Consider the following 133,843-nt stretch of genomic DNA (forward strand, 5'->3'; position numbering starts at 1 on the left):
ACACATGCTTGTAGAATAAACGTTTAGAACTTTTACGAATAGATAAACATAAATCTAAAAACATGTAAGAATTGCTTTACAACATCAGATGCAAATAAAAAAAAATGATTTTTTTGTGTAAATTCTGTTAGATACATATTAACAGATAACCTTTAATTCTGATTTTGCGGTCACACTGGACTGCATATGCAACAAAATCAATTATCAGTGTGACGTTATATCTATTGAGCAGAAATAATAGCCTAAAATCATAGTAAAACTTCAAAAAAATCAATCTTTAAAAATGTATATTGATTGAGATAAAGAAAAACGAATAATAAAACACCAAGTGTGCAACTGTTTGCAGTCTTTTTGCAATGGAAAACTAAAGTATATTTTGTCAAACTATCTTTAATTGATGCAATATTTAGGATATATTTAAGGAGCTTGAAATACCAAAACTTATAGTCCTCGACGTTTTGCTGAACCAGTGTTGAATGGTCCATTGTGAAGAAAGATTTATCCCTTGCTAAAATCATTTTTCATACAACATTTAAGAAACATAGCAATAAGTCTTATAAAGAAATATGCAAAACATGTTTTGTGGCATACTTCTCACTAACTACATTCCCTGCTTTGGGAGGGTTTCTGCATGTTGCCTAAAAATACATCAAGGCAAAATTTGCATTTTTAGTAACGTAATAATACTGCCCTGTATCACACATAAGTCTTATTTATCTCATTATATTTCATTATATTACTGACAATTTCTTATTTCAATATGAGATATTCATGAAAACACACACGTTCCCCACCATTGTTTTGTTTTTGCTGCCCGACATTTTTTAAGGAACATTTTATGTGACTGCGCATAACAACTGGAGCCAGCCAATTCTTTGAAGGTTTGTGAAATTTTCCGTCTTAGACGTATACTTTATGGCTGGTTGTTGGTACATTTATGTTTTCTGTTCTTTTTAATAATAGTGTTCTCTGTGACATCTTGTTAGGAAGAGGCAGTGCATTTTTTCTTTAAATCATATAAATTTGACTTCCCAAACCTTTTCGGTCAGAATCGATCACAATCAATAATGAATTAAGCAATACAAAATACTGCCATCTAACTGTTATGCTTTCATCAAGGCTTCAAATTATAAACAATGTGAAATATTTGAGTTATAAACGATTAAACCCAGCTGATTGTGAAAATGCCGATCACCAGACGGTAGGTGGAGTCGAGATAACAGGACTGACTAATCAACAACCGTATCCGCTACTGCGGTATGCATCTTCTTATAAAGAAATCTATGTAAACACCCTGAGATATATAAAGTCTTAACCGATAAATCAATATACAACCCCATAAAAATGCACTGAATATAAGTATGAAAGTTATATGATGCAAGTTCACTTTTTATGATTTATGGCATTCGAAATCATTTTTTTTTTGCTAATAAAAGTGAATTTGCTGTTATAGGTATCTTGATAAATGTATATGTATTTTGAAATATAACTTGAATTTTTTTTTTTTTTTTTTTTGCTTTTTCTTGTGAATAAAAGATATGGTTTCCCTATTCTTGACTTTATCATTGACCTAATAATAAGAATTTCAATGTATGAACGCTTCAAATATATGTTTATTTATTTGCATTTAAATGTTTCAAGCTTATTTAGATTGAACCAACTATAGGCGCTATAAAATGCTGTTTAAATAAAATAAAATTATATCGTCCGCATAACAATGTTTACATTTTCTAAAACGAAGTGGGTAACCAAATATAGCAGAGCGTACTCATAAGGGGTCGCTGTTTAATAATTACTTTCTATACTGACGTCAAAATCATTCCAGGCGTACTGGAGGTTATAATATACTACTATTATGGCGTTTCCTCCATATTTTATCATACTAATAACAACCATCTTCTAACTAGTTTAAGAGGCATTTCTAGTTCTTCACATTTGCACAAATGCGATTGTTTTAACTGGTAAATGTTTAACCAATACTTTGAGCGAATAAGCCAGGACACGGTGCCTTTGAGTGCCATTATTCGCTTATACCAAGTATTAGCCCAAGATGTCCCATACGTACAGGTACCCAGTCTTTAGGCGTCACACCACCCCATCTAGTAGTATTTACCCCCAACAAAAATCCACACCCTGGCTTATAAAGGAAAACTCTGTGGTCCTTGACACTTAAAGTCATTTTGAGTAGACCTACCCGATCCTGCTCTTATTGGCTCGGGTCCGGATGGTGAACTAAATGTCACCTACCTGCCTGTATCCAGTTTCCGGAAGTCACATTGCGCACTTATTATCCTCCCACCCCAGAGTCCACATACTCGCGTATAATAGCAAATTCCGCGGTTCCTGACATTAAGACTCATTACTAGTCAACTTGACTCAAAGCTGGCCCTTATTGGCTGGTATCAGATGTTAGCCCTATATGTTCCCTACGTACCAGTACCCGGTCTTTGTGCGTCACGTCACCTCCATCTAGTAGTTTCAATCTTAAAATTTGCATATATACCTATTTCGTTTAATTATGTAAAGGATAAATTTACACCGTTGCCCATATCGCTATTTCTGAAAAAGGGTATAGGCGTAGACAACTTTAGTATATATATATATCTAATATTCACATGTTATTTAGCAATTCACCATTAAACAGTCTAAGTCATCTTTGTCTAACTGGCTCCTACGATGATATTATATGCTAATAACTTGGTTATACTTTTTATTTCGGCTTATCCAATCTAGTGATTGGCTTCTGGTTGTAGTTATCATCTTTTTCATTTGTATCAGTTATCATCACTTGATCAAAATGGGGCCTATTGTTTCATGTGGCGCTTGTACCCCCTAAACCTTCAGCTCAGTTTGAGGTTTAAAGATTTTTTCCTGAAATAATTAAGTTAAATCAATACAAAATGATAAATTAAGACGGTTGGCTTCCTTTTAGACAATAAATTATGCTTGGGAAATAAAAGGTGCAGGGGCTGCTGCCCAATTAAACTGCATATTTAATTTAATTAAAAAAAAAAAAAAGAAACTTATTAAGTTATAAAATGTAATCGAATCAAATGCATGATTATTTTATTTCTGGTACAAAAGTCAGCTTTTAAATTAAGCTATGCATGTAGTTTTGAAAATCTTGTTGTTCAACTGTACGACTTGTTAGGGGGCATTTCTACATCTTAAATCAAGAAATATCATTACAAATGAACTATATATGTATGTAAAACATGAAATATAATATGCATGCAAAACTTGATTTTAAACACATTGATTTTACGATTCGATTTGTGAACAAAGATCTGTGCACTTAATTAAAACCATACCCGATTAGTTTTAGCAATATTCTAATGCATTCAATTAGACCACTTTTTTCTAATATAATAGTTAATCAATATAAATACAACATAATATTCTCGATTGTTATATCTAATATGCAATAACACCCTAATGATGGCTGACTTCACTTGAATTTGGAATGCTTATGTGTAAAACAGCTAGGCTGGAAACTCGAAGCAGGAAACTAACTGCTAAATTTATCAACTTATCTGTACCAGCATCTTAAGGATTTGGGGAAAATGGCGAAGTGTATGTTTATACAGTAGATATCAAAAACAGTGTTTGTTTATCTGCTTAAACAACCTAATCTCTTTACCCAAGTGATGATGCTATGCGTTAAAAATACCGTTATCAAACCTCTGATGAATAAGAATGAATACTAATCCAATGTCTGATTACATGACCAAAACAACTCCAATAATCCTTTCGAATGCAGACAATTGATTTCCCCATCCGGATAAAAATATCATAGCATTTGAATAGGTTAGTCACGAAGTTCTTAAGCATCAATTACAATATATAATTTTTAGCTATAAGTCCTTAAAACATTTAATTTTGTATTTGAACGAAAGACATCAAATTATTAAGCTTGAAATGAATATTCACGAAGATTAATAAACTATGTAGTTCTCCATTCTAGGACTCATCATGTTTCTTATGCATGAATGTAAATATAGCATTACATGTACCTTTGAATTACAAAATATGATTGTCCTGTATGCGGATGGTATTACAAGCCAGAAATTGAATGTTTGCAGAAAATAAACTTAAACAGCTTGTTTGCTGTCTTTTTGCAATGGAAAACTAAAATATATTTTGTCAAACTATCTTATATGTATTGCTATGTTCATTATTCGGGAACTAAGGGACACATTCAGAACAGCCGCTTACACTAACACTCCAATCACATTCCCGCAAGGGACACTGAAGTGACTTTAGTGGTACAAGGGGGATGACACTCAAGAGATTTGTTCGTAATCACACGCCTCACTAACACTCCACTTCATCAAGTCACTAATACAATAACAAATACATGTACTTGTTCATGATCATTTCGGATTATGGCGGTGTTTTCAGTAAACATTAAAATATGTTTATATAAGATTTGGGTACCTTGTTGTTAGAAATGGTGTCAAAAAAACAACAATTACTATTATAATTTGAAATTAATATTTTAAAACAATCAATCGCTTGAATAAAAGTTTTGGAAATACACAAAAAGATGAAAAACGCATTGAAATGCACGTGTGTGTGTGTGTTTTAATATGTAGCCGTTATGCAATGTATCACGTTAATTAATGTGTTTCGTGTATAAATTTATTTTTTGTTTGTTTGCAAAAACTGTTTTTTAGCGTTTAAAAATACTAAATGTTAAGTCGAAAACACATGAACAGAATTAGCGAATGAATCGGCTTTGGGTGTGAAAATAACACGTCGGAGTGTATAACAACTCAAGTGATGTAGGAATTTTTTATAATAATAATAATAATAATAATAATAATAATAATAATAATAATTAGAAGAAGAAGAAGAAGAAGAAGAAGAAGAAGAAGAAGAAGAAGAAGAACAAAGCGATAATAATAACAATACTAATACTAATACTAATACTAATACTACTAATAATAATCCAACTGACTGTTTTTTGGGAAAGACATATCAATGCCCTGACCGCTCTGTAATAAAAATGTTGCGTAAAACATCAAAGCTGTAATGTACGTGATGTTAGCGGCCTATTGGCATGTCGGCCAAGCGGCGTGAAGAAAGCGGCCACCTAAAACTGCTTCCTAATTCAAAACATTATATATGCGCTTTCTTCTAAAACAATAATTAATCTTATGTTCCTATTCACAAATCAATATCCTTAAGCGAACGGCGGCATTTCCCTAAATTGATTGGTGATCAAATTTGTTTTATACTCGCTTTAGAGTGTTGATTGTTTCGTAAACAAGTATTGTTTAAGAAGCAAACACATATGAAAATGATTTGTGTCAATCTCTGAATACATATGCTTTGATTAATCATTGTTTTCATAAAATGAAACGAATGTTCAATTGCATTGAAGTAGAGAAGTAGGACGTTAGGCCACCAACTTCACTCCGCAAGGCCGCTCGTTCCCAGATAATATTCAAGAGACCGGGATAATCCCTTGAAGTACATTTTGATTCAATAACGTGGACTTCAAAAAATATCATTTTTTAAAAAGGATGCAAAAATCACATATTTGTTGGGGTTTTTTTTGTGCTGATCACAAACGCTCAGCAAACTTGATGGATGTAATTCATCGATGGCTGCAATAAAAGGCAGCTTCATGTACGTGAATTAAGTGGCATAGAGGCGTGAGGTAAGCGGCCAAGCGACGTAAATTAGCGGCCTTGCAGCCTTGCTTCCTAGCGGCGTTAAGTTGGCATCCTAACGTCCTAAATTTGTTATCTATCTCAAAGAAATTGTGCATGTGTTTAATTGGAAACTAATGATAAATCAATGATTTATTCACAATTATATTATAATAGCGGCCTTATATCATTTCTTATTCAAAACATTTTTATATTAGTTTTTTCTAAAACAATGCTAAACCATTGGGTTTTTTTTATGCAAAATGCAATACACTGGAGCGATTATTAACATTTGTTTCAAAAACTTGATCGAGCAATCCAGCGCCATAGCAGCGTAAATCTTGGGGCCTGATGGCCTGGTGGCCTAGCGGTCTAAAATTCCGATACCACTCAATCCAGCAGCCTAAACATAAGGAAATATGCTAAAATGTTCGTAAGAACGTTGACCTTTGAATAGAAACATCGAATTTATCATTGTTGAAAAGAACGCATATTAAAAGTTTGAAATATTGAAATACGAAACATTGTTAGGCCGCTAGGAAGCGGGGCCGCCAGGCCTCAAACTTCATGCTTCTAGGCCGCTAACTTCACCTACATGGTTTTACGCAACATGTTCATTTCAGACCTTGGTCAGAGAAATAATATGTATTTTCCAACCTACATTCAGCTGGATTTATTTTATCATTAATATTATCATATAATGATATTATTATTATTATTATTATTATTATTATTATTATTATTATTATTGTTGTTGTTGTTGTTGTTGTTGTTGTTGTTGTTGTTACCGTCATCATCATCCGATCATAGGCTGCCTATATTTCTTGATTTGCTTTCAGTCCGAGATGTAATTTTCTTTAAAAAGTAGATGCATTCCTTTATTATTTCCATAGAATGTGCTTTTTTATAAAGTCTTAATTTATTTTCAAACTCTAAGACCACTTGCATACGCATACTATATTACACTATTCGAATACATATCCATATCACATGATACTATTGAAAACGGTTATAGTTAAAAAAAAAAAAAACGACAGAAAACGAATTTTAACGAATTTTGGAACTGTTATTTTAAATATTCACAACCCAAAACATATGATAACATTAAATACTGTAAACACCACCATAGTGAAACAGATAATCCGATATGATCATGAAAACATACATGTATTTGTACTGAATTGGTCATGTGATGAGATGGAGTGTAAGCGAGGCGTTAGAAAACAGAAAGATCTTTTGAGTGTCACTCCATTCATTCAACTCAAGTGATCACTTGAGTGTCCCTAACGGGATTGTGGTTGGAGTGTGAGTGAGAGTGCATGTTCATTCGGCCCAAATTTTAAAGAAGATTTTTAAAATAAGACTAAAAAAGAACATGGAAATCCTTGTACCACACAGGGCCAGTCTAGAGAGCAAAACCTTAATTTGAACAAACTGTGTAAAGCACCATTACACCATGCTCAACAACTTTATTTCAAGGGTCTGCGACTTGCGGTTTCAGGAAATTTTCTTAAGTTTTATTACTTCAGACGCTATTTACTAAGGCCAAGGCATGCTTTGGCCAAAGGAATATTATTTGATTTTTGTTAGTTAACAGCAAAAATATGAGGCTACATACAACTTATCAAAATTCTTGCCCTTGTGATTGAGAGACATCTTGGGCAGGCCAATTTTTGGCAACAAAGCAATCATTTTATGTTGTTGTTCAATTGAAAAAAAATGACGCACGGAAGAGTGAACACCGCCTCCCGCACTCATCCACCAATACTTGCACGTGTCTTCTAGGGGAAGGCCTTGATCTTAGGTAAAACCAAACACACGTTCAAAAGCATGCCAATACGAATATCTTATTGTTTGGTTTACAGCCATAGTCAGGCGCGTCGCTAGCTCTCTATTGATTAATGTGCTTGCACACCCCTCGGAACATTTGCAAACCACGGTGCAATCTAGTTCATTCTGATCGTTCTGAGGTGCTTTATTAAGTATTTTGAAATAAACATCAGGTAGTCAAGTATGCGTATTGCAACGTTGTCTGTTTTGTGTCAATATCATATGGATTCAGCCGAGTACTCGTTTATCTATATTTACGCGCCTGATAGTCCATTTAACTCTGAATTTTACTAACCTGTGACGGATATCGACCGACACTTGTATCCGAGAACAAGGTGCTGGAAGACAAATATATGTGTATAACGTCCAAAATAGACCTACAGTACTACTGTGAACATTGCAGTGTAATAGGGATTTGAACGTATGTACAAGGTAATATTATGATGCACACCAATTGCTTGGTCCGGGGTTGTAAGAATCCAATTCAAGCAGATAATAAGTGTCATCTTTAATGTTACGATATACACTTTTGCAAAGAATGGTTGTTATTGGGTTGATTGTTAAAACAAGAAGTGCAAAATGCATTGTTTGCACAATATCACAGACGGCGAATTTTGTCACCACATTTTCACAACCCATTCCTGAACGTATTAGTCTGGGTCTGTTTCATCATTGATTCAAACCCGCCGCTACTAAATAAAGTTGAAAATGCGCGAAATTTGAATTAGCTCGTGAGACAAAGACATTCTGCAGGTCACAACTATGTTTGGTTGTACCTGCTATAACCCCGTTATTGCACTTTGAACACTTATTCATCAGAATTTTATGATGATGTGTGTACTGTTGCATTAAAAATCATAATGTTTTCATACTTTAAATGTTATATCTAATGTGCATATCCTACTAAAACGGGCCGGTGTTTTTTGAGTGCCTATTTGACAAGAACAATGATGACCTTAACCCTAAACTAAAAAACATGAAAGTTATTTATACGGCCGCTTTTTAGAGTCATGATCGCGCCATGGATTTAATAAAAATAAATACCCTGTTAAATACATCTGATAAGTTCAATTCAAATTGGCGAATGTTGTGCATTGATATATTAACGCAATTGCATGTATTCAGAAAGTCTCTGACGTGTGGCTGAACAAGTGTTAAAATGACCATAGTGAAGAAAGTGAAATTTACTGATTAGTTAATTAAGATATTTCGCGCTAATTGTACAATAAGTAAACAGTGAAGGCGTGTCACATTGGAACTGAAATATATGGATTTCAATACAACTTTTGAAGAAGCGCAACATTTGGATTTTTTACCATTATTTTGATCTTTGAAGATATTGTTTTAGCAAACTTTTATACAATCATCTAAACGAAAAATAGCTCATTGTGATAAGCATACAGATAATTCCCTTTCGAATTCCCAAAACGCTTAAAAGGGTAAAATGGCACAAATTAAACCAAACAAAAAAATCGGCTGAACTTAATACTGTTTTAAGGGACTTAAGATGTATCGAGCAATTGGGGCCGGAGGTCTGAAAATGGTACATGATAAAGCTGACGTCACAGTAATCTGGGACCCTGACTTTATTATCGAAGATTTAATCGGCTGACAACGCGATCTGATTATTTTTGAAACTTATATATCGCCCATGTGCATTTTAGTCTTAGCAACAATAACTGTTTATTCGTCGTATTGTTTAAAATTCGAAAATCATATCACAAATAACGTTTGAAAAGTGAATCCTTCGACAGTGTATACTTTTGAAATTCTTTTTCGGGGGATTCATCTTTCCTAAGGAAATTATTTGGCTTTTAATAAAAACGTGGTTTGAAATATTCATTTCAATTTGAACATCATAACTATTGCATTGAAATTGTAAAAAATAAAATAAAAAAGTTCATTCAATATTTTTTCATAGAAAACATTACCGATAAAAAAGGGAGATCAACCATAATTTATGTCCACTGCCTCATGGGTTTTAGACCTATATGCGTCGAAATGAGAAATCCTGAGATGAATTGTGCGGCGTCTGCAGTCTGCTCAAAATAACATGTAATCATAACAAAGGAGATTTCGGCGCATCACCTTCTGCTCTTAAGAAATGGTTTGATCAGGCCCACAGAAGTACCACAAAGCTTTAAAACAAGCTTTACACTGAAGAGCTGGCCGGCAGGATAAGTATTGAAAATGTATCTGTTCACAAACTTTGACATTGACTCTTAGATGTGAGTGCGAGGTTGGTGCCACGACACTTGAAAGTGACAATAATGCAAATGGGGCAATTACCATAAAAATATAAAAATGAGTCATTCTCACCATGCGGTTGTGCGGCATAGTTGTTTCGCAAGAGACCCTGCTTCGAATCCTAATCCCGAGTGGAACTATTGCTTATCTAGGAAACATAGTATACTGGATACTTACTATTGGCACCGTTTAGGGGCTATTTTGAGTTAACAGTTTTCGGTTTCTGACTTTTATTGTCTGAAGGTTGCAACTAAGTTAATCTTAACACTTTCAGCTGTTAAATAAAGCTTAAAAAGGTCATTGCTTGGGTTCGCGTCTAGGCCCTCACACTTAGTGACAGATATTCTATACTGTAATAATTAAGAAAACCTAAAATATTTTTTTTATAAAGATTACACATAGTTGAGAACCTAAATGTTGAGAAAATGCATATATCAAAGTTATGAAAAAATATCATTATGTCGGTATAGAAGCTAGAAGCACATACATGTACAATGCACCCCCCCCCCCCTTGGCCTACAATCACGCCACTGCTTCATTTTCAGAGATTCTATCGACATTTCAAGATATTTATGGTGTTTTTCACATTTCAATTTGAAAGTTAACTACTGTGTGTTCCAAAGTAATAAAACAAGACTTGCATGAACATATATCCTTATATACTCGGTTTAAAAGTCATGCTACAACACGTTTAATTGTCAACATTTAAAGACAAGTATCTCTAAGGTACAAGTATTATGCTATTCTTGAAAATGTTAACTCTTACTTACACTTATATAAAGGCAATTAAGTATCCATGAGTTATTTACAGCGACTAAAACATACATGATATGAGTAAGACTATTACTACATTTAAAGACTATTTATTTGCATATGGTAGACATATTTCATGCATTACTTGTAAAGTGGTAATGCAAAAATCATATTTTAGTATTCTTAGAATTGGACTTTCTTTGGACATTGAGCAAGAGAGGACTTCTGTGACATTTCATGTGTTTCAAATTTAGTTGAATAGTTACTGATAAAAGATCTCATTTAAAGATTCACTCTCCCGCCCAATAATAATAACCTCAATTGAAAGAAGTCTTTCAATTTATCAAAATTAAAAAAATATAATTAAAAAATATAATGAAGGACACCGTCTTTAATATGAAACAAAGGAGCATAAAACGGTATTTCTTTTATGAGACAATACTTGATTACTGTTATTATCTTAGGACCCACGAGTCATTTATGTTTTGTACGGTTTTAGCTACTGAATACACGTTTATAATCTTGTTATAAGCAAGAAATATTTTTCATAAATGCATAATTTCGCAGTTCGTTTCGCCGATAATAGTTAACACATATAATTACACGGAAACAGCCAGTCATCTAATCATTCACTTTAACGCATCATTACGCGTTAAACAGTAAAGTAACAGAATTAAACTTGTGTTTTCCTTTTTTTAAATTGTTCTTTTTCTAAAGTAATATGCATATATGAACTGAACCTGTAAACCAATAAACAAGAAGTATAAATTGAAAATAAATAACCTATTACACTTGTTTTATTTCTAATGATTTCGGCAACATTTGTTGACAACGGAAATAGAAAAGGCTATTAATGGCCTGTACGATTTGAACACAATTTATGGAATGATTATCAGCAGCATGCACTCCTTACGCATTCCATCAAGAAAATCTTTTACCTTTGATTAATGTTTGTGTAGACCCAGACCAGTTAAGTAGCATTAAAAGATGACAGCTTTTGTATATATAAAATCATAGATTTCGTAGGCTTCAAGACAAACACATCAGTTTGCATGATAAAATAATACGTGCAGGTACATAAGTGTATATTTTTACTCTCCAATACAGATATTGTTAAATTAACCACCAAAACCTGTTTTAATATACTTGAATTCCGATTCAATGCTTTGTACAAGTAGTTAAGAGATAATCCTTTTAGATGTATCATAGTTTCTTAGCTTAAATGAGTCATGTAAATAAGATTAATTATCTTTTTTAGAATAGACTTGTAACTCCGAGCATATTCGTTTTATCTGAAGTAACATATCCGAACGTATTTGTAAGTATATGTACCTTAAATGGTTTTGAAATGAACTGTTCCCATTTATATCAGTATATAAATATAGAACACGGTTTTCTGTAATAAAAAGACGAAGCACATGCGACCATGTTTAACTAAAACAACGAAAAGTACATGTCGTTCTTATAGTCTGCAAAGCATTGAATATACATCAACCTTTGGGCGACACGAAAACACGGAACGTACGCTTATTGCGAAAATATTTTTTTGAGGGAATTTCGGAATCTTTAAAGTTGAACACACTTAACTTTTCTGTTAAAAAATATTATGTTCTTTACATTTATGAATTCTTATCTAAAACATATAACTATGACAAGAAAATTATTGATAAAAAATTAAATGTGTCCCAAAGGTTGTTTTCAAAATATACACACTTTTTTGAAATTCATGATTTTTCCTTAAATGGTATTCCTGCTGATTAGTGCTTAATGACTGAACCTTTTTTAAAGCGTTCAAAATCGTTTGCAAAATTGTTTTATTATTTTAAAAAATAAATTGATAGAAAAAAACACAATTACTTTTGGGCGACACAACATATATCCTATGGGCGACACGAGTCTCCCAAAGGTTGCATCAAAGTTACCCAAAGGTTGGATTGGTCTAAATATATATATATATATATATATATATATATATATATATATATATATATATATATATATATATATATAAATCAATACAACAGGTATGACAGGTCATGAAATTTAAATAAATATCAAATTTGCTCGTTTGAAAAATGGAAGCAACTTGAGAGCTAGAGACTAGGTGATGTATTAACAACGAATTAGTCGATATAGTCGATAAATTCAATTATCTTTGGGTTGACTTCAACTACAAATGGAATATGCCAAGTGCTATGAAAAAAATATGTCAAAGTTGCAATATCAAAGCTGCAATAAAAATTAAGAAACTTTACATTTAAAATTCAGCTGTTTCTTAAAAACGTATTTAATGTTTTCACATATATGTTACGAAACACTTTTGTTTGTTTTAATTATTATTTTATTCATATTTTTAAATAAGGACACCGAGCTCGAACACTTTTAAATTGTAAAATGCATCTTATCAAACACCAACTTATTCGGAAAGGTTCGAATAAATGCACATAATTTTGCAGATCAAATGCGCCGTAACCGTGACGCCAAATACATATATAGAAGTGGTATCCACGACTGGAGACGGGCTTGTATTTAAAACCATACGAAAATCGATAATGAAAATGAGGTAAGACTGAGCGGCCGTTTATAGAGACGTAGCGTATGTCGCCTATCTTTGAGCACAAACGAACGTTATCACTTATTTTTCCATCGCAGTATTATAGTTGAGATTGCTTGAAAGTAGCATTTCAGATCGATTGACCCTTCAATCTTCCGTTTATTTAATTATGTGATACGGAACACTTCTAAAAACGGCACAAATAATGTGTGGGTTTTTTTTGCTGAAATAAAGAGAAATCTACTAGAATTATTAGCTGATCTTACTGTTAAGTTGCTGTTTCATGTCCATTTTGTGTTCTCTGAGAACAGTCTGCGTTTCACGGATCAACAACACTGCGGTCCGAACGTCGTTCGCGCTGCATGACTTGGATGCCAAGCAGAAATTCGGTGCACATAATATTACTTCCACAACAAGTTCAAAGCAACGCTTTACCAGATCCATCTTAAATCACTTACTTTAGAAGTCTGAAATATTTATCAGTAAACTTGAACGAAGAAGGAAATAATGTTCCTCTTTTTAATTGTTTTCTTTGAAAGCCGGAAAGAACTCCGTTATCAGTGTTTCCTCATGCTAACAAGGACGACATACGTCGTTTCATGGACGAATTGTTTAATCATTTTCTGTTACCATGCTTTTTATATTAATCACTGATAGGCAGTTTTACTCTATTAAAATAGTTTACAATTATAGCAAATTGCATACGCCTTTCTAGTATCTTGTATCGAAATGCCTAACCTACAGTTAAACTACTACTACTCGTTATTGTAAAGATTGGAGTGTCAGCTACATGTAGGCCGCAGGAATTTGTTGCATCTTTTCGTTTGGGTAGTTTTATTGGCATGTTTTTTGTCCGCATCAGTGTTCGCATATATCGGAGTATGTTATCTTTATGCTATTTAGTCCTTTCGAGATGTTCTAACATTGTTAGTTACTGCAGTAATTCATAGTTATTTCTATGCTAGGTCGTTGGTAGGAGTGACTCCTTTGATAAATCTAAAGAAAAAAAAATACTTTTTGGTCAACTATCACCTTGACTTCCGGCTTAATCAATTCTTCGTACTTGTCGGTCATTTTTGTAACTGTTTTGTAAGTGACATATACTATAAAATCTTGGAGATTATTATTTTTATCGTGTAAAATATAAGTTTTCTTTCAACTTTTTTCCATTAACTTTGTTGATCATTGATTGATTTTAAGGGGTTATTACCAAATGAGCAATGTTAGGATTAAGAAATAAGCTTGTTTTTACGTGTGCTGTTTTCCTGTTTTAATTTTGACTTATGTAAATATTTCATGTAGGCACATGTTTAATGGTTGTTGATGACGTATTTTTGTCTATAGTTTCAATGTTTTCTCCAAGTCCTAAAACATCATAATAAATCCATTTGATGTCGCTTATATTGCTATTGACATTCGTTTCGTGTATCTTTGATGGGAACCTTGTTTGTGAACAATCTGGAAATTTTTGCACATCATTTAGTCCAACATGTTGGATTGAAGCGGCTAGAAAGAGTTTTTGTCCAAAGACTAGCCCGACAGTCTATGTAAAGACTAAATATACGAAGCGGTTATTTCATAGAGCGGTTTTCACAAATGCGCTCACATTTGAATTTATTGTTTATGTAGAATTGAAGCTTCTTAAAATGTTTGGTGTCTTTACACTGGCAATACAGGCTTGATAATGTAAAAATGCAAAGCGGTCATACTTTAAGGTACTTACGTATAACAAAGCGGTGTTCACATTTGAATTCATTGTTTTGAAATACCAAGAAATGAAAAGTATGTGAACTAATGAACATGTTCTGTGTGCCTTACCTTCAAGCCTAGCTGTGAGTGAGGTCACAATGCCATTCCGTGTGCCTTACCTTCAAGTCTATATGTGAGGGTGGTCACCATGCCTCGAAGCTCGTTTGTCTCCATCTCCAGCACAACCAGCTGCTTCAGAACCTTGTACTCGTACTCAAACCGACTTTCAAACGTGCCGTCCTCCATCCCTCCTACCACAGATCCCCACAGGAACACTATAAAAACCGCCGCTGAATAGACAATGTCCAACTCGGCATTTACGTTTTAAGGTAATGGTTTGCCAGCATAGTTCAGCAATTTCTTGCTGTCGGAAGATCGCGCTATCATTTATAGACCTGCTTTGTTAATTTTTAAGAGCACCAAATATAACTGGAACAATATTGAGGAAGTTTAGTCTCTTTTTTGATATTCTTTTTTGCCGTATTTATGAATTAAAATATGAGTGGGCATTGATGTATGTTGCCTTTTTTAACAGAACATAACAGAAAAGACAGGTAATGAAGACTTACAATGGTGCATCACCTTAATCTTGGATTGTCAACCCTTTTTTATGTTCCATCTTTCATTCTATTGGACTTTCAGATAATTAATAATATGTTTATAGCCACACTGATGAGGAAGAAAAATATTATTGTTGTCGTATTTTAGGTTAACAATTTGAAACAGGCCTATTAACTATCTTGTACCGGACATATTCCAATTTTAATTCCGGTCCTTGCACATTTGAAGGCCCATTAGTTATATTCGATGTTTAGAAATAAAACTGTTTGTATGAATATAAAACTATCAAAGAAAGATATGAGGAAAAGAAAGAGAGGGGGGAACACTTATTAGGTGGAGGTTATAGATGTGGAAACGTTAAGTGACCAAACATAGTTCTGTACGAATAAAACATGTTTTAAAAAAATAAAAAATGGTTTGTAAGATTATCATGATTATTGTAAATCTGGTAACTTAAGTTATTAATCGAATAAGGCTTTGCCAACCGAGCGACCGACGGACTTACCGATGACTGACTTGTGCAAATATATTCCCGGTCCATCAATATTGAAGTCATTGTGATTAAAACAAAACCACAACATCTTCTTAAAAACACACTGTATACACATTTAAACAATGCAATTGATTGTCAAAGCATAAACTAAGTGAAACATAAGCTGTTGCACTTGCTGTTCACTTCATTACATCCTCCCAAACACACGCCTTTATTGAGGAGCCAACCAGAAAACGTTGAAAGTCCGCGGGATGCGTGACTCCATAACCCAGACTGACTGTCTGACCCACGTCTGACGTACGCCTTCTCTCCGGCACTCATCTGGACGATTGTCATCGCGCTGGAGGAGTGCGTGTCGGCAATTTCCTCCGAGTCAGCGAACGCTTCACCCTTGACGACGCCATTAACGACTATCTCGGCGCCGACGTAGATATTGCCAGGAGAATGTATTGTAATAGCCAAGAAGTAGAATCCGTCAACGTGAGCGGTGAACATTCCGTTAGTAGTGTCGTAGCTGTTCACGGTGTCTGTTTCCTGAAAAGTGAGATACAGAATCTCAAACTAATAAAAACGCTTAAAATCAACAAGACTTAATGCAAACTTTCAATTTAGCATTTGTGACTGCAAACTTATTTATAACAAATGTATGCGCATGTTTCGTACGATTGCTTTTTCGGGTCGATTTTTTGTCGTTATGTAGAAATATACATGTATTTAAAAGCGAATTGTTTGATTAGACTTTTAAAAGTGATCATCTAATTTGTGACATTCATTCAATTAGGTACACACGTTGATTAGCTAACCTGTATTCTTTTTCTTTTTCAAACATTTAAAAAATGCATTGAATATATGTTTGTTTCTTTATAAAACTAGCCTTTTTTTTTTCTTTTTTTATATCATATCACTAAAACACACATTGATTATTCTATAAAACTACCCATATACATAACATATAATATCCATGCATTTTTTTCTTTTTGTGTCTGTTACGATGAGATTTTTTGCTTGAGATAAATAAACATTCTGTTCAGTTCTGTTCTGTTCTTTTCTGTTCTTTTATAAGTACCTCGATATCGAACTTTATGATTTCATTGTCGCTGAGGGTGACGTCTGAGCTCAAGTACGCATGGAATGTCTTCGGAACATGCGAAGCTGCCGCTGCTGTACGTTAATTAATAAAAAAACCGTAATAATTACGACTTCGAACAGTCTCACACTCAGATATCTAACGCACTTTCTTGAACAACAACGATTTATTTCTATTCCGTTCGTTTTACATATGACTAATGACACAATTTCGAATAGTTATGATATTCAGCAAATGTATCATCAATACCCAACCAGAAATGAAGTAACAATGAAATGAAGATTTGCATCTTGACTTTGAAGTGAGCTTTGAGTCTGCTATTAATCATGGCCCAAGGTACATTTGTACATGTACGTATAATTGAACATCCAATCTCCTACGCAGTGATCTCCCCTGACAAGCAGTATGTATCTCTGCCACCATGAACAAGTATAGCTGGATTTGACAAGCAAAATGTATCTCTGCCACCATGAGCGAGTATAGCTGGATTTCAGCTATACGAAAATATATTAACAATGATTCAAATGTGTATTCTTTTCTCTTGTTTTGAAATATATTTTTTATCAATTTTCAATCATTCAAATTGCATTGAGGTTTAAATACAAAAAAGAGTTAATTTACAATCTTACATGTAAAAGTGATTTGCATGGTTATAGTGATTACTGTACTGTAAGGGGGTAACACTGCATAGAGTTTGTTGCACAGCTTCACACAGTAAAAATGTAACCAAAAACCTTGTGTCTGTGTACATGTCACACTCATCCCAAGGAATTCAACAAATAATTTGATAGTTTGTACTTTAAAATGTCATTTCATGTGTTTTCACAGAACGTTATTGCTGAAGGAAATCCGCATAAGAAGTAAGTATCTTGAACATTTCTATTCAAAACTTCAGGTTATAAGTGTCTCTCGTAGGATCGCCGACGTAACCATTAACCAAGCAAAACGATTCCCGTATTTTTTTCTACATTATTCATCAAACACAATATTTAGTCTACAATCTAAGTCATTTGTCTTAACATCTAGGTCAAAACTGAGGTTAAACAGCTATTGTCGAAAAACTTCTTAAAACATGTGTGAAAAAAATACAAACTTGTGATTTTGTTTAATTGTGTTCGAAGACTGTCTATCTCTTTTCCCTTCTTTCTGATTTCTTCTTGCAATGCTGAAATAAATAAATGTCATTATTTGTGTACATTTATACAAACCAACAAATGACGATGTTATGTTTAAGGATTATTTGCATTTTTCATGAGTCTTTTTATAAAATACGGGTTAATGTAAATATAAGTAAACTTCCGATTGATGGCATAACTAGAAAAAAATACCATCAAGAAAAAAATACAATGCAAGTTATGATAAAAAAAACGCTTTAAAACATGTTTGAAAATAAATACAAACTTATTATATTTCCGTTTAACTGAGTTCGAAGGGTATCTATTTCTGTTCCTTTCATTCGAATTTCTTCTTGCAATGCTGAAATAAATAAATGCCGTTATATTTGTACACCACCTGTCGACGTAATGTTAAAGGATTAATCGCATGGTTCATGTATTCATGCGGTATGAACGCCTGCGGGCACGCAAGCAAATTCCATGAAGGTTCCAGGCTCAAACAATATAAAGATATACTGGTGAGATATACAAGTGAACTTTTATTTTACTTGTCAAATTGTTTTATACTAAGTGTCATCGAACAGGTAAGTTTTCAGTCTCCAGAATGGAATTGAAACAAGAGATAGTTTTTCTTTTAAAGTCTTAATGAAGTCTGATTAAATCATTTTGAAATCATCTGGCGAAAATTAGATGATGTCATTAATGTGTTGTTGGTTATAACACAGCGGTTTTCAGCCCTTCGCGTACTTATGGATAAGTTAAGCAAAATTATACAACAGTCATCACTAAATAAATTAATTAAAATTACAATAGTCCAAATCAAGAAACATACCGTATTCAGGGAGAAGATCAATTTTCTACATGTATGTATTTGAAAATTAGTTGGAGTTACTCTGGTGGCAGTATTAATCGGAGAACGGTGAAAAATATTATTTGTTATTATATATATATGACCTATCAAGAGACAGTCTCTCATTAGTCCAGACAACCATCGACGAAGCAAAACACTTGTTAACTAGTGAGCCATTGACTATGATATGATACTCAATGGCTCACTAGTCAATACGTATATAATACATTACAAGAAAGTATCCAATTTTTCCCTTGTCCAATACATCTGAAATTGCCTTGATTACTTGTTTTTCCTGTAGGGTAGATACGTTTTGAAATTGAACCATGTCGTTAAACATAGAATCAGTTTGGTGTGGCCAATTCCGATCACGAGTTCTATGCTTTTGCTGGGTTTTTTTAATCAAAAGAGAGAACAAGTCTTTTTATAAACTATTATCTACTTGGGTATAAAAATCATCCCAATTTTTCGATGCAACATTCGTTCACAAACAAGGGGAACCATTATCACCTACTTAATATTATCAAAATGTGTTGTTTACTATGGATCCAATTAATCTACAAACCAAGATGCGTTGCATTTACCAGGACTCTGTTGAATGAGGCTTGAAAATCAATTTAAATAAATATCAAATTTGCCCTGAAAAATGGCAGCAAACTAGAGAGCTAGAGACTAGGTGATGTATTAACAACGGATTAGTCGATATAGTCGATAAATTCAATTATCTTTGTGTAAACTTCAACTACACATGGAATATGCCAAGTACTGTGAAAAAATATCAAAGCGGTACCAACGACTGGAGTCGGCTTGTATTTAAAACCATACGAAAATCGATAATGGAAATGAGGTAAGACTGAGCTGCCGTTTAGAGAGACGTAGCGTATGTCGCCTATCTTTGAGCACAAGCGTCCATTATCATTTATTTTTCCATCACAGTATTACAGTTGATTGCCTGAAAGTAGTATTTCAGATCGATTGAACCTTCGATCTTCCGTTTATTTAATTAGGTGATATGAAACACTTTTAAAAACGGCACAAAGAATGTTTTTTACTGAGAAAAAGAGAAATCTACTAGAATTATAAAGTCATCTTACTGTTAAGTTGCTGTTTCATGTCCATTTTTTGTTCTCTGATAACAGTCTGCGTTTCACGGATCAACAACACTGCGGTCCGAACGTCGTTCGCGCTGCATGTCTTGGATGCCAAGCAGAAATTCGGTGCACATAATATTACTTCCACAACAAGAGCAAAGCAACGCTTTACCAGATCCATCTTAGATCACTAACGTTAGAGGTCTGAAATAGTTATCAGTAAACTTGAACGAAGAAGGAAATAATGTTCCTCTTTTTAATTGTTTCCTTTGAAAGCCGGGAAAAAAAAACTCAAAGTTATCAGTGTTTCCTCATGCTAACAAGGACGACATACGTCGTTTCTTGAACGGATTGTTTAATCATTTTTTTTTACCATGCTTGTTTTTTTAATCCATGACAGGCATTTTACCCTATTGAAATAATTTACAATGGCAAATTGCATACGCCTTTCTAGTATCTTGTATCGAAATGCCTAAATAACCTACAGTTAAACTACTACTGTGTGACGATTGGAGTGTCAGCTACAGACAGACAGACAGACAGACAGAATATTTATTCAAGTCTCACTGTTATACATTCATGGGATAAATACAGATAAAACATGCACTAGTAATGTATGAAACCACTCCTCATGGAGTTATGAGAGACTATTTGCTCAATAAAAAACAATAAAATATATCAACTTTAAAACATGCAATATAACTTAAAATATTCAGTAATAAAGATAAGGTGAGAATAATCATTATTGTACAAAACATGCAATAAAACATATAAACACTAATAACTTGTCATACAGATACTGACGTCGGAGTTTTAGGATATCATGACAGGTTTTGGCACTGTGTTTAACAATAGTTTCATTTGAAAGAAGGAATGAAAGTTTTTCGTTATCCGATAATGAATTGAAATTATCATTAATATCAATAACTTTTAACAACAGTAAATGTCGTAGATTATTATATAAAGGACAATGTAATAAAACATGACATTCATCTTCTACTATGTTATGACAGTTAAAACAGGTTCTTTGTTCAACATTGAGTGATTCAGCCTGTTTCGAGTTTTAATGGCGCCACTCCCATGCTTTAGGAACAGCCCCTGTGTCAAAACAGACGTTAAATAAGGCATGTAAGTAGTACACAGACAATTTATTGTTTAACATCTCGGCTGGTATACCGTCGTGCCCGGGGGCTTTATTCTTGTTTAACGATTTTACAGCTTTGTCAATCTCCAAAATATGAATTCCATCGTTCAGTGAGTGAGTGTTCAAAGTGTTTTCATGTTAGTTATTTTGTATAACTACAGGCTCGTTATTAATATTTGGTACATTGTATAGCTTATCAAAGGAGTTCTTCCATTTGTTTAAGACGTCTTGAGGTAATGGTGATACCGAACCGTCCGCTAGCAAGACTTCAATATGAATAGATTTATTTCGCTCGGACCCGATACCAATCTTCCCTATGTCTTTCCAAAAATCGCTCTTATTTGTGTTTTCACAAGCTTTTAATAATTTACTTTGTTCATCAAGCCAGTGTGCCCTTTTTCTCCGTTTAACATTTTTGTCAAATAGTTTTCTTTTGTTAATATATATTGCTTTTAATAATTTTTCTGAGATCTGATCTTAAAGTTGAGCCATAATTTTTCGCTTACGCAAACACCCTTTCACTCAACGCTCAAATCCTCGTTCCACCAAGGTTTGTTAACTCGCTTATGATTCGTGTTGTTTACATTGAGATTTATCTCCCTTGGATTTAAGTGCGTCTTCATCTGCGAGTTAAGTATATCCGGAAATTCAGTATAAGAATTGTCAATATGTTTTTGTCTATCTCTGTCGGCCTCTAGCAGGTTTATCTTTTCCTTAAGAAGTTCATACATATCATGATTGTTCATAAAAACTTCTGGTATATTCTGTCGGCCGTCTATTATCTTGCCTTTGTTTAACTTGCCATTAACAACACTTGTGTTAATTCTATCAACATGCTTAAAATTTGTCATAGACAAAGTCCACTTTAACACTGAATGGTCGGGAATTGTAATTCGGTCCAGTGCTTTTTTGTAAAAGATATGTTGCTCTTATTACGTTAAAATGTTCATAACGGTTTAACTGTTCGTTTGGGACTAGGCAATAGTCGACAACTGCGTAACCCTTTGTTGAGATGTTTATATAATCATTTTTAATACAATTTCTTCCATTTAAATACATAAATTAGCACTAAGAAGAAAGTCCAGGAAAGCATCGCAATATGGCGATATGTGATAGTCAATTATATCTCTTTCCGGTATACAGTCAACTCCAGCGATGTAATCGTCATTGTTTCCGACACGAATGTTAAAGTCTCCGACGATCGAAACTAATGAGTCCTTTTGATACTCGTATACTTGTGAAAGAAGTGTTTCTAAGAATTCGTAAATTTGAATGTTGCGTGTTGAGTTTGCCGTGGGTAAGTAACACACACCGATCCGAAGTCGTTCTTTAGTTATTTTATTCGTTACTGATATCCATAAAATTCATTCATGTTCATCATTTAACTTGTTCAAGTAAACTTATTTAAAAATGTATTCCGAATAAGAACACCGATGCCTCCACTTCCTTTTGGTGCTCTTCTGTGTAAGTTAGTTCGATTATGTCCAATCCATGTATATCCTCCAACGTTTAAAATTTCATCGTTCTTTAAATGTGTTTCTGCTATACTTACAATGTCAAGATTTAATTGATCAATACAATTTTTGCGTATTTAATAATTTTTCCGACATTTCGTTCCGACTGAAACCGTTTGTGTTCCAAAACCTAGTATTGACGGTAATTGTTTCTGTGACGACCTTGGTAACCTTGGTTACCGTGGGTGTAATTTCTTCGGTCCTCACCGTCATGATTTAGATACGCCCTGGTGGCGGCGGCTGGTATCACGTGCATGGTCGCGATGGCGCGTCTCGTGTCGGTCACGTGACGACTGATGCTCATGGCGATAAGAAGTACGGTCGGTATCATTCCAACTTTGGAGCTTATCAGGGTAACGACGGTCTCTATCGATTTCTCCTCTCAGTGCAATAGTAGCGTTAAGATACGCTAGTTTAGCACTTATTTATCTACTGGACGCAGTGTAAGATTAATGCAGATAAGAAATACAGAATTTATGAGGGTCATAAAGTTGACCCGTCCTTTTATTATAAGTTTCGATAGAAAATTTCAGTTTTGGACGATTTTAGATTTAGCCATAATAAGGTAGAGCTGTTCTATAGGGGGAACGTTAGTTGATAAAGTACTGAAATATCAAATCATCTCAAATGAACTTACTTCTTTTACATATTATATTCCGTGTCTTTTTGTTGAAGTCAATAATTGATCGTTTATCAAGACATTTAATTGAGGCCATTTCCACACCTTTATTTTAACAGGTTGGTAATTTTTCTAATAGCAGTGTAACACAAAGTTGGGTGTAAAATTTCGGATAGGAACAGCTCAAATGAAATATTACTGCAGTTGCTATCATTTAGTACCGGTCTTTAACGATACAAGTTAAAATGTCATTAATGTTGTATTGACAATAATACAGGTATACCCTTTTATTTCATAACAACACGTTGATTTAATGGCATTTTGACACGTTATGAAAACCTATGGCACTCGTTACTAAAATATGCTGACAAAATTCCATGTAAGACATTTCGTGCCTAATCAGAATAATTATATTTACGCTAAATTTATAAACATGTTTGGTTGAGTGCAATATGGTAGACTAAAATATTTACCATTAAGAATTAGAACTTAATACTAATGAACATGTTGACTCGATGTAGATATGTAAACTATTATCTTTGAATACCCTTATTTATAATGTTTCATAGCCCATATGTATTTCCAAAATTGCCAATGAAACTTGAAATATTAATATTTTATAAGAAAAGTGTTACGTTTTAACTGTCTGTAATAGTGATTGTTGTTAAAATGTGAATATTTTTGCCAAATATATTACTTTCTTTTTTTACACAAAAACAATATATGACATTTCTTAACTACTTATGTAAATGAATAATCGAGTATCATATATAATTTTTATTACAATAATGATAAAAGAAAAAAATCCGAAATAGTTACGGAATATTTTTATTGCTATAAATAACAAACTTCGTTGCACATGTCATACCCAGTGTCATAACCTTGCAGATGGATTATTGCTTTCCTGCTGAGAATACGCCGCGGGGTGGGCCATAAAGCCATTATCGTACAGTTGAATACACTATTTTTGGGCATCGATTTTCTACAAATTTTACATAAATGTTCAAAAAGGACCAAAAGATATTTAAAAATTTATTATTTCGAAAAGTGCATTTGAAAGAGAAAAAAATCTGGATCATAATCCACTGGAAGCTAAGCGATCGGATGTCGATAATAACTTTAAATAGCAAAACAATTTTTAGCTCCTTCTTATTTCAATGTAACTTTTAATGACCAACAAAACCCTTAAAAAGGACCAAAATGTAAAAACAATACAATTAATACAAAACGATCATCTTCACGGCCAAGAATTATCCTAATATATATGTAGGAAGTCGTGAGAACTGTTTAACCATATTTTCCCTATATAACTCTATAGACACTTTCGCTTCAGCGGATTTCTCCAAAGTTGGCAATGACGTCTTGTGAAGGTTTCATCTCGGCGTCTGTGATCTGACCTGCCAGATCTCGTGCGTACCTGGGGAGGGGACGTCTTTCGGCGGTGCCGCACTTCTTGCCACTCGTATGCGTCACGCGACTCCTCATTGTGTGTTTTCTGCACTAGTCGGTTGCCTTTAACATAGAGTTTATCGTTACCAATAACTTTGGCAATATTCTTCAGGTTTGCAATAGAGTTTCTTTCTTCCAGAGTTAAGTCATGTTCTATATAAATGTTTTTGTATGTAGCGTTTTGTTTGAGAGTTGCCTTACACTTCATAATTTCATGTTTGTCCTCTTTTGTGTTGCACGAAGCCACAACGATTCCGCATTCGGAAAATTGATTTGCACGTTTTCTCTCGGCATCTTTTATTAGTTTTCTTTTGCTCACTTTCTTTGGGGACAGCGTTATTAACTGCTAGAGATTTCATGTCACTTTTTACTTGGTTCAGTTCCTCTTTGAATTCCTTTCTAAGTTTGTTTACAACAGGAGACATGGCATTCTAAACGTGTGTCTTAATCGATAACTCGATATTTGTTTCAAGCTTCACTATTCTAGATGATAAACTGTCAAGACTTACTCTCATCTGCTCGGCAAGATTGTTTATTGCTGCCACCACCGATACGTTCTCATCAGCGTTGTGAATATTAATGCCAGCGGGTTCCGGGGACGGTGGTTCTGGTTCGGACCGCCGCCGCTTCTTTGAAGATTTTGGTTTGGTTGGTTGCGCTTGATGTGCGCTACTGGCATGCTTATTTTTGTTTGCTCCTTGATGCACGTGGTGTTCTACCTTTTCTCTGGGTATTAGATACGGCTGGCCCAGAGATAATGGATTGGGATTGGGGTTCTGCCTCTGTCGATCGCGTGTTGTGGGTTTCCATGGATACCAAATCGGAAGCGTCCGTTTCGGATATAGATGCCTTGGTAACCGGTAAACTGGTTCCAGAATAGTTTGCTCCCGGTATACATGACTCCGTTTGACCCGGTTGGGTCCCAATATTCGGCGCCTGTGTCAAGTCGAGATCCCTTGCGGCTGGTGGTATGGTCATATCATCGTCAAACAAAAGTTGCTTTGCTGGGATTAACGGTTCGCTATACTCGCTGTTGTCCGCAATAATTGAACACCACACTGATTGAAAACTGCTGATTGTAATCCGCACTCTTTCTGCGGTGAACACTTGTCTGATTAATATCCAACAAAGAAAAAAATGAGTTTTCTGCTATTTACAGATAAGTTCCAACTAAATTATATATAAAAATATCACAGTGCTATTCCGTGAATCAAGATCAATAAATCCATATAAATTTTATGATGTAAATCCAGATATTCACTTTGGAAAATGCCAAAAAGTGTCCGTGATCAAAAACACGTCTTATCACACCATTTCACGTATCTCCTCCATGTAGGCCCCAGGAATTTGTTGCATCTTTTCGTTTGGGTAGTTTTATTGGCATGTTTTTCGTACGCATAAGTGTTCAAATATATCGGAGTTTTTTTTATCTTTATGCTATTTAGTCCTTTCGAGATGTTCTTACATTGTTAAACTGCAGTAATTCAAAGTTATTTCTATGCTAGGTCGTTGGTAGGAGTGACTCCTTTTATAAATCTAAAGATTAAAAAAATACCAATACCTTTTGGGCAAAATGTTCCTTCTCCGTTTGGGCAAAATGTTCCTTCTCCATCCAATATATACATACTTCCGATTGCAACATTTCGCATTGACGCGTTCAAATTTTGTATAACTGTAGTGCCGCCTGGAAAAGATAACAACTATTAACCCATGTTAATTTTCTAATCAAATTCTGCAGAAATTCTAACATTTCTTTACTTTTTACAGATAAATTCATATATGCAGGTGCTTAAATAATTACCGGGGAATATCCTACTAGTCACTTGGACAAGTGTTTAGGTGTACATTTCTCACGAATAAAGGTATATATATATATAAATCACGGTTTAGATGAGCCTTGTTTGGACTGAACTCAATTTTTCTTACTTTCGGTTATTTATTTAACTGTTTTTGCCATATTATTTAAATAGACATACTCACAACTGAGGTACTGACAATGATGAACGTGCGTTTTTCTGATAAAAAGCTATTTTAAAATTGACATATGCTATCAAATCTTGGAGACTATTATTTTTATCGTGTAAAAAGTTTTCTTTCAATGCTTTTCATTAAATTTGTTGATCATTGATTGATTTTTATAAGGTTTTATAACCTCATGAGTAATGTTAGGATTAAGAAATATATTTGTTTTTACGTGTGCTGTTTTCCTGTTTTAATTTTGACTGATGTAAATGTTTCATGGTTCAGGCACATGGTTTAATGGTTGTTGGTGACGTCTTTCTGTCTATAATTTCAATGTTTTCTCCAAGTCTTAAAGGATCAAAATAAATCCATTTAATGTCGGTTATATATGCTATTGGCATTTCGTTTTGTGTTTCATTGATGGGAACATAATAAGAAGAAGATGATTTTATTCCATTTCAAACATTCAAAATACATGGTTTCAATGAAATGAGTCGAAATGACCCTTGATCATTGCAAAAGCTGATACATATTCATATATATATATATATTTATATGGCGATCATAGTCAATAGTTCAAATGTAAAAACATTTAGTATTCGAGCATGTATAGCACATAGATAAACTATACACACAAAGAAATGAAAGTAATATGCGTTTAAATTCAAGCCTTAAACTCTTTATAAATTATTACGCTACCTAGTTAACTCTTTCCTTATTTCAAAAGCTCTAAATACAAAAACTGCAATATTTTAACTACATTAACATTCTTCGACATAAAAAGCGCAATTGTTTTATACATGCTTGGATGACGACGATAGTATCGAGGTAAGTATCTTTGTCTAATATCGGTATACATGTTACATTAAAAAAGAAAGTGGAATTCATCTTCTAAAATGTTACAAGATGGACATATCCTATTATCAATATCTGTACGGTTCCATCAACCGGTTTCAATACTTAATATATGAGATGATAACCTCAATTTGCTGAGAGCAATCCTATATTTTTCAATATTAACGCATTTTAAATAAAACTGAAAATCAAAGTCAAAAATATTTCTATAAAACAATGCCCTAGAAGATTCAGTCAGCCTACTATGAAGGTTTTGAACACAATTATCCGTTAGTCTTTGTTTAAAAAGTGATAGAAAACTCGTGTAATCTCTTACACCTTGTACTAACCAGACATGATAGAAACCCAATGAGCTTAGAACATTTTTAACCTGTGTTGCCCAATTATGTTTTAAAGGACGAATTTCAATATCATCTAACATGAGTTTATAAATAAGATTAATGTATTTGTGTTCCGGAGAACAAATGACCTTAAACAAGTACGTACTTAATCATGCGTATAGTGCTGTGTGTCTGAATATCTAGTCTACCGGTCTCTGCTAGAATAAAATCATTTTGTGTACTAGTTTTCACAGATAGTATATATTTGATAAATTGAGTATGTATCCTTTCTATATGAATTCTTTTAATAGTTCCCCATACAACAAAATTGGCTTAATAAGTTTATCGAAGAGCTCAATTTTATGTTCTGGAGTAATATTAACGAATTTATTTAAGTATTTTCTTAATTTGTATGTCGCCTTTTGCGCTTGACCAGCTAAGGTTTTTATGGCCTGCATAAACGATCCTCCTGTTGTAAAAACTATTCCAAAGTACGTAAAATTATTTACAATTTCAATGGTGGAATCGTCATATAAAAACTCCAGATCTCTAGGCACTCTTCCACATTTTCTAAAAATTAACACTTTTGTTGTATTTATATTAACTTTTAATTTCCATTGTTTGCAGTACTCACCTAGTATATGAAGATTAAATTGGAGTTCTTCCGCAGAATTTGCAAAAATTACAATATCGTCTGCATACATAAGTAAGAAAAATTTCAATAAATTAGTATCCACCCCTTTTGCCCCCTTAAGATAAAGTGTTTCTTCCAAGTCATTAATATAAAGAAAAAAACAATATTGGCGAAAGACATTCACCTTGTCGCAACCCTAGATGACTTTCGAATATAGTACCTATGTCGTTCTGAAGTTTGACTCTTGAGAGGAGATACATTATATAAACATTACTTCTGAATCAGAAGCGCGCTATTGTGCAAAGTCTAGAGTGAACAGATGAGTGGAATGCAAATATGTATGTAAACTGTTTTCTTAACAATCTGGAAGTTTTTGCACATCATTTAGTCCATACAACATGTTGGATTAAAGCGGCTAGAAAGAGTTTGTGTACTAAGACTAGCCCGACAGGCTTTACATATGGAAAGATACGAAACGGTTATTTTATAGAGCGGTTTTCGCAAATGCGCTCACATTTGAATTTATTGTTGATGTTGGATTGAAGGTTCTTAAAAGATTTGGTATCTTTACACTGGCAATACAGGCTTAATAATGTAAAAATGCAAAGCGGTCATATAACAAAGCGGTGTTCACATTTGAATTTATTGTTTTTAATTTCCAAGAAATGAAAAGTATGTGAACCAATGAACATGTTCCGTGTGACTTACCTTCAAGTCTAGATGTGAGTGAGGCCACCATGCCACGTACCTCGTTTGTCTCCATCTCTAACACGACTAGCTGCTTCAGCACCTTGTACTCGTATTCAAACCGACTGCCAAACGTGCCGATCTCCATCCCTCCTACCATAGATCCTCACAGGAACAAGATGAAAACCGCCGCTGACGAGACACTGTACATCTTATTCTTCGGCATTTTGAAGTAATGGTTTGCCAATATAGTTCAGCAATCTCTTGCTGTCGTAAGATCGCGCTAGCTTTTATAGAGCTGCTTTGTTAATTTTTTAAGAGCACCAAATATGAACTGGCACAATATTGAAGAAGATAAGTCTATTTTTTTTATATTCTTTTTGCCGTATTTATGAATTAAAATATTAGTGGGCATTGATGTATGTTGCCTTTTTAAACAGAACATAACAGAAAAGACAGGTAATTAAGACTTGCAATGGAACATCGCCTTAATTTTGGATTGTCAACCCTTCTTTATGTTCCATCTTTCATTCTTATTGGACTTTCAGATAATTAATAATGTGTGTATAGCCACAATGATGAGGAAGAAAAATATTTTTGTTGTAGTATTTTAGGTCAACATTTTGAAACAGGCATATTTACTATCTTGTACCGGACTTTTTCCAATTTTAATTCCGCTCCATGCACATCTGAAGGTCTATTTGTCTACAGTTTCACATACGATGTTTAGAAATAAAATTGATTGTATAAATATAAAACAATCAAAGAAAGATAAGAGGAAAAAGTTCCTATCAAGCTAGCTATTTAATAGAGAGAGAGAGAGAGAAAGAGAGAGAGAGAGAGAGAGTCGGGGGGATGTAGAGAAAGAGAGAGGGGGGGGGGGAGGAGAGAGAGAGGGGGGAGGGAGGGAGTTAGAGAGAGAGAGTGGGGGGAACACTTATTAGGTGGAGGTTATAGATATGGAAACGTTAAGTGAACAAACATAGTTCTGTCTTAACACTACACCATTACGTTCGATTAAAACATGTTTTAAAAAAATTCTTGAAAATATGCGTCGTTCCAACATATATAAGCCAAAAAAATACAATATTAAAAAAAATAACAATAGCCAATTTGTGCAACTATTAATCAAGGCATTTTAGCTATTCATCATCAAAAAAAAATACATGTTTAGTAAGATTATCATGATTATTGTCAATCTGGTAACTTAAGTTGTTAATCGGTTAAGGTTTGGCCATCCGAGCGACCGACGGACTTACCGACTGACTGACTTGTGCAAATATATCCCCGGTCCATAAATATTGAAGTCATAGTGATTAAAACAAAACAAAAACATTTTCTTTAAAACACACTGCATGCACATTTAAACAATGCAATTGTTTGTCAAAGAAGAGAACACTTAAGCACCTCCGTACATGCTGTTCACTTCGTTACATCCCCCAAAACACAACCATTAATTTAGGAGCCAACCAGAAAATGTTGAACGTCCGCGGGTTGCTTGACTCCATAACGCCGACTTACTGTCTGACCCACGTCGGACGTACGCCTCCTCCCTGGCACTCATTCGGACGATTGTCATCGCGCTGGAGGAGTGCGTGTCGGCAATTTCCTCCGAGTCAGCGAACGCTTCGCCCTTGACGACGCCATTAACGACTATCTCGGCGCCAACGTAACTATTGACAGCAGAATGTATTGTTATAGCCAAGAAGTAGAATCTGTCAACGTGAGCGGTGAACATTCCGTTAGTAGTGTCGTAGCTGTTCACGGTGTCTGTTTCCTAAAAAGTGAGATACAGAATATCAAACTAATAAAAACATGGGTTTAAAATCAATTAGTTATAATGCAAACTTTCAATTAAGCATTTGTGACTGCAAAATTATTTATAACAAATGTATGAGCATGTGTCGTACGATTGCTTTTTCTAATCGATATGTTTGAGTAATCGTAATATAGACACGTCCATCTATTTAAAAGCGAATTGTTTGATACGTCATTTAAAAGTTATCATCTAATTTGTGACATTCATTCAATTTGGCACACACGTTGATAAGATGACCTGTATTTATTTTCTTTTTCAAGCATTTAAAAAATGCATTGAATATATGTTTCTTAATAAAATTAGCCTTTTTTATTTTTATATAATATAACTAAAACACACATTGATTATTCTATAAAACTACCCATATACATAACCTATAATATCCGTGCATGTTTTTCTTTTCTTTTTGTGTCTGTTACGATGAGATTTTTATGCTTGAGATAAATAAACATTCTGTTCTGTTCTGTGGTTTTCTGTTCTTTTATATGTACCTCGATATCGAACTTTATGATTTCATGGTCGCTGAGGGTGACGTCTGTGCTCAAGTACGCGTGGAATGTCTTGGGAACATGCGAAGCTGCCGCTGCTGTACGTTAATTAATAAAAAGAAATACGTTTTGTATGTTGACGTCAAAAGTAATAATTACCACTTCGAACTCTAAAGCACTTTCTTTAATTATCAAGATTTATTTTTATTCCATTCGTTTTACATATTAGTAAATAAATTTACAATTTCGAATGGTTATAATACTCAGCAAATTTATCATCAAAACTCAACCAGAAGTAAAGTAACAATAAAGTGAAGATTTGCAATGTTGCATCTTAACTTTGAAGTGAGACTTGAGTCTGCTATTAACCATAGCCCAAGGTACATTTGTACATGTACGTACAATTTAACATCCAATCTCCCACTCAGTGACTTTCCCTGACAAGCAGAATGTATCTCTGCCACCATGAGCGAGTATAGCTGGATTTCAGCTATACGAACTATATAAACAATAATTTTAAATGCTTTTTCTTTTCTCTTGTTTTGGAATATATTTTTTTATCAAATTTCAATCGTTCAAGATGCATTGAGGTTAAAACACAAAAAAGGAGTTAATTTACAATTTTTTTCATATACGTATAAGTAATTTGCATGGTGACAATGATAACTATACTGTAAGGGAGTAACACTGCATGGAGTTTGTTGCACAGCTTAATCCTCGGTCAAAGATTACGGTCTCAAGTCTCGGTTGAGAACCAAACTATAAACGCGATTTTTTAAAGCCAAAAACATTTATTTTTTTTCAAAATACGAGTACGTGTAAATAAGTGATTAAACGATTATCAAGTGCAATCGATAAATTGTCGCTGACAATGCTATGTCGGCGACAATCGATAGTGGGTGTCCAAAATTTATGTCGCTAATGGTACTTCCGGTAACTACGTATTTTTTTTGGTAAAAGTCAATTAAATGTCAATTGTTCTTACCTATAAATTCTCGTTAAGTTCATTTTAACAAGGGAGGTTACTATCTTACACAAATGCAGTGGATGTAATCACTTTTGCTTTAAAACTTACAAACTCTCCCAAAATTACAAATTGATTTTAATTGTTTATATATTTTATAAAACCTTCTTCAATAAACTGTCTCTATGGTGTATTGGTCTGTCTTACCTGCAAATAATCTTTTTTTGTCAAAAATTTATGAAATTAAGATATTCCAGTTAATCTTCAATATAACATGTTATTGAATGTTAAGCTGGTTCACAAATATTTAATATGCTTTTACATGGATACAATGTTAAGATAACTGACTTGATGCGGTGTGCATCATTTTGCAATTGATGTGCAATGATTAACTATGTGTTGTGTTATGTATTAAAATCGTTAAATTATTAAAGTCAGAAAAGGGTAATGGAATTTTACTTACTGTTGCTAAAAGCACGACAAAAGCACTACACGTACTGATTCCAGGTGTAACCATTTAAATGATCATGATGATGTATACATAATGACATTATGTTTTCCTTAGTCCGATTCGATACGATTATCGATAGCAAATGGAGTCCGTTTTTCAAACACTTGTGTAAATAATAATCCACTTTCGAATGATTGTTGGCTTAGAAACAAGAAAATTGCGATTCATTTGTAAACAAGGTCATAAAGAGTGTATGAGAAAGCATAATGAACTTAGCATATTGCTTTATTTGAATATCAAAAGTGTATTGTTGAGGTCGAAAATTGTTCAATTTCCACCCACATTTCAGATAGCAGAGTTTTATTTTTTACAAAACATGTACGTATTATCTAAGAAGATTTGTTCTTCAGTCTTTCGATAAGAAGCATACGTCATATAACTGGATATTACGAGAGGCACACAAGGGAGAAACGAGTCTCTATTGACGATAAATGACTGAAAACATATCATGTTTTAAAAACAATGTTGCATTATATACACTACTCAAACACTACAAGAGACAATGAGATAGATTGCATTACTTCCCTTTAATAATAAACTCTACTGTATGTATTGTTTATAACATGTGTACACTTTCATAACACAACAAACATGTAACCCAAAACCTTGTGTTTTTGTACATTTTACACCCATCCCAAGGAATATAACAATCAATTTGATAGTTTGTACTTAAAAATATAATTTCATGTGTTTTCACAGAAAGTTATTGCTGAAGGAAAGCCGAATTAGAAGTCAGTACCTTGAAAATTCCTATTCAAAACTTCAGTTTATAAGTGCCTCTCGTAGGATCGCCGACGTAACGATTAACCAATAAAAACGATTCATTTCATCTATCGTCTACACTATTCATCACACTATTTGATTGGCCTACAGTCTAAGTCATTTTTCTTCACATCTAGGTCAAAACTGAAGTTAAACAGCTATCGCCGAAAAACTTTTAAAACATGTGTGAAAACAAATACAAACTTGTGATTTTGTTTAACTGAGTTCGAAGGCTATCTATCTCTTTTCCCTTCTTTCTGATTTCTTCTTGCAATGCTGAAATAAATAAATGCCATTGATTGTGTATATTTGTAATGACCAACAAATGTCGGCGTTATGTTTAAGGATTAATTGCATTTTTCATGAGTCTTTTTCTATAAAATACGAGTTAATGTAAATATTAGTAAACTTTCGATTTATGGCATAATTAAAAAAAAGTCACCATCAAGAAAAAAATACAATGCAAGTAATGATAAAAACGTTTTAAAACATGTTTGAAAATAAATACAAACTTGTGAAATTGCCGTTTAACTGAGTTCCAAGGGTATCTATTTCTGTTCCTTTCATTCGAATTTCTTCTTTCAATGCTGAAATAAATAAATGCCGTTATATATGTACACCACCTGCCGACGTAATGTTTAAGGATTAATCGCATGTTTCGTGTATTCATGCGGTATGAACGCATGAGGGCACGTGAGTAAATTCCATGACGGTTCCAGGCTCATGCAATATTAAGATATACTGGTGAGATATACAAGTGAATTTATATTTTACTTGTCAAATTGTTTTTTTATATTTAGTGTCATCGAACAGGTAGGTTATCAGTCTTCAGAATGGAATTGAAACAAGAGGTTTTTTTTTTCTTTTAAAGTCTTAATGAAGCAAAAAATATGATTTTCTAGAGCTTAGTGTTTACACTCATGTCTCCACCAATGGACGGATTCTGATCAGTTGAATCAGTTAGAAAGCATCTGGCGAAAATTCGATGATGTCATTAATGTGTTGTTGTTCATAAGTTAGCGGTTTTTAGCAGTTCGCGTACTAATGGATAAATTACGCAAAAACAAGAAAAAAGTTGATGCATAGCATCAAGTCGGCGCAATGAAATTCGAAGAAAAACGTGCATGCAGATAACCAAAAATGGTTATTATTTCAATGAAAATATTTGTTTTTATGTTGGTGTACATATGCTTGAAGGACATTATGGTTAATATTATAATATTGTTACAATAGTTTAAACCCAGAATTATAGATATTCTGGGGGGTTTTCCAAGCTATACATACGTTTCTTCGGAAGAAATATGGTCTAGAACATAGATTTCAATAACATGAAATTCACCTTTTATTTGTACCGGCATGTTATGTGAATTCCTTGCTTTATATTTTGTATAAATATTTGTAACACAGTCATTTCACTCATATGAGTATATAGAACGGGGATAAAAATAATATACATCAAGAGGGAATTATCTGGAGTTCATTCTTTCGAATGACATTTTCAAAACAAACAATTAAGCTCAAGGTTAAATTTTCAAAACTCGGCATTTTTGTCGTCACCAAGGGAGATTACTGCGTAGGAGGTTTACAAACATAACGGATATTGTAATAGTACCGTGTAACCTTCATCTATTGATATCAATCGGAACACCTGTATCTATCTCGGAGATGGCCGAGTTGTTATGATCAACATTTTCAAAATGATAAGCAGGGCTATTATAATTTAAGGTTTCATTATAAATTAAAGAGTAAAGTTTTATAAAATATACAAAAACTTCATATTTTATCACTAAACTATTGAGTGCCTTCTGGGCGCCGACTAATAAACAACAATCATCACTAATTAAGTTAATTAGAATGACAAAAGTCCAAATCAAGAAACATTCCGTATTCAGGGAGAAGATCAATTTTCTAGATGTATGCATTTGAAAATTAATTTGAAGTCTTCGTTATGAATTACACTGGTGGCAGTATCGGTCGGAAAATGGTGAAAAAAATATTATTTTTTATTATATGACATATCAAGAGACAGTCTCTCATTGGTCCACACAACCATCGACGAAGCAGAACACTTGTTGACTAGTGAACCATTGACTATGATATGATATCCATTGGCTCACTAGTCAATACTTATATAACACATTACAAGAAAGTATCCAAGACGGTTTTTCCCATTGTCAAATACAACTGAAATTGTCCTGTTTGTTTGTTTTTCCTGTAGGGTAGATAGGTTTTGAAATTGAACTCTGTCGTTAAACATGGGATCAGTTTGGTGTGGCAAATTCCGAACACAAGTTCTACGCTTTTGGTGTTGTTGTGGAATCAAAAGAGCGAACAAGTCTTTTATAAACAACTATCTTCTAGGGAATAAGAATCATCCCATTTTTTGGATACAACAGTCGTTCACAAACAAGGGGAACCATTATCACCTACTGAATATTAACAAAATTTGTTGTTTACTATGGATCCAATTAATCTACAAGCCAAGATGCGTTGCATTTACCAGGACTCTGTTAAATGAGGCTTGAAAATCAATTTAAACAAATGTCAAATTTGGGCGTTTGAAAAATGGCAGCAAACTAGAGAGCTAGAGACTAGGTGATGTATTAACAACGAATTAGTCGATATAGTCGATAAATTCAATTATCTTTGGGTTAACTTTAACTACACATGGATCGAATATGCCAAGTGTTGTGAAAAAATATATCAAAGTTGCAATAACAAAGCTGCAATAAATTTAAGAAACTCTACCCTTAAAATTCAGCTGTTTCTTAAAAAACTTACTAAATGTTTTCACATATATGTAACGAAAAACTTTTATTTGTTTTAATTATAATTTTATTCATAATTTTATATTAGATACCCGTAGCCCGAACACTTTAACTTGTGAAATGCATCTTATCAAATTATTCGGAAAGTTTCGAATAAATGCACACAATTGCGCTGTAACCGTGACGCCAAATACATATATAGAAATGGTACCCACGACTGGAACCATACGAAACCATACGATAATCGATAATAGAAATGAGGTAAGGCTGAGCTGCCGTTTATAGAGACGTAGCGTATGTCGCATATCTTTGAGCATAACCGTTATCACTTATTTTTTCATCACAGTATTACAGTTGAGATTGTTTGAAAGTAGCATTGCAGATCGATTGACCCTTCGATCTTCCGTTTATTTAATTAGGTGATACGGGACACTTTTAAAAACGGCACGAAGAATGTTTTTTACTAAAATAAAGAGAAATCTACTAGAATTATTAACTGATCTTACTGTTAAGTTGCTGTTTCATGTCCATTTTGTGTTCTCTGAGAACAGTCTGCGTTTCACGGATCAACAACACTGCAGTCCTAACGTCGTTCGCGCTGCATGTCTTGGATGCCAAGCAGAAATTCGGTGCAAAGAATATTACTTCCACAACAAGAGCAAAGCAACGCTTTACCAGATCCATCTTAGATCACTAACTTTAGAGGTCTGAAATATTTATCAGTCAACTTGAACGAAGAAGGAAATAATGTTCCTCTTTTAAATTGTTTTCTTTGAAAGCCGGAAAGATCTCAGAAAGTTATCAGTGTTTCCTCATGCAAGGACGACATACGTCGTTTCATGTACGAATTGTTTAATCATTATCTGTTACCATGCTTTTTATTTCAATCCATGACAGGCATTTTTACTCTTTTGAAATAATTTACAAATATGGCAAATTGCATACGCCTTATCTAGTATCTTGTATCGAAATGCCCAAATAACCTACAGTTAAACTACTTCTATTCGTTATTGTGACGATTGGAGTGTCAGCCACATGTAGGCCGCAGGAATTTGTTGCATCTTTTCGTTTGAGTAGTTTTATTGGCATGTTTTTCGTACGCATAAGTGTTCGCATATATCGGAGTTTTTTTTTATCTTTATGCTATTTAGTCCTTTCGAGATGTTCTAACATTATTAAACTGCAGTAATTCATAGTTATTTCTATGCTAGATCGTTGGTAGGAGTGACTCAATTGATAAATCTAAAGAAAAAATAAATACTTTTAGGTTAACTATCACCTTGACTTCCGGCTACCGTTTGGGCAAACTTTCCTTCTCCATCCAATATATACATACTTCCGAATGCAACATTTCGCATTGACGCGTTCAAATTTTGTAAAACTGCATTGCCGTCTGGAAAAGATATAACTTTTAACCTATTTTATTTTTCTGATCAAATGCTGCAGAAATTCTAACGTTTCTTTAATGTTTCAAGAAAAATTCATATATGCAGGTCCTGTAATTTTCAAGTGTTTAGGTGTAGCTTTCTCACGAATATAGGTATATAATTATTTTTACTTCCGGTTATTTATTTAACTGTTTTTGCCATATTATTAACATAGACATACTCACTACTGAGGAACTGACATGATGAACGTGCGTTCTTCTGATAAGAAGTTATTTTAAAAGTGACATTTGCTATAAAATCTTGGACATTATTATTTTTATCGCGTAAAAAGTAAGCTTTCTTTCAACGTTTTCCATTAAATTTGTTGATCATTGATTGAGTTATTTTAAGGAGTTATTACTAAATGAGCATTGTTACGATTAAGAAATATGCTCGTTTTTACGTGTGCTGTTTTCCTGTTTTAATTTTGGCTTATGTCAATGTTTGATGTAGGCACATGGTTTAATAGTTGTTGGTGACGTCTTTTTGTATATAATTTCAATGTTTTCTCCAAGTCTTAAAGGATCAAAATAAATCCATTTGATGTCGCTTATATGCTATTAACATTTCGTTTTGTGTTTCATTGATGGGAACATAAGAGGAAATACATGATATAAACATTACTTCTGAATCAGTAGCGCGTTATTATGCAAAGTCTAGAGTGTTCAGATGAGTGGAGTGCACATATGTTTGTGACCTGTTTTCTAAACAATATAGAAATTTTTGCTCATTATCTAGTCCAAGATGTTGGATTGAAGCGGCTAAGATGAGTTCTTGTCCAAAGAATAGCCCGACAGGCTTTACATATGTAAAGATACGAAGCGGTTATTTTATAGAGCGGTTTTCACAAATGCGCCACATATGAATTTATTGTAAATGTTGGATTGAAGGGGTTAAAAAGTATCGTGTCTTTGCACTGGCCCTACAGGCTTAATTATATAAAAATGCAAAGCGGTCTTATAACAAAGCGATGTTCACATTTGAATTTATTGTTTTTTATTACCAAGAAATGAAAAGTATATGAGACAATGAATATGTTCCGTTTCCCTTACCTTCAAGTCTAGACGTGAGTGAGGTCACGGAACTCGTTTTTGTCCATCTCCAGCACGACCAGCTGCTTCAGCACCATGTACTCGTCCTCAATTCGACTGTCAAACGTGCCGTCCTCCAATCCTCCTACCATAGATCCCCACAGGAACAAGATGAACACCGTCGCTGATGAGACACTTTCCATCTTATTATTCGGCATTCATGTTTTGAAGTTATGATTCACCAGGCTAGTTCAGTATCATTTATAGAGCCACTTTCTCAATTTTCAAGAGCACCAAATATGAACTGGCACAATATTGAGGAAGATTATTTACTTTTTTCGTATTTATTGAATTATAATTTAAGTGGGCTTTCATGACTTTTGCCTTTTCAAACGGAACATAACAGAAAAAGACAGGTAATTAAAACTTATACAAAAGTTCCACCCTTTAATCTTGGTTTGTCTATCCTTCTTTATTTTCCACCTTTTTCATTGTTAGCGGACTTTCAGGAAATAAATAATGAATGGGCGGCCACAATGATGAGGAAGAACACCTTTGTGGTTTCGCATCTTTAATTTGAAACAGACATATACGCTATCTTTATCAGTCATTTTTTAAAATTTAATTCCGGTCGGTGGGTGTCTTAAGGCCCATTGTGCTACAGTTACATATAAGAAGTTAAGAAAGAAACTGCAGCAGGATCCTCGAAATCGGGACTTCTGGATTGCTAAGAGAGACAGACACAAAGAGTAGTAGTGGTAGTGGCTGGGTGTTTGCCTTACTATAAAGTGTTATGGAAACGATAAGTGGACGTATATTAGGATATTCATGTCATTATACAATGACGTAAATTGTACGGACAAATTATATAAAGCATTCAGGTAGAGTAATCAATTAAAACCCCAGATCATTCATGGATGTCTCTATCTTATTTCTAGAGATTGAAGTTTTCTTTCACAATCACAGACAAAGCTATTGCATAACTTCGTATACAATTGTCCTCGTACAAAGGTTAACGTATTAAACACTTTTTTTAATAACAATCAATTGATTTGTCAAAGGTGTAGCCAAAGGTAAAGTTAGCTCCCTCCATACATGCTGTTCATTTTGTCACATCCCTTGCCCCAAATTTCCGGCTCCCTCAAATCAGGAGCCAAACGATAAACGTTGAACGTCATCGCGGGTTGCGTGACTCCATAACTTCGACTGACACCCGTAGTAGCTACCAAAGGGTAACATGTTAAACACTTTATTTTCAAAGGAAATATGTGTCGTTTAAACATACATAAGCAAAAACACAAACAAATAAATAAATAACGACAATAGTCAATTTCTTGCAACTTTTATACAAAACGTCTTGATTCAAACAGAACAAAAACATATTTCAAAAGACATTTCGCATGCACATTTAAAACATACAATTGTTTTGTCAAACCAGTAACGAAGGAAAATACACGTCACGTTGCGTGACTTCCTAACACCGAGAGTCTGAACCGCGTCAGACGTACGTCTTCTCCTCGGCCCTCATCCAGACAATGGCATGGAGGACTGCGTGTCATGAATTTCCCCCGAGTCCGCGAACGCTTCACCCTCTACGGTGCAATTAACAACTTTTTCTGCGCAAACGTAAGCACTTATGTCAGACTGTATTGTAATAGAAAAGAATGCTCATCCGTCAGTGTGAGCGGTAAACATTCCGTTACTGTGGACGTAGCTGTTCAAAGTGTCTTTTTTATGAATAGTGAGATACAGAAGATAAGAATAATAAAAACATGGCTTTAAAATATAATATTCCGCAAATCAATTTTAATGCAAACTTTAGTTTTGATTTTGCATGTAAACGATGTCATTCAATTTGTGACGCTCACTTAAATTGCGGGATTGATGTCATTTGCGGGGGATGAACGCAGTTGGGCTGGTTAAAGTGTGCGGAGTCCAAAGGAATCCAGCGTATTTTTACGAGCCCAACTGCGTTCATAACCCCGACAATGACATCAATCAGGCAATTCATTACTTATATTTACACCAATAGTTCATTATTTCATTCAAGATGTTTAAAAAAATACATCATTTCATTTAAGAAAACCTAACAGTAATCCTTTCTCGCCCATTCTGCAAATAGAACCAGACCCGACCGTAACCGGAAACAGTTTATCAAATCACGTCACAATAACGCGGTAAAAAAGCAATCACTTCAAATTACTTTTTAGCGTAAAATTGAAACACCGATGACAATAAATGCATTGAACATAATATAAATTAACACTTTCTAACATACTGATTTAAGTTTTTCGGGGCCTGCTGACACAATACAAACAATAACGAGATAAACAATTTTCAATGTACATTGTTATGCAATGATTCGCGATCCGAACATATCCGACGGATTTGCGTTAATCGGAAAATGTTCGCAATTGACGAAAGGAAGTTTATTTAAGGAATGGATGTTCAGGCTGTAAATATTCAATAACTTACGGAAATTCCTGATCCTTTTGCGTACTATGGTTGATAAAATCATCCCATTGTTAATGTATATTCTTACATTTAACCGATTCATCGGCTAGTATTTTATTCTATCCCTTTGGTTTAGGCTATTACATGTGACCCAAACTCCCATAACATTCATTCCGTCATGTTCAAACAGACAAATTTTATACAATTTGTAGATAGTGACCGAGGTCCTCTCAACGATACGGTAGAGTTTATTTGGCGCCTATACAGGTGACATAGGTCTAGTCTCGACACTCTTACATGAAAGTCTGAAAATCTGGTGACATCGAATACATTACGGCTTGACTAAATATATATGTTTCACCATTTATGGCGTAAACAATCGGTTAGCTTCTTCCTAGCTCATGTTGAATGAAATGAATAATGTTAAATTAAGAAATAAAATTTGTTTTGTACAAAGATGCCAAATATATAAAACAACAAAACTATTTCCATCTTTAATAAGACAACATATATTTCAGTCTCGTGAATTTCAAACTAAAATGTGTATTGTAATGGCCCAGTCATTATATAGTTTAATCACCTTGACATTTACTTGACATCCTTCTGTAGAACTAAAATACAGTACTAAGATATAAATATATATAAATAAAAAAAATAACTATAAATTGATAATTTAAGGTTACACTTATCCCAGGTCATTTTTGTTTCAATTACATCCAATCCTTTTATTTCTGTTACTAGGTACATACAAGGGGGTTCTCCACTCATCTTACATATACGTGTTGAATGTATTTGAATCGTTAAATAGCAGTACAGCAACTGTTTTTATCATCTTTTTGATATTGTAAACAAACTGTCACTGCTGACGGACCTTGCCGGTCATTCTGTTCTGCCAGGGCGGACCTCCGGTCCTTTCGTGATTGGTTAGCCTTTCACCGGTCCTTCGGTGATTTTTCGGACGTTTCAACGGTCTGGCCGCCATTTGTCAGTTGGATAAAATGGACATCTCCTGTTGTTGTTTTTATCGATTTAAACAGCGTTCCTAATGGGATAACTGTTACCACTAGACCACGGTTCGTGGGGGATCCTTGGTTTAGGGTTTCACATTTGACTGTCAATCCAGGGGTGACAGGTTCGATTCCCCGACGTACCACTCATAATAATAATCGTTTCAATGGAGGGACGTTAAATGGGGGTCCCGTGTGACAGTCCTATACACTGGTGCAAGTTTAAGAATCAGGCTAGCTCTAACCAGGGTTATTTTCTGTTAATTCTCAATGCTCTCAAAACCTAAAATGACGAACAATATTATAGGAGCACTCGCTGAATGAGCAAGGCCCGTGTATTAAGCTTACACTACCCACTTCGGAACAGCAGCATGACTTTTGATGTCGTATAGTTCGGATGGTTTCGAAATTTCCTGTAAATCTGAAAGGTCTAGTAGTTTGATCTTACGTAAATTTGATAGGTCTAGTAGTTTGGCCTTACAAGTTGTTTTAACGATATAATTATAATGTTGTTAATTGTTAACCAAATATAGAAGACGTGAGGGCCCATGCAACTTAAACTGTTATCTGATAACTAAACATGCGTTTGATGTTCATTAATCGACGATACAAGCATAAATAATCCGTTAATCGTTTGACTCGGTGTTCGTTGTGTTTCTACATCTCCCTGGCCTATAATTTGTATTGACTGCGTAGGTGGTACAGTATTCACACAATTAAATACTTATTTATACATAATGTAGTTGATTTGCAGCTGTAGGCGATTTTGCAGTTTTTTATTCACATATATACCTCAGTGTGTGTATACCACGTGATAAATTGCGTCATAAATGCTACGTCGGAAAGCAATATTTTGCTTCACAAGAAGATAACTTCACTATTTCTACACCATTTTTAATGAAACATAGTGCAGTCTACGCCGCTTCCCGCCTTCGGTCTTTTGCCAGAGTTTGATTGAGAGTTTAGTTTCTTAAAACACTTCGACAAACCATTTCACAATATGGCCGTCTGACGGAGCACTGTCAAAACATTATTTTGAAAACAGGTTTGTCATAGTGTTTGATGAAACTAATCAAACCTCGGCAATAAAACGAAGGCGGTGCTCGTTGAGCGGCATAGACTGCCCTTTGTTTTACTTAAAATGGTGTTAAAGTTATTTTTGATTGAAGTCTTCATTTTAAGCAAAATGTTGCCTTCCGACGTAGCATTTATTACGTAATTTATCACGTGGTATACACACACTGTACCTACGGATGGATCTCAGATTTGTCATATATGATAATCGCAGGGCAATGACGCTGTGCAAAATGATTGCACTTCAAGGTCTTCCATGGAGAGACTGGGCGTATGTTCAAATTCACCCAGCACGCATTGGATGTCATTGTCAACAAACAGGTTAGGCAAATATTGGTTTGATCATTGATTGATAACAGAAATATTTATACTGTGATGAAAGTGTTTAGTTTACTTTACGATGCAGAGTACCTTCAACTCCTTGGTAAAAGTGATAATCGCGTTATTTTGGACGTAAACTCGGCAAAGTTATTTTATATTTGAATTTATAACAGTGATACGAAAGATTGGCTGGTATGATTATCACTTTTAACCCACTGTTATCACAGATTTAGAAAGCATTATAATAAGCAGTGTTAATCTAACGATATTGCTACATTCTGTTCATTAGATATATTGAGCAGGTTAAGATAACTTACTGACTGGTAATAAGCAAATCGTGTCTTTATTTTATGGTTTTAGCCATTATCATAAATATCTTATTGATAACTTACAAAAAAGCATATTAAAGATCTGCACGATCAAAATCTTTTTATTTAAACCCTGTCCATGACACAGTTGAATCTTTTAATATCCACGTATGTAAGGTCATTTACCTTATGCAAGGCTAATGGTTTTAACATTTATTGTTTGTGAAGTTATTATTTTGTTTAAGAGGCATTTTTTTTCAGAAACGTGTGAATCACCGTGTGGAGCATGTGAAGCACCCCAACTGCAGAGGCTTTAGGTGTGTATTGATTGTGATTTCGCTTGTCAACCATAATACTAAATCAAATTTAACTTTAAACCTATCTTGATTAAAATCTATCACCTAATTATACACCTACGCTTGACCATTCATGTTTTCAAAAAAAGTCGTTGAGGGGGACAATATATGTTCAACATTTGATGGATGCACAAAATAGACATATTCTATTTAACCCATTTGATTTAAATGATCGAAGCAATATTTAAAGAAACCATGATTTTTGTACAAATAAAAGATATAAGCGCTTTTTTCGGAACCTTATTAACTGAATTTGTGGCCACAAACTGAGCAATAAAAAACATATTTATAATTAAAAAGGCTAGTATTTTTTTTATCTGTACATACAGCATGTGTTTTGTATTTTTGATCAATAAAGTCTTATGAGTTAAACATAACGATGCATTAAAAGTAAAGAGTTTGTTTTGTGAATCCATCAAGTGTTAAACTGTATTGTTCTCCTGTAATACATATTGATATCAGAAACTATTGCTGATATATTTATCTGAACCGGTGGTTTCACCGTCTTAGAAATTCAGATTTTCAGGATCTTGCCAAAATTTGTATACTTCAACGTAAAGAAGCATAAACATACAAAGTCTGACTCGATTGTCATATTGATTTTTACAAAGACATGTTCTATATGATTTATTTAGCTATTGCATGACGTCATTTTTAAAGTGTATGTCGTGTAAAAGGTAACATGTTTAACACTTTTTAAGAAAAAATGAGCGTCGTTCAAACATATATAAGCCAAAACAAACAAACAAACAAACCAATCAAACCAACAAATAATTGATAATGGTCAATTGCTTGCAACTTTTAAGCAAAATATCTAAGTTGATGATCATTAATTATTTTCTAAGATAGTCATGACTGTGGTGAATCTGGTGACCTTGACCTTTGATATGTTGATAGGGTTCTACAATCTCGGGACCAACATTCCTACCAAGTTTGATCGGGCAAGGTTTTTGCGTTAAAGGTCAACTTGGCGTTAAGGTCAACGTGACCTTGACCCTAATAGCACGTTAGAACTACCAAGTTTGAGAACCCTATGACCAAGAGTACTCTAGTTATTAATCGGACAAGGTTTGGTCCACCTATCGACAGACGGTCGGACGATCCGACATGTGCAAAGCAATACCTCGAAGTGGGTATACATACTAAGTCCTACGATTTATTTTTCGAATCGATATTTCCAAGAAATCGTATTTCAAAGCAATGGATTCAATTCGTGACATTCACTGCACAATTAACGGACATCCGTTATCCGTTTGCTTACTGTGGTTTATAACATATCCCCTAGTTATTTTCTAATTCAAACATTAAAACCTTACAACGGCTAGTATTTTATTATATCCCTTTTTAAGCCTGTTTCCTCAAACTCAGATAGCATAAAATTCATTTCGCCATATTTGAGACAGACAAGTTATATCCAATAGAATCTCGCAATGTCGAACACTTATCTTGATATTCTGGTTATATCGATTTTTTTCGAATGAGTTGGGTTAAGTTATACATGTTTAGTAATTCAGTTTCATTGAAAGTATTTTCCGAGGTCTTTTCTACAGTATGTTAGTGTTAATTTAGCTCTTTTGTCGAAGAAACTCAGATTTTCAAGCTCTTGCTGTATTAATATGTATAGAAGCATAACTATACAAAGTCTGACTCCATTGATCTCGTTTTTTCTGCTATTTAAAATAGTTGTATCAAGTTTTAACTTTCCGACTAATGCATCATAAGATTCGTTTTCCGAGATGTCACTGCTCATCCATTCTCGTACACCAGAGTTTAGATCTATGCGTACCACATACATATCAAACCTTTGATGGATGAGAATGTCGCTTATCACAAGGTATTTGAATGTGTGCATATCCTTGACCGAACAATCCGCTGCATTGAATGGATAAGCATAGTGAACAGGTTGTCGTATTCCATTTCGAGAAAGAATCACATCTGTCTGAACGCTACGTTTACCTGGAGGTAGATTGTTAACTAAACTGAAAATATCACGGTAACGCCATAGATTTCGCCGTCGGTGTACGAAATATCTCAAATACTGCTTGGATTCATCAAATGAACATAGTACATATGTTGCCACTAGAGACATTACGTAGATGGCTTTAATATTTGTCGAGTTATGCCCCGTGGTTGACTGAACAAACTTTACTACGAAAACAAATCAAGGAATATGAGGGTGAAAAGAAATTACGATTAAAAAGATATATCTCCAACTGCCATTGAATAAAAAACGCATATTTTGTTATCAGACCGTGTTACAAAAGAATAATCGGAGCGTTCAAAATCCAAAACGGGTGACATATATAATACATAACATTGGTTTCCACAAAATTGAAGAAATATATCGCTGACATGCAAGCTACTAGGAAACAACTGAGTTGAAGATAATTTGCTTCACTAATCAATCATTGGAGGATGCTAAAACTGCGCATGTTAATACGAGCACTTTAAAAAGTTGTATATTTTAAGAAAGGATATCAAATAAGTACCATTGAAATAAGTCATGCATTTAATTATTTCAGGTTGGTACCAACAGAGATATTTAATGTTTATTAAATGCGCAACACTAGATTAGTCGATATACGTGTAAACAAACAATGGAATGCAAGGCTAAAAGGACCAACACCAAAAATCCCTGGCTAAAAGTGGCCAGCGCCTGTATACGTCCTTCTAAGTTCCGCATATTCACATATTCCGGGCGGGATGCAACTTCTCCGATGTAAACACTTATTAGTTAACCGGCGGCAAGCTGCAGACGGCGCAAGTCAGCTCGTATCCTTGTTTGTATGGATCGCAAGGAAGAGACCCGCAAGAGACCTCTACGAAGTAGAACAGTGCCCCCTTCCTATCATCTTTACTGCCGGTTACGGCCTGTGGCTGTCCGTCCATACATACATAGTCTCTGGCAGTATGATCTTTGCTAGAGCTCATAAGATATCCCGCGTATTCTAATGTCCATCCCGGATGACAAACGTTCTTGGCAGGAACCATTACGACATTGGTATTTGCCGTGATGCATACTACGCAGGGTACGTCATCGTTATCCAGTTCTTTCAAAATTGTCCCGCCAACTACATATTCGGCCCCGTAGATATAGCTTCTACTTGCTCCCTGTATGTCGACCAGCACCGGGTCAGGCGGCAAGCACAGGTAGTTGTTGCCTCCCCCGGCATGTGAGTACCAGGAACCCCCGGCGTACCCGTCATACAGCGACCTGGCGCCAGTTCCGTCCGGGCATGACTTCCTCCCCCATCTAATATACGTACTTCCGGTTGCAACATTTCGCATTGTCGCGTTCAAATTTCTAATAACTGTGTTGGCGTCTGAAAATTAAACTTCTTGCATAATAATTCAGATTCCAAAGAGTAAAGTCATTAAGTTTAACGCTTAATTGAAATTACTACGCAATCTACTTGCAGCGTAGTTAAATGTAACGTTTTCTGACATTGTAAACCGTCCATAAACATACGAGGTTGTTTTCAAAGGAAATGGTCGAGGTATTTCGAATGGTTCGGACTGTTATCAATTGTTCTTTCTTGTCAGTTATTCTGGGGGGGGGGGGGGCATAATTATTATGGTAATCATAACGTAATACTGATATACTATCATTTATGCATGTGCATTCATCTTATAAGAAGCTTTCCTTCGCAGATTTTTCATTGTTTAGTTGTCAAGTTTATTGATCACACATTGTATTTTTACGGTGTTATTACCCAATCAACATTGTCGGAATTTAGAAATTGGGTTGTTTAAATGTGTGTATTTCCTGTATGTAAATGCTGTAATGTAGAACACTGGTTTAAAGGGACTCGCTCATGTTTTATTTTAATATTTACTTGTTTGTATGACGAAATAAAGAGTGGCAATTAGGACTGTTAAAACAAAGATACTGAAATTGTCGCCAACTCATGAGCGAGTCCCTTTAACGGTGTTTTTACATAGTTTCAATGTTTTCTCAGAGTATTAAAACTAAAAATAATTCCATTATATGTCACATATACACATTTATCCGCTTTTTTTCATGAAATCGAAGTTTCATTGTGTATTTCATTGATGGGAGCATAAGAGGTAAAACATAAAATAAACAATTCGTCAAATGCGCACTATAATGCAAAGCCTAGATCGTACAAATGAATAGAATGCAAATATGATATGAACATTATTTCTACAATCTGGATACCTCTTCACCTCAGAGAGACAAACAGAAAAGTTTCGTGTCGTACCTACAGCTAAGATTCATCTCAACCTACCATATATTTCCAAATTAATGCTGGATCGAATCTGCTCAAAGGATTTCGTGTTTTTGTACTAGCCGACAGGCTTTACTTATGTAAAAATGAGAAGCGGTTATAATATATAGCGGTTTTAACATTTGTATTTATTGTTTTGTTACACCGAGAAATGATAAGTATTGAAAACCATTAATATGTTCCGTGTGCCTTACCTTCAAGTCTAGCTGTGAGTGAGGTCACCATGCCTCGCAGATCGCTTGTCTCCATCTCTAGCACGACCAGCTGCTTCAGCACCTTGTACTCGTACTCAAACCGACTGTCAAACGTGCCGTCCTCCATCCCTCTTACCACAGATCCACACAGGAACGAAATGAAAACCACCGCTGATGAGACACCGACCATCTTATTTTTCGTCATTTACGTTTTGAAGTAAGGATTTGCCAGCCTAGTTCAGCAACTAGTTGCTGTAAGAAGACCGCACTAGCTTTAAAAGAGCTGCCTTCTCAAATTTCAAGAGATCAAATATGAACTGGCAAATATTGAGGATAAGTCTCTTTTTTGCCGTATTTATTTAAATATAAGTGGGCATTTGTGACAGCGGTCTTTTTAAACGGAACATAACAGAAAAGACAGGTAATTAAGACTTATACGAAAGTTCCGCCCGTTAATCTTGGTGTGTCAATCCTTCTTTATTTTCCACCATTTTTATTGCTAGCGTACTTTCAGGTAATAAATAATGAATGGGTGGCCACAACGATGAGGAAGAACACCTTTGTGTTGTCTCGTCTTTAAATACCCTCCCATTGAAACAGACATATAATCTATCTTTAACCGGACATTTTTTAAATTTAAATTCCGGTCGGTGAACGTCCCATTGTGCTTTTCGTGGACATTTTATTTATTCAAACAGTACAAAGTATATACAGATCAAGCAAAGTAACATTTATACGTACACATTTGCTATATGTTGTAATATCCCCAAATTTTTAACAAATCTTCGTCATTCATAAATGATGTACATGTTTGTATCTTTGATGTGTAGCAGGTAAACAAAGCCGTTTCTTTTGTAATATGTTATGACAGCATCCATATTTTCCTTTATAGTTAGTACAACAGTTTATAACATAAATATAACTCACTTTATTCAGCTATGATGGATATGTACCCCTTTTTTCGAATACTTATTAAAGAGCAAGTTGCTCTGTATCGGGGCAGTCATCTTGAATGAGCTACTTCCGCTTTGCATTCTGGGAAATCTCCCTAGCAACTGTCAAGATGCTGACATAATATTGCCGATTTTTGAGGTTCCCATTGTAATCTCTCACTTTTTAGCATTTCGATTGTTGTGCCTTTGTGGCAGTCATGTTATTCAGACCTTCCCCTAATCATACACAAAATTTAAGAAAACATACCATTCATAATAATAATGTTTGCAGTGTTTGAATTGAAACAATGGTAAACGTTCTATTTTTACGAAAACTCACGAAGGAACACCTTTTCACAGAAGGAACAATTTTTTATGTTCCTTCGGCTCTAGTATATAAGCTCGTCGAGCTTGCAGACGATCAAGGACTCTGGCAGCCATGTTCGCAGCGACAAGCTGAATTTTCATTTTGAAGTAAAGTTTTGTTATATTAATCTAAATTCACAATAGAAATACATTATAAGTAGGAATTAATGATAAAAGTCATTGGTTAAAATTCTTAATAATCAATATCAATAGAGTTAAAGTATTATTTAAGAATATTTTGACTTAAAGATTAAGTGAGAAAGAGAGAGAGAACTTTCTATTTAAATTCTGGGGATACAACATTTGTGCTCTTATATATTGAAAGTAGATTATAGTTGAATATTCTTTTTCTTGATATTTGCACAAAGTTTAATAAATACACTACTAGAAGAGTTGTAAGGAAATTTACAAATAAATATTAACATGTAATCTTTGGTTTTGTTATTACTTACTTAGGAAATTTATGAGATTAAGCGCATTTTAGCTTCATTTGATATTTTTCCAGAGTCCATTTTATTTAATTGTTTACAATTTTAGGGGGGAGGTTTTTAATAGTGAAGTAAGAACTTTCACAACACACTGTGAAGTTATTAAATGACTGAGTGTAGCTGTTAAAAGCTAAATCGAAGCTTTTCAACATCAAAGCTATTCATGAGCAAGGGCGAGAGAACCCACATATATTTATAACCAGTACTTGGTAGTTTATTGAAGAGAACTTCTCAAAATGGTCATCATTCAGCTGTAAATAGGCAAAAGAATCTATACAGCGAGCTTACATAATCCGAAATAATGCCCACTGAGGCAGGTTATCAGCCAGTGTAAGGCATAGACGGGATTCTTCCTAAAGGTCAAATACATGTATAAAAAGTACTCAGTAGTTGGTACTCCATTGTAAACATATGAGGATAATATCCACTCGGTGGTATTACTAGATTGCAAGTGGAAAGGTGTATATGATATCGGAATGCTACAATATTGTAGTTCTAATTTGTAAGTAATAAAAAAAACTGGGTCTATTTGAGGTCATTAAAGATAAACATGTACAGTACAGTTCAAAGAATACTTCGGAATGCCGTTAGGGCCATCGCCTATGAAAGTGTTGATCTGAAACGCGATACCCGATAGTGCGATGATGAAAACGCGAAATCACGAAACTACGATGGTGAAAACGCGACAGTACGATGATGAAAACGCGACAGTACGATAACAAAAACGCGATAATACGACAGTACGATGATGATAATGCGATAAACTATCGTGTTTTCACCATTGTACTTTCGCGTTTTCACCATTGTAATATCGTGGTTTCGCGTTTTAATCAGCGTACTGTCGCGTTTTCACCATCGCACTAACGCGTTTTCATCATCGTACTGTCGCGTTTTCATCATCGTACTATCGCGGTTTCACCATCGTACTATCGCGTTTTCATCATCGTACTTTCGTGTTTTCATCATCGTCCTTTTGTGTTTTCATCATCGTACTGTCGTGTTTTCATCATCGTACTATCGCGTTTTCACCATCGTACTATCGCGTTTTCATCATCGTACTGTCGTGTTTTTACCATCGTCCTTTTGCGTTTTCATCATCGTACTGTCGTGTTTTCATCATCGTACTATCGTGTTTTCATCATCGTACTATCGCGTTTTCATCATCGTACTATCGCGTTTTCATCATCGTACTGTCGTGTTTTTATCATCGTCCTTTTGCGTTTTCATCATCGTACTGTCGTGTTTTCATCATCGTACTATCGTGTTTTCATCATCGTACTATCGTGTTTTCATCATCGTACTATCGCGTTTTCATCATCGTGTTTTCATCGTTTTAGGGGTGCTTGTATTAAGGCATTTAATCCTGTCTTTAACTGAAGCTTTTATCACTCATTTTGAATTGATTAGAAATACTTTTCATTAAAAGTTTTAACAACGATTGACGCAATAAGGATTATATTATGAATTGTCTTTATACAATAAAACTAACCAGTCAAAACAGTTTTCCAAATACAATACCTCTGGGGTCACATCATCATCGTCAGCAGCAGCGGCAGCAGCAGCAGCAGCACCACCACCACTACCACCACAGAAACTTCTAATTCAGCATTCAATTTTTGTTAAATTAGTCACTAGCAAGCACTCATTATTATGCCGTGTTCTTTGAACCAAAGCGTCTACAATAATCCACCCGTGTATGATAATTAGTTTAGACACTTTTTTAAAGAATACAACGTATACGACTAATATATTACAGATACAATAGCAGCATAAGAAAACACATAGTCAATCAGAAAAGAGACCGCGACTAGTAGTAGTAGTAGTAGTAGTAGTAGTAGTGGTGGTGGTGGTGGTGGTGGTGGTGGTGGTGGTGAATGGTAGTCGTGATAGTAGTGGTAGTGGTAGTGGCAGTGGTAGTGGCAGTCGTGATAGTAGTGGTAGTGCTAGTGGCAGTGGCAGTGGCAGTGGCAGTAAAATTATCATTCATAAAAAAGACAGGTGCTCTTATCAGGTTTATATGACGTGGCGTCATTTGACTTCAGGATGTGTTATTCGGTTGAACGCTGCGCTATCGTGTTTTTTTGTTGTTTTTTTCTAAACGACTGGAGAGTTAACGAAACGTTTCTTAAACGCCTTTGTAATTATCATTAAGTTATTATGATCGTGCATTAACATGATGATGATGATGATGATGATGATGATGATGATGATGATGATGATGATCTCAAAGGCATTGCATTTGGAAAAATGTTTGAAGATACTGTTTTGACTGGTTGGTTTTATTGTATAAAGACAATTCGAAATTTAATCTTTATTTTGTCAATCGTTGTTTAAACTTTTAATGAACAGTATTTCAGATCAATTCAAAACGCGTGATAAAAGCTTCAGTTGAAGACATGATACAATGACTTAATACAAGCACCCATAAAACCGACATTTTTTTCTATGCGCATGCGCACCGGAAAGCGACAGTTCGCTGATGAAAACACGACAGTACGATGATGAAAACGCGATAGTACGTTGATGAAAACACTACAGTACGATGATGAAAACGCGATAGTACGAAGGTGAAAACGCGATAGTACGATGATGAAAACACGACAGTACGATGATAAAAACGCGATAGTACGATGGTGAAAACACGACAGTACGGTGATGAAAACGCGATAGTACGATGGTGAAAACGCGATAGTACGATGATGAAAACTCGATAGTACGATGACGAAAACACGATGAAAACACGACAGTACGATGATGAAAACGCGATAGTAAGATGATGAAAACGCGACAGTACGATAGTACGATGATGAAAACGCGAAATTACGATATCACAATGGTGAACACGCGAAAGTACAATGGTGAAAACACGATAGTTTATCGCATTATCATCATCGTACTGTCATATTATCGCGTTTTCGTTATCGTACTGTCGCGTTTTCACCATCGTAGTTTCGTGATTTCGCGTTTTCATCAACGTACTATCCAGTATCGCGTTTCAGATCAACACATTCATAGGCGATGGCCCTAACGGCATTCCGTACAAAACAACTATATATTTTAAAGTGTCTAGGAAAATTATTTATTACGTTTATTTGGGCACGTAACACACGATCGCTTTTTCGAATCGATATTTCTGAGAAGTCGTAATACATATATATATTTGGGCTTATGCTTACGAACAATGCAATGTACTTACGTAGAAGCACTTTAAATCACACATATTGATTCCATTCGTTTGACAGACATAAATGTAAATAATAGTACAATTTTGAATAGTAATACAAATATGCAAGCTTCATCAACCAGACTCAACTATAGAAAGAAAGTTACAATGGAATTGTGATTTGTAGTTTTGCATCGAGATTTTTAAAAGTCAAAAATAATTATTATTAGTTCACTTTTGTTTTTTAAAAATACGAGTATATGCAAATAATAATAATAATAATAATAATAATAATAATAATAATAATAATAATAATAATACCTTGTACTACTTCTACTAATAATAATAATAAAGATAATAATAATAATAAAAACAACTTGTAATAATAATAATAATTATAATAAACTTTTTTTTGTTGGTATATTAAGAAAATCTTCTTAAAACATGTTTGAAAACAAATGCAAACCACAGAGACTTGAATTTTCAATAATATAACTCTAGTGGATTGTTAGATTTTATCGAATGTTGAAATATTATCGACAAATCATGATTAATAGTTGTATTGTGTCCCACGACGTGATAAGCAGCCCATACAATGTTGTTGTTTTTTTCATTTTTAGGATCAAGACTGATTTTACCCAGCTGGGCCACAGGCAACTATTAAAAGTAAGCCAGGGGCAGCTGTTGAGATCTGCATCATACATTTTAATAAGTCTCCGTGATACAAACTTGTGACTTTGTTTAACTGAGTTCGAAGGCTATCTATCTCTGTTCCCTTCTTTATGATTTCTTCTTGCAATGCTGAAATAAATAAATGCCATTATAATGTGTACATTTATACTGACCAACAATTGACGGTGATATGTTTAATGATTACTCGCATTTTTCGTGGATCTTTTTTTTTATAAAACACGAGTTTATGTTAATAATAACAATCTTTTGAATGGTGACGTATTAAGGAAAAAAGGTCACGCGTTTATTCATACCTACGGTGTCGATGTATAACATGCACATGTAAAAAAGGAGAAATGTTACGGTCGTGTCTGTGGTCCGTCTAGAAACACATGTGTATGGTTTCTTATGAAATAAAAAAGGATATGAACACATATTCAACGGTAAAACAGTCATCTTAGAATATTAAAAATAAAATATTACCCTCCACCCCCATCCCAATTCCGCCCCAATTTCAAAAGACTTTTGGTTGAAAACAGGCAATTAATTTATATTGGCCTAGAGTTTGCGCGTTTGGAAAAAGAAGCAAGCTAGAGACTCTCATGTTTGTATTATAAACGGCTGATGTAGTCGACAAGTTCAAGTATTGGTGCCAAGTATAACTATGCCGGAAATATGCCGAATGCTATGAATATGTTGCATGACCATGGAAGTGGATAAGTTATGCACCAGTCAATTGTAACCACGCCCCCCCCAGGTCCGGGGAATAGCGGGGACTTGACTTTCGGTCCAGCCAAGCCCGGGCAAGATCCTCGCCCTGCGGGGACGAACTGCTGGTAAACCCCCCGCCAAATTCCCCCGCACCCCATGGACCCTAAGTAAGGCCTATTTCCCGCTATATTTGGCGCGTAGACAAAGCCACCGCATTCACCCGGCACTGCGGGCCACCCGGAAGGTAAAAATACGGCCCATTTCCCCGGCTATCCCCTGTATACCCCCGGATCTAAAAACTGAAACATGATTGTCATATAAAGCCTAAAATATTACTTCTGTGAACTTGAAAATATATGAAATAATGTTCATCTGTTTGGATTGTTTTCTGTGAATGCCGGAATAACTCAGACTGTTATCACAGTTGCCTCATACTTACAAGGACGGCTGATATCGTTTCATAAACAACTTCTTTTATCATTTTCTGTTATCGTGCATTTCAGTTTAAGCCTGGCATTTTGCCTTTATTAAAGTAATAAACAATTGAAAATTAAACGCGATTGTATCATTATTAGTAGGGGTTTTCCTAAAGAGTTATGGAAGGCTGTTGCAGCCTGTCCGTTTTCCGGTAGCACCGTTCTGCCCTCATGAAGATCAGTACGGAAACACTTCTGCCTTCATATAATGAAATGCGTATAACTGTCAAATATGTCCAGTGTTTTGATCCGAACTTATAATATATGTATAATAGATATTATCTCGACAAATTTGACGGTTGAAACCTATGAATTCAATGTAACATAATTTCTAACACTTCCTGTCAGGTTCATAATGCTCAAATTATTCGATACCCGATACGATGGTTCCTTTTCTCCTTTAGCACGCTGTCCCTCTTCTACAACACTCCTTTTGAAAACCTGGCTAAAACGTCATTATAGTGTATAATTTAACGTTCTACAGAAATAGGACAAGCTTGGAGTGGGGGCAAAGTCTGCTGTTTTATTTAGAATACAACCTACATTTACAGTCAATGAAGTTGCAGATAGGCAATCATTAAGTTTATAAGCTTAATCATTATTTTATTTAACTTAAGCGGGTGTTTAAAGGTCCGCCCACTGCCACTCATCCGATACACAATCCTGTTGTCAGATTTTGCGTTGACAATGTGTCAGCCAATTAGTTGTATTCTAAGCCAGTTGGATGACCTGAATTAAAATCTTAATGATAAAGAAGGGCTCGTTCGCTTCGTCCACTCCGCCAATTCATCGAACTAAAAGTTTAAAACTTTAAATTCAAGATAATCGAGTTGTATTCGAATTATTTTTTGCGACACGTTTCCAGGCCACTGGCGTCAGAAATACACTAAACCAAACTTTTAAATCAGATTATGTAATACTCGAAAGCCTCTGAGGAACGGCATTTCGTCGTAATTAAGTTCGACTCTTACCAAAACCTTACACATTTAAGAGTATGACTTTCTGGAATATTAACAATATGCAATAAATGGTTCCAGTTAATTTGTTTACAAATATGCCGATGGATATTGTTATATTACACATGTGTAATACAAATATTTTTTTAAAGTAAAAGTAACAGTTGTGACAGAACTGTAAAATTCACAACGTTATGAATGTGTAAGTTTCTTAACGCTGTGGCGTTACTTGGGCAACCAATACACAACCTTTGTACAACGTTGTTACATCATTACAATACATGGTTGTCTCAATGCTGTGGCAACGTTACCGCCAATGTTGTCAGAGCGTTGTGGTTGTGAATATTTTTAACGTTGTGGCAACCAATACGCAACCTTCATACAACGTTGTTACAATAGGTATACAAGTGGATGAGTGGCCGGTAAAACGAACAAAACTCGACTGCCAAATGCAATAGTACCATTATAAGCACACACACAGCTAGTGGATAAAGTATTACCTTTGATCAATTAACGTTGCGCAAGTTATTAGTAATTTGTCTGGTTTAAAGCTGGTCACTGGGAGGTGTGTGTGTGGAGGGGGGGGGGGGGGGGTGACTTATTCTACACCAGCTCGGGCAAAACCGCGGCCCTCGACAAATAATAAATTGCATGATATCTAAAACGCTAGATTAAAAAAATACTTTTCTTCCCTCTAAACTGAAACAGGGATTTAAAATAAAATTTCGCGTCCGTATAATATTCGATTCAGATTTGAAATCGAAAGAATATACTCTGACTGATTTATACTTTTCTTATTTCGAATCTACGTCTATCAAAAAGATGTCACAACGTTGGGGCAACGGTTTTTTATAGTCGGCGGATACCGAGAAAAACAATCTCGCATAGCCTTTAACACAATGTTAACATGTTACGTTGTCACATATTTCATGGTCACTTTAATACTTGCAAGTTATTACACAAGATGATACAATTGCAAGAGAAAGAAAAAAAATACATAAAATTGACATCGTTGTGAACGCATTGAAGCTTACTTAATTACTTACTTAATTACGACACATGAATCTTTCGTAGTTTTTGCGCAGTTTTCCAATTCGAAATGTGCTAAGGTTGTCCACCACGTAAATCCCAGTAAGTTTAAATATAGCGTCAATATAGTTATCTGTTCTCATAAACAGATATGATTCATCAAACTTGAAGTTAGATCAAACTTATTTTTATAACGATTGCGAAACAAGTGATAACAACAGAGTAACATTATATTCATCACTCTTGTTTGTGTTTTGGGGCAATCAGGAGTACCTTGAGGAAACCCATTTGCCCGGCTTAATCGCCCACAAACCAAATTCACATGCGCCCAGGCAAGAAATTGTATTTGGGGACGCCTTTGTTTGAAGCGAGTTCGCTAACCGGACTATCATGCAATAATTAATAATTGGCAGTAGGATTTGTTATTGGTCCCAGTTAATAATACAACTCATTCACGTTTTTTCATCATTCTGTACAATAAGACTCTTTAACTACATATCGAAATATTTGTAAAAATCTTTTATCGACGCAATTTGCACGACAAATATAAATGATGGGAAATCCGACTTATGATACTATTTTTAGCAACAAAGCTCTCAAAGCTAAATATAGAATCACGGGATACCGCATGGAGGAAACCCGCGTACATACGGTAGCCATTTTGTATAAAATACCAAGAAATTTTGTAGTTCAAAACAAACACTAATCAAAGTGAAACGAATTGTCAGGTATGCAGACGTTGCATTAAGTATATTTTAAATGAGCGAAAATAAATAGGTTATTGAATGTGACCATCATAATAATAGTTGAAATTCAAATTTATGAAATTGATTGTCACAAATTCACGTGGATATCTCTTGTCAAATGCTTCTGAAAGCTAAAGTTTGTTGAAAAAGCAATTGATTTACTTAAAGGTTTGTTTTGTAGTTGTTTTATATTAGGATTTAAAAATAAAATATCAAAATCACAGACAATTTCTGGTGTCCGAATTATACATTGTCCGAACAATATTTGAATGAAGATAAGATTTATTTTAACAGTGTTTTAGTTGGCAAGGCATGACACAACAACCATTAGCTCACAGAGCTTTTATTATCTAATACATGAAGGTGTCATTTCAAAGAACTTTGTATACTCGTAGTCCACACTGCATTTTGGAACGACTTTGCCATTCTTGTTGTTGTTGTTTGTCTAATTTTGGCGTCGTCGTCGCCTATGGTCTCGATGTACTTCATCGAATATTTTCTTTGACGAAAACGGCAGTTTAGGCTTTTTTTAATGATGTGCAGCCTAGACTTAACATTTAAATATAAAAACTGGACATTATTTTAGAAGAACTAATCTGTGACCTTTATGTGCTGTCAACTTTATGTGTTGTTTTCACCATGGTCCATTTCCTAGAGCTGTGTTCTATAACACTTGTTCCTTTTGGATTAGTTCTTGGGGCTGTTTCAGTAAAGATTTAAGTTGATTTTAGTCGTAAATTGAAATTATATTAAGTGTTATATTTTCATTATTTTGCTACATGTTTTTAACCAGTTTTAAACGTTAAGACTCAGGGCTTTTTCTATAGTACCCACGGGTCCGACTATCAGACCCATTCCCAAAGCAAAATATAAGATATTTTTCCCTATATATTTTTAGAAAAAAATCCAAATTTAAAATTTAAAAAAAAATAAAAAAAAATATATTTTTTTTAGAAATTCTTTTTACCTGTACTGGTTCATTTTCAACACCCTAATAAATAATGTGATGTAAAGTTTCTTTGATAATTGAACTCAGAAATCATTGATTTTCATCACATTCAGAGATCAGTATGAAATATTATCTGTCATGATTTATCGCAATCGATATTTACACCCCAAGAATTGATATTTTTGTGTCTTTTAAAGAGAAAATAAACTAATATTAAATCATTTCCTAATTCGCAGGAGACAAGACAGCTTTTTCTTTTAACTGTAAAAATTCCCAATTTTGGCATTTTCACGATGCAAAATTTCCCAAAATGTCTAGAGTCTTTTACCCAAAATGGGCAGAAAAAGCCCTGTATTTACACCCCAAGGTTTGATATTTTTTAGGTCTTTGAAAGGGAAAATAACTAATATTTAATCATTTCGTTATTAGCAGGAGACTAGACAGCTTTTTATTTTAACTGTAAAAATTCCCAATTTCTGCATTTTCACGACACATAATTTCCCAAAATGTTTAGGGTCTTTTTCCGAAAATGGGCAGAAAAAGCCCTGCAGACTAAGTTGAGGCAAAAAAAATCAATGTGTTTCAATTTGTGTCATTTATACAGATCTAAGATGAATGATGTTACGTCTTATTGACTTAATTCCCTTATTGAAACATTTCTCAGAGCTTGTTCACGGTATATAGTCGGGGCTTTTTCACCTTCTTTGCTAGGGGCCGAAATTAGGCTGCTTCACAATTGGGGAAAAATGGTATACATATATATTTTCCCGATTTTCAGATATTTTTTGCACAATTCCCAGATATTTTTCCCAAAAAGGAAGATCTTACTTCAAGAATTTACAATAAAAATTTATCCTGTTTGAGCAAATCATTCTTTTTCAGCTAGAATTAGATTCACATGTAAGATATAAGCCTGTTTTTTTGTAACATGAGTTCCAAGTTTCATATGGATTCCTTGACCAGTGTTTAAAAGGTGTCTTCAATCCTCATATGTGGAATTTCCCATTTTTGAGACATTTACACATTTAAATTTCCCAATTTGCAGAATTTCACACGTTTAAATTTCCCAAAATGAAAAGGCTAGGCCTCTTCACAAATTTTGGTGAAAAAGCACTGATAGTAGTACTGTCAAGAAATAAAAAAGGTAACACTTTTTTAGCTGTTAAATAAAGTGTTCGTTTTAACATGTAGTTTAAATCCTTTAAAGCTTTATTCAGAAGATAACTTTAACACCATTCTCCTATGATGGCAATAATGTTCTTACATAAAGCCTAATAAAAAAAATAACAAGCCTACATTTAGTTTTTTTGACCTAACAAGTACAGATTACTTTTTACAATAGTGTATTGTCCGCCTTTATGTAACTTTGTCAAGTGTATCCTACATCTTGGTTTCATTCAATAAAGTGAAATGGCCCTTGTTAAAGTGTACTGGCATATTGCAGGCCCTTGTCAACATTTTAACAGTGGTCTGTCCAAAGTCTATGTTAACATCTCTCATCCTGGGGGGACATACCCCCTGTGGTTAATTGATTTAAAAGTGAAAACATTAAGAATGTATTGGGGTTTTTTAGCATTCACTGAAGACGTGTCTGTGGTTTCAACTGCCAAAATCCAGGGCTATTTCTGCCCATTTTTAGAAAAAGTCCCTAGACTTTTTGGGATTATTTGTGTCGCGAAATATGCCCAAATTGGGAAATTTTCCAGTTATAAGAACAAGCTTTTCAGTCTCTTGGGAATGAGGAAGTAATTAAATATTAGTTTCTTTTCCCTTTCAAAAGACCATAAACGACTGAAATATCAATCCTTGGGGTTTAAATATCTATTAAATCATGACTGATAATATTTCATACTGATCTCTTTAAAGTTTAGTGAATGTGTGAAAATCAACAATTTCTGAATTCAATTATCCCCAAAACTTAACATCACATAATTTATAAGGATGTTAAATGAACCAGTACTGGTAAAAAGACTTTAATAAAAACATTTTTTTTACACTTGATGGGGATTTTTATCTGAAGATTGGTAAAATATCATATGTTTTGTTTTGGGAATGGGTCCGATCGTCGGACCTGTGGGTACTATAGAAAATTGCCTGACACGTCATCCTAGGGGATCCCAGTGGTTTATTTATATTAAAGTGAAAAAATTAAGAATTCAAACCATTTAAGCATTTACTGAAACTATAAATAAGACATGTCTGTGGTTTCTACTGCCATAATTGAGTTTTTTATGTTTTGTGAAATGTCCCTGAGATCAGACACTGCCATAATCTGTTTTATTTCATTTTGTGAATCAGGGCATATATATTTCTCATTTTTTCTCTTTAGCCATTCCTGTATTTTTTTATCTTCTTCGCCAAAGCTTAACCATTTCCATCAAAGAGAAATGGCCAAATCAGCCACCCCGAGTTAATATCCCCATAATTTAACTTTGTAAAAAAGCATGTATATGAGGCTATTGTTAAAGGAGCAAAAAGGTCTATCAAGAAAAGTAAACAAAAAAGTAACTGCACATGATTACTGTCATTGCCATCCCCCCTTAAAGCAAGTTCTTGGCAAGCAAGAGTCAAAGAGCAAGAGCATTAATTTTATTTTGCTTATTTTGTTTTTCAGATATCGTTATGTCACTTGTCTTTTTATGATAACTTGTGACTAAGAGGAAACACATCCCTGGTAAAGAGATGTTTAACAAACCAACTGGATTTGCTTCTCCCTTCGCTGCTGGGGGAAGTACAGGTAGATCATAATGACATTTTGCAAATATAATTTCTTGGGTGGAAGAGCAATTTTATAGTCATTAAAATTAGTTTTATATTTGATTTATTAATTAAGTAAAAGATTTTTTAATAAACATTAATTTTGGTAAAGTCTTTTAAAATCTGCTTCAATATCAATTCTTAATATCACTTTGTTTGGTGTTGTAACTTGTAAGAATTTTTTATAATATATATTGAAAGGAAGTTAAATCTCAAGAAAATAAAACAAATTTTTAAGGATGAGTGTGGTATCACTATTGTTTTCCACCTCTCTCAAATAAGCTTGTGGCTTTGATTCCAAACAGCTGAACATTCTCTTGGCCTGTTAAAAAGGACACGTTGTTGTTGTTGTTGTTGTTGTTTCGGTCCAGGATCTTGAGTGTTACATATAAACTCTCAGCTATGTTCACAATCAATCTATAACAAAATGAAAACAATCGATTTATTACAGCATCAACACCAGGATTTGGAACTGGTTTTGGCACTACCACGCAAACGGCATCAGGTGGGCTGTTTGGCCAGACAAACACACAACAACCAAGCACTGGACTATTTGGTGGAAACACACCGGCTTTTGGCTCCCAGCCCTCTTCAGGATTTAGTATGTAGCTGCTTTTGCATGGTTAGAATCAACACACACAAATATACAGACTGTGAAGATAATTCTTGTAAATGATGTACATGTACTTACATTAGGGCCAATCTCAGAAAATTCAGTGTGTAAATTTCACTATATTTTCGTTTGTGAATAGCTATTGCTCAACAGTGTGTAATTTCTATAATATTCATTCTTGTGTCGGGATAAAAGCATCAATGCAGAAAGAAAGTCCTGTACTTTTCAATTGTTAAGATTTAGTGGGGAAATGCAGATTTGCAGGATAATTAAATAGGATATATATATATATATATGTGCGTGATTCTTCTTGGTGCATTTTACTGCCTTCTTAAGACTGTTTCTCCTTGCCAAAAATGTTTCTCCTTGCCAAAAAATATCCATTTCCCCCAAAATAAAACTTTTTTCTCAATTTGATAAATACAGATTACATAGATGAATAAAAAAGCAATGAATTTCTTAAAAATCTTGATAAGACTAACTCTTTTACAGCATATTAATTGCATAAAAAGGTGAAAACATGTATATTTGCCATTATATTAGCTGTTTTTGCCTGATTTTTCCCCCCAATTTTGCAAGGCACAGACACTGAAAATAATTCCTAATAAAATCGCTGTATAATGTTTGCAGTAAAATAATAAATTTATATGTTTTATGATATAAAGATACACACAGATGAGTAATTACTTTAATTGGAATATGAAGTTAACTTTTAAATAAAAATTGGCAGGTTTTGGTTCAACCCCAGCCAGTGCTCCTGCTGGCGGCTTATTTGCCCAGAAACCAGCGGCTACAGCGAGTCTGTTTGGTACACCAACACCAGCAGCTAATACATCAAGCACGTTTGGCTTCGGCAGCTCAGGTACAATCTTGTGGCGCTGGTTTGATCTTCTATACATGTAGTTATTGTTAGGAATAGATAATAAAGTTCTGAATGTCAAACTTCAAAGAAATTTTTGAAGTTAAAATAGGAAAATCCTTGTTGTATATGTGAAATTTATAGTTTCCTTCACAGATATTCTTGAAAATTTTACCTGTCAAGAGCTTTTGAAAGAGTTTCAGTTTAATTTCAAATTTAGACAAGTTTGGGTGAAATGGTCTTATTGGACTATACGTGAAAAAGAAACTTCATTGTTTTATCAAAACAAAAAACTAAATGTACATACTGCAACCATCCTGTTGATGGTTTATTTATACTCCTCTATATCTACGGCTTATACTGTTATAGGTGGGTTTGGCACTACCACATCAACGGCAAATACGGCAGGGCTGTTTGGTGCAGCTGCCAACACTAGCGGAGGGCTTTTCGGAGCCAGTGCAGGTATGGTCATTGTATTAAACTCTTGCAGGCCCAGCAAGCCCAAATTTCTTTTACAATTACTCTTTGGCTTCAAACCCAGGTATGTTTGTTTCAAATAACATTCAAGCAGGCCTGGAAAACGGTTTAGAGTTTTAGCCAGGTTTTTAAAAGGACAGGGTGCTGCAGAAGAGTGAAGTGAGCTGGTGTTGCTAAGGGAGACAATGGTTTTTTTTGTGTAAGGCTATAAAGAGCTTAGATATTATGAATTTGAGAGGGAATGTTAGGGAAAGTGTTTAATTGAAGTACTATTAGGTTTTAACTGCTAAATCTGTAAAGTATGAATTTATTACAACATTTTCAGTTATAATTGAAACAAAAATAATTGAAACAAAATAATACTTCACAGTCCTAAGCATTTTGATTTATGAAGACAAGAGTGCCCATGTTGGTCTCAATACAGGTAAAAGGGTGATATCAAAACAGGGCAGAGTGAAGCTAAAGGATTTTGACTTAATTATCTCAATAATCTGATTGAAATAGAGCCCTGGCCCCTTCACAAAAAAGTAAAATACAATGCCATTGCGCTGATTACAAACAATATTTTCCATTGTTTCAGGAGGATTTGGCCAGCAGCAACAGCAGCAAAATGGGACGTCAATCAAGTTCAACCCCCTTACTGGCCAGGATACCATGGTCAAGAATGGACAAACACAGACCATCAACACGAAACACCAGTGTATAACCGCCATGAAAGAGTACGAGACTAAAAGTCTTGAGGTAGGTCTTGGATAATTGGGGCAGGTCTTTTATTATACCAAAGTTAGTGAAGCACTTTGCAAGCTTATGGTTGCTGCATTTTTGTGTTGCTTGTGAACCATAGAAGACATATAAGTTATACTACATGTAAATCTGGTGGTGGTGACCGAGTCACACTTTGTATCATATCCATTACATTTGAAAAATTTATTGTAGAGTCTTCAATATTGGAATGCACTTTGTTCATTGTCAGTAAATGACCCACATTGTAGTTCAAGGTCATGGTGATCTTCATTAAAAAGCTGATGGGTGTACAGACTGGCGACACATCAAATTTGCATATTTTCAGTTATGCCATCAAGTTTCCATGTACACAGTTTGTTTTATAATTCAGAATGATTTCAAAATTACTCAGTAGGATTGATGTTTATTTTAAGATATATCAAGAAATTGGGCCTAGTTATTACAATTATTACTAGGGATGCAAACGAATGGCAAAATTGATATTCGAATATTCGGTAATTCTTTCAAACGAATATTCGATTACCAAACTACATCTTTTTAAAGTTGTAGTAAACTATTATAATTAAAGTAATAGCCGGGGCATTTTAGTTCTGCTTTGTCGTAACCACTACGCGCGGCGAACCCTGAATTTTTAACAAATGAGCCTCTGATATTCCTCATTTCAGTAAGACTAAAAGTAATACACTATGAACAAAGAAAAAACAAAAACTTTTAATTGATATTCCTCTGCCTTCATATGTAAACAACGTGATGGATTTCTTGTCAAATGGCGTTATACGCCAATAGAGGGTCTTTCCGTAGGACGAGTAGCTTCGTTCTGGGATTGTCCTCTACTAAAAAAACTATGGAAAAACCAAACCAACTCGGGAACTAGTTTATTCCTTAATTGATAGAGGCATTTAAATTTACAGAAAATAAATGGATTTTTTTGTCACTTGTCTTACAGCCAGTTATTGTAAAATTACAGGGACGTTTTATAATACCCTACGATATGTCCCTAACTGACATATGACGCATGTATAGTGAATTGTCATCACATTAACACCTCTTGAATTATGGGACAATCGTTGTAAAAACAAGACAAACAAATTTTAAACACAACATCAGAGTTGTAGGCAAAATATTTATTCTTATATTTATTCAACAACAAAACATCGAATATTCGAATACCGATTTTGACATTCGAATAGCAAACGTTTGATCGAATATTTGAATATTCGTTTGCATCCCTAATTATTACCCAATGTACATGTACCGGTATAAATTGTTTCTGTGATTGCTTCCAGGAGTTGCGTGTGGAAGACTACATCAGCGGGAGGAAGGGGAAGCAGGCAGGGACCTCAGGATTCGGGTTTGCTGCCCCCGCCACGACCACTGGGCAGACCGCGGGCTTCTTTACACAGACCGCCAAACCTGCGGCATTTACTTGTGAGTTGGATGTTTTTAAAATAAATTATGAGCTGTGGTGGCATTTTTGTATGATACATAGCTGCAATGAAAGGGATAAATTTTCTTGTTGTGCGGCATTGAAAGCGATAGAACATTTGATTATATGTTTTTAGGTGGTTTATAGATATTTATTAGTGAAATAAAAAAGATTTTTCACTATTTCAAACTGTAAAATAATATTGGCCCGCTTTCACTTTCACATCAGCTCGCACAGGGCTAGGGGACACAGTTTTAAGGACGTCTTACGAGATTCAAGAACTAATATTAAACTGTGGCATAATATCCTTTTCTTCATGTATTTTTTTTATAAATATATTTTTTTTTAGCTGGTTTCGGCACAAGCACTGCGGGTAGCACCGGAGGTTTGTTTGGCCAGACTGCAACCCAACCCAGCACTGGAGGCCTGTTTGGACAGAGTAAGCCGGGCGGTCTGTTCGGTACACCTACCGCCGCCACCACGACCCAGCCAAGTGGCTTTGGTTTTGGTACTAACACCAGCACGGGTACTGGAGGCCTGTTTGGCAACACACAACAGAATAAGGTAAGGTGTCTTTTTTTTGAGAATATTAGAAAAAGGCATTTGAAACAGGAAAGTTCTGATTTAAAGTCGACTTTCATAAGTCTCTTGTGTAAAGGACACTGTACCTTACACAAGTGCAATTATATACATATGTTACAAAATAGAAATAATATATACTAATAAAACCTCGTCTAAAGTGAATGTCAAATACACTTGTTGCTGTTAGTTACCAAATTTAATTTAAAAAAAGTGTACAGTTGAACCCCGTTGTCTCGAACTTGTTTGGCTAGATTTCATTGTTAGTTCAGACAAGATGTAAAGGCCAGATTTTTTTCTACTGAATGTGAGCATTTTCTGAGGCTTGAGGTATTTTTGCCGGTCCCTGCGAGCAAGCCAATGGGGTTCGACCGTAGTACCTAATACTGATATGGATTGACTGCTGGCATTTCCAAATAGACTTGAGCCTATTGTATGAAACCAGTTAAGTGAGTTAAACATAACAATGCATAAACATTAACAATTTTTTTTGCATCAACCTTTATTGTGCCTCTTTAAACCAGTCATTTGACTTGTTCTTCAGCCTCTGTTTGGAACTGCTACCACCCAGTCTACCGGTCTGTTTGGAACAAGCACCAGCACATTTGGCCAGCCAGCTGCAAGTACAGGATTTGGGGGGTTCGGAACAGCAGCTCCTGCCACGGTATGACCCAGTTGTTCTTTACAGTTTACCTTACATTTTGTACAGTATAATGATATCAGGATTTAAAAAAATTGCCCTATAAATATTTTTCTACCTTCATTAATATACAAGGAAAGTTTATACTAAACATTATTTGATTCATGGTTTACAAACAAGGGCAGTAATGGTAATGTTTGAATGTAGTCCTCAAATACATTTATTTTATAATGTTTTTCAGGGAGGTCTTTTTGGAGGAAACAAGCCAGCATTTGGTACGGCGGCCACTACTGTGTCATCAGGGTTTGGTTTTGGTGGATCCAACACCGGAGCAAACCTGTTTGCGAAGCCCTTCTCTGCCCAATCAGCAGGCTTTGGATTTAACACAGCCCCTACACAAGCCTCTGCATTTGGTGCAAGTATGTATGAGATCTTGGGAAAGTATGTTTGGGAGCATTGTTCGCTAGTTCATTATGTGGGACTACAAGGTTCATTATATCTTTAATGATGATGATACTAATGTTACTGATGATGGTGTGAGGTGGTTGTTAATATATATAATCGTTCTCTGACAAAGCTTGAGTGGCGGAAATTTTCTACCTTGATTAAGTGGCCACCTGTTGTAAGCAGCCACTTGACCTTTTCCAAATGGCGGCCACTTAATACAGGTTTGACTGTATTGATTATTTGAAAGTCTCAAGGTCAAACTGGCACTTAAAGAAAATTTTATATCAATTTTTTTTTAAATAAAAGATAATTTCAAGTCAAACTCTTGACTTTGTATAAAGGATGTGATCATTAGCTTGTTTGTTTTTAAGAAAAAAAATATTGAGGTATTGTCAGAGCCTTGGTTTTATTGTCCGCTACTTGAACAATTTTTAACCTTGAGCCATATCTCAAATATATGGTACACCATACGATGGGCATATGAATAGCATGTCTCATAACTGCTTTTCTATTACAGCTCAGCCATTTGGTGCATCAAAGCCGGCATTTGGAGGCCTAACTACGTCGACCGCGGCCCCAGCCTTCAGTCTGGGAGGTAACCTAAACACAGGAACAAGTCTTTTCGGGGGCAGCACCCTGAATAAGCCTTCAGGCTTTGGAATCGGAGGAACCACAGGTATTATCAGAAATCACAATTTGTTCAATAAAAATAAATAGTTATTTATAAGGTTATATATAGGCAAGAATATATATTTGTTATTTTAATGCATTATCATGGTTAACTCATTTGACTTTGATGATCAGAACAAAAAAAGGGTTTGATTTGTGTACAGAAAAAATATATTACTGATATGTGGCCACGTAGCTATTAATTGAGGGGAAACAACATTTATAAAGGCTAGTATTTTTTTATCCGTACACAAGTCATAGGCTTTTTGTTTTGATCAATAATGTCATATGAATTAAACATGAAAATGCATTTAAAAATAAATCAATCCGTATTGTGCGCCATAAATGTGATATCTAAAACTTGACAAGGATCAATCCCATTTTCTTTTTAAATGAATTGGAAAATTGCATAATTTCGAAGACTGTGATCATGAATTTTGGATAATAAAATGAATTAGCTTTAGTTTAAATAAAGATTCAAATTTGTTAAAGAGATAGCTTATATATTTGTATGAAATTTCTGTTTTAGGGTTCGCAGGATTTGGTGCAACTACTGGTCTTGGCCAGCAGCAGACTCTGGGAGGGTGAGTCTAAATGCTTGATTCACTATAAATCTACATTGTTTATGATTTGGATGATTTCATTCAGGATTAAACCTGAAATTTTGGGCTTTGATTACGAACAGTTTCAAGTTGGAGTCTAGATTCAGACTAATCACTATGAAAAGCATTTATATCATATTTCAAAGAATCATCTTCTGTCCAGTCCATTTTTCTTATACCAGAAATGAATATCTGTTTCAAAAAATAATATAATTCAAAATTCCATCATCAGTATCATTACTCAACTAGAATGAAAGTTACAATGAAATGAAGGTCTGCAGTTTTGTCACTTGAGTCTGAACTAAGACTGTTCCTAATTAAGACCCCAGGATTAATCTGGATTGAGAACTTACAGATTGAAATTCCGGTCAATTGGGCCTAAAAAAACATTTGGTTCGGGTTACCTGACCATACCTACGAAATAGGCGCCAACCCTACTGTTTTTTATAGTCAGTTTGAAAAAATGAAAAAATATTTTTTTTTTTTTTTTTTAAGTGCTTTTCAATATATAGTTTAAAACCTTGAATTCTTTATACAGAAGATTACTTTCACACCATTCTCCAATGATGAAAATAACATTCTTATTTTGTAAAGCCTAATATTTTTTTTTTATTAAAAAGCCTACCTACCCTTCCTATTTTTGAAAAGGATGTAACCCTAACCAAACTTTTTTTTTAGGCCTTGCATTCAAACTTGTAAGAAGTATGTTGAAATGGTTATACATGGCTTTAAAAAAGGAATCAACAGGTGTCTCAATTGTTTCACAGTTTGGGGTCTGAATGCCTCATACTTGCAGTTAAATTTTAGGATTAGGTCTTTGGTTCTTCCCTTGATATCAGTCATAAAAATCAGGTCTTGATGAAACAAGCTTGATATTGTTTTACACGAAAGCTTGACATGAACATTTTTTAACAAGCCCTGCTATATAAAATCAGAATTTGAGCAAGCCCAGAAGACCTTTTAAGTGCTATAACTGTGGACTTGTGCTTATTTTGACCACAGAGATACCGGGGCTGTAATTTGTCTGGAGAGTCTGCGGATCTTATTATTATACCCCATTTATATAGCACTTTTATCATAAAACACATTCGTTCAAAAGTGCTTAACAAACAAATATACATATAATGTTATATACAAATAATATATAGAAAGAAACCGTAGGCAGATACACATGATAAAAATAAACACTATAGCTACATAAAACCAATCTTTAAAAATCATCAAATCTTTTTATGGCTCCAGGGATAAAGAAAAATCACTTAAATTTGTTAACTTAATTTTTGTTAACATTACTTTGTTGTTAGTTTGCTTCACATTTGATGTAAGTCAGGAGAGCCCTCTAAAGAGCTTCTAAAAAGCCAGTCTTGCTTTTACGTCAGGGTGCATCATCCCATTTGACCCCATTTGTGACACTGAGCGCCACCAAAATCCATACCCAAAATGCTTTTAGCCCTTCAGCTGCCAGGTCAATCACATCATTGTAGATGATAATTAAAAAGTGATTTATCAGCTTTATATTCTTTGAAACTACTTCCTACATTTTGATACATGTTTAAAATATTTTTTATCCGAAAACTAAATATTCCTCACATTGAATTACTTAATTTTTTTGCAGACAAGCTAGCCAGGCAGCGGTGAACCCATCGATCCAGATTCAACAGACCCTTATGGCCCTGGCCAACTCCCCGTACGGAGATTCCAAACTGTTCTCCAACATGCCAGAGACGTCAATAAAACGAGAGGACATCCTGAAGCCCACGAACCCTGCGGCCCAGAAAGCCATCCTTGCCAACAGGCACAAGGTCACACCCAGGCCCATGGCAAAGATAAAGCCGAAGGCCCTGTCAGGAAACATGAACAGTAGCAAGGTTGGTGTTTTGAATATAGTGGTGTTGTACATTAATTTTGAGACATGACTGTCCAGGTTTCATGTTGGTTTTATGGAAAAACTAAACATTTTTATATTTTTAAAAAACTACGGTAGGAGATTTTTTTACTGATAACAATTGGTCATTTAGCTTGGTCAAACACAATGAATGACCATTTTGTAGAGGGGAATAAAGTCTGTATTTTATCTAACATTTTTAATTTTAACTCTCCTATAAGTGGTTAATTCAAAAATGAATATGATTTTATTCTTTATATTCAATTAAACAATACAACAATGATATAATGATTTGTTTTATTAAAAACAATATTTTTTCTAGTCACACATATTCGAGGGACTGGATGAGGATGACTTCAGTTTTGGTAACGACACGTTCCAGCCAAGGAAGAGTGTTAAAAAACTGACACTGAAGAAAGGTGGTCAGGACTCGACCACTCCGAGTCGAGCCTCGTCTGTTAGTGGAGAACCCGCCAATATATCAGCACTCAGAGATGAGGAACAGTTCCGAGGAAGGTAAATAGTGTAAAATAAGAATTTTGATGGGACTTCCATGATAAATTTCAGGATTTATCTGGAAATCATGATTAAGATCTTTTAATCATAGACCCATCTTTCATTTGTTAAGTTTGTTTAATACCGGGCATTTGCATTTCAAAAAGCGCCCTGAAATGGACAAAAATGGCTTTGAAAACAATTTCCACATTTAGTCACCTAAGTCCTGCTTTGGGCCTGAAACCATCATAATTAAACTAAATTTACAGGATTACTTTGATTATCATCTGTGTAAAAAACATTTAAGTTAGTAAGCAAATTCTACACGGGGCTTTGCAAAACTGAATATTAATGTGTTAACTTGGGTCGTCGCAAATGAAAAATATAAATTGTACATGTTCTTGTGAATATAATCAGTTAACTCAGGTGAGCGCTAGTGAAAAATCATGTGTTTTGTACATGTGATGGTGAATACTATATTGTTTTAAATCAGGTCGTCACCAATAGCATACCAAGAGGAGAGACCAGACAGTAGAAACATGGGAGCCCTCCCGGAGACTGAGAACATTATTCGTAGTAAGGGCATCTCCGACCAGCTTCCAGACACACCCAACAGGTACGGGCACAGCCAGATCAAGATTTTCTGGACTTTCTCTGGATTAAGAGAAGATGCTTAAATTGCATATTGTTTAAATAGGTTAATAATGCTTTTTTATGTGAGAAAACTATTGATAATTATCATTTTCTATAAGATTTTACTTTAAATACATATACATACATTTCTATTATTTGTAAGCATTTATGTTTCTAATTAGTGATTAAGACATTAAGCATTTGCTGTAGGTCAGACATGGATGACACCATTGCCCTCTTGAACGCCCGTAACAAGTCTGGGCCTACTATTGAGCCTCCAGTCATCCAGCAGCAATCGCCCAATGAGTCGGTCAACATTAGCATCATCTCCAGAGACGAGTCCAACAATGAAGATGACATCGTCAATGAAAGACCTGTGAGTATTACACAAACTTGCGATCATGCATCTTACATACACATTCTTGAGCTTCAGAATTGGGCAGGGAAGTTATTAAGTACTTGGATGCCTAGCAATAATTTTTGAACAAGCCCTGCTCAATAAAAATTCAGAATTTGAGCAATTCCGGAAGACATTTTACCTGTGCAGGGCTTGCAAGCTTGCATTAATTTCAACTACTGTTGGCTCTTTGGCATGCATGGAATTGTTTTGCGTAATAGGAACAAGGTTGAGCTGAAGTTATGGAGCATAAAGATTATATACAAACACGAAAACAAATAACACAATTGCATTCATTTAATTTTGAGATCTTTATACAATGCTGAGAAGCATAATTATAATATTATACCTTTTGACCTCTGCTGTAGGCTTATCGTTCTTGTCAGAGGATGACATCAGATAAAAACGGCTGAACACTCAGAAGAACATCTATTCAACTTGAACAGATAGAAATTGGACTGCTTTATTAGATTTACCTGTTGCTGCACCAGTTCTGACTGACTAATCGATTCATGGTTATAGTCAACTATTAAATTCAGCTCCTTCAACATTATTAGTACATTGTTCTAACTCAACTTCTGTTTCAGATGACTCCCCCTCCACACCACCCAGCAGGCATAGTTCTGATGCGCCCTGGCTACTACACCATCCCCAGCTTTGAAGCCCTGGCGGAGCTTGTTGATGAGGATGGCAACTGTTATGTGGAGGACTTGACAATCGGCCGTGAGGGGTATGGATCTATATTCTTCCCAGGAATCACCAACATCACCGACATGAACTTTGATGAAATAGGTATGTCTTATTATATTAAAGATCAATTTATTTAACTTTGTATGATTATATCATGTTATATTTCACCTTTACAAGTTAAGAAACATAGTCAATCATGTTGTGAACTTTAACAAGAGTCTATAAAGATTGGCCCTAGGCCTAAAAAATCTACATTTGGTTCATGTTACTCGACCCTACCTATGAAATAGGCTCTGACCCTACCATTTTTATAGTCAGTTGTTAAAAATAAATTAAAAAAATAAGAGCGTTTTTTAATATGTAGTTTAAAACATTTAAAGCTTTATACTGAAGATTACTTTAACACCATTCTCCAACAATGATGACCATAACTCTTACATTTTTAATTTAAAAAATGCCTACATTCACTACCTGTTTTTAAAAGGGATGTAACCCTAACCAAACCATTTTTAGGGAACAGAACTGTGTGTTGCATTTCAGTGTTTTTCCGGCGTAAGGAGGTGATAGTGTACCCAGATGATGACAACAAGCCTCCAGAGGGGGAGGGGCTGAACAAGAAGGCTGAGATCACCCTTGACTGTGTTTGGCCACGTGACAAATCCCTCGGCACACCAATTAAAGTGAGTAATACCAAACTGTGCTGTTATAAAATAAAGATAGTTCTGAACTTACTGTTTGTGTTAGAGACCTTTGCTGTTTAAGGTTTACTGTTTAGCATAATTTTTATCAGGGCTAAGGAAAGCGAAATAATGAAAACCTATGGGTAGAGAATCATTTTTTGTTTCCAATTAGTTTAATAAACTGAATGGGGATAGTCCAGCTTGAAAGTGCCTTCCTGGGATAGGTTGTATTTTTAATTGGGTTAGCCTTCAGATTTAAGAAATATGATACTGAGTTATTTCTTTCATAACATTTCCTATAAATATTTTCCTTACTGAATATTCTAGAGCCCAGAGAAGCTCCAAGCTATGAAGTGGCAGGATAAGATAGAGGCCAACTCCCTGAAGGTCGGGGCACGCTTCAAGGACTACCGACCTGAGACGGGCTCATGGGTGTTTGAGGTGAGTCATGTTACCCTTAGCTTGGTTTTTCACAAGTACATGTATAGTGCTTGATAAAAGAAAAGTATGGAATAACCATTTTTAGAATACAAGCTACATTTACAGCCAATGAAAATGCTGAGAGACAATCATTAAGTACTAGGCTTAATCATTAAGAATTTAAACTTTTGTGGGTGTTTAAAGGTCCGCCCACTGCCACTCATACGATACACAATCCCTGTGTCAGATTTTGCATTAACAATGTGTCAGCCAATGAGGTTGTATTCCAAGTCAGTAAGATGACCTGAATTGAAATCAAAATTATTAAAAAGGGCTGGTTCGCTTCGCTCACTCAACCCATTCTTAAAGATTTTAATTCATGTCATGTACCTATAAGTATTCATGAAACATTAACTTTTCTATTTTCTAAACAAAAATGTGAATATAAACAGAAGGTATCGTCTAAATTGATGTCAGATGTGCAATTTTTTTTTACATTGGCTACAGCTCTTAAACCGTTAAACCACATGGTAAGGACTATTACTTTAGCTAAAATAAGTGTCAAGTTGTGGCCATTGACCAGTTGAGGAAAACATATGGATTTTTGCATCCATCAATGATGCTCTTGTTTTTAAAATTGCCCGTGGACATCAAGCAGTTTGTTCTGAAACGGGACAAAGTGAAGTAAAATTTAAATCTATGATTGTTTAACACATGAATATTGAACAAATTTCAACCCTTCAGGTGAAGCATTTCTCCAAGTATGGTCTGGTAGATGATTCTGATGATGAAGGGGAAATCTCCGAGCAGGAAAAGAAGCGCCTCCGTACGGCCCAGTCCCAGCAGGTGAACGTTCAGGTCAGTAAATAGCCACACATGCTGACCAGCTGGGAGAAAATGGTGGCTGAGGGGTTAGGGGAGGTAACTAACCTCTCTTGCTGACTAGTGGAAAAAAAATGGTGGCTAAGTTTCAAGTTAAAGGGACTAGGGGAGGTAACTAAGTTAATGGAAAAGGAATTTTTCATGCCTAGGGGAGATTATCGCGTGAAATTGTTGGGAATGTTTAATTCCCTATATGTTGATGTTATTGGGATAATAAAGTTCTAACTTTGAAGGTGAATAAAATAAAAATGAATGAATTAAAAACAAAGTACTTACAAAAGTAAAGCTTTCACAGAGAAAAAGGAGTTGTAGGGTTAGTACAATGAACATCTTCAATATCAACTGTTTATTGTATATTAATTAGATATTAATATTTGTCAAAATGAAGACAACATGTATTCAAGAATGATAGTGGAACAGTTGTTCAACTTCTACTCATTAGTGTGTTATAAAATGTGTTTATATTAGTGCTGAAAGTGTGGATTAGGCTCTGAACAAGTTCGGAATCTGCTATTAATATCCCAAATGGATTGGAGTCAATGTGTGAATATGCTGACAACAATTCTACAAGGGAGACAGTGTCTTGTTATAAACTATGTACCTTTGTAGTGTATTTAAGAAATTTGTTAATGATAATTTCAGTGGTCAAAATTAGAACAAGCTAGCAAGCCAGACATGGTTGAAAATGTTCTAAGGGCTTATTTAAAATTTCAATTTAACATAACTGGGCTCGTTTGATTACCGGGTAGTTATAGAAGGATTCAGGCTTGGGCCCAAAATTCTAATTTCGACCACAACCGTACAATGTGTATTCTTGTATAAGATTTTAATGTTAATTTATGCTTCTTTTGTAAAATGTAAACCTCATGTTTATGCTATTATTTAATATTATATGGATTAATTTTGATTTTCCCATAGGATAAGTGTCAAATGAACATTGTTAGACACAGTCCTGTATGTTGTATATGTTTGGGAAAATAAGGATCATATTGATATCTCTCTTAAAATGTTTGTTATAAGCTTTATCTGTTGTTAGTTTGTGATTATGCAGTTTTAATATTTTGTGAGGCATACATTTATTTTGATGTTTGATATGATTATTTCTTAATTTATATATTTTTTATGTCCCAAAATTCTAATGATCTCCTTGCAATTAGAACAATAAATGCTATATATGATTATGACTAAATGTATGCCTTATATTTTTAGGGCTTTGCACAATACTTTCGTAATGCCCACTATTTGTATGTTTAATTACAACAGTCTTACACTAAGCCCACTTTTTTGTATTGTTTAAGCATGCTTATTGTTATGATTTTATTAATATTGATACCAGTAAATCTGAAGCAACATATTGAGTCATTAAAGTTTGTAAATAATTGAAATATACTTCATATTTTTAGTTAGTTTCATACTTATTGTAAAACATACATGTATATTATACATATATATAATTTTTTATGCTTAATGTAAAAAGAAGGTCAGGCAGATACTAATGACTTTGTAACATAACAGTAGATGTATGGAATAATCTGCTAACTGTGTAGATTGTGTATTTAGCACATGTGGTGAAAAAAAAATGAAATTATCTTCTGTAAAAAAATTGATTATCAACACTGTAGATATAATTAGAATTGTAACCACACTGGCAATGATGGTCATTCATTTTATTCCTTTAATGATTTATTATTAAATTTGTTATTATAATATTATGTTTCAGTAAATTGTTGTCAATCATTGATAGGTTCTCTTTTGAATTATATATATATATTAAATAAAATTGGTCATGGAAAAATTGTGATTATTTGCCCCAAACTAACTTAAGAGACAGGAAAATTTACTTAAGAGCAAGTACAATGTTCACAGGTTGCGTTAAAGGGACTAGACAGCAGATGGTCAGGAAATCGGCAATTACACTATTTCCTCAAAACAAGTCTAGAATTTTCAATGTGAGCTAGTAGGAGACTGATAATACATCACTTGACATGGTTGAAATAATGAACGCAACAATCATGTTGCTGTCTCATCTGTGTTTCCCTGTTTCAAAATAGCGCATTATGGTGTCCAAGTTAAAATCAAAATCTGTTGATGAGTACAGATAAATATACTGACCCTTTTTTTTAAACTTAATGGGATTTATGTGGTAGAGAACCCCAGTAAATTTCCAATTAGAAAAATGTGCAAAAACTGCTTAAAGATGAATGTTTTGTAAGCAATATGATACATCAGTGATTGATTGGTTGTACACAACGATGTCACTTTGATTTAAGTTTTTGACAATTTTGTTTTCCTGTCATTGTAGCATCTGGTGTCAATTCCCTTTAAATTCTTTTTAGGCCATCTGATCAGTTGAAAGTCTTGGCTGTAATTCATAAAACACCTGAATTCATTTCCTATCTTAGTTAAATCAATGTTTTGCATTTTTAATGTCCAAAAAAAAAATGTGCAAGTATTTCAACATAGAAGTGTGTATTAAAAATAATTTCAATGGAAATAAAGTATGTAAAAATTGTCAAGTATTATATCATGATTTTACCATTGAAATAGGCCTAAAAAAAAAAATACATTTAGTTCGGGTTACCCGACCCTACCTACGGAATAGGCGCCGACCTTAACGTTTGTATAGTCAGTTCGAAAAAAAAAAATGAAAAACTAAAAAAAAAAAAAAAAAAAAAAATTTTTTTTTTTCTTTTTTTTTTTTGCTTTTCAATATGTAGTTTAAAACCTTAATTGCTTATATAGAAGATAACTTTAACACCATTCTCCAATGATGAAAATGAAATTCTTATATAAAGCCTAATAAAAAAAAAAAAAAAAAGCCTACCTACCCTACCTATTTTTGAAAAGGATGTAACCCTAACCAAACAATTATTTTTTTTAGGCCATATGGAATTACGGAATATTATTTAAGATGTTTTATGAATACTTGCTCTGTTGGTTTAAATTTACACCATGTGGTCAGGGATCTTACTGAAATCAGAAAACTGTCAGACCCAGAAGAAAATTTCCATCTTTCCATCGAAGAGTCCCATTTTACTTTACTTAATATGAATTTTGCGTAAAGTGTGAGTACAGGGACTGCAAAAGGTGAATAAATGAGAACCCTGACTGCGCTGAAATTATATGTCAGATTCCAGTACATGTCACACAGCAGACATTGCTGATGTGGCAGTATAATGACAGAGAAATAAATGTTTGAATGTATAATGAACATTAACCCGGCTTTGGCCCAGTGGTCTTCAGCAGGAGTATTGTTTTTGCTTGACATCTTTGAGCAGGTAGAGAAGAATCACTTTGAGTTTGGGGGCCAGACATGTTTGTGTGTGTGTGTGCGTGTGCGTAAGGTTATTTATACTCGCACTCGCGAAAGGCCTATTCGGCGAGTGCTCTGAGAAGATTGTTAGTCATTGTTACCCTGGCAAGAGCTACTCTGGTTCTTTAACGTGAACCAGTGAATAACACTGTCACAAGGGACCCCCATTTAACGTCCCTCCCAGAAGAAGATTAGTATTTTTTTTAAGTGGTGCGGTGGGGAATCAAACCTGTGACCCCTGAATTAAATATTATTCTTATCCTTATATTTGCCTCAGTGATTCCATTCAATCTATTGGCCAGTTATTTTTACTGTCCAATTAAACACTCATATTCTACTCTTAATTTAATTTAGATCTAAGTCGGGAACTAGGACATCAGATTTTGGAGTTTGGGAATCTGTCAAACCACTAATTCATGCAAGGGTAGGCTACATCTGTTAAAGACAAACCACGGTGTTGTTACAAGAACCTAGGACGTCCTCATGGATAAGCTGCAATTTTCAATTCACTGACTTATTTGAGGCAATAAAGAAATTTCATTGGAGCCTCACGAAACATTGTCAAAAGTTCCATGATCAAACTTTAAGTCTTCTGCACCAGTACCATTTATTTGCAAGATCTTGGTCAAATTGAAAGTATTTGTTGAAATGGTGTTCACGTACACATGTATAGTAAACTTAAGGAATATTGGTCAAGGGTCAATATTTTTACACGGATTTAGAGAAAATCAAGGTAAAAATGTTTGTAAATGCCTAAGGTACGAATCCAGAAACAGGAGACATATCTTAAAGACATACAAGCTATCACACAGCTTTGTGTTAGATAAGTTTTGTCTTGGTTATATACAGGCCTTTCAACGTTCCTACTTTTTCCTACTTTTTTCTAAAAAACTCCTACTATTCCTACTTTTGAAAATAAAGTCCGCAAAAATATTAAAGTTTGATCTTTGTGCTAATTTTATTTGCAGAAAAAAACAAAAGATGTCAAACTGGCTGGTTTCTGTTGTTGTAAGGTGTGGCAACATGTTCCACTTTGACGTGCATCATCTTTTCACCCACACAGTTCAGCAACAGAAACCGACCAAGCATCATTCACTAAAATATTCAATGTGGCATATAGAAAGGTATGATTTTGCATTAAAAACATCTCCTCTAGGTAAGTTAATAGCTATTAATAATTACATATTTAACCAAAAATATTCATACTATTTCCTTATTTTCTGTCAGAAAACCTCCTACTTTTTTCCTACTTTTTTGTTTAATAGTGGCTGCTGGAAGGCCTGTATATACCAGTATAGAGAAAATAAGGGTTAAAATGATTCTAAATGTCTAATGTATAAAACCAGAATCAGGAAATGTTTCTTGAAGACATACTAGATACAACTAGATATCACACAGCTTTTTGTTAGATGCATTTCGTCTTGGTTATATTTTGTTTGTCTAAGAAATTGTTCCTCGTTTTAAAGCTTTTTATACCAGTCATTGACAATGAGATTTTTCTTAAAAAGCCTAGGCGTGATTCTGGGTTGCAGGCTTGACTAAATTTTGATTACTGTCAAACCTTTCAACTGCAATGTTATGAATTCATCTAAAGTTAGACCCTTCAGTTAAATGGGCCCCTGATGTTTACAGAAGCAGAAGCTTCGTCTCGAGCAGCAGACGGCCCAGGCAGGAGCCGGGCTCAAGCCCCCAGTAGTTGGAATCAAAAGTCGCGCTGACGGAAGTCTTGCCCGGTTTACAATTGGCACTGATGATGAGGAAAGTGAAGGAAGCGGGGCAGGTGGCCGGGTGGAGGTGCCCATGGGTGACGATGAACAAATAGTAGATTTAGCCGCCCAGAGACGGGCTCCTGCAGCTGGCATAGGTTAGTGAAGGGTTTATAATTTTTGTTAAAAAAAAATGATGCCTGTTTCAGCTGAACAAAACCATTAAAAATACCAACAGTAAGGACAATAATTTGTTATGTAATTGTCAGTTATTTTCAAGAACTTATCATTGGTATCAGTATCATAATTATCAAAACGAAATTTGCACCTGGAAATTGGAAGTCTTTCACAAAAGATATAAGAATAATACCTTTTTGGATTAAAAAAAATCAATAATACAGCTTGATAGGTCTTCATGACATTTTCAAATATGCCTTAAATATTTCACTCATCTCCCCACCCCCCACCAGAAGGTGAAGATGAGATGGAGATGATAGATGAGCAGCCCTCGTCCCATCGTCTGGCGACCAGTATGGGAGTAGACGCCCGCAGCATGCAGGTCATGAAGGCCTCATTCTTCATGGACGAGGACGCACCAGCACCCGCATTCGGTGAGTTGGGTCACTGCTTAGGTTTGTTGTTTAAGCATGAAATGCAATGCTTAAGATTTTGAAATAAAAAGATGCAAAATTTAGCTCATCTGCTCTTCAAAGAAAAAAATAAGTGGACCTATTGTCACAGCCGTGGTGTCTCATCAGGGAGGTAGTGCAAAACATTTAACCATTGCTATAACTCTAAAACTGTTCAAGATATTAGAATGAAACTTGTGCATGTGTTGCCAGAGACAATACTGAAATGTTCCCTTATAAGTTATAAATCTGTCTTAATAATCGTTATGCCCCTTTATGCCCCTTTTCAACTGAAGAAAACAACCAACAAATGTTTGGTTTGCGTTACTATTGTTAAGTTCTTTTATCATGTTATCACAAGGACATAGTTGATGTAATTCATTTAAAAGCGCACTTACTGGGTAAGCTTTCAAAGAACAGCAGCTTGTTATATAAAACCTTGATAACTTGTCCACAGGTTTTCTTTTGAGTGATTTATCAATAATTAATTTGGCTAACTTTGACCGAACCAAAGAATTTACCATTTTCATACTATTGGCTACAAAACTTAAGCTGTGAAACTAAATACGTTATCATTTAGCCTGATTTATTACTGCCCCCTCTATGTTGTAGATGGGTCAATGTTTGGAAAGAAGTCTGCCCCACCTACAGGCTCCCCACTTCTACGAGGGCGTGAGGGGAGTGGACCCAGTCTGTTTAGCTCCACCCTGAAGGCGAAGTACATGACCCCTGTCAAACTGGGTAACTTGCCTAAGGAGACAGTGCCAGAAGCAGGTGGGTGGTGCGATAAATCTTTTATTAATGAGATTGTATGTCTTCCAATTGTTGAACATGTTTAATATTTATGTATGAAAACTATAAATCTGAAGGGTGAATTTTAAGACATGGTAGAACTTAGCAATTCAGTCTGTAATTTTGGTTAAGATCAATTGATAGAATCATAGCTGATTTTTTAATCGAGAATACATTAACTTAATATCACAGAGTTGGTTAAATAGAATAATTATGTAGAGTATGATCTCAGATTATTTTTGTTTAAGTGACACTCTTATTCAAAAATTAATACATACACATGTATAACACAAATTTTAAGTGATTAACCTTTAACTACTTACTAAATAATACATTCATGGAAAATATGAATTTCTGATAACAAGATTGTAACAGTAAATTTAATTGCTAAAACGCAAAACTATTAAATGATTGGTGAGTGCTAAAATATTTATTATAATCTACTATCATCTCATAAGGTAGAAAACCGTGTTTTCGGCCCCTTACTTTCAAATTTAACTCGGTATCTTTCATAAGAACCATTGTTGTTTTCGACATTGATTCATTCTTTTTGGTATATTTAAACAATTGTATTGGTGGTAAATCGTATTTGAGAGTAAGAGTGCATCTTTAAGATTTTATCTTGTATAGGCCTATATTCACCACGATTGATTACCCCTGAGCCTATACGAGCCAGCAGCTATCGGCAGGAGCCCCTCCAGCCGCCTGTGAAGGAGTACATGCTCTTGGAGAGTGGAATGAGCCAGCACGACTACCAGAAGCGGGCGCTGGGCTCCCGGGTGACCAAGGTCATTCCCACGGTGACGGAGAGCGTCATGTACAACAAGCAGGCCCTACTGGTAGACGCAGGGTTGTTTATGGGGCGCAGTTTCCGGGTAGGCTGGGGACCAGGTTGGACCCTCGCTCACTGTGGGGACCCTGTACAACCCAGGGAGGAAGGTAGGTGGAGCTTGATTGAGTTATTATGTTCAGCTAGTTTGTAAAGACAGCTGTATATAAATCATTTTTATACCCCCCAAAACAAAGTTTGGGGGGGGGGGGTATACTGGAATCGGGTTGTCCGTCTGTCCGTCTGTCCGTCCGTTTTTTTTTTGTCCGGGATTCATCTTTGTCGTTATTGAACAAATCTTTTTCAAACTTTCAGATATTAATGGCCATGATGTAAACTTGCGCCTCTGTGAAATTGGTACGGGTCACATGACCCTGACCAGAGTTATCTCCCCTTGATGTGTTAAAGTAGGCAAAATAAGCCCTGTCCGGGATTCATCTTTGTTATTATTCAACAAATCTTGATCAAACTTTCAGAAATTAATGGCCATGTTGTAAACTTTCGCCTCTGTGAATTTGGTACAGGTCACATGACCCTGACTGGAGTTATCTCCCCTTGATGTGTTAAAGTAGGCAAAATAAGCCCTGTCCGGGATTCATCTTTGTTATTATTCAACAAATGTTTATCAAACTGTCAGAAATTAATGGCCATGTTGTAAACTTTCGCCTCTGTGAATTTGGTACAGGTCACATGACCCTGACTGGAGTTATCTCCCCTTGTAGGCAAAATTAGCTTTGTCCGGCCTAACTCCAGGGCAAACAACCTAGACATGGAGGGGTGGGGGGTATTCGTTTGCCTATGGCTTACAGTTCTAGTTGAGTCTGTTTGTTAAGGCCCAAAAAAAATGGTTTGGTTAGGGTTACATCGTTTTCAAGAACAGGTAGAGTAGGTAGGTTTTATTTTTTTGTTTTTATTAGGCTTTATCTAAGAACATACAGTTGGGTAACCTGAACCAAATGTACAAGGCCTAACCAGAACTAGTTTCCTTTTTGAGAGGCTTAAAGAAAGTATTCCTGGTGGGACTCCATCTTGGATGAGAGGCACTTGTTTGCTTGACTGTATATATGTTCTAAATATTGCTGCCTTCATAGTATTCATAGTACCATTTGAGTATTTCAATATCAGACAGGCTGAATGTAAAAAAAAAAAATCATTGAAGATCTGGGACAAATGTAAACATTGATTGTAATGTTGTATACTATAGTTTGAATCATTGCAGATTTGTCAAAAAAATGTTTAATCTTGTTTTCTTGTCAATGTTTAGAGGAGGAAAGGCCAGCAGGTACATTTAACCTGTTCACTGGAGGTCAGCGACGACCAGCCAGCAAAGCCAACAAGGCTTGGACCGTCCATCTACAGAAGGTCAACGTGGCAGATCACATAAACCCACGTGATAAAACAGTCATAGTGAGTAACCCCAGCACCTTATGATAATTAATAATTGAAAGTTTTGGATATTTTAGATAATTATTTGCTGCTTCCAAAGCTAATGTGTGACTTTATTTTAAAATACATTTACTATCTGTTGGAATATAAAGCAAGCTATAGAAAAGCTTAAGAACAAAACATGCAAGTATGTGTTTAAAATGTAGCTTAAAACCTTTAAAGCTTTATATGGAAGATTACTTTAACACCATTTCCCTCTGGTGACAATAATGTTGTTATGTAGCCTACCTACCCTACCTGTTTTTGAAAAGAATGTAGTAATCAAACTTCTTTTGTTTTGCCAAGCTTAATTTCTGTAATATATTCGGATCTAGATTTGTTTATATAACTGATACAAAATAAACGGGTTGACTCATATTCATTTCCAGCAAAATCACTGTGAGATGTTAGAAATTCAGCTGGTTCACTCACGGAGCAGCCTTGAGGGGGAGTGTCCGGTGTTTGCTCCCACCCCGGGGGTAGAGGCCCTGCACCAGTACGCAGAAAGAAACCAGGAAGAGCTGAAGAATCTTAGTACGCTATTATATTAGTAGTAGGCATAGTAACCCAGGAAAGTTGTCTCCCATGTATCTTTGTTTAAGCACCCAGGCCAGTATTCATGAAACATCTTCAGTCATTCCTTAACTTAAGTTGATTTCTTAACATTTTCATAACTAATTTAACAGAAGAGAATAAGTGTGTATAAAAGAATGAATATTCAATAAAATCAATAAAGATAAAGTATATCATATATTATTAAATTATTATATAATTATGATCAGTGAGATACTTAATTTAGGATATGACTTACAATGTTTTATAAGTTCTGACCCAGGCCCCAATATCACATCTTAGTTGTCCAAGTCGAGTCAGTTTTTCCAAATGCGAGTATGATTCAACATTTTATATGACTACTCCTTCTGAAAGGGTGTTTTCCCATAGAATATGTTGATAAAATCTTTTTTGCAAACATGAAAGAAAGAAGTTCTGGAGCAAAAAAGTACCTGAGAATTACTGTAAAACATTTCATGCTGTATGATATCTTTTCCTTGGAAAATGGACAACAATTTTGATCAACATATTCTATGAAAGAATGTGCTTTTAAAAGGGGTAAAAATAGTTAAAGATTTTGAATCACTTTTGATGTTATGTTTTGGCAATATTAGTTGAGACTGAGACCTAAGTATTGTTGTGATATTTGAGCCATATATTTATATGTTCATGATTGTGTTCTTCATACAGGTGGTCACCAGGATGAGGACAGTGTGCAACACATGGGCATGGTCTGGGATTTGTGTGTGGCCCTGTGGGGAAACCTCCCCGAGTTTAAGGACCTAGGTATGTATGCAGTATACATGGTACTGTACCACACTATGTACATGGTTGTGTACTTTTTATGAAGAAAATGTTGGGGTAATGTGATAGCCTTTGTGTTGTTAGGCAATACACATAGCTAAGCGCATAACCTTGGCATTAATCATTGTTGGGCTCTGGCCGTTTTATGACTAAAATAAACCAACCAGACGAGCTTGGCATCCCCTTGAAGTTTTCCTAGTTTCATGATATCTAGCTTTCATTGTTCTTTCAAAAGACAAAACAACCTCCTTACAAAACATGCTCCTGTTTGTGAACTGGTGCTTTTGATATAGCACAAGAATTCAGTGTGTGCTGAATTGTTGCATTTGTACTGTTGTCTGTTTCAGAAGTAGGTAAGGACAGCTACCTGTACCACAATGCGAGACGAGAGGCGTTCTCTCAGTGGCTGGCTGACGTGTCTGCAGGCAGTATAAGTACGGAGGTGCAGCAAAACAAATACAAGGTCAGACATGTGGATAAATAGTCCAAGTTGAGCTCTTTCGAATATAACATATTCATAATGTTTGGACAAAATTTAGCTGAGAATAACCTCATTATGACTGCGTTAGCTGAGAATTTTTGTTCTGTAACACAATGCAATCAGATTTCATTTGCTGGCATTGACACAGTGCATTGGAAAAAAATTGGAATTTGTGGATTTTAGACTGTTAGAAAATAACATGAAATCCATGTAAGTGTAGAAATCATGTCTAGGTGAATTGAATGTGCCTTTGGAGTTAAAGTCTAAAATTAGGTTTGAGTGACTGAACACATGGAAATGAATATATTAAACATTAAAGGGACATTAAAGAAAGAAGTACTAAGAACTCGTTGCTTTCACCTACTACTAGCATTTGCCACGCTGAGTGCCACATAGTTAAAGCATTATCATCCACATCAGTGATGTTTCTCTTCAATGATTGTGTAGCTTTGCAGGGTTACATTTATTTTATACTTGGACATCATTGATTTTTCTTGACGAAATTTTATTTAGTTTTGCAGGGTTTTTATTTTGTATACCAATTCACTGATAAAAGTACACAAACCTTTTAAATGAAACTTTCTTTCCTCTGTCCTTACACATCTATGTAACTCCACATGAATGTACCCTTTACCACCTTCATATCTACCCTCACCAGGAGAACGGTCAGTTAGTCAGTGTCCTGAGTGCCATGACTGGTCGTCAAATCGTTGAAGCATGTCAGCTCGCCCAGAATGCGGGAAATCCCCGGCTGGCCCTGCTGCTGGCCCAGTCCATTAGCAACTACATGCCCAGACAAATGATCTCTAAACAGCTTGAGGAATATATTGAACTTGGTGTAAGTTTAACCTACAATAAAACACTTAGTTTAATGTTATTTTATTATCAACGATTGTGAAACAAGTTATTACAACATGATATTAATCAGTCTCGTTAGAATGATGTTACGCAAGAGTGTGGTCTTGAGTTGTTGGGGAAACCAGAGGACCCGTAGGAAAACCTCTTGTGCAACTTGGTAACCACAAACCGAACTCACATGTGCCCTGGGCCGGGAATGGAACCATGGTCGCCAATGTGAGAAGTGAGTGCACTGATCACTCAGTGACAACCTTACAAAAAACATGTTTGGAATTCTCTGCTAAAATGTGAAGAGTAATACATGTACTTTGAATGTAGCATGCTAAAATGTTTATGGAATAACGTTTTTTATATTCTTTATCAATAGATGCTAGTGGTCTCATTCAAAACTTTCAGATACCTAAATGTGTTCAATGAGATATATTTTGGGAAAATACCCGACTAGATTTGAATTTGGTTGCATTTTAAGCAGGATGATTTCAAAATCCACATGTTATCTCTCATAATAAATCAAAGTTCAGTCCTTTCTTCAATATTTATTTGTATATCTGACATCTATAACAGGCTAACAACTTCATCAATGAGACACTGCTGAAGGTGTACAGCCTGCTGGCAGGTCAGCTCGTGCTCACGTGCAGTGGGATGACAGTCAACACGTGCGAGGGGCTGGACTGGAAACGTGCGCTTGCCCTCCATCTTTGGTATGTGGGCCAAAATGAGAGTTTAATTTTTGTGATTTTTCTGAAAACAACTAAATCGTGAATTTTGAAACATAGCAATGTATTGAAAGGTAAAATCCATAGTTCTTGTTACAATGTTAGAAGAACTCAATTGTTACAGTATCATCACCAGACGTCAGGAAACTCTTCAACTTATACCAGACCAAAAAAAATAGTTTTTGTACTTTGTCTATAGCAAATTTGGAAATATTTGTTCTCACATAAATTTTACCTCACTGTACTGGAGGGTCAGACAGGTTTCACTAACTGTACTAGTACTTTTTCCCAAATTGAAACATGCTCACCCTTGGCCAGGTGTATGTATGTGTTGCAGTTTCTACTGCTTATGCATGAATAATTTATCTAGGGATGGGTTGTTTTTCTTGTCATGTCGATCGAAAGTAGTTGAATCACCCACAACCCAAGTTATTAAGATTACCCTGGTATGTGACTGTTTTGTACCATGCCATTCAGTGGGTGGTTAAAGTGAATAACCTTGTTATATATCCTTACAGTAGTTAAGGTTTGGTTGCCCCCATTCTATGCTCTCAAATATGGTGCAATCATAATATTTTTCATTCATCTCAGGTATTGCTGTCAGGCTGATGCCCCAATCCAGGAGGCCGTGGAGATTTATGACCGCTCATTCACCGGCACAGGTGATTACTCGTCATACTGCTGTGCCCCCCTGCCCCCCTACCTTGAACAGGAGGGGCTGGAGCTGGACAGGGAGGGGCCCATCTGGGACACGTGTTACCACCTGTTGTCCCTGTACTGTAGGCGGAGTCACCCGCTGGAGAACCTCCTGAACCCTGTCACCTCCACACCCAGTCAACTGGACTACAGGCTCAGGTGAGATGAGAGTCAGATAATCTGGTAAAAAAAAAAATCAGACCAGAGATTTTCCTGAATCAGAAAACCCACCCTGACTAAATTACTTTCTAAGGACCCACATTTTTAGCTAGTCTGATTTTTTTAGTTTTGTGCTTGGGTCACTTTATACATGCAAACTATCAAAGCTATCACTTTTAAACTTTGGAATACCTGTTCACTATCTGATAGTACAATATGAAATAAATAAACAGTGAAAGGATCAGGCGAGCGTTCATTACCCGCAGGTGGTGCTCTTGTTTTAACTTGCTGTTCATCCCTCTGCCCCCAGTATAAATATCTGTATGTTAACAATGACCCACTTGTGGGTATTTATGGACATGCTTTCCCTTATAATTATTCAAATCATTACATCATGAGACCTGAGTAGTTTGAATGTTTATAGTAATGCAGGGCTTAAAATTTTGTTTTTTTGGTAACGGGCCCTGACCATTTATTTGGGGAAACAAATAGTGGTTGAATCCCGTTTAAAGTACTACACTTCTCAGCTGTAAATTAAAAGGTAAAAATACATGATCTCAAAAAATATCTCAAAAGAAAGGACACTTTTAAATGGCTCCTGTTATATAAAGTAAAATACCTGGTTTTATGTTTATGACTGTTCTGATTAATGCTAACTATTTTTGCAGCTGGCACCTTGGTCAAGTAATGGAGAGCCTTTCCTTCCGTCATCTGTCATCCTACCAACGGGCCAGTCTCCATATGAACTTTGCCTCCCATCTTGAATCATTGGGGCTGTGGGAGTGGGCGGTCTTTGTGGCCTTACACATCGACAATTCTGTCAGGTGAGGGCATGTATAGACTAACACCAAAATGGCAAATCTAAAACATAGCAATGTATTGGATTTAGCGTTGATTCCTTTCATGATTTAACAAAGCCGTCACAATTTTAAACTAGGAACTGACAAAAAGATAAATTCATTACTTGTTGGTAAACTGACCTATCTGTAATGACAGGTAAATTAGAAATGGTATTGTTGAAATTTAAGTGAGTATTTTCAATTGATGAAGAAGATTCAAAACATGCTCTGAATATTTATTAGGGATGGCAACGAGTAGTAAAATTAATACTCGAGTACTCGGACGATCGTTCGATCGAGTACTCGGGTACTCGATTACTCGGAAAATTGAATATGTGTTTGCAAAGACAAGATTGTGTATACATGTATCGTTAATGACGTATATTGTGCGTTGGTCGTATTATTGGTCATTTTCACCTTTAAAGTAAACTTTCATTACGTATTTTAACAAAAAATGATATAAAAAGAAAACAAATGTTGTTAGGCTTTTAATTTGTCTTATTCGTTTCATTTTATACAATTATGCACTGCAGAAATGAACAAGAATTGCAATGAACGAAAATTAAAAGCATACATAAAAATAGTGAACGAAATTCAATACGAAGTTCAGTTGTTCACTTTATAAATTAATTTTTAAATGATAGTTTTTCGTACTGTGTAATTGTTGTTGACCTCATTAATATTCATAATTCTTGATTTAAAATATCAACCAATCAATTGTGATAATCATTGCAAAAATAGTTAAAATACGCCCGTTAAGAAATCAATAAATTTTCGTAACGGTCGATACTTGCTCGTTAGCGTCCATTGTTTGACGAAAGGTCTCTAATTGGTATACAATAGAATTGTGTAGGTGAAAGTACCGCTATCAAAACTTCGCTAATTGACATCAGTGCTAATTTGAAATAGGGGTCCTTTGTTGACAGTTGGCAACTATCACAACAACTCTCAACTAATTGATTGAGGTCAATTTTGTACACAGCGGGGATTAGAGGGACCGTTAATTGTCCTCTTGGCAACTAACCAGATCTGATATTTTGTCTGTAAATCGTGTATTTGGTGATTTTTATAGATTTTTTTATTTTTTTTCTCTCGGACGTTCAATCGAATGCTCGGGTACTCGTTGCCATCCCTAATATTTATGAAATCCTATGCATTTTAGTTATAAGGAATAGGCATATGTTCCAGTTTATAAATATGTGAACAAAGACAGTGTTTACATATTTACTTGTCGAAGTTTTTAGCATGTCTTTTTTCAAAGAAGAAATCTAAGTATTGTCATCTATAGCCCTGGTTTCATCCTCAGCAGCATCATGCAATAGTTTAACCTGGGCTATGACTCAAAAATTGTGAAAGATACATGAATCTTTGGTACACTTGTTTGAAGGGACAATGCACACATATTTAGTAAGGACTATAACTCTGACTTAGATAGAGCTATGCCCTGTTTTTACTGAAGAAACAAAAATACAAACAGACAGGCATTAGCATTGCAAAGCTCTGGTTTAAAAGAATTAATATTTAAGTTTCAATTAATTTACCAAAAAAGTATGTTTATAAATCTGACAGCAGGTTTTCAGTAGTATGCCTATATTCTGCTTTTAGTCGTGAGAATGTTGTACATGGCTTGCTGTGTCGGCACGTGCAACTGGAGGGTGGGGAATCGTACATGGAGAGGGAGGAACTGCTGCGAGGCAAGCTGCATGTACCCACTGAGTGGATACACAGTGCTAAGGTAGGACATATAGTGGGCAGGAGGCCGTTTCAATGAAGGATTTTAATCATGACTTCAGTTATCTTAAATCTGTTTAACAGTTACAGTTTGCAATACATCAAAAACGTGTGTACAGATAAAAATATTTCAGAAATATTTTGGCGTTTTTTTAACTGGGGACTTTGTGGCCAGGTAGCTATTTAATGAAAACCCCATTTATAATGGCTAATATTTTTTAACTGTACACATAAACGTTTTTGTTTTGTTTTGATCATTAATTAAAGTCAAATAAGTTAAACATAATATAACACCACCACTATTAAATACTTCAAAACCATTAAATGTTAATTCTGTTTATAAACAGAAGTATACATGTATAATTTACAGGCCCTGCGTGCGAGTTATGAGAACCGGCCGAGAGAGGAGGCACGTCATTTGTTGAGGGCAGGACAGTGGAACAGAAGCCATCTAGTGCTGCTCAGGCACATTGCTGCCGATGATATCATACATGGTAAGCAAGTATATAGATTTAAGGATTGATTTGCATCTATTTTGCAAGAGTTTGGTCTTGTCAGTCTGTTTACTCTATACCTGAGTAGTTTTGCTTGCCTTTTTTAGATCTTTTCATGTGAGAAGGTATTCAGTGGTCGAAATTAACACAAGCCCCAAGCCCTGCACTGGTAAAATGCCTTCTGGGCTTGCTCACATTCTGAATTTTATAAGGCTGGGCTTGTTCAAAAATTTGATGCCAAACAGTCGTATAAGAATTCGGGCTTTTTCATCCTCAAGTCTAATTTTGATGACTGGGTATTGTCACTCTTGGAAAGCTTCTGACATGGAGTAACGTTTTTGATAATAACGCTTTTTTTTTAAGTTTTGAAAAAAATGAAAATGAAACTCTTAAGTTCTTCTGTTTGTGTACTGTGTACAGTTTATGAACTCAGAGCTACAGGTAACTTTTTATTAGTGTATTTCAAGCCCTTATGTTATAGTGTTAAGGGTAGTGTTAACCTTGGTTACTTTCAATTAAGTGTAATGGTAATTGTTAAATCTACTGGCACATTGAATGCAGTGTACGAAATTCGCAGTAGCTTCCAAATTTCAGCTGGGGCTACCGATTTTCCACAGAAACTAGCCCGACCAGGCTACCATTTTTTCCATGTGTGATTTAAAAAACAACAACATGTCAATTAATCAACATGTAAAGCATCATGTATTTTTATACGCAAAGCCTTATTATTTAAGAATGCGTCCTTTAAGCCGTCTGGAGCGACTAAGTCGCCTTGACAACGGCAAAGTCGGATTCGCTGAAATCTTCGATGATAAAAAGCTAATTGCTCGGCGATTCAGGGTTCAAGCCATTTGCTGAATGCTTGTTTATTTAATCAATGAACATAAACACATGTCAAAATTAATTAAAGCCCGAAGTACCAAGTAATTATCGATCAGTTTCTAACCAGTAGATGTGTCTGTTAGCAGCAGTCAAACTCTATGACATCAATAACTCCGCCCATTATGTAAATGAACGGATAACGTCGGCAGTTTTCAACTACTACGATGGCTATGAAAATCAAAAATGCTAAAATAGCAATATGAACATTGATATTTATTTTGTTTAAATATATTTTATTCATTAGCTAAAATAAAAAGAAAGATATTTAAGTTTTTAATGCGGACAGAAATTTATCATTCTACAAAAGTTAAATGCGCAGGAAACAGGTGCCCGCTTACTTCCTGACAAATTTAATCAAAGTGAAAGGAGAACTATTGGACAAAGTCAACTCGTTGTCAGTGTACGGTGCAGTAAGGTTCTGTTTTACAACTTTGAATTGCTTTGCCATTTATTCTAAAGAACATATATAGGAACATTGGCAATATAAACATCGGAACACTTTGTTGTAACTTCCGAATCTTAAAAGTGAAACTGAAAGTTGAAAAGGGAAAAATGTCATCGCACAATCGCTGGTGGATATCAGATTTGACAAGGATACATTGGATAACAGAACTTAAAGTACATGCATAATTCTTTCCTTTAAATAAATGATATGTTCAGAAAATATTTCTCTCTTTTTATTACCTTTTTGAAAACTTGAGTTACTAACTTTTTGATTACTTTAATACGTTATGACTAAAACTAATAACTGACGCATTGTTCAAATTAGGAAACATTTATTAAAACTGTATGCTTGATTAGATGATCAGAATCATTGCAGAATCCTATTCAAACTTCCAAAAATTATTCAGAACGTGTGATACTTTATAGTGTTTAAGTTTGGGCTAGTGAAATTGGGTTCAGGCTAGTAAAATTTCGTATCTGGTAGCCCGAATGGGCTAGTGGATTCCAATCTGAATTTCGTACACTGTGAATGGAAACGAACAGATGTTTTATATAACATAATTAGCCAATTAAATTGGTATTTACCCCAATTATGACCCTTATCTGTAGTTATGGGAAATGTAGCAATAAGTTTTTTGAAAATATATTACATTTGTACATGTATCACATTATGACTTTCTACAAACACCCCTCTTCAATACAGAGAACCATGATTCCCTGCGCGAGTCTCTGGTGGAGTTATCTGCTCCTGCCCGCTGCGCGAGCATTCTCGACTGGCACACAGGCGGCAAGGTGCTCCTAGACTATATCAACATCTGTGACGGCATAAAACTACTCTCTCAGGTACATGTTGTAAATTTGCTGTACCAAAAATGGCTGTACAACCAATATACATGTTTAATGCAGATGATAATGTTTTAATGTTTATGATCCCCACCAGGGTAACCTTCTCATGGCCTTTCAAAATGGACATCAGGTCTGGTTTCTGCCCAAGAAACAGACTCAAGCTTGATTACATTTCAGCTTTTGTCACAATCGAGGGAAATGAAATTAGTATAAACTAACTAATTCAATTAAAATTAAATGTAATAGTGTTTTTGTCTATTTCTGATGTACATGTCTTTGGAAAAATATGCATGTAGCTCTATTCCTTCGTGTTAAATTGTTACAGGTTTGTTAAGAGATAGATTTATGAATTGTCACACCAGATTGTTTTAATGAATATGTTATTATGTTTATGTATTTAGATTGGAGCAATTAACTTGAATTATTTTTTGATGCTGGTTGTCATTTAACCATTCAATTGACCAATAAGAAGAATAAATTTTGTCAATAAATAATGGCTGATGGTTGTATAATCAAATTGATAACTTTGACCACCTTTGACAAACAACCTCAAACAAGTGACCATGGGGAGGCTAGGCTCCTGTTTAAGTAATTTTATCATTGAACGTTGTGTATACTCAGATTGGAGGTGACCGGCAGCTGTATGAGTTGGACCAGCTTCTACCAGAGGTGCAGGCCCTGTGTACCAAGGTTGGCTCTCTGCCATGTAGAACTTCAAAGGACAGGTATAACATGCTATCATATATACTTTGTAGCCTTCCGATCTGGTTATTGCTAGGTATTTTTTCATGCTGAGGGCCTGCAGATATACACTGTAGAATCTGGTGTATTAATTGCCAGAGATGTTTGCACAATAAGAATGGGTATTTAGTGCAATATGATGTTCACAGCACCATGTTGACAGCACCATGTTGCTAAAAAAAAGTGTTTTAACTGTAAATTGAAATGAATAACAACTATTAGATACACTCGTTTGGTTGTAAATAATTGGTGATTCTAAATTTCCATTTTATAGAAATAATAAATTATCAAAGAAATGTATGGTTTATGTTAGTGTTATAAATGACTAAGTCAGTAGATCAATCCAGGGTACTCTAGATTGCAGTGAAGTTATCAGCAAGTTTACATGTATTTAACACTGCATGACACACAAATAACAAACCAATTACATGGCTATGAGTGCCAAGCAACAAAAAAAGTCCAACTACCCCATTGTTTTCCAGACTATGTCAGTCAGAGATGGCCAAGAAGGCAGCCAACTTCCTACGGCTCATCCTCACACTACAGGCTGAAGCCAGGGGTCAGCCCCACCCCTCTGTCAGGTAATTGCCCCAGATGTTTACAAGTAATTGCTTAAAATAGCTTGTTCAAGTTTTCAGGAAATGGTGTCAAGATGTGGCACTTGCATCACAAATTTTAGTGTCATATTATTTTTCAAAGATATTGACCTGAGTCAAGTACACATGTTTGTTGTCATTGATACCAGAAATATATGTGTAGGTTGATGAAATTCATACTTTTTCGAATATTAATGTAGATAACATTGAACCTCATTTGTTGCAACTTACATAACAACTTACAAACCTTTTCATTAATTATCCGATCCTTTTATGTTAAAATTCATAAAACAATACACGTCAATATTTGTCAAGTTTCTTCACAACTGTAAATGATGTATGTTTAACTACTACTCTGATTCAGAGTCATATTTTGAAGGTTTAAATCTTGGTTATGACTTGTTAAAATATATAAATCTGCTGAACATTTAATTAGCAAAAGGTTCATTTTATTGCGTAGTAGACGTCTTGGTGGTTGTCTAAATAAAGTTATTGAAAATGATGTCTGTTTTTTAGATCAATGGCGCCTTATATCAGCAACCTTCCAATGCCAGAGGACTATGTTCTACATGAGCTTCACAGTCTCACAAGAGCATATATGATGGAACAAGCCGTAGCTTGATGGCTTTATGAACATCATTAATCAAAACATTATTACATCTTTGAAATGTTGTGATGAAATATGGCTATAACTGCTCCAAATGGATAGACCAACATACAATTTGTGTTTCTGTGTTTTCATATACATTGAACTCAATGCATTTTTAATAATCATGTTACTAATGTATGTGTGTTGCAGTGGTGAGCAGGTATTGACAGACAGAAATAGTTTGTACACAAAATTATTAATGAAAGATGTACAACATAACAAATCATTTTTAATGCTCACTTTGTAAATATAATGGTTTGCCAAATTGCTTTGAAATAAAAATGTTTGTGTACATTTAAGTGTACATTTCTGGAAACAAAATAATATTTGTAGTGCACGGATTGACACTAAAAGGTATCTTGGGGTCTGAGACTCCTTACTACTAATTCATAAATCACTTTTAACAAATCTTGTTTTGAAGCTAATTGGCTTGATTACTGATTATTTCCCCTTCTTCGTTGACACTGAAATTTGTTTACACATGCTGGACTTGTTTTTCAAGTGTGTACGGTAGTCCAATGGACTCATGCACAAGAACATTAAGTATCAAACACTGTATACTGTGACCTGAACTTCAGCCTTTGGATCATTTATATGGCAGTTTTGCTTTGTTCATGCATGTAACTTATTGTATAAAAAGCACTTTTATGTGCTTTAAAATGCCTGTCTATTATTTGATTTTCAAAGAAGGATGAAACATTTAACTGTGCTAAGAGTTGCCATGTTTATACATGTAAAATTGTTCATGTACATGTATACTGTAAGCTGTTAACAGACCTATTTGAAAGTCAGTACATGTTATGTATTTAGATGCTTCAGGATATAGTACATGTAAAAATAACATGTTGTCTAAATTGTTTGTTCATTAATCAAAGCACATTAATTGCTTTTCCTGATTTGAATATATTATTTGTTGTATATTTTCCTAAATTGAAATCATGCACCATTACTGTTCCACACTTGTATATGTTGTACAATGTCCATGTGAAAATCGTAATTTTGAAAATATCTTTGTAATTGTCTTACATGTTTTTGAAATGTTTTAAACAGGCATGAATCAATAAAGTGATTGTCTTGAAATGTTTGTTTTTATGCATTTAGCTTGTAGTTACCGGTATTAAAGAAATTAATTTTAAGGGATCAGGGGCCTTTTTTGTAACCATCTTGGTACACATTTTCATATAAGTGAAAAAATGTCTTTTTTCTAAATAAACAATGTGTTTACGCCAATAGTTTGATATTAGCAAGAAAAGGATCCAAATAATAAATGCATTTGACTAAATTTGGTTAAATACAGAAGGCATTTAAAATATAATATTTGTTGTTAACAATTGGAGATTTTTCACTAAGTTGAACAGCTACACAAGATGCTTAAGGAATATGGCCACAGATATAAAAATAAGTTTTGGTCATTATTGGCATTGATGTTAAATTTGAATGCATGGTGACCTCCTCACAAGGTATTATTTAAAAGAGTATTATTTGTTGAGACTTATGGACATAATTTAACAGCAGCATTAAGTCTCTGAGCAACAGGATTTTAATGGAGTGTTAAGGATAATACGGACTGATACCAATTTAACGGACTGTTAAGGTAATGTAGCATTATATTTGCTAGAGGTTCTGAGCCACCGGCCCCTGGTGTGTTAAGTGAATAATGGAAAATCCATTACATATGCTGTTATTGCAGTTATAGTTTTTGCACTTTATTTAACAGAAATTGGATGTGACTTGACCTATTTTGCAATCTTAATAGGATTTTTTTTTTTTTGTATTAGTTTTTAGATATTAATTTTACATATCCTTCCTCAACTTAAAAACCCATTTCAAATGATACCATAAATAATTTGAGGTCACCAGGCATCAAAAAATTAAATAATTCCTTATCAGATACCTTAATCTCTGTGTTTAAATAACATTTGAATGTTATGAAGTGTTACGATTTCTACCGACTTGCTTTATGAGTCAGAAAATTTTGACTATAATGAATAGGTCAGAGGCCGTCTTAATGAGTAACATATTGAGTCATTTCTTTACTTGTCTTTTTCCTGTTTTACGTACCGGTATCTCAATGCTCATATGATATAATTACTATTTAAACAACTTGAAGGACACAATGTCATGAGGGCTGGATTTGGGTATAGCGCTCTGTGACTTCATTTTATCGTCCTCCTATTTCCAACATCAGTACAAATTTTTTACTTAGTCAAATTCTTTGAATTTTTAACAACATGTACTTTAAATACCCTTTATATTTCATCAAATATATTCATAGGACTTTATTATTTGGAACTTTTTCTTTCTTTTTTAATCTCTTTGGTGTAAAAACATCATAATTTTCTTTAAATTAAAGTTAACAACTAGAAGCCATATAGCGGTTGAGCCCGTTGAAAGAGCCTTTGACATAGACATAGTGCCCCTCATGCAATTGCAATACAAAACAACTTGCTGTTGAATGAACATGCAAGGATCATCTGGACCTTTGACCTCTAATCTTGAACTTCGAGTTCAGCCTTTGACCACTAAGTCTTGATCTTTGAGGTGCAGACCTGGTTCTTGTGCGCAACACATGGTGAACCTTCATGGCAAGTTCTTTGAAAATCCTATTATGCATGGTCAAGATACAGCCTGGACATGGATCATTTCGACCTTTGACCTCTCACCTTGACCCTTGTGGTACAGACCTGGGTATTATGAGCGAAAGCCTGCCTTGTGAAGAGGAACCTTCATGGGAATTTTTTTGAAAATTCATTATGCATGGTTGAGATACAGCCTAGACATGGATCATTTCAACCTTTGACCTCTAGCCTTAACTTTGACTAGAGGTACAGACCTGGGTGTTGTGCACAACTGGCCGCCTCATCATGGGGAACCTTTATGGCAAGTTTTTTAAAAATCATATTTACATGGTTAAGATACATCCCTGACAAGGATCATTTCAACTTTTGACCTGAACCTCGACCTTTGAGACATGGTTCATGTGATGTGAGTAACACGCCTCCTCATCGTGGTGAACCTACATGACAAGTTTTTGAAAATCCTTTCATGCATGGTCAAGATACAGCACGGACAAATTCAGTCCAGACAGATGGACACACTTGCACATACACGGAACCAGCAATTGCCATATTGACAAATATATCTTGGTCACAGAGCCTGTCGACAAGAGCGTTTATTTTCCAAAATTTCTTGATAATCCAAATTAAAAGCATGATTTGTTGCATTGCAGCAATTTCAGTTTCATGCTTTATCAGGAATTCTCATTTCATTGTTTATTCTAGATAGTAGGAGCTGAAACATAGACATACTTGTGCATACATACTAAAAAAGTGTGATTTTTATTGTTTATTAAAAAATAGGGTTTTAAGATTTGTAGTTGGATTGCTCACAGAAGACTTGTAGCTACACGGATATTTTTATGCAGTTACCAAAGAATCAAGACACCCCTAATAGAGCAAAATCATATTTGTTTGCAAATCTTGGTCAATCAATTTGACCTTGATTTTTGGGCGATAACTGAAATACATTTTTGACTTTGTACTTCATTAACAAATGAAAGACCCCTACTTGCGATTAATGGTCATAGCCATTGGCAGATTGTCCAGGCAGTACCTAGATATACAGTAATCAGGATGCTATAGACAATTAATTCCAAGATGTCAATCAGATGTAAATTAGAGAATGGTATGACAGATTATGGAAGCTTATAAACAAGCAGATAAATGCTATGGTTTTCATCCTGCATGCCCAAAAACTATCTGCAGGTGTAGTTTGCCATTAACGAGCAGTTATGACTACAGATTTTATTTGTTGTTGCCACCCATTCATAAGTTGACTGTACCGAAATAGAGCACCCATAACAGAAGTAAAAGTATGATTTGTCCTTTTAAGTCCAACAAGGGACTAACTCAATGATAATTAAACCCTGTTATAAGCCCTGCCACACTTCTGAATATTGTCACTAGTATCATGTGTAAAATGTTTCATGCGAATAGCTTCAACAGTAATCACATAATGGCTGATTTTTTTGCACATGACATCAGTGACAATAACTCTACTTTGTCTTAGAAGCTGTGACAAACAAAATTCTGTAAAGGAGCTCAATTAAGCAGAGATGTGATTTATCAGCGGATTGAAAGAATTCAGCGGAACAGTGGTTTTTGATCCCAAGAAACTATCGCTCAAATGCTTTCAGCCCTCCAGCTGCCAAGTCAATAACATGCCTGATTCAGGTCAACAATATTGTCAGAAAATGATCATGATGCCTTGTAATATAAAGACAAACTCCTTTGAGATTCAAAAATATGTTTTCTTTATTCACTTTAAATATTTCTATAAAAATATATATGCAATAAATACATAAAATTGGCAGTGTTCAATGTAGATCTTGCTGAAACTTGGAGTAATGGAGTAATGTCAACAGATAGAAAGAAGCTACAGATTATAATGCGTAGTATTCTTGATTACTAACAAGACATAAACATTGTTAAATTAAAAGCACATGAAAAATGGATTTTAATAGAGGCAAGTTTCCGAGAAAATATCTGGGAAAGAATGAAGTTAAAATGAACATGATAAAATGAAATGTATGAATATCACAGTTTTTATGTTATAAGATAATACATAGAACTTTTGGCCCAACATTCAGAACTTTGTTAAAATTAACAACATTGTTAACACCATGGCTGTAAACTTTCAAATCTTTGACACTCTGATTTTAAATGCATACTTGTGATCTGCAGTATTTTTCACACATTTTGAGACATGTGTTTCAGTTGTGTTTGTTTTATTAAAATGTATGCCTTTATAATTAAATATTTCTCCTCTAAAAGTTAACAATGATGCTGTTAACAATGTTGTCGACTTCAGCAAATTTCTGAACAATCAGCCAATAATGTAAAGGACATTCCACACCTTAACAATATATCTGTTAATGTGAACAATATTAAAATCTGAACATAGTGTTAAACTTCGCGTTATTGCATTTTACATCTTGAAAGACTGAGGATAAGATCTATACAATCATTTACTCAGATTCTTGCATATTTAACCAACATGTTGTTTTTCTAAACAGATATACATCATGTATGTCACAAAACCTCAATTGTCCATTTATCTCTACTCAACACACTTATTTGTCTCATATGTATTTCACCCTCTATGAAGACTTCACAAATCATCAGGAATAATAACAATAATAATAAATACATGTACACATATAGTTTGCTTGTAAAATCAAGCTTTTCACATTCTATCAGACAACATTAATATCTTTCATTCTCTATATTACTTATTTATACATTTATTTGCTACCGTTACACCAAGTATGTTGACTAGAAACTTCTCAGTGAAATATATATGAAAATTTCTTGCGACTTTCTTTTGCAGGATCGATAAAGATACTTATCAGCTCAATGCTTACATTAATCTTGTAGTAGATAAAAGCCCTATACTAAAATGTTAAAGAAACATTCATAATAAATTTAAATATGTTTTGCAATACTGCAAAATATAATTAAAAGGTTAAAACACAACATGCACCAAACAGACATTTAAAACTTAATCACGGAGCATATAGTGTATTTGTCCGTGACCTAAGGTAAAACCATACATTAAACCCTACAATAACCTTGAACAACATGTACTTTGTATATGTACCAATCATATAAATTAAACAAAACTTTTGATCATTCAACAACAATATTCCATGCCTGACCAATAAACTGTATATACTCGGTTTACTAATGTACACATTAAATAATAAACGTTAAAGATTATACAGATAAATTGCCGACTACATCTACTAATTCTAAGCAATTGATATATTGCACTTGGATTTACACATATAGAGAGCATTGCCACTGCAAAAACACTGGTCGAGAAGCAGACAGTAGCTCTGGCAGGACTTGGGGGCTGAAAACTTGTAGTATGGCACAATGGATAGATCCTCTACAACATGGCAGGGCGAATCTGGTGTCTCAGGTTCGTCTCTGAAACATAAATAAAAAAAATCAGTGCAACCATTTCAAAACCAAAGTAAACTGCATTTGAATTAGCATTTCAAGCTGTGCAAAATTATTTTCAAAGCATAGTTCCTTTGGGCTGCGGATGAACCAAAATTCAATGCTATCCATATGGAAAATTTAATTGGCTTTAATGCTTTGGGCTACAAATTTTCTTCAGGTCAGGAAGAAATTTTATTAGCCATTTGCCTTCAGGTTGACAGATGCATTTGGAGCAGACAGCGAAGTTAATTATCTTGTTTACCATTTGCTTAAAGGGGTCAGGGCTTTACTGATTTATTGCTAGTGTACATATAGGAGAATCAATCCCATCATGTAAAGGGTTTTACAATATTTTTTTAATAATAAAACATGTTTAAAAAAAATAATTTGTATATTTGAAAAATCATGTATAAAAAATCTGTTGACAGTAATTCCTGTCTTTAGTGGGCACCTTTTTTGCATCTATTACTGTTATGTTCAACCTTGACATTAAAAGAAGTTCAAAGTACATGGAATATAATATAATTTAGTGCTCAAATGTACCTTATCTCTGAGGACACCTCTTCAATAGTTGGTAAGTCAGGTGAGCCATAAATGCTGGGTCGCTTAATGAGGTTTGGTCTCGGTACTATCCTTGGAGTTGGGAGACACTTTGGATGGGTTGCAGGTTGGGTGTCATACATGTGTAGAAGGTGGGATATTGCACATTGGCACTCAAACAGCTCCTGGTCTGACACCTTTAAACAAACATAGGGTCAGAATCAACATTGTTAAAATTTAAACTGATGTTCCTAAAGGCTATGACAAAATTCAGTAAGAATTTCTGTAACCATTTTATTCTGACATTTTCTAGATTAGAAGCATGAATGTCAAGGATTAGTTTTATTAACCATTGAATAATCAGTTATTCATTTTGCTGTGCACCCATAGGCCTAAACTCATTATTTTGCTTAGGGACAAAGTCCAAAATTTCATCAGCAGGATGTATTGTTTTCGATTAATGTGTAATTTACACACAGAGCTATGCTAGGAACTACTGATTGTTCAGAGTTTGCTCAAGACCCATGATTATGATAAAGAAATATGTGAGTCCTGAAAGATGTGTTCAAGCAGATTTGAAATTTAAAAGCTCAATGATAAATATCCTCATTCCCTCACCTGACAGACTGTCTGAATGTTGAGAAGAAGAAACTTGTTCATAGAAGAAGACATCCCTATTTCCTTCAAAGACTGTCGAGAGATCGCAAGAGCCAAAGTACTTGCCTGCAAAACAAGTTAATACAGATTAAACAAAGTTATATTTGTACATGTTAATCAGTTGTCTAGTTCACATTTTTAATAGACTTTAGTCATTTGCATACGTCACAATCACCCTATTTTACCTTGACTTTACAGTTTTGCTCTGTATTTATTTATAATAACAAGGGAAAGTTACAGCCCGGACACGACAACCTATCATCTTTGTCCTATATGCAGCACTCCATTGTGAATAAAGACTAAGTGTGACATTGACCTTTGAGGTAGGGACACGGGTCTTGCACGCGACACGTCGTCTTGGTATGTGGAACACATGTGGCAAGTTATTTTAAAATCTGTCCATACAAGGGAAAGTTACAGCCCGGACACGAGTTATTGAGCCGGACACACAGACAGACGAAAGGACGGTGCGATTTTAATATGCCCACCTTCGGGGGCATAAAAAGAGCTGTCATCCATAGATTTGAAAATAAGCATTGAAATCTTACACTGTATTTTGCGCATCTTGTGTAGTTGAGACATATTTCGGATCTTTCGACCATGGATTGGAAGAACTCCTCATTAATCTCAGAATTGGAGACATTGAAGAGTTGCAGAATCTTGTATATTTTCTCCAAGTAAGCCAGGCTGGTTATGGCAGGATACAGGTTCCAATCAAGCTTGTCCAGAATAAGCTTCTCCATTCTTTTGAGATCGGATGCTTTCCAGGAGTGTCTGTGAAGGCCTGCTAAGTCTGAGGCTGATGGATAAAACTGAAAAAAGGCATGATTTTATAGAACATGTAGATGGTTATAATATGTATAAGCAAGTCATTTTGCTGCACATTCCAAGTTGTACGCTCATTGTGTCTCTTTATCCAATTTTATCATTTTAAACATGATTATTTTTAAGAAATCTGTACACAAATCTATGCTTGACATGAGGGACTCAATATTTTGCTCAAGCGCCATCATTTTTTATTTGTTATAATCTAAAAGGTACGTGCAATGAATCAGTTTTAAAAATGAATGCACTAAACATCTTTGTCATTTTATCATGCTGAAGTCACAACTGAAACTGATTTTCGGGGACAGTTTTAATACCTCAGATTCTTCATTCATTTTTGATGACAGGAAGAATGATGCTGCAGCGACACAGGACATGTACTTCTTCCTAATCTGCAAATATTAAAAAAAGTGTTAAGTCCACACAAACTTTTTATAAGTGATGAGATACTTTGATAATTGAATATTAACTTAATAAAAGACTAACATGTAAATAATGGTGTTATTTATATGATATCAATAATCATCAATATAATGATTATCAAGTTTTTTTTCTGATACAATTTAAAACAAGAATGACATCATCTAAATTTAATCATCCTACGGTCCTACCTTTACTTTTGAAATAAATCTGTCCAAATTGTAAACCGCTGCTGCAAGTGTGTCACTGCCAAAGTTGTAAAATCGCTGCATTGATCTCATTGTTGTTACAGCCGAGTCCCTGTCAGACTGTGTGATGCAACCATCTACTGTTGATGATGGCTGATGAAATAAATAAGATATAGAACTGTCTTGAGCCAGGTCTGAGGATTATATGTATTTTACATTATACGCTAGATTCCCAAACAAATTGTTTACTTATACATATGATCCCAACAATAAAAGAGTAAAATGATTTCCCTTGTCAAAACCAGAATCTCCAATTGAAATAATTTACACAAAACAATGATATATCATTATCAACAGAATATACAGTATACTTACAATGTTCAGTGTGTATGCATTATTGTTTTGAGATTCTGTCAAGTTCTGCAAACTCACAAACAGCAGCTCAATCTACAAAGAAAGCACACTTTTTCTGACCTTTATTCACAACAATGGCTACAAATAACCATTGAACCATGGAACAATATAAACATCATTTAGTAAACATTCACCATTTGAACTAATTTTAAGTATAACTTGTAGCAAGAAAAATATTCAAACCATTCACAGGTCACAAATACATTGACACAAAATGATCTATAGACCTAAATGCATGATTATACATCTTGAACTCTCAAATTCCGTAAGTTTGAAACTTTGAGAGTGGCAACGCCCATTATAATTGCTCAGATTTAAAATGGATAAAATGCAACATCTTTGTGTCTCCGAGCTTCCATTTAACTATCAGTGTGTCGATATAAGTTTTGATAGTGTGCATTTCTATTTACTAAAATATTTACCTTTCTCTGAAATCCTGCTGACGCTGAGAAAGATCCCGTTGTTGTTGAAATGTCGGCTTGGACACGAAAATCTGACCTAAATTCTTCAACTTTTGTATTTTCCTTATTTTCCACATTTTCTCCATGCTGCAACTTTTCGATCTCAACCATTATGTAGATAAGTAAATTTACTTCAAAAAAATGTTCAAAAGTTTGAACATTTGAAGGCAGAAGTTGTATGCCCAGAAAAAAAATAACCTTTAAGTTTACGGTTTCTTTGTGTACAGACGACAGCTGTCAAACTGCTGAGTTTCGAATGTTGGCGGTCGGCCAGCGATGTAACGAGTTATCTGATTGGTTTAAACGAAAGCAGTTTCATGCCGAACACCACTGATTGGTCCATTTAACTAATTAGCATATGAACTAAAAATAGGTGAGTTTTGAAGTAAACAAACAAAGATATTGCAAATATGCACATTCACTTATGATTCCCTTCAAGTTTAGACTATCTAACGTGTATATATGAACCTCATATTCTTGGGTATATCGTCTGTTTTAGTAAAATGGCAGTTTTATACGTAAAAAATGAAATTATTTAATCTGACAGATCACTAATGCGTAACGAGCCGGATCGCACAAGCACTTGTTTTAATGTTCCGCTAAACAATCAAGTCCAAAATTTTATTGCTTAAAAGCAATCCAATTGTTCCGAGAAAATTTAAGTATGGTTAGTTACATTTGCAAGCATATAGAAAAATATAATATTTTTATCCTAATTTTCAGAAATATAGTTCCTTTATTTTTTAACAACAAGAAGCATCTCGAAGTTGCGCAGTAATATCAGAAGTAGAGCAACACAGGAAACCATTTTGGGAATCCGACTTATTTCTTTCTCTCTTTCTTTTTCAATTTTCTCAGTAATCACGAACATGAACAGCCAGTAAATGTAGACCGGACAAAGTAAGGGGCCAGAGGAAAACTTTGGTTCAAGCTTTAGCTTGATTTCGTCAGGTAAGTTGTTAAACTGCTAAAAATAGGCTACATCTAATCAGGATGTCAACATAATAGCTCATCACTTTTTGTCCTTGTAGTCATTAGAAGTTGTTTTTCTTTGACTAACATTATAACTGCTAAAAAGGTGTTAACAAGTTTGATAATTTAGTTTCACTGAGAATTATATGACTTGATTACGAATTCTGGCAATCTCAGACTCTGATGACAGTACTAAGAAATACTGTGGTACGTGCATCAACGCAGAGCTCTTCATTTGCCTTCAGTACAGGTTTACTTCAAGTTCAGTCTAAGTTTTAATATTTAATTTTAATCAGAATTAAATCAGTTAGTATGATAATAATATCATTAAATGGCAGAAAAGCCACACAGGATATAACATGACTGATTCAATATATAAGAATAATTATCATTTGATAGGAAACTTTTTGGCAACGGGGGACTCATCATGAAGCTTCACAATGGTTTGGACATGCGACATCTGATGAAGATGCTCGTCGACGCACTTGCCAAGGAGCAGGACAAGTGGAAGCCAGTGCACTATAAATCCCAAACAGGACCGCAGGTAAACATGTAACCAAGGATATGTTGTGAAGAATGTTTTAGGACATTATTAACAAATACTTTCATACGATATATAGATAAAGGTAAAGAAATTTTGTTGGACAGAAAATCTGTTTGCATAAATTTCAAAAATTTGTCAGTTTTCAACAGCGCATTTTTTTTTATGATATCGAGGAAAAGCTGTGTTCAGCAATAATGGGTATGGTAATTAGTATTCCTCACATATTTTCTTAAGCAGGTGCGATACTGTGCCGTATATGCTTCTTTTTATTAAGACATTTCTTTTTAAAAATCCCAAATTTTTCTGATGCAACATGTTTAAATATGAACATGACTTAACTTCCTGGTAAGAGGTATTTACAAAATGAGACATTGGCAACTATTCATGACTCGTATCATATTTCATATGCTATGTAAACGCATACGCAATGTCAAACATGTATGCTTAATGCATATGATTATTAATAGATCATCTAACCGGTTACAGGTATGTCAGAAAGGGTGTGGAAGGTCAGATGTTCATATAGCTAAACTGACAAGATCTGTTGAAACCCACATATTTGGACATATTATTATGTCATTAACTTCACTGTCAAATATTTGATCAACATCTTAAATGTATTGATTTTGATATTAAATTATCTGATGTCAATTTGTAATGAATATATTACCCTATATGTATACATAAGAGGGATTCTTAGTTGACATGTAGATGAAGCTGTGTCAAAGCGGAAGCTGTTAAATGCAGTTTTATTAGTCATAAAATTATTTGGTTGTCATTAAAAATCACCTGATATATTAATTTAAAATGGATGAGAATTTATACATGTAGATCATCCTTTTTTGTTCACAATTCTATGATGTAACAATGGGGGGTGCATATTTGCTCTCATAGTCACAATGTCAAAATAAAATAGATTGGAGATAAAGCATATTGTCACCCTAGTGCAAGAACTGAATGTTTTTTAACTGAATGTTTTTTTAACTTGTATGAAGTGCGCATGAAATAGAACATTGCATCAATTAATTATTTGTTATGTACTTTCCTTATAAAAAATTTTTTTTCACAGGAGGTAGGAGGTATTCACCGAGATGAGGTGATCGGCTGGTTGTTGGGTTTGAACAAACGATTCCACTTCACTCCAGAAACTGTGGCTCTCAGTATTGCATTGACTGACCGCTTCCTTAACCTTGTCAAGGTTGGTACATTCACTTGGAATTTGTGATCAATTGAGGTCGATTAACATTGTATTCTAACTGTCATTTGTCTGAGTTGTTAATGTATTTGGAATGATCATGCTTAGTCAATACCCTGATAATTATATTAATAATGATTTCAATTTGTACTGGTGTGCGTAAAGTCCATTTAACACTCTTGTATTTATATTTTGCAATGCAATGATTTGGTTTCCCAAAATGTAATACATGTATTATACATGGTATGGCAGCTTTACATAGATACTGATAAGTAAAATTGTCCTGGTTTAGGTCGAAACAACATTTACTCATTAGTAGACACATATCTTTATAATGTTTTAACACCAAGAGAACGAGTGATGATATGGGGAGGAATAAACATGTGCACAAAGTCCTATTTTATTTTAGGATACTGTTATAGAATGCACGAACCTTAGACTATCACCCTGTTTATTGTTTACACTTGTGATTGTTTACATGATGCACGAACATTATCACATGACCTTGGCAGGTGTCACTGTTTGCTATCTCTAGGTCAAGTTTAGTTCACTGTTTATGTGATATTATATGAACTACCAACTTCATGTCAATATTGGCAAAGATTAAGCACTGATTGGTATGAAATGAGAGTGAAGCTCTTGTTGACCCAAACTGTATAATTATTGATCAATTGTTTTATTATTATTGATTTTAGTACATTAATGCAAATTTGTTTGTATTGAGTCCTGCATTAGTAATTTGTGCATAATAGCTATATAACAGTTGTAACAAAATGTGTGTCGAAGTATTCTAATCTTTTTATCACAGAAATTGTTCTTTTCATGAGTCAGCATAAAAAAGATTACAGGTTATTCATCTGGATACAAGTCATTTCATAATTCATTGTATAATGTGTTCTCTGGGTTCATCAGAGGTTAATAACCTACAAGAGAGATTTCCCCAGTGTTAGTTCACTGACTGATGTAACTGAACTTTGCCAGGTTACAGATTACAAAATACTAGTAGTTACAATCATAGGTGTCATTATCGACCAGACCTGGTGAAAACAAACAAAAAACAATTTGATATAATTATTCCTATGTATATTTATTATTATGATCGATACTGCTACCTATAGTGACAAATTACTGTATGTAAGAAGAAGTAATTATTTATTTCTATACAGGGTATAAAAATGGACATTTGGGTTAACTAGAGTCTAAACCTACTATTGCAAACCATTTAAAGAAATAGAGGTCTACGTTTAATACCAAAGACAGTAGGAATTGGTTTAAATGAGCTATTACTGCATTGTTTTATTGGTCTGAATAGATAATGGATGTCCCCAGTGAAGTGCTCTAAACCTGATTCATTTCAGATATTATACACTTATAGGTCGCCACTGTAGGCACTTGATCTCTGATATATTGATAAGATATTTGTCATGACTTTAAAGTTTGTAAATCCACTTAAAATGTATATATGTACTCTTACATTCAGTGCAATGCAGACAACCATTACCAATATTCAGTTGTGATAATAGTTACCGGGTTGTTACTGTTGTCAAGTTGAATTTCGTTTGTATGGGTTAATGTGCAATATGAATAAAGTCAATATGGGCGTCCTTAATGCATTCATGGCAAACTACATATATTTAGATAAAACCATTTGGTATGCATAGCATGCATTTTAATTTGATAAATGTCAAGAAACAAATAATACCTGGCTCATTGTTGGGAAACTTTCTATTATCTACTCGCCTTCAGTTTAAATCAGATGATTTACCTGATTAAAATGAATAGCTGTGTTGACTGCTGATTAAGGAAAGTACATGTACAACAAATTTTAAAAAAAATACTGTCATCCCATTGGACAAAAAATAATTATGAACACTTGCTCCTCTTAGATAAAGGTAATCAAAGAGAAGGATTTGCGTAAAACCAAAACAAATAATTTTCCATAATTGTTTCAGGTGCGTCCAAAGTACCTGCAGTGTGTGGCAATAAGCTGCTTCTACATTGCAGCCAAAACATTGGAAGAAGATGAGGTATTGCAAAAACACTAGTACTGTAACATAGTTATTATTATTATGTATGTAAATGTTGGTATCTGTGAAGTATAGACTTAGTGATAATCTCTAGTTTATCTCCTGTCAGTCATCAATCTCATTAAAATCAGATTACCATTAATCGCTTCATATTAAAATGAAGCGAACCTATAAAATGATCTTAAATTTATTGGTCATTTATAATTATATCTGACTCTTAAATGACTGTTCACTCATTGCGAATTTGTTAAAATTATTTATTGGTCATTTATAATTATATCTGACTCTTAAATGACTGTTCACTCATTGCGAATTTGTGAAAATTGCAAAATGATGTGAAAATGTGAATCGAAGACAGTTAGAACTGAAGTTGTATTTTAACAAATTAATTCAAGTCTTGTTTTTTAGCATGTTTATAACATGTAATCACTCCTGAAATAAATCATTGTTCCACAGTCACCTTAACTGTTATTTGTCTGACATTCTCAAATGTTTTCTTTTGAAAGCTTTCATAGAAATTGTTTATAAACTCTTGAGATATGTATTAGATGTTATCTGTACAAAATGTCCTTTACATAAATGTTACAAGTGCTTGGTAGAGCATGACATTTGTTTACTGCTATGTGTTCATGCTTGGATTGTTGAAATTCTTCACCGAGTTAGATAACAAGTTGTTGACAGCTGTTCATTGTTTCTGTATTTGCAGCTTAATTAAACAGTAGTTAACAAAGAGTAAGCCTGAACTGGTTTTAACATGAACAATCCTAAAGATATGTATATTTTTATTGATTGTCTTTTTTTCTTAACGATTAATTCTGTCTTCTGAATGGGTTTAGTTGGCACATTTCTGCTGGGTTTGATTTTTAATTTTGAGGGTTTTAGCTAAAGGGTTATAGCAGGGTGATGCACCCTGTTCTTTTTCAGTTTCACCATTTTGCCCTAATGGAGACCAGCATTTCTTATATTTTCTGCGAAATTCATTATTTTTAGCCCAATTCAATGTGCCCTTTTTACCCGGAGCATCCTGTCCCTTTTCTGCAGCAACCTGTCCCTTTTTTAAATCCTGGCTTTAACCCTAATTGTATCATGCAAATCAGTGAATTGTTCAAGGAGTTCTTTTTCGCAAAATGCCTGATACAAGCAAAAACTTAAAATCATGTTTCCTTATATAAGCACAAACATACTTGCAATGTAAGCTCCACAAGTGTCATTTTGCTGTAGTATAAGAAGAGAACAGTTTGTAAATGCATTGCAATCATTGACTATAAGGCTCATGATTTCTGTGCAGGTTTTACCCAGCCCATAGTTTCTCTTCAGGTTTTACAAAGCCAATGTTTTGTGATATAGATTTTATCGAGTCCATTTTTTCTGTGCAAGTTTTACCAAGCCCAGAGTTTCGTTGCTCAGGTTTTACAGAACCAATGTTTTGTGTTGTAGATTTTACCAAGTCCCTTTTTTCTGTGAATGTTTTACCAAGCCCATGTTTGGTGGTGCATGATTTACTGAGCACATGTTTGGTGGTGCATATTTTAATGGGCCCTCATTTTGTGTTGCAGGTTTTACCGAGTGCAGTAGAGCTTGTGAAGGCAAGTCAATGTAGCTGTGCAGTGTCTGATATTCTTCGTATGGAGATGATCATCCTTGACAAGCTCAGCTGGACTGTCAAGACTGTCACGCAGATTGACTTCCTGCACATAGTGAGTTATATGATTAAAAACAAACCAAGTTAATTCATTAATAGATTTGATTTATGATATCGTCAGTGAATATTAATTCCGTGGTTGAAGTCAAACTATGTCAGTTAGACTGTCTGCAGCCAGAGTTAGGATAAAAATAAATTAATTTCTTTCTCATGTTTGTTTTATGCAATGCATTTTATGCTTCATTTGTATACAAGTTTAAACCAATTACAAAGATTTTAGGAAAGCTGCCAATACCTTGTAAATGTTTCATCATGAATGCTTTTCGGACGGCATCATCAAAATTAAAATAATAATAGCAGGAAGATTTGTATGAATTACCAGTATAGCTTGTTTGTTTTTCAAAGAATATAAAATAATGATGTATTGGGTTTAGTGGCAACATAATCAAATAAAACTTGGTATACATGCTGTATAAGACAGAGCAGTGCTCCAGCTAAGCATAATTAGCGTGGCGGGGCGCCCCGCTGCCCTTTTATGGCGCCCTGCTGCCTTTTCAAACGCCCCGCTGTGCCCTTTTCATTGACAGAGCGGCCTTTGATGATAAATAACACAAATAAATCACCCATTTGTGTCATCAAAGCGACATTGACCTCGCTGAAATTTTAACACATTGTAAATCTGTCAATCAGCGAGTATTTGGCCACTGTCCCATTAGTCAAAGCATCGCAATTAGCCATAGGGTAATCCCCTAATCCGATAATTGGGCCGTGTCATCCAATTACCAAAACATCGCCGGCAGGCGGAGCTATTGAAAGTTAACCAATCAGAATGTACATTGAGAAGAACCTGATAATATGATATACGTTCATTAAAATGAGATAGAAAAGGCGACATAATTATGAAAAATCGTGTCAAGCATTGATGAAGTTAAAAAGTAATTGTTATATGTATTGAACAAACAATGCCAGACATTTTAAACATTGATGTTTTTGAAGCAGACGGTCATAGCCATCTCGGGCCATCGGCAAGGTGGCGCTAAGAAAATCAATAACATGACGTATCACCAAATATTTAATTGGTTTTCGTGAAATGTTAATGATAAAAAATTGATTTGTAAACACAAAAACATATTATTATACCCCCCAAAACAAAGTTTGGGGGGGGGGGGGGTATACTGGAATACTGTCCGTCTGTCCGTCCGTTTTTTTTTTGTCCGGGATTCATCTTTGTCGTTATTGAACAAATCTTTTTCAAACTTTCAGATATTAATGGCCATGATGTAAACTTGCGCCTCTGTGAAATTGGTACGGGTCACATGACCCTGACCAGAGTTATCTCCCCTTGATGTGTTAAAGTAGGCAAAATAAGCCCTGTCCGGGATTCATCTTTGTTATTATTCAACAAATCTTTATCAAACTTTCAGAAATTAATGGCCATGTTGTAAACTTTCGCCTCTGTGAATTTGGTACAGGTCACATGACCCTGACTGGAGTTATCTCCCCTTGATGTGTTAAAGTAGGCAAAATAAGCCCTGTCCGGGATTCATCTTTGTTATTATTCAACAAATCTTTATCAAACTTTCAGAAATTAATGGCCATGTTGTAAACTTTCGCCTCTGTGAATTTGGTACAGGTCACATGACCCTGACTGGAGTTATCTCCCCTTGTAGGCAAAATTAGCTTTGTCCGGCCTAACTCCAGGGCAAACAACCTAGACATGGAGGGGTGGGGGGTATTCGTTAGCCTATGGCTTACAGTTCTAGTTTTTTTTGCTTTATGTAGAGTTTTAATACTTACAGTATTTTTCTCCTGTTTACGATGTAAAAAATATCGGCGAGATCGCCATTTTGTCAGAACAATTTTCCGAGTTAATTTCTCAACCTCCCATTATGTATTGGTAAAGTTTTCATCAAGGACAGTGATTTAAATGTCATTTGGTTCTTAAATGTCAGCATATTTAAAATTATTTAGCCAGAGACAAGTAAATAACAGCATAGCTGAATGTGACATTCGTACCCTATCCCGAACGTACCAAAATAAGATTCGTCCCCCTACTATATTGACAGGTCATTTATTAGTCATTTTGATTGTTTCAAATCCTTAGCTGTCTTGGTTTTTGTTTCATTTTTAGATGCTATTTGGAGATAAACTATGTGACATTGACAAATACACTTTTGCTGAGCCAAAAATGATACATTTTTTATGAACATTTTATATAGTTATAGCAATCAGTTTGAATGTGAATATAAACTATATAAACTGAGGTGTGTGTTATGGCATAGTTTTTGTATCAGGTGTTACGAAAGTATCACTTCTCCTTAAAGTCTCCCCACTTCTCCCTAAATTGACTGAAGGGAGAAGTCACTTCTCCCAAAGTTTTCAGCCTAGTGAGAGTAGGCTGAAAACTGGGAGAAGTGACTTCTCCCATTCATAACACTGTTGTTGAAAGAGTTGCGCATTGATATGCCATAGATTAAACTGCGAATAAAGCATGATTTGTTACTTCTATTTAAATCACAGTTTGTTACCAATTTTGATATTACTGCACATATAGTCAGGTTATGTTTCAGAAATTAGTATGAAAATAATAAATATACAGAAGTATGACTTAATAACTACATCTTTGGATATCATAACAATTAGTATTGAAAGTAGAGCTCTAGTACCAAAATATCAAAATATTGAACTTTGCAAGTGCCCCATTTAGGCTCATTAAAAGCGCATTAAAAGTGCCTTTTTGGACCAAGCACCCTGCCCTTTTCAAATCCTGGCTGGAGCACTGCAGAGTCATTCTGCTTCTAAGCAAGGCCCATAATTCTGGCTATCATTTTGTTGAGTTATGTCCCTTGTTTGACTAAAAAGAAATCGACGAGTTTTGGCTTCTGCTCTGTGTTTTTGGGAACCATGACCCTTATGTTACTGTAATATACTCCTCAGATCCACTCGCTGCTGATGTGTTACTACCCCCAGTTGCTGGAAAGTGTGGTGAACATGACCCCATCCCGGCACATGTCCATCCTCTCGCGTAACCTGTTCTACTGTGTGGCCAACCACAAGATGGCAGCATTCAGGCCCATCACGCTCACCCTCGCTGTTATCTCACTGGAGCTGGAGCAAATCACGCCCTCCTGGCTCTCCATTTTGTACACTGTGCAGAAAATGGCCGAGGTATGGCAACATTTACATAGAATGAATTGATGGTAGGCTGGACAGTAGATTCATATTTTTCTATTTAACATTGGTGCCATTTAATTGAAACAATATGAAAAGAGTTAAGAAATAGTTATACAGGAAGCCTTAGGCAAGCTTTTGAACTTTTCCATTATGAGTTTCATAAATTTTCATTTTTGGGATAAAGTATGTTTCAGCATTTAAATTGGGCCATTGGTTGACTTCTAATTTGTCGGAAAAATATCTGATGCTCGATTAAGGTTTATATCTGACTTTCAATCCCAACCTTTTCCTTTTAGGTGGACGTTGATACCATGATCCGATGTCGGGAGATTGCTGCCCAGATATTAAAGGACAAGAACATCCTGCTGACTGGCTACCAGTTCCGCGCAGTTACGCAATCGCCAAGCAACACCCTGGCACGCACACGTTCCTTCAAACGTAAGGGCGACCAGATGGAGGAGGAAGACGACGTCTACGACGGAATAAAACGTCTGTACTGCGAGGATCCGCCAAGCGTAGCCAAGACGTGTGCGTCAGAGTTTTGGCAGCGACCGGAAAGGGAGTCAACCGTGCCAAGTCAGTTCACCCGGGCGAAACCCGTCTGTGCCAATTGATACTATCATCCATCTCATCGTCTGTTTGATACTAGCGTTAGCTGTTGTGTCTGAGGGTTTGCTGATTGTAGACATGATTTGTTCATGTATCAATGTCACAGATAGGGTAGAACATTTCAAGGGTTAAATATTTCCGCAGTTGTACATGCTCTGTGGTTTTTCGTTTGAGTATATTCTAAGTTTTCCCTTAAGGTTTGTTATAAACATGTATGTATTATCAAGTTCAAACAAATATACTTCAGGAATATTAACCTTGTAAATGAGTAACATATTAGAATATTTGTATTGTTCAACTAATGCATGGATTTAGTTGTTTTACTTTTCGTAACACAAATAGTGTACTGAGGAAAAGATGTTTCAGAGAAAAATATTTGAGGGAAAAGAAACATATTGATATAATTTCAATTCTTTTCAGTTTGATTTTTTTTCTCGTTTTATTATTTTAATAATAGTTGACTGTGATAAAAAAACTTTTATTTTAGAGTTTATTATAAGTGATGTCTGGTTAGTCAGTTGTCTTATAAGAGAACTTGTTTTAATCTGTTTTGTTTTTTTCTTTCTTTAAGCTATAAGAATTGAAACTATGGCAATGTTTGTTTCTTAACTTACCTATTTTATAATTTTCGTAGAACAAAACAATCATGGCCAGGTCATATGGCTGAATATTATACACAATCGTATCCTTAACTAACTTCTAGGAAATGATATTTTAATTTTGTTTCCAATTTTTTCAATTCAAACCGTTAAGTAAAAATATTGCTAGGAAATACTAGTATTAGTTTTATTCATTTTGTGTTATGTGTTTTTACTTCTTAATAAGAGCCACCATTGTTGTATTTATGATTAAATATGGTAAAATTTGGGATATGATGACTTGTTTCAAAGTACGACGATCTTGATCTCCACATATAACCGCTACGTATATTCCATGGCATGAGTCGTCATATCCCAGAAAAAAAGGCTTACAATATTATAAAAACAAATAAAAAATTATATAAATATAAACTGAAAAAAAGTTATGTGTACATGTTCAGATTTGTATGGATGTAATTATCATTTTCATTTTTTCGAGATTTTCATCATTCCGGGTAAGGAATGCTGATTTGGTTATTTGTTTCATTCAGTTATATTAACGTCTAAGTTCTGTGCAATTTGTACAATTGTTTGAAAATAATTTTACATTGTTTAAGGATATTGAAGTAAACTCTTAAACTTACCATTTCTGTTAAGAGAAAAAAAATTATGAATCAAGTACTAACGAATTATTGATGTTATGAATAATAGTTAAATCTCAAAATCTCATGGTAGGGTTGATCTGATTGTTGAATTATGCGTTGGTTTTCACCCGGTACTCTATTTCACTCTACTTTAATACCATTGGACATTGACATTTTGCTGGGTTTATATTGTAATCATAAAAAGCTGATCATAAAAAGCTATTTCTGAAACATTGGTGCAAAAAATACCACTAAGGAGTTTAAGCAAATAAAATAAACATTTTTTGCTCTTTTCATATTGTGACAAAACCCCTGCTTGACTAAATATTTAATCTTCTATGGTGAAGTGTATTCCATTTTTATCATGCTATTTTATAAGAAAATGAGTTTCTTCCCCTATCTAATTAATATTCTAGAAACAAGATTTTTTATGGCAATATTGCCAGGGTTCTGTTATCACGTAAGCTAAATAAAGTACCGGGATTGCCAGCGATGTCAAAATTGTGCTCGGACACGATTGTGCAATGCCCTGTTAAATTGTAATGAAACTCGGTGGACCAGTGAAAAAGCCACATTGGTGAAAAAGACATTTTTTTTCTAATTTGAATTACCCCGGTATGATTTCCATTTAAGACTTTTAATTTAAATGATGGTTATCATAGAAGTCTTTCAAACTGCGGACACATTGTATATGTTCCCGCCACTCAAAATGTGAAATTAATTTGAGAAACTCAACTCATTGGAAGCAAAAATAATTTTTGAAACTTACTTCATTTACATATTTTGGCAATATTTTTTCAAAATCGAATTTCGATGTTTTCATTTACTACAGAAAAATTTCCAGTGTGGCTTTTTGCACAATTTATTTTCGGTTACATGTATGTAAATGTTATGAATCAAATTCCATTTCTTCCGTTATATATGTATAATTGAACATGGAAAAAAATCTGTACAGATTCAATTCTTTTTTTATACAAAGATGTTGTTATTATCATTTATTTTTGCGTTTATTAAGTTATATAGAACTGTTGTAGCTTGTATATAATTACTGTCAAATGTTCATGTATTGGAATACAACTATTTGGACGAAATGTTTAATGTTTCGTGTACTAACAAACTGATTGAAATTAAAACAGCCAATTAGTGCTACAACCAGAATGATATTAGGATGATAACAAGATGACTGCGCAAAATGTACATATATAAAAATATGATGATATAGATGTGTGTAAGAGCTTATTCGCTTCATAAAATCAAGGGCTAGGAAGTGAATGGATGTTGGTTCATATGTAAATAATCATTGAACATTCTCATCAATATGTAAATATTGTTAAGAACTTTATAAATCCAACTGTCGTAATTGACTCGAAAACAGAGCTGAGAAGGCTGCATTTTTGAGCATAAGTTTGATGGAAGAATGATAATGTAAACAAGAAATGGTCATAAAATGAGGAATATTATCAATTATTGATGCAATGATATATCTGTCTGTAAACTTAAAATGGACCCCAACAATACAATGATTTTGCAATTATGGTGAAACCAGGAAATATTGTAGGTTTATATTGTAAGTTCATTAACAGCTGCATCTAACATTTTCAGTCTGTCAGCAGAAGGTACAATTATGTAAAAGTTTATTTTTCTGTCGACCTTATGTCAGTTAATGTCTTTAAATTAGAGAGGTACTGTTTAATTCATTGGCTTTTGACCATTTCTAACTGAGAGCGCGTATTTTGTGCCATTATTTTTGAGAGAAGCGCTCATGAGGCTCAGGGACATCTCGATGTGCTTCTGGCTTACATATTTTTGTGCAGTGGGAAGACATTAGCTTTACAGATATTGATCAAGAGAGAATATATAATGCCAGTCTTGTTTGCCATGCTTGTGTGCTTTCTTTTTGTACCTTTTTTGGGATAATTGAATTTTTAGAACGGGCAAAACTGTTGAGTGCAGCGTCGAACTGCTGTTTAAGGTCATACATGAATGACACTTTGTGTTAAAATTTAGTTATGTACAGTTAATGTATAGAGTTAGATTTCCAATCAGTATGATATTGTTAGCCAAGGGAACATTCCTTGTTAATAATGTGAACAAAATTCGATGATGAAGAGAAAAAAGCATTTTAACTGAAACATGTCTCTTTTTAACATGCCAGTAGCTGTTGTTTCATTATTTTTATTATTAGAAACAAACTTACCTATGTTGTAGTGTTATTTTATGTGTTTAAAAGTTAGTAGCAGTGGATGCTAGCATTTAGCATACTTAGTAAATCAAATGTTTTATTTGCATACAAATGCATTTTGCAGATAAACTGTAAACTGTTGTTTTGTTTGTGCTTTGGCAGGAACAGGCGTTTTGCTGGGTGCGAACTTATATGTTTTACTATATGAATCTTATTAGTTGTTATCCTTTGAGATGTTATTTCATTTTAACATTGTCAAAATAAATTTTATGGTGGCTATTTATTGTGTTATATTTGTCCCTATTTTTTACAAGAAACAAACCTTTCCTTATGTCGAGCATATACTTGCGGATTTTGTGTGAACATGAGAATGACAAACACTACTGTGTAACAAAACTCCGAGTTTAAAACGGGTGTTTATAAAGAAAATACATGAACATTAAATGGTTGTTGAATTCTCACTCAGATTAAGGATACGGGCCGTAGCAATAAAGATCAGGGCTGGTATTCAATATTGGTCTTAATTCCATCTAAGAACGATGTAGCTAATCGGATTACTTGTTATAAATAACTGACCAACAGAGTGAATGAAGTCAGTGATGTGTGAACAAAAGATAAACTTAAGTTGAATATTGATGACCAGCGATTACCTTTGCTATAAATTGACGTATGTCATTTTTAACCTTGATAGTGCGCAATGGGATTTTAAAATAAATTTGGTCAAAAGTTAAGGTCACAGTTATAAGTCGTAATACTCCCGACAAACATTTTTAGGGTGTATATTGGAGTCGCACGGTGGTCGGTCTGTTGCATATTTTCCTGCCCGGAGCATTACTTGAAAACTACTGGATGGAATTTAATTAAACTTTATAATATGATGGTAAAGCACAAGGAGAGGAACTGCAGTGTACAGGAACCACGTGCACTGCTCTATTTCATCTAATTACAGTGAATTAGAGTTATTGTCCTTTGTTTTGTTTTCTTGTCCAGAGCATTACTTCAAAACTAGTAAATGGAATAAAACTAGTAAATGGAATTTAATCCAACTTCATACGAAGGTAAAGCACAATAAGAGGAAGTGCACTGTACAAGAACCTTACCTCTTTTGCAGCTAATTACAGAGTTATTTCCCTTTGTTACGTTTTCTTGTCCAGTGCACTTCATGAAAACTGCTAGATGGAATTTAATTAAACTTAATACGATGATGTAGCACAATGAGAGAAAATGCTGTGTATAAGAACCATAACTCTCAGCTAATTTGCCCTTGTCCAGAGCATTTCTTGGAAACTACTGGAAGGAACTTAATTGAACCTCATTCGATGGAAAAAACACCAAGTGATGAAGTGCAATGTACAAGAACCCTAACTCTATTTCAACATCAGAGTTTCAACCCTTTGTTACCTTTACTTGTCCGTAGAATTTATTGAAAACTACTGGATTAAATTTAATTAAGCTTCATTCAACGACAAAGCTGATATGTCGAAATGCAGTGTTCAATAACCTTGCAGTTATGGCCTCACTTCAAAGAAATAGTTTGCCATTCCCGTGTCTAAGCGGCATTCGGGGGTATCTTCATTTCTGTGACAGCTCTAGTTTGTCAAATTGATAATGTGTTTCTTCTTTGAATACCTAAATGCAATCTAGCACTTGTTTCGGACAATGCGTTGCCCAGTGGCATACTGGTTTACAAACATCTAATATGCCTTTGAGAACATTAAAACATCACAAATTATTTAAAGTATCAGGCTATTTGCACAATGCCAAATTGTCTTTAGAATCCCTCATTTAGACATGTACAAATAAGGCAAACAGCCGCTCATGACAATCGTACAACTCGGCCATCTCCGGCAAGCTTCGAGCTATACCTCGTAAAAAGAAATTTTGACCGAGGTGTTCCGATTGCCGCTCACGATAGATTATAAGTATCTTCCATGGCCGAGAGTGTAAGATAGGTTCAACCTTGTTGAACCTTTCTTACACGAGCGGCAATGGTAGATGCTTTTTCTCCCACCTCAGTTAAACAAAATTAAGTAAAAATGTAATTTTTTGCTGGAACTCTTTTGTGCTTAGTGAAAATAATTGCGTATGGATATGCGATAATTCGTGGTTGTCATGGATATTCGCGCAGTGTTTCAGAGTATGTAAATTGTCTGATCGGTCTTTAAATAGTTCTAAGAAGAGTGAAGCATTATTTCTTGAAAGGTGCGTGAAACCTGTTTTCTGGTGACATTTGAAGCGAGAAATAATTAACTAGCGTTATAAATATTGCCACAAGACAAGGTTTCCATGATGCGCTTCAAACAGACGTTACAGACGACAGTCTTCAACAAGGGAGGTAATTACAATGTGGTGACCATTAAAATAAGTTCCATACGGGCATTTTATCTTCGCCCGTGGGCAAGATTATAAGTATCTTCCATGGCCGAGAGTGTAAGATAGGTTCATTCCGACCCGAGCGTAGGGTGTTTGCGGAAACAAGGTAAAGGTAAACCTCGTTTCCGCAAACACCCTACGCTCGGGTCGGAACGAACCTATCTTACACTCTCGGCCATGGTAGATGCTTTTTCTCCCACCTCAGTTAAACAAAATGAAGTAAAAATGGTTTTTTTTTGCTGGAACTCTTTTTTGCTTAGTGAAACTAATTGCGTATGGATATGCGATAGCACGTGATCTAGTTAATGTTAATAGTCAATTCGGTCTTTTAAATAGTACTAAGGAGAATGAAGCATTATCTCTTGAATGGTGCATGAAAACTGTTTTATGGTGACATTTGAAGCGAGAAATAATTAATTAACGTTCTAAATATTACCATATGACAAGATTTCCTTGATGCTACTGACGACAGTCTTCAACAAGGGAGGTAATTACAATGTGGTAAAAGGAGTTCCATACGGGCATTTTATCTTCGCCCGTGGGCAAGATAAGAATATCTAGCATGGTTAAATTATTGGATCTACTTATCTGAGGTGGGAGAATATAAGTATCTTCCATGGCCGAGAGTGTAAGATAGGTTCATTCCGACCCGAGCGTAGGGTGTTTTGCGGAAACGAGGTTTACCGAGGTGAGGTGGGAGAAAAGAATTTCTAGCATGGTAAAATTAATGGATCTATTTATCTGAGGTGGGAGAAAACGTGTGCGAGTTGCTTCCGCGCTTGATGTGGAGGCGCTACGATATAACAGGGATGCTCAAAAAAACAGTTTGAAGTGAGGTTTGTGAAGTGGCGGATCTGTGATCTTGTGATAACACATGACTGTCAATCCAGGGGTCGCCAGTTCGCTTCACAAGTGAAGTGTATGAAGTGGCGGATCCGTGGTCTTGTGATAACACATGACTGTCAATCCAGGGCTCGCCAGTTCTCTTCACAAGTGAGGTGTGCGAAGTGGCGGATCCGTGGTCTTGTGATAACACATGACCTTCAGTTCAGCGGTCGCCGGTTCGCTCCACAAGTGAGGTATGTGAAGTGGCGGACCCGTGGGCTGATGATAGCACATGACTGTCGGTCCATCGGTCGCCGGTTCGATCCAAAAATGAGGTTGTGTGAAGTGGCGGACCCGTGGTCTTGTGATAGCACATGACTGTAAATCCAGGGTCGCCGGTTCGCTCCACAAGTGAGGTGTGTGTGTGTGTGTGTGTGTGTGTGCGTGCGTGCGTGCGTGCGTGCGTGCGTGCGTGCGTGCGTGCGTGCGTGCGTTGTGAAGTAGCGGATCTTTGGTCTTGTGATAGTCCATGACTGTCAGCCGAGGGGTCGCCGGTTCGCTTCACAAGTGTGGTGTGTGAAGTGGGGGACCTGTGCCTTGTGGTAACCATGACTGTAAGTTCAGCGGTCGCCGGTTCGCTTAAAAATACCACTACCAAAAATACTAATCGTCTTCAGAGAAGGACGTTAAATGGGGGTCCCGTGTGAAAGTGATATTCACTGATGCACGTTAAAGAAAAATGGTAGCTCTAACCAGGGTAACATTTTGACTATGCAATTTGCTCCAGAAACGTTATATGACAAACAATCTAACGGAGCACTCGCCGAATTGGTTTGCCCGAGTGCATGTATAAATAAACTTTAAAAGAACTGTTTGATAAACGTGCGCGACAGAACGCAAGGCTGTTGCCATTCGAAACACCTCGGCCATTTCCCATGGAAAACAACAATAAAACATATCTCAATGCAATACAATGTTTTAAGCTGGGGGCAAAATAGGGTAGGTCGGAAAACCGGATTCAAACATTATTTTAACGGCTTTTAAACGCTCACCAATTCTTCAATATTGATGCATTTAATTAATATATACGTGGCCTAAAAATTCTTAAAGGCCTAGTTTAAGGAATGTTTGGCATGAAAATCCCCTGCTGTGCATCTCCTGCTAATAGCACTGGTGTCGCAGTAGGGGCCATTTTCCTGTGTATTCGTTTATTGGCTCAGGGCTATTTAGCGTCCATTTTATAATAAAACATCCAAAACTTCACAGCAGGATACTCAGATTGGAGATCTGATAAGACAATTAGGCAATAAGATTAAGATCAATTAACAGAGGTTGTGTACAAATACACGAGTACACGGGGGGGGGGGGGGGGGGGGGGTAATAATAGAAGGCTTAAACTAGGCATATAAGTTTAAAAAAGCGCAAAAATATCGCTAATATGTTTTTTTAATCTGTACCTAAATCATATTCATATTTTTTTATTTAAGCCAACTGAGTTAAACACGATAATGCATTTAAATTGAAAAAAAAAATGTTTTGCATTAACCTATGCTGTGCACCTTAAAACTTTGAAATCTATGCAAACATACATTCTGTTCTATTTCAGAGCCACAAATACGCTCTTTCAGTATAGCAAATGACAAAAAAAACTCGTGGAATATTTATTAAAAGCAACATTTAAACTAGTTCTACCACACCTGTACCAAACGTATGTACATTAAAAAAGGTCGTAACAACAATTTGCAATTTAGTAACACAGTCTAAATTACCAAAAACTATTTTCTACTTATGTGTGTTTGCAAGATGATAAAAACAGTCCGAAGGCGATCCAAATGGTTACCATGTACGTGTATGTTATTTATATAATTATAATTGTCCATATGTTGGAATAACTCATGGTCTTATTTCTAATTTTATGCATAGCGTTGATTACGCGTTGACCACTGACGGACTTTAACCGCGGCTGCCGCCGAAGGACGGCGGAACGCACTGACAGTTTCCGTTAGAGAGCAACACCAGTTTCCACACTCCCGGGCACGTCTTCCCAGCGCAGGGTTTCTCGCTGAAAAAGGATTGGGATAATGAATAATTTTCATATATTATTTATCAAAATTAAGGAAGACGATTTTTGATTTTTTTTTAAATTCTGCCGAATTATCGTATTTACTAACTCTTTCGTGTGCCTTTACATGTTTTTTTAAATTTCTGATTTAGTACAGGATTCAACAAAAACATATAAACAATATATTTTATACATATATTATACAAACTATCTTACGTCGGTTTTGGCGTGGTTGTTGTAGCTGTAGTTGTTGTCGGCGTCGTCGTAGACGCAGTTGTTGTCGTGGTGGTGGAAGTGGTGCTGGTCGTGGTTGGTTCCGTCGTTGTCCAATCCTCGTCGGTATCATCTTTGTCATCAACGTCAGCGGCATCGTCTATGGGACCGACGCCAAGGTCTCCCAGGTCCGTCATGCCGCCGGTTCCAGCGATCATATCGATGTCGCTGTCGGTGTCGTCGTTATTTTTGAGAATGATGTCAGACCTCCCCATCAGCCCCTTCATGACTTTCTCGAGGTCAATCTCACCAGTTACTCCCGTTTTCAGCGTGCATCTTCAACAGAGTTGATATTTCGAAATATATGATAAAAGCTTGAAAATTGGCGAATAGCCACAGGTGAAAATATCAATAACAAATAAAAATTTGGAATTATTTTATTATTTTTGATTTAATCAAGAAATGGAATTACCCGTGTAACACATAAAAGAAAGACCCAAGACTTGCAGTTGTGTTGAAACATTGCTAATGAATGAGCAGAAACGGTAAAAATATTAAACTAAATTCAATTAACTTGTACAATTATTTTTAAATAGTTTGGTTTGAGCAGTGTTTTTTTTCGGCCTATACGCGATATAGGTCTAAACGTTGAATGGTTTGTTCATCAGATCCAAAAAAGTGTTCTAAGTCTGGATGTTGAATGGTTTGTTCATTAGATCCAAAAAAGTGTTCTAAGTCTGAACGTTGAATGGTTTGTTCATTAGATCCAAAAAAGTGTTCTAAGTCTGGACGTTGAATGGTTTGTTCATCAGATCCAAAAAAGTGTTCTAAGTCTGGACGTTGAATGGTTTGTTCATCAGATCCAAAAAAAAAGCGTTCTAAGTCTGGACGTTAAATGGTTTGTTCATTAGATCAAAAAAGTGTTCTTAGTCTGGACAATGAATAATTTGTACATCAGATACAAAAAGTGTTCTAAGTCTGAACGTTGAATTGTTTGTTCATCAGATCCAAAAATGTGTTCTAAGTGTGGACGTTGAATGGTTTGTTCATCAGATCCAAAAATGTGTTCTAAGTCTGGACGTTGAATGGTTTGTTCATCAGATCCAAAAATGTGTTCTAAGTGTGGACGTTGAATGGTTTGTTCATCAGATGCAAAAAAGTGTTCTAAGTCTGAACGTTGACTTGTTTGTTCATCAGATCCAAAAATATGTTCTAAGTCTGGACGTTGAATGGTTTGTTCATCAAATCCAAAGAAGTGTTCTAAGTCTGAATGTTGAATAATGTGTTCATCAGATCCAAAAAAGTGTTCTATGTCTGAACTTTGAATTGTTCGTTCTTGTGAATCAAACAGTGATCTAAGACTGAAATTTGAATGGTTTGTTCTTTTAACCCGGCAAAAAAGTGATCTAAGTCTGACCTGAATGGCTTGTTCTTTCAATTTTCAATGTGTTTTAAGTCTGAATTTTGAATGATTTGGTCTTTAGAACCAAAAACAAGTGTTCGAAGTCTGAACGTTGAATAGATCGTTCCTCAGAGACGGAAAGGTTGTCTAAGTCTGAACGTTGAATAGATCGTTCTTCAGAGACGGAAAGGTTGTCTAAGTCTGAACGTTGAATGATTTGTTATTTAGAAATAAAAAAAAAATGTTTTATTAGTCAGCGCCCTATTTTATATTACTTAAGAAATATTCCAACTTAGGGACTAGTTCATAAATTGCAGAACAATGCTTTCAATGGTTTCCACGTTGCATAATAAAATATAAAGTTTAGTTTGTTTTATAAAACTTTACACTTTAATTGATAATGAAACCTTGAATTATAATAGCCCTGCTTATCGTTTTGATTTTAAATACTATCAATCATAATAACAACTCGGCCATCTCCGAGATAGATACAGGCCGAGGTGTTCCGATTGATATAGATGAAGGTTACACGGTACTATTAAAATATCCTTTATGTCTGTAAACCTCCTACGCAGTAATCTCCCTTGGTGACAGCAAAAAAGCCGAGTTTTGAAAAATTAACCTTGAGCTTATTTGTTTGTTTTGAAAATGTCATTCGAAAGAATGAACTCCAGATAATTTCCTTTGATATATAGTATTTTTATCCCCATTCTATATACTCATATGAGTGAAATGTGTTACATAAACTTGTACAAAATATAAAGCAAGGAATTCACAGAACATGCCGGTACAAATAAAAGGTGAATTTAATGCTATTGAAATCTATGTATAAGACCATTGACTCTATTTCATCCGAAGAGACGTATGTATATTTTTTGTTATTATTCAGTTTTAACTGGAGGATTAGCTTGGGGAAAAAATAACCATAATGTCCTTCGAGCATATGTACACCCAACATAAAACAAAATATTATCATTGAAATAATAACCATTTTTGGTTATCTGCATGCACGTTTCTCTTCTAATTTCATTGCGCCGACTTGATGCTATGCATCAACTTTTTTCTTGTAAGTAGTAATAGTTTTATCACTCAAAATATATATGTTTGTTATACATGTGTGTGTATTGATTTGGAATAAGAGCGTCGCTCTAACATTTAATTAATATTTTGCTCATCTACCCACCTGCACGTGGTTGTCGAGAAGTACGAGGGCTCTGGGCAAGAGGCTGTGTTCCGGTTCGGGCAGATACAGTCGCACTCGGACTCGTCCCATATCTGCTGCCCGCTGCACGTGCCAACTAGCCTCATCCGCTCTGGTCGACACACACACCGGCACTTCCGGGCCTCGTACCTGGTATGGAAGAAGCATGAATCCAATAAGATACAATATTAAACGAAGCAAGCAGGAATGTAAACTAACGTCATTGACATTTATATCAAATATCTTAGACGTAAAGTGTTGCCTCACTACCCTTGAAAAGGTTTAATCGCATAACGGCATGAAATCACCACACACATAACTTATTCTAGTAAACTATATGTCTTAATAGACCATAACTTTTTGTACATGTTTCCGTTAAAATCTTGATACCGTTATAACAGCACGTTGCAATAACCACATCAAATTTCTATTTACATTATTAACCTTTAGGACCGGGCTTCACACTGGATGTGTCCATAAACGAGACAACAATAATAATAACATCAGTAACTACAACACTTCAACCTCCACCACCACCACCACCACCACCAACATCAACACCATCACCATCACAACCACAACCACCAACAACAGCATCACCACCACCACCACTAACAACAACAACAACACCAACATCATCACCATCAAACCAACCACCACCACCACCACTAACAGCATCTACATAACCACCGCCACTACCACCAAGACCAATACCACCACCACCACCACAACCACCACCAACGACAACAACGACGACGACAAAATAAGAACAAGTCCAACTTTACTTACACTTGGAACTTGTGGCACTCATGAGGTTTGGTTTTGCACTGGGCATCACACTGTGTGTGCTCGATCACCGTGACGACCCGTACCCCCAGGAACGTGAATCGGTGAGCCCCGGGGTACGGCAGCTTTGTGTCGAACACCTAAAACAGACATAGAACTCCATGTTTAAAGCTTGTAAAGAATATATATGGTTATTATAGACTGCATTCGCTCGAAATACCTTTAAATGTTGTCGTAAAATATTCATTTTACATTGAACAAGAGCATTCGGAACTCCTCGGCCATTTTCTACGAAAACAACCTCTAATGTATATGGATGGTTTACAATGTTCGAAATCGGTACACTTTAACAACGCTGCAAGTAGACCGTGTAGTAATTTTAATTTAGCAGTTAAACTTTTTTACTTAACTCTATGGAATCATAATTATGAATGCAATAATACACTTAACTGGCTATCAATTTAAACTTAGATCTACAAATACAAGCTAAAACACTACATTTAATCAATTATATAATTCAAAAGTTTACGAACTACTTCTACTGATGTACCGGCATACATCCGAGGTTGTTTTCGTAGAAAAGGGCCGAGTAGTTCCGATTGGACTTATAGAGGCAATGTTGGTGTGTAACCTTTATACTACCCGCGCACATGCGCAAATTGTCTAAAAATGCCACATGAATAACATTATATAGTGCCGGTAAAAACAATTTGCAACACATAGTATGTCGTGGCCATGCCATGTATATTCTTGTAAGTAATAAAACTGTGTCGTTGGAATCTTGGCCACTACATGTACATTCTTAGTTGTTTGAACGAGTAAGTAAGTCGTGGACACGACCTAACAAAGTCGTGGCCATGAGTAAGTAAGTCGTGGGCAAGACCTAACAAAGTCGTGGCCACGAGTTAGTAAGTCGTAGGAACAATATAGCAATTCGTGGCCACGACATTCTAAGCCATGGGGACGAATGGTAAATCGTTCATCAGGTAAAAAAATAACCACACATAACACTTCTTTTGCACGGTATATTGTGTACTTACTCTCATAAATCTTTCCTCGGTTGCTGTTGGCTCACAAGAGAAAACGTCGCTAGTACAGCATCCTCCACAGCGCATAGCACGTGTGCATGTGGGCCAGACGGTGATGGAGGGGTCAGGATGCCGCGGCAGAGCAATCGTCATTTCCCGCGGGTTACACGCGTCAAAAATGGCGATCTCCGCAGGACCTAAGGACAGAATACGGGTAAAATAGAAACATCCTTCTTCGCAAAAGTCATAAATTAATAGATCGAGGAGCAATGCGTTCCACCGAATTTCGTTGTCTACTACTAGATGTCAGGGTGTTTAATTTAATAATCGATTAAAGGTTTATATAAGAAGCAAAACCGAGTTGCGACGCTCAAACGCAATAGCAATCGGAACACCTCGGCCAGTATCCAACAGGAATTTGCTATCGTAACAACTCGGCCGTCTCCGGCAAGGTTCGAGATAGACGAATTCCTTCGCTAATTCCTGTTGGATACTGGCCTAGGTGTTCCGATTGTCTATCTCGAAGCTTCCGGAGATGGCCGAGTTGTTACGATTGACACAATAGGTGAATACTGAGCACAGTTTACATGTGCCACACAGAACGTTGATATTCATTCAGTTTGTTTTAATGTTCCGACAATGTCGTACAAAATCTGTATGCAAGTACTAATAATGGACTTTAATGTACATCTAGGTTAGATAATATATAATATAAACCATATAACAGTAAAATAAACAATTATTTAGGTCCTTACAAGTTTTATACCGCGACCAAGTATATTTTGTGCATACACATATATATTATTATATACCATTTTGCATTGACAATATGATTTAAAAAGTAAAGGTAACTTTTCATTCAGGGATCTTGATTTCGTGGGTAAGCAAACCAATGAAATCCACGAAAATTAATATCCCACGTATATTTATGATTTCACAGTATAATGAAATGTACATTTAGTGACCATATACAACGAGCAGGCAGACACTTATCATTTTACGAATCATATCAACTGTGGCGGTTTCCATCGGAACAGTAGTATCAGCGACACTATGCACAGAAATTATTTTGCATATTTCTGTTGTTTGATATATATTGTTTTAGTTAGCAGAGATATTTTCTACTTGTATTGGACGTTCTAATAATTATATAACTGTGAAGTACTTTACCTTGTGAGACCACAACTTTTTCGTCGTCAGTATCTTGTGGCCTTGTGGCATTCATCACTGAAATAGAAACACAATTTCCAAGAATATTCTATGCTATCTCACAGGTTGACCGTTTGGACAAAAAAAAATTGTCTTGGAATCAGCCAATGTTTACGTAAATGTCTAGAAACCAATGATATAAGACTGCTGACAAAAGACCAGCTCGCAGTTTATCTTATTTGAATTCGAAAGTTTTTTATTTTATGTCTAAATGCGTTACTAACGCTTTAAAGCTGCACTCTCACAGATTGAACGTTTTGACAACTTTTCTATTTTTTGTCTTTGAAAGAGCAAATTTTTGCATAAATATCTGCAAACCAGTGATAAAAGACTGCTGACAAAAGATCAGATCGCAACTTTACATATTTTCGTCCCAAAATTGATGTTTTATGCAGTTTTCTTAAACCGTTAGTAACGGTTTAAGCCATAAAACATTAAATTTGGAGTGGAAATATGAAGATCTGCGATCTGATCTTTTGTCAGCAGTCTTTCATCATTAGTTTGCAGACATTTACGCAAAACAATCTAATTCCAAGACAAAAATAAAAAAAAGTTGGAAAAACGGTAAATCTGTGAGAGTGCAGCTTTAAAAAAGGAGATTTGCGACAGATTTCCAAATAATTGAGATCTGTTCTATTGTGAGTTATCTATCATGATGAAGAGAAGGCATTGATGCCAAAATCAGCTGATTCTGAGACATTTTTTTAAAAAGTCAAAATTGTTCATCGGTGTGACTGCAGCTTTAAGTCAAGGTTATATTATCTTATATCATTGTTGTCAAACAAAGGATGAGCGATTAAAGAAATTGACGTTAGAGGAGTGGAGCGAACTGAGGCGCAACTTTGTTTATGAATCCCCTTTCGTAGAACCGAGATATATGTCTTATTGTTGGAAGGGTGGTTTCGGGTTTTTCCTGCGAACATCTGGTTATGTTAAGTGTGAAATTCAGTAACGGGAGATGTAGTTCAAATAAAGCTTAATTCTGACCACAAAAATAGAAAAAACTTATTTGATTAATTTACTATGTCTTATAACTCTATCAAAATATTATACTCACATTGTTTAACTATTAGATAGATTCTTACATGGCTTCTTGTGGTTCGAGCATGGTGACAAAGCCTTCAAACACAAATACAGTCGAACCCCGTTGGCTCGAATTCCCAAGAAACGGCTAAAATACCTCGAGACTCGGAAAAATCGAGCCAAGCGTGACTGTCTACATCAGTATAAATAAATCGTTCCTTTATCGAGCCAAGCGAGTTCGAGCCATCGGACTCGACTGTAATGCATCTGTGTATATTTTCCATATACGAATATGAGCCACAATAACTCACTTGCTTCACAATCTTCAGCGGCCATGTATTTACAGAGGAAATTAGCCGAGTCCTCTTCCATGTTATGTGCCAGCTCCAACTCAAAATCTGGGTCCAACTGCAAGAAACGATGAATTTCAAGAGTTACTTGACTTCCTAGTTCCATTGCTAACCGCCACAGGTATGGGCGTATGGAAGCGTATATTGTATATACCATATACTACATAACCTTTCTTGCCATTTTCGAAGGTTATTTACCATTTTTGTAATATGTTGCATAATTTTTCTTTTAAGCACACTTTTAACATCAGTTTCTTCTGAGAAACAACATAAGAAATAGTTTCAAAGCACTAGTGGGTATTAGTGCCTAAGCAAAAAAAAAAAAAATTCCGGTGGACGATTTTGCCCGGTGGGGGATTTAGTTCTTCATTCATTTACTGGTGATATGATCATGTTGTCTTATCGATATCTGTTTTATCGACACACATATACACACTCACACACACATACTAACACACACGCACGCACGCACGCACGCACGCACGCATGCACGAGTTTCCAACCAAAGGGATGATAAAAACATTATTAACGTAACTAAAGAAGCATACTCAGAATTGAATTCATTTCAAAGTATTTCCCCTTTTCTGTTTGATTGTGGGTTGCATGCACAACTTTAAAATCAGGATGGACATACGAAGACGATGACATATGTGAGGTTCATTCATGAACGTCAAAGATCGAATACAGATCAAATCCTCAACAATGGTTGACCCTGTTTCCAGTTTGTCTGGAAATTGGTGGATGTGGATGGTGAACTCTCAGTGGGTTCACTGGAAGGCCATGGCGAACTCAACCTCTGTGATAGAAGACTTAATGATCGATTCCTGGCACTTCAATATCACAAAGTCCTAAAGAACTATCTAATCATTACTTGAACGATGTTATTTTCTTATTGGTTATACCGGGCCGGGATGATTCAAAATTCCCCCGTAAATAATTACAGTTCACTGAAACTGCATCTATATTCATGAGGTCGGATGTGTTTCCCGACAGAAATCAAACCATGGTGAGCGTAATTATTTTTCCGATTTTGGTGGAAGAAGGGTGGGGGGGGTGTAAGGGGGGATTGAGCGGTTTGCTGTAGAAAATACCAAATCCTGACCTCAATTCTTAGAAAAAATATTATAAAGAACCTCGCCCATGTTTTGGCACTAAAAGTAATTTCCCGATAATGCATCTGAACACACTTATATTATAAATATTTTACTATTTGATACCGAAATTGCCAAAGATAAATACACTAAAGGAAAAAAACGGGTTTTAGTGGAAAGCGATCGATACAGTATTTTTTTTTGAAAACCGAAACTTTATCCACTCGCCCACAGGGACTCATACTAAAAAGACGGAAATCTAAACCTTTACTGAAACATTTGTAATGTCAATCGACCAATCACGCTACAGCTTTTTGTTTAACCGCGTTAGTAACTCAATTCAGAATTGTCCACTTCAAAAACAATATATAACAAATATCACATTTTGATAAAGGGTTCCGGTCGTCAATATCTTAGTGTCAACACTCCTAATGATTTGCCATTGTCGTCGTTATCATCGTCGTCGTTATCATCGTCTTCGTCTTCGTCATCATCATCATCATCATCATCATCATCATCATCATCATCATCATCATCATCATCATCATCATCATAAAAAGTAATATTTCTATTTCACATTAAAACAAGGAATCTTTTTCATACCTCCATGCTGTATGTTCCCAACGCGACGACAGTAACGAAAAATATCACACACTTCATTCTGGAATGTTCCTTTAGAATGTATCTCCGGCAATAAGACAAATGGAAAATATAAGTCAAAGTGTTTTATGTTAACAGATCACAGAATAAATAAAACACGGACTATAATTTTCGAAACTTCTGAAACGCTCTCTTTAATTCTCCTTACTCCGAGGTTCCATTGGCACGCGTTTCCCTTACAATGTCGGTTTCAATATGATGCGATCACGAGTAATCTCCATTTATACCATCTATCTCTTTGTTGTTATCTCAAGTCAATCTTATCCGGAAAAAAACCCTCAGGAAAACAAACTCTAAAAACACTCCTTGAACCTTATTAGCTTGTAAAATAACAAGTGTTTCTTATTTTTTGTCAAATGTATTTACCATTTGCGTACTTACGTACAACATCCGCTTGTGATGAGGTCTTTCATAATGATGCATATTGTTGATATAATTTGGTACCATTATAAATGTCGCTGTATACGGTAAATGCTCTCCGAAGTAGGTGAGGATAGAGACGACTTTTATGACAAGAAATGTAGATATTTAAGACATTATTTCGAAGTACGACAGACAAGTTATAGTTCCGTTAGCTATAGTCGAACCTCGTTGGCTCGAACTCACTTGGCTCGATTTCCCCGTTGGCTCGAAGTGTGGATGTAAATGACCCGATTTCTTTATACTGAATGTCAGCATTCCCGTTTGGGTCGAATTCCCGCTTGGCTCGAGGTATTTACGCCGGTCCCTCGGAGTTCGAGCCAACGGGGTTCTACTGTATTTCGAAATTGGAATAGGTTTGGAATGGATAGTAAATTCGTCATTAGACCTTCCATCCATATGTATAACATTTACCTTAAACGTTAACAGTGAGTTGTGCTGCCGTATTTATTGCTAACCATTTATGACGAGCTATTTTGAAGCAATGTAGCTGTTGATCTGATGTTTCGAAGTAAAACGATTGACGGTCAACCCAGGGGTCGCAAGTTCGATCTAACTAAACGTATTCCTGGAAGGGCTTTTAAAAAAGATCCCGCGTGGCGATGCTATACACTGGCACAAGTTAAAGAACAAGAGTGGCTCTTAATAACAAA

At 35.1% G+C, this 133,843-nt stretch overlaps 7 protein-coding genes across 10 annotated transcripts; 2 read left to right on the forward strand and 5 right to left on the reverse strand.

The window, feature by feature from the left end:
* Positions 1 to 14,335: 14,335 nt before the first annotated feature.
* Positions 14,336 to 26,380, reverse strand: LOC128226036 (uncharacterized). Its single transcript, XM_052935935.1, has 8 exons — positions 26,275 to 26,380; positions 19,991 to 20,191; positions 18,333 to 18,407; positions 18,025 to 18,096; positions 16,911 to 17,005; positions 16,135 to 16,378; positions 14,910 to 15,080; positions 14,336 to 14,406 (listed from the first exon to the last, which is right to left on the reverse strand). The coding sequence occupies exons 2-8, from the start codon at positions 20,166 to 20,168 to the stop codon at positions 14,336 to 14,338; spliced, it is 906 nt and encodes a 301-aa protein (XP_052791895.1). The 5' UTR covers positions 20,169 to 20,191; positions 26,275 to 26,380.
* Positions 26,381 to 30,460: 4,080 nt separating this feature from the next.
* LOC128229305 (complement C1q-like protein 2) lies at positions 30,461 to 39,073 on the reverse strand. 2 transcript variants are annotated; one of them, XM_052941147.1, is made up of 5 exons: positions 38,963 to 39,073; positions 34,228 to 34,302; positions 33,920 to 33,991; positions 31,482 to 31,576; positions 30,461 to 30,948 (listed from the first exon to the last, which is right to left on the reverse strand). In XM_052941147.1, exons 2-5 carry the CDS (start codon positions 34,280 to 34,282, stop codon positions 30,625 to 30,627), a joined length of 546 nt encoding a protein of 181 aa, XP_052797107.1. In that variant the 5' UTR covers positions 34,283 to 34,302; positions 38,963 to 39,073; the 3' UTR covers positions 30,461 to 30,624. The 2 variants fall into 2 exon arrangements, with proteins under 2 accessions (XP_052797107.1, XP_052797106.1); XM_052941146.1 differs by lacking the exon at positions 38,963 to 39,073 and adding an exon at positions 36,990 to 37,164.
* A 7,318-nt stretch (positions 39,074 to 46,391) lies between these two features.
* On the reverse strand, positions 46,392 to 49,247 carry LOC128229105 (short-chain collagen C4-like). Its single transcript, XM_052940785.1, has 2 exons — positions 48,906 to 49,247; positions 46,392 to 47,784 (listed from the first exon to the last, which is right to left on the reverse strand). Exons 1-2 carry the CDS (start codon positions 49,108 to 49,110, stop codon positions 47,192 to 47,194), a joined length of 798 nt encoding a protein of 265 aa, XP_052796745.1. The 5' UTR covers positions 49,111 to 49,247; the 3' UTR covers positions 46,392 to 47,191.
* Positions 49,248 to 58,323: 9,076 nt separating this feature from the next.
* LOC128227277 (nuclear pore complex protein Nup98-Nup96-like) lies at positions 58,324 to 96,544 on the forward strand. Of its 3 annotated transcripts, none has more exons than XM_052937656.1 (38): positions 58,324 to 58,426; positions 62,008 to 62,130; positions 62,602 to 62,751; positions 63,494 to 63,625; positions 63,992 to 64,084; positions 64,680 to 64,840; positions 66,130 to 66,271; positions 66,619 to 66,833; positions 67,393 to 67,512; positions 67,730 to 67,907; positions 68,453 to 68,611; positions 69,134 to 69,188; positions 70,822 to 71,074; positions 71,414 to 71,607; positions 72,080 to 72,202; positions 72,430 to 72,595; positions 73,204 to 73,408; positions 73,847 to 73,986; positions 74,314 to 74,427; positions 75,151 to 75,264; positions 80,234 to 80,465; positions 80,778 to 80,918; positions 81,549 to 81,710; positions 82,359 to 82,667; positions 83,822 to 83,964; positions 84,372 to 84,516; positions 85,225 to 85,320; positions 85,686 to 85,801; positions 86,478 to 86,657; positions 87,242 to 87,378; positions 87,985 to 88,248; positions 88,917 to 89,072; positions 90,693 to 90,822; positions 91,189 to 91,312; positions 93,342 to 93,481; positions 94,106 to 94,209; positions 94,708 to 94,806; positions 95,338 to 96,544. In XM_052937656.1, the coding sequence occupies exons 2-38, from the start codon at positions 62,076 to 62,078 to the stop codon at positions 95,441 to 95,443; spliced, it is 5,553 nt and encodes a 1,850-aa protein (XP_052793616.1). In that variant the 5' UTR covers positions 58,324 to 58,426; positions 62,008 to 62,075; the 3' UTR covers positions 95,444 to 96,544. The 3 variants fall into 3 exon arrangements, with proteins under 3 accessions (XP_052793616.1, XP_052793617.1, XP_052793615.1); XM_052937657.1 differs by having other exon boundaries at positions 58,324 to 58,350; XM_052937655.1 differs by lacking the exon at positions 58,324 to 58,426 and adding an exon at positions 58,464 to 58,612.
* Positions 96,545 to 99,758: 3,214 nt separating this feature from the next.
* On the reverse strand, positions 99,759 to 105,217 carry LOC128226839 (cyclin-G1-like). The gene is made up of 8 exons (XM_052936916.1): positions 104,942 to 105,217; positions 104,481 to 104,552; positions 104,109 to 104,258; positions 103,815 to 103,889; positions 103,221 to 103,484; positions 102,634 to 102,738; positions 102,019 to 102,212; positions 99,759 to 101,460 (listed from the first exon to the last, which is right to left on the reverse strand). The coding sequence occupies exons 1-8, from the start codon at positions 105,089 to 105,091 to the stop codon at positions 101,280 to 101,282; spliced, it is 1,191 nt and encodes a 396-aa protein (XP_052792876.1). The 5' UTR covers positions 105,092 to 105,217; the 3' UTR covers positions 99,759 to 101,279.
* Positions 105,218 to 105,765: 548 nt separating this feature from the next.
* LOC128227281 (cyclin-I-like) lies at positions 105,766 to 118,826 on the forward strand. The gene is made up of 7 exons (XM_052937664.1): positions 105,766 to 105,931; positions 106,352 to 106,496; positions 107,566 to 107,694; positions 109,644 to 109,718; positions 111,275 to 111,415; positions 114,298 to 114,528; positions 114,831 to 118,826. The coding sequence occupies exons 2-7, from the start codon at positions 106,380 to 106,382 to the stop codon at positions 115,146 to 115,148; spliced, it is 1,011 nt and encodes a 336-aa protein (XP_052793624.1). The 5' UTR covers positions 105,766 to 105,931; positions 106,352 to 106,379; the 3' UTR covers positions 115,149 to 118,826.
* Positions 118,827 to 123,394: 4,568 nt separating this feature from the next.
* On the reverse strand, positions 123,395 to 133,136 carry LOC128228708 (uncharacterized). Its single transcript, XM_052940176.1, has 8 exons — positions 132,714 to 133,136; positions 130,981 to 131,077; positions 129,608 to 129,664; positions 128,450 to 128,634; positions 127,413 to 127,549; positions 126,606 to 126,773; positions 124,024 to 124,356; positions 123,395 to 123,807 (listed from the first exon to the last, which is right to left on the reverse strand). Exons 1-8 carry the CDS (start codon positions 132,768 to 132,770, stop codon positions 123,699 to 123,701), a joined length of 1,143 nt encoding a protein of 380 aa, XP_052796136.1. The 5' UTR covers positions 132,771 to 133,136; the 3' UTR covers positions 123,395 to 123,698.
* Positions 133,137 to 133,843: the final 707 nt, after the last annotated feature.

This window comes from Mya arenaria, chromosome 3 (assembly GCF_026914265.1).
Source record: "Mya arenaria isolate MELC-2E11 chromosome 3, ASM2691426v1".
NCBI lineage: Eukaryota > Metazoa > Mollusca > Bivalvia > Myida > Myidae > Mya > Mya arenaria.

What these genes read in the sequence shown, in the direction of transcription:
- LOC128226036 (XM_052935935.1), bottom strand. Translation starts at nt 20,168, where the DNA reads ATGGATCTGGTAAAGCGTTGCTTTGCTCTTGTTGTGGAAGTAATATTA. An exon ending in GTTAAACGGAAATATAATAA is followed by an intron (nt 18,097 to 18,332) that starts GTTTGTATTTAT and finishes TATTTATTTCAG; the next exon opens with CATTGCAAGAAGAAATCAGA. An exon ending in CCTCACATATAGACTTGAAG is followed by an intron (nt 14,407 to 14,909) that starts GTAAGGCACACG and finishes ATGATGTTTTAG; the next exon opens with GACTTGGAGAAAACATTGAA.
- LOC128229305 (XM_052941146.1), bottom strand. Translation starts at nt 37,014, where the DNA reads ATGGACATGAAACAGCAACTTAACA. An exon ending in CATGAAACAGCAACTTAACA is followed by an intron (nt 34,303 to 36,989) that starts GTAAGATCAGTT and finishes TATTTATTTCAG; the next exon opens with CATTGAAAGAAGAAATTCGA. An exon ending in TCATAAAGTTCGATATCGAG is followed by an intron (nt 30,949 to 31,481) that starts GTACATATAAAA and finishes CTCACTTTTTAG; the next exon opens with GAAACAGACACCGTGAACAG.
- LOC128229105 (XM_052940785.1), bottom strand. Translation starts at nt 49,110, where the DNA reads ATGACGAAAAATAAGATGGTCGGTGTCTCATCAGCGGTGGTTTTCATT. An exon ending in ACTCACAGCTAGACTTGAAG is followed by an intron (nt 47,785 to 48,905) that starts GTAAGGCACACG and finishes TTTAATTTTCAG; the next exon opens with ACGCCAACACAGTTATTAGA.
- LOC128227277 (XM_052937656.1), top strand. Translation starts at nt 62,076, where the DNA reads ATGTTTAACAAACCAACTGGATTTGCTTCTCCCTTCGCTGCTGGGGGA. An exon ending in CGCTGCTGGGGGAAGTACAG is followed by an intron (nt 62,131 to 62,601) that starts GTAGATCATAAT and finishes GATTTATTACAG; the next exon opens with CATCAACACCAGGATTTGGA. An exon ending in CAAACCTGCGGCATTTACTT is followed by an intron (nt 66,272 to 66,618) that starts GTGAGTTGGATG and finishes ATTTTTTTTTAG; the next exon opens with CTGGTTTCGGCACAAGCACT.
- LOC128226839 (XM_052936916.1), bottom strand. Translation starts at nt 105,091, where the DNA reads ATGGTTGAGATCGAAAAGTTGCAGCATGGAGAAAATGTGGAAAATAAG. An exon ending in ATGCATACACACTGAACATT is followed by an intron (nt 104,259 to 104,480) that starts GTAAGTATACTG and finishes TTATTTCATCAG; the next exon opens with CCATCATCAACAGTAGATGG. An exon ending in GAGGTGTCCTCAGAGATAAG is followed by an intron (nt 101,461 to 102,018) that starts GTACATTTGAGC and finishes TTTATGTTTCAG; the next exon opens with AGACGAACCTGAGACACCAG.
- LOC128227281 (XM_052937664.1), top strand. Translation starts at nt 106,380, where the DNA reads ATGAAGCTTCACAATGGTTTGGACATGCGACATCTGATGAAGATGCTC. An exon ending in AATCCCAAACAGGACCGCAG is followed by an intron (nt 106,497 to 107,565) that starts GTAAACATGTAA and finishes TTTTTTTCACAG; the next exon opens with GAGGTAGGAGGTATTCACCG. An exon ending in AAACATTGGAAGAAGATGAG is followed by an intron (nt 109,719 to 111,274) that starts GTATTGCAAAAA and finishes TTTGTGTTGCAG; the next exon opens with GTTTTACCGAGTGCAGTAGA.
- LOC128228708 (XM_052940176.1), bottom strand. Translation starts at nt 132,770, where the DNA reads ATGAAGTGTGTGATATTTTTCGTTACTGTCGTCGCGTTGGGAACATAC. An exon ending in CGCTGAAGATTGTGAAGCAA is followed by an intron (nt 129,665 to 130,980) that starts GTGAGTTATTGT and finishes TTTCTATTTCAG; the next exon opens with TGATGAATGCCACAAGGCCA. An exon ending in ACAACCACGCCAAAACCGAC is followed by an intron (nt 123,808 to 124,023) that starts GTAAGATAGTTT and finishes ATCCTTTTTCAG; the next exon opens with CGAGAAACCCTGCGCTGGGA.